Source organism: Mercenaria mercenaria, chromosome 6 (genome assembly GCF_021730395.1).
Source record: "Mercenaria mercenaria strain notata chromosome 6, MADL_Memer_1, whole genome shotgun sequence".
Lineage (NCBI taxonomy): Eukaryota > Metazoa > Mollusca > Bivalvia > Venerida > Veneridae > Mercenaria > Mercenaria mercenaria.
The window spans coordinates 84,480,909-84,625,087 of NC_069366.1; the positions used below are offsets into that span (position 1 = coordinate 84,480,909).

The 144,179-nt window shown below is 35.3% G+C and overlaps 3 protein-coding genes and 1 long non-coding RNA gene across 4 annotated transcripts; 3 read left to right on the top strand and 1 right to left on the bottom strand.

Annotated features, from left to right (window-relative positions):
* Window positions 1–7,433: 7,433 nt before the first annotated feature.
* Window positions 7,434–65,530, bottom strand: LOC123549890 (5-oxoprolinase-like). Its single transcript, XM_053546508.1, has 34 exons — window positions 65,463–65,530; window positions 51,790–51,991; window positions 50,548–50,739; window positions 50,242–50,367; window positions 46,383–46,489; window positions 45,771–45,886; window positions 43,650–43,729; window positions 43,094–43,146; window positions 42,517–42,629; window positions 42,062–42,150; window positions 40,280–40,397; window positions 39,674–39,816; window positions 38,752–38,880; window positions 38,114–38,226; window positions 37,238–37,326; window positions 36,146–36,227; window positions 32,502–32,639; window positions 31,852–31,990; window positions 31,337–31,449; window positions 28,401–28,464; window positions 27,611–27,711; window positions 26,772–26,808; window positions 26,284–26,394; window positions 25,927–26,028; window positions 24,607–24,781; window positions 24,118–24,302; window positions 23,163–23,309; window positions 19,756–19,890; window positions 19,363–19,512; window positions 18,459–18,533; window positions 17,606–17,688; window positions 15,754–15,914; window positions 14,290–14,387; window positions 7,434–8,968 (listed from the first exon to the last, which is right to left on the bottom strand). The coding sequence occupies exons 2-34, from the start codon at window positions 51,952–51,954 to the stop codon at window positions 8,798–8,800; spliced, it is 3,900 nt and encodes a 1,299-aa protein (XP_053402483.1). The 5' UTR covers window positions 51,955–51,991; window positions 65,463–65,530; the 3' UTR covers window positions 7,434–8,797.
* Window positions 65,531–76,907: 11,377 nt separating this feature from the next.
* Window positions 76,908–85,234, top strand: LOC123549972 (uncharacterized). Its single transcript, XR_008371474.1, has 3 exons — window positions 76,908–77,091; window positions 79,530–79,679; window positions 81,242–85,234. It is a non-coding gene; the product is annotated as an uncharacterized LOC123549972 (long non-coding RNA).
* Window positions 85,235–97,776: 12,542 nt separating this feature from the next.
* On the top strand, window positions 97,777–101,394 carry LOC123549971 (uncharacterized). The gene is made up of 4 exons (XM_045338413.2): window positions 97,777–97,893; window positions 98,192–98,264; window positions 100,107–100,277; window positions 101,050–101,394. The coding sequence occupies exons 1-4, from the start codon at window positions 97,885–97,887 to the stop codon at window positions 101,205–101,207; spliced, it is 411 nt and encodes a 136-aa protein (XP_045194348.2). The 5' UTR covers window positions 97,777–97,884; the 3' UTR covers window positions 101,208–101,394.
* Window positions 101,395–132,675: 31,281 nt separating this feature from the next.
* Window positions 132,676–141,407, top strand: LOC128557892 (uncharacterized). The gene is made up of 5 exons (XM_053546509.1): window positions 132,676–133,739; window positions 133,961–134,131; window positions 135,263–135,397; window positions 135,681–135,823; window positions 136,007–141,407. Exons 1-5 carry the CDS (start codon window positions 133,055–133,057, stop codon window positions 136,859–136,861), a joined length of 1,989 nt encoding a protein of 662 aa, XP_053402484.1. The 5' UTR covers window positions 132,676–133,054; the 3' UTR covers window positions 136,862–141,407.
* Window positions 141,408–144,179: the final 2,772 nt, after the last annotated feature.

Genomic DNA, 144,179 nt, shown 5'->3' on the forward strand with positions numbered 1-144,179 from the left:
CATATTTAATGAAATATTTACATTTTATGTAAAACAACAGATGCTGATACTACAAATAATTTCCTTTTGAAAGTTTCATCTTATGATTCTTACAGGATGTCTTTATAAATAACTAACGAGGTAATATGAAAATAATGAGAACATTTTTTCGTTTTTCTCTCATATGAAATACATAAGAAAATGAACGTAATGGTTTTTTAACAAGCAAAAACTTTTTAAGCGATTTTAAATATATGATCGAGCAATATTTCAATGACTGTCTTTACTCTTTGGCTGAAATGTTAATGATACATGATACTTGCAACCACTCTTATAATGTATATTCTGATCTCGCTTATAAAACTCTAAATTAGTTAAGCTGTATAATGTGTGTGTTTGTTTGTTTGTTTGTTTGTTTTGGGTTTAAAGCCATTTTCAACAGTATTTCAGTTGTGTAACGGCGGGCAGTTAACCTAACCAGTATTCCTGTATTCTGTACCTGTACAAACTTTTTCTCCGAATGTAACTGCCAACTTCCAAAAATGTATGAACTAGAGGTGGGGGACGACTGATCTGAGACACAATGTCTTTTATCAAATCGCCATAGAGAACATATGCCTCGCCCGGGGATCGAACTCACAACCCGGCGATCCGTTGATCTTCGCTCTGTAACGTTTAATATATATATGATATATGATTTATATGTATGATATACATACAATTGACAGAGGTACATAAGTGACAGACGTTTTATGTTTTCTAAACAATTTCTTTAAAAAATGCCAGCAACCAAACTGAAATTTAACCAGTGCACCGCCTCCATCTGTAAGTGCTTGACATAAGGCAGCATTTAAGAGAGATTTATGATTCTGGAACATTAATGGTGAAAAATGTATATTCTCAAGATAAATGATTTAAACAAGAGAAAACCAAGAGACACCAATTTTTAAGATAAACAGGCCTCAACCACTTTGAAATGATTTAGTATCATAATTATGGCGTGTTTTTCATCTTCTATTACGGAAGAAGACCCGAGGCTTCGCACTGGCTACTAAATAAAGCACAAAAGTGCACCGGGGTAGAACCACCGACCTTCATTAAAAATGCCACGTATCAGGTGATTTTTTTCAAATTAGCATTGGTAAATGACATGTGATACGAGGTAAGCGTCTTAAATCACTTCACCAAGAACATGAAAAAGTCGGTGTCTTTATTTTCAATTTCTTTCATTCTCGTGTATATACTGCCTATTGATAATGCGCATTAAATTTTGAATATCAATTTCTATATTGCAAAACAATGCTAAGTTGTTATTGTATGAGTAGCAGTAAATAAGAAAGTGAACATACTCTAAGTCGATGAGAACAGTTCTAAATGCTTGATTAGCAGACATTACCTATATAACTATCTGATCTACATGCAATATGTTTGGCAGGTATTTACGAGACTCGTATGCAACAATCTGGAAACAATAACAATTTATTACATTGATATATCAGACGAATCTCCAGCACCAGCAAGTTAAATGGCATACAGGCAACAAATTACTGCATAAACCAATTGCATACTGTAAGAGATCAAATAGTTAAATGAAGTGTTATCAAATGCTAAAAAAAGATAAATTAGTAAAACAGAAGCACCGCCATCTGGTTGCAGCAGAATATGAAACTAATAGGAACAAAAATGTTTGATGTAAGTCTGTGATATCAACCTATAAACATTTTCATACCACTAACAATTTCATTTGGTCGTTCATGTTACTGTTTTTCATTCTTTACTGATAGCGATGTGTGCTAAATATTGTCAAATACATTTTGCATTTTTGGTCTAGATTAAAGGAAATTACATGTAGCTTAAACCATTGAGATTTGCTCTGCATAGAATTGAAGTAAATGATAAACCAGAATTCTTTTTTTCATATTCTGTTCAAGTAATATGAAAAGTGTTTGCAGTTTATACTTCAACTCGAGTGTCAGAAATACATATCTGTCCTTTTTCGACATTCAGACTCAGGAGATCTATTAAATTAACAAGAAAATAATTGTATTCATATTTAATTAATTGGACACATCTGTAAAAAAAAATAGAAATATGACATACATTAAACCAATAATCAGACGTCAAATATAAATGATAAAATATCAGCTGTTTATTAAGGATTCATAAATGATCATTCACGATGCTTATTCTTTTGTAGCAATACAAAAAAAGGTTAGGGTAGATTTCCAAGAAGTAGGCCCGTAACAAAAAGAAACTGTTGTGGAAAGAAACGGCAGATGGGTTGCTTAAAGAATCCACCAAAAAGTATATTTTAATTAAATGTTAAATACAAACATTGGTAAGATTAGATAAAGGAATGAGGGTGATGAAGGGCGGAAAAAGCACGGATGCTCCAAACACGCATTTTCACTACATCGCCAACCACAGCAGCACAAACACGGATGTGCACGAGACAAACTACCACAAACACAAAGCTAACAAACAGACAAACATGAAAAAAACACAGTGGCCGGTGGCCACACATATGATTGGTACCTAAATTCAGTCATAGTAATAAGAGAGGGGACGTGGAGAGTGGGGGAAAGGGGGGAGGTGGGGAGGGGAGATAAGGAAAGAAATATTACCAACAAACAATATAGTATACGTAATATAAAATACGACACTGAGCAAAAAAACAAGCTGAAAATAGGGTCACTACCTGGAACGGTCAGAACCTTATATAAAACCTGGAGGTTTGAACGTGTTTAGGGCATTCCAACCTTACACTTATCCCATTTCAACCAGTTAAACGATACAGTGGAAAAATAACCCCCGCAGATTATATAAAGTAAAACATACAAAACAATCAATCTAAGGTACACCAATGTACTCATCAACCCATCGGAAGTCAGAACACCAAAAGGCCAACTTTTAGGAGCACGACTAAGCAAGCTTCAAGACAAAGTTCAATAAAATAAACCCCCGCTGATAAAGGTTCTAACAAACTATGAGATTATATAAAGTAAAACATACATAACAATCAATCTAAGGTACACCAATGCACTCATCAACCTACTGGAACTCGGCGCACCAAAAGCCCATCGTTTAAGAGCATGACTAAGCACACTGCAAGAAAAAGTTCAACTTCCTCCGCCCGTTTTTGTAGGATTTAGGAGACTCTCAAACTTTATTAGTTATCGCACCATAAAATAGGAACAGTAGAAAGGTCAGTCACCAAACGTGCACTGTCCTTTACGATTGTATCCTCTTTTGATAAATTAAATTAAACATTTTACAAATATTTGATTAAAATAAGCATTATGTTTAATTTCCATAGGTTATAAACCCCTTTTTTAATGTGACATCACATTAAATAATATACACAACTACAGATACCTTGTTTCTAAGAACTCTCTCTAACTTTCATGGAAAAATGGACATTTTATGAATGTCATTGGCTTTGTCATTTGTCGGCATTACCATAATAACGAAATTTGGAGAAATGGACGCCTCATGAGTTATCAGGCGAAATAATGACGATCGCCTATTCTTTATTTTCAATGATATACCTCTTTCTCCACCTGTAACTATCTTTTAAAAGTCATAAAAAAAAATTGAGTTGTTTTTTTCGGAAGTACAGCTTACACTTTGCTTTAAAATATGTACCAGAAACATGCCTGACACTTTGAATAATACCTACATTTGTTGCAGGACATTACATTATTCTAGAATAAGTGATATATGACAATTGCATCTCTTGAATTTCCATTGCTTGACGGATTGGAACCTCCATATCATACAATAGTTTATGTGATAAATGGCTTTGCTTCTATTAAATGTCATGAAATATTACAAAACACACAAAAAGTACACTGTCTGATTGGTTAATTGATTTACCTGTCTAGGTATGTTAAGAAAAGTAAAAAGTTAACTTTATCATGCTGACCTCTGACAGATTTTAATATGTAAGCATTTGATTGCCAGTCCCGAAATTTTTACAATTTCTATACATTCCAGTAAAGACTTGTTCAAACATTGCCGTAAAGATGTCTACGTCGAACCAATCTTGTCGGCACTCAAGGATTAAAACAACGTGTGGAAAGTCCAAATAAGCGATTGATACTGTAAAGATCAATAATCGATCGTTATTATATAAGTTGAGTATGTGTATGAATTTTTATTCTATATCTATTTTATTTATCCAATCGTGACAGTTTATTTGCAACACGTGACCGTACAATATATTACCATATTGGACGCACGTGCGTACAAAAAACCTGTGTTTCCGTATTTGGACGGTTCAACAGTCCCATGTTAAACAAACGATGGTGTGCTTAAAACAGTGTTTTGGAAACAATGCTCACACTCTATATCCCCACCATATTCCAGTGTGATAGAACAGTATACATAAAATTAAGCCCACGACTGTTGAATGTCTTATTCACGAAAGGGAAACTAAAGGCACGTTATGTGAAAAACAAAAATGATTGGGTAAATATCTATATGAAAAACCTCTGGTCCTTTGGTTTTATGGAGTTCATTTAATATTATCACAATAGAATTCCGCTTAAGCTGGTGCTAAAGGGCGTGAGGGTATTTCACTTTTCTAAACCTCTCATGAACAAACTTAATCAAACCGAGTCTTCTATTATTTTGATTAGCTGAGTTCTATACTTTCAAGGGATCTTCTAGAAGCTTTTAACAAACCATTAGAGCATGTTCTCCATGCCATTGCATAAAGCAGAACAACAGCAGAATATTATAAAGGATCCGACGAATCAGGAAAGCAAAAATATATCAAAGCAGCTCAGTATTAGTGGGCTTTAAAAACTATCATGGCGTCGTCCACCTCTTTCGTTAGACACGATCAAATAGGAAGGTTTAGCATCCAGCTGATAAAGGACTGAACATTAAATATACAATATCGAAATAAGCGGGTCAAAACCGCATAATTATGATAAAACGTTTCATCATTTTACCAAACACATGTGGGAACATTTCCATTGAATTTGATAATTTTTTTTTTGTTGGATTTAACGTCGCACCGACACATGATAGGTCATATGGCGACTTTCCAGCTTTAATGGTGGAGGAAGACCCCAGGTGCCCCTCCGTGCATTATTTCATCACGAGCGGGCACCTGGGTAGAACCACCGACCTTCCGTAAGCCAGCTGGATGGCTTCCTCACATGAAGAATTGAACGCCCCGAGTGAGGCTCGAACCCACATCGATGAGGGGCAAGTGATTTGAAGCCAGCGACTTTAACCACTCGGCCACGGAGGCCCCTAATGTGGTAAATAACTAATGTTTTGATGCATTTAGTAACAGGTGTTTTAAATTGCCATTAAACGTAAAAAACTCACTGAATTACGATACTAACATTTAGTAGAATATTCTCGCAGTTGATAATAGTGGTATTTCGCAAAAGGACATATTGATAACGTTCACTGAATTCTTGAAAGTCGCTCTTGCAAAGATATGACGATCATATAAAGGTAAAGGAAAGCGTATTTATTAAACGTCGCATATAACCGACAGACAACATGACCTACAGCTATTGTGAGACAAACCGCGCATCTACTAACAGGTACTTACCTGGTCTGATATATTTCAATATTGTATGGGGAACATCCCCCACCCCATCTAAATTGAATAAAAGCTTGAGTAAATCAGTGTACTTAAATCAATTTTAAATATGGAGATATATGTATGTCAATCCCAAGCGATGCAGTATTGTAGTCCACATTTAATAACTGCACCTCCCTGGCATAAAAATGTTAACTATTCGAGCAACAACTGATTGTCCGTATTTGAAAACATCATCAAGAATGCGTGAATTATTGTTGATATAGTAACTACACCTGACTGTGTATAACGTTTTCTAAATCATACGAAAAATATCTGCGACAGGCTAGGCAGAAATAGTTCTCACCGATTATTTATTACATCTCGAAAAAAAAACATTCCCTAACCGACATCAATGTTGTTCAATAAGGAGAGGGTTTGACAAACTACTTCGCAGGTTCATCGGGTTTCTATGGGAAAATAACGCTTTAGTATAGATTTTCATTAAATTTATGATACATATATACCGCGAACATGTCCTTTTTCACATTCTTAAACAATTTTTGTTAAATACGGATACAGATTTCCTCTCTGCAATTCCCCGAGTTCTGCCAAAACGATATAAATTGTGTTGCCAAATAATGATTACAAGTCAAGCGGGCAACTCAAGTCTAGACAGTAGTGCTGACTGTTTAACACTTAATACATGGGATATCATGGGATATAATCAATTCTCATTATCATTTATTCTACCCGTATACAAGTCATTACTGGATGAATTATGTTACACTGCACATCCAGTTCAACTAATATGCAAAACGGTCTTAACAAGAGAGCCCTGATGACCCTGTTAGTGTATCGATCATGAGACCTAGCTTTTACTCCAGATAACCTAGTATCTAATTTGGCTTAGATCTCATAGAGACAAACATTTAGACATTGTTCTATGTAAATCAGGTAGGTCAGTATCTAAGTTTTTCAATGATCTGACCTAGTGACAATAGTTTCTGTACTCAGGTACCCCACTTTTGAGCTTGACCTATATTCCATACAGACAAACATTCTGACAAAGATTTATGATGATCAAGTTGATAAATTTCTGAAGAGTTAACAAAGATTTTTCGAAGATCTCACCGAATGACCTAGTTTCTTCGAATGTAACCCTGTTAAAAATTTACCCTACATTTAAAACAGACAAACATTCCGACGAAGTCTCATTAATATCAGGTAGAAAATGTGGCCTTTTGAGTATTAATGTTTTTCTATGATTTGACCTAGTGACCTAGTTAACGATCTCAGGTAACCCAGTTTTGAGCTTGTCAACTTTGTTTTATAAAAACAACATTCTGACGTAATTTTATAAAAAATAGAAAAAAAAATATGGCCTCTAGAGTGTTAATAAGCTTTTTCTATGATTTGATGTAGTGACCAAAAACTTGATCTCAGATAAGCCAGACTGAGTCTAAAAATAATTAAATTTGTTCTATATTTTGTGCAGAAAAACATTCTGACTTTATGATAATCAAGTAGAAAATGTGGCCTCTGGAGTTTTAACAAGGTTTTTTCCTATGATTTTACCTAAAGACTGAATTAAAGATCTCGGGTAACCCAGTTTCAGACCTGGCCTAGACTTCATACAGACATTCTAAAAACGTTTTATGAAGATGAGGTAGAAAATGTGGCCTCTATAGTATTAACAAGGTATTCCTATTCAAAAGTGACCTAATTTGTTTACCCCCAAATGACCCAGGAATGAACTCGTCCGAGATTTTATTGAGGGTAACATTCCCACGACGCAGGAAGCCGGACACAAGTGATCACAATAGCTCACCTTGAGCACTTTGTGCTCAGGTGGCGTAAAAATCAACCATCAACACTATATTAGCCATGAGGGACAAGAAGGCACGTTTAATAACTGAAATGAAACTTTTCACATAAATAATCTGTTTATTGAATTATTTCAATAGTAGTAGCATCAGCCATATAACATAACCTTGGATATAAGAAGAATGTAAAATGGTGATATATTCAATATATGTAAAACCATAAACCAGACTTAAACAGCTGTTTAACAATAAGAATTAAAATACAGATCTTCATTAGAAATAAATAATAAATGAAACCATACATAAACCATTTATATTACAAATGATTATATTAATCAAACTGAAACATGCGTAAAACACCATTTTTCATAAAATGAAGTAACAACACCAGATCCCTAAAATATGTATATGCTTATTACATAAATATATATTAAGAAGTATATTTCAATCAAATAATTTATCAAACAGAGGTAGGATATATGCCAGATACAACAATTATTACTACAAGCAAGGTAAACAAACTGCAAACAGTGTATGAATCTTAGTATTTTAATAATGACATATTGCAGATCACTTTGAGAATAATATCAGAAAAAATATATAAAAATCTAGTTTTGTGAGAAGCAACGATGTTGTGTGGAGAGACAATGTTTAGCCCATACCTACTGCTTCATCGCATGTCATTTTCAGTCTGCTCATTCCGTTGTTTATATGATGAAAACGAGTTAAGTATCAGCTTATTATTTAAAAATAACCAAAAGAGCACACTCATCCATCGCTTCAGAGTCTGGGAATTCAAATCACGCATTCAATAATTTTACACAAAAATACTCATTTTGCAAGAATCCTTACGATTAATCATCAGAAATAACCAGATGAATGCCTACAAAATTCATCTATTAATTTAATTCTGTGGGAATCCAGGCAAAAAGTACGAAACTTGCCTCTGCCACTTAAAGGCCCATATAATAATTTCTGTCATTACTCTCAGCAGAGCAAAGATATTAAATGCACATTTTTTAAAACTGGGTATTGGTGTAACTAAATCACTTCTGTAATAAATTTATCAAAATAATTATTAATTCAGAAATGATAGTGTGCAAAAACAAGATATGATCTAGTCAGCTAGGACTATTACAAAGACATTTTTACAAATACAATGTGCCAGCAGCATTTCAACATAATGATATGTCATTGATCTATAACTAGTTAACAATTGTAAAATCAGATATTTTCGCAAGGCTAAAACTTTGCTATATCTGAAATCAACTTTGGATTTGTGGTAAAATATTCACAACAATAATTATGAACAACTTGTTAAACACATAGAAAAATTACAGCAATTTTGCAAGAATTCATTTTCAGGAAGACTAACGCAACAATTCCTCCCTTTACAGTATAAAGTTTCTCAATTATTTTTCATCACTAAAAATTGATATCTTTTATTTCAAACAGATTCTTGCGACCTTTTGTAGTCATACAAGCTGCCTGTCCCCACCTTGGTCAATGTAGACGTTTGTTTTCCTACTTTTCTCCTCTTTCTGTCTGGTTCTTCATCTGTCTGCCCATCTACCGTCCCATATCCACCCCCGCCAGGTGTTTGCAGTAAAAACACATCCTGAAAATACACCATTAAAATAAAGTTATGTATAGACAAATTGTTTTCTTTTTTTTTTTTTAAACTTTTCAAATTAGGTAGTGACACTTGACATTTTCTCCGTAATTACGTATTCTTGCCTACTCAACATTTTCTCCGTAATTACGTATTCTTGCCTACTCAACATTTTCTCCGTAATTACGTATTCTTGCCTACTCAACATTTTCTCTGTAATTACGTATTCTTGCCTACTCAGCATTTTCTCTGTAATTACGTATTCTTGCCTACTCAACAAATGAACATTTTCTCCGTAATTACGTATTCTTGCCTACTCAACATTTTCTCCATAATTACGTATTCTTGCCTACTCAACATTTTCACTGTAATTACGTATTCTTGCCTACTCAACATTTTCTCCATAGCTTCATTACACACAGGCAATGCTGTTAAACTCTGCATACTAAAAAGCATATAAACGGTAATAAAGAATTCGTAATTTTTATTTCCCTAATAATGGCACGGCTTTAACATTGATAATAACTCCATCAACATCATAACCACTAACACTGCCTACTTATTTCAGTAAGTACTTGATGAAGAAAGGTATGCCTAACACTTTATAAGTACTTCTAGACCATCGCACTTAACCTCTGTCCAAGGAGGTAAGAATGGTGTACTAAGAGGTGTAATGATTACATGCCATCCTAGGTAACTTCATTTATTATTCACCAACATAAAAATTATCTCACAACAATAACATCAATATGTTTGCAATGATACTGAAGTTATCACTGTTTGTTCTCAGACTAAAAACATTACTTTGAAAGTCATATTAATGACATCCAATTTCGACCCCTAGAAAAAAATGTTTGAGACTTTGTTAATATGATTCATTGCCTGCAGCTTTTTGTTTATATTACTTGTTTGAAGTAGTCCTAGAAAACATTTATTCAGGTTTGTTTTACCTGTGTTACCTATACAGATGTTGATGTATTGTTTGTCTATCAAAACAGCTCTTTCATAGCAGAGGGATTAAAGACGAAAAGATTTTTTGCCTCTCTCAAGCAAATGTAACTCACATTTTGTATAGATTTTTTTTTTTTTGCACATTGAGATATGGTCCACTTATAGAGTATATATCATTATTTACTTTTTAGTTTTGTCATGAAGGACTTACAAAACACTGGTTTTAGATTCCTGTATGTGTAGTTTTTACATCATGAATGAAAAGAAACAAAACAAACAGCTACAGCAGGTTTGATTGTTTCACAGAGGTATTCCTTTGAAACTAAATATACCATGTAGACATCTTTGTTAATCAATCTTTTTATATGTTTATAAAAACATGCTGACATCTTCAGATAACTGCCAATCAGGAAAACAAAATATTTTCCTATGAAGCCATGAGAAAACCAACCTTTGCGACCAGTATGGATCCAGACCAGCCTGCGCATCCACGCAGTCTGGTCAGGATCCATACTGTTCGCTTTCAAAGCCTATTGCAATTAGAGAAATCGTTAGCAAACAGCATGGATCCTGACCAGACTGCGTGGATGCTGTTCGCAAAGCCACTAAGTTGGTTTTCTCATGGCGTGGCTCAAATGATAAAAAGCACATACTGCAATGTGTATATACTTAAATACTTGCCTGGAAAAAATGAAGAGGTGTGTTGCTTGAACACACTTCACATCATGTGTAAAAAACAAGACAAAATTGTACATAAATAAACAGGGAATAACATAACAGCATAAATATATACTTTACTGTGTTGTTTGAATGCTGAATATGAAAGAAAATGACACTAGATAAAGATCTGTTAGAATTTTGGCCTTTATGGCCAGTGCAGACTAAAATATGAACAACTCTATAGAAAGATCCTTTCAAAAGATTTAATGCAACCAAGCAAAACAATAGCTTGACGCTATGTCTGACTGAGTATGCTCGTGGGAAGAAATGAAATGCACAACATCTGTCATACTGACCCACACCAGCAGAACTATATTATACAATCTCAAAAGACCCGGAGCACTAACTATTTAAGACTGCCTGATGGCACTTTTGTCGTAAAGGCTAACAAGGTTTATAAGAACGTGGGACATAGCAAAATACAGCCAAAACAACTAAATCTACCATTGAATTTGAGAAATACCCAAGATGCCGCTTTGATACTGGTAAGGCAAAATGTCGTGATCATGACCTATACCCTCCAAGTATGCCCTTGACCTTCGACTTGTGGACCAGGTTTGTGCCTTGATATGTCAACAGTTTAAGCTTGTTTTATGAAAATCATTTCAGTGGTACATAAGATCTGAAGATGACATGAAGTTTACCTAATTGACATTTGACCTCCAAGTAAGACCTTGGCATTTAATGTAGTGACCTGGGCTTACTGCTAAAATTGCTCTTCAAAAAGTAAAAGACTGATGCTTGTTTTATGAAAATACTTCCTGCCCTTTAAAAAATATGGAGCAGATACAAAGTTCAAGTATTTGACCTATGACCTTTAGTGTCCTTGACCTTGGACATATGGACCTGTGCCATGCACAATTCTCATTGTATATCATGTTGAGCACTTATTTGTAGTTATTTGAAAATAATTATTCAGTGTGAAATAATGCTATTTGACCTTTGACCTCCCAGAGAGACCATGAACATGAACATTGATTGTGCACTATTGTCTTGAGGTAAACAATTGTTGGCAGTTTCATAAAAATCTTTCTAGCAGTTTAGAAGATATGGAGTGGATACAAAGCCAAGCTTTCTGACAATTATCCTCCAAGTGTGACATTGAACTTGGATGTAGTACCTGATTTTTGCCATCATATCATGACTGTGAACATGTACATGTAGTTATCTGAAAATCTATTGATCTGTTTTGAAGATATACCTCTGGAAAGGATTACAGACAGACTAACAGATGGACAGACATACCCGACTCAAACACATGTATAGCCCAAACATTATTTTTTTTTACATACTTTGTATCTGGGGGCATAACAATAACTGACTTCACAGACATTCATTTGTATTCTTCATAGTTTATCCATAACTGCATTGTAACCATCCAAAATTGATTTTCAGCACAAGTACATCAGCATGGTTTACAATAAACTGCAAGTGTTTAACGCTTGAAATAGCAATTAACTGGTTTAGAGCTAGTACTGTTATTCTGTGCAGGTCTGCATCTATAACTACAGTATTTTTAGAGATGCATGTTGTTATAGTTCATTAGCCTAGGTTTCTGTTCTGAAAGTAAATGATACATATAATGCACATAAAAACATATTTGATTATATTTCTACTGCTGCACATCAGTTTTTGCTTTCTTTTACCTTTAGCCTGCTGCTGGCAAGTGGTTCTGCCTTTGCGACCAGTGCAGACCAAGATCAGCCTGCACATACATGCACTGTTCGCTATTCAGTCAGTAAATTTTCAGTGAATACCCCTTTGAATAATAAGTGGTACTACCCAAACTGAATGATGGACCAAATCCATTTTAGAAATTTAGCAGGGTGAAGGTTAAACTGTTTCAACTGTCTTTCTCTCTCCAGTAAGAGATTACTTACAATCATGCACATTTAAATTTCTCAAATAACCACTATTATAAGGAAAATACAATTTGACTAAAAACTGTTCCATTAGTTTTTTTGTTGTTGTGGGTGTAGTGCCATTTTTCAATAGTATTTCAGTTATGTAATGGTGGGCAGCTAACCTAACCAGTGTTCCTGAATTAACTACCAGTACAATTCTGTTTTCTGCAAGTCACTTCCAGTCAAAGGTAGAGGACAAATAATTTCAGACACAATTCAATGTCTTCTATAAAATGGTCATGGAGAACATACCGCGCCAGGGGAACAAACTCGTGACCCAGCTGCCGGTAGATCTGTGCTTCCCTAATGAACTGAGTTGGTGGGCTCTGTTCCAGTAGCAAGAACAGAGAACTTACTCCAAGCTAAAGCTAACTGAATTGTAATGCTAAACAATCAATAAGCAAAAGGTTTATGAGCAACATTACCTACATCTGATTTACATGCAATATGTTTGGCAGGACTTTATGAGAATCACATGAAACAATATTGCAACATAACAATTAATTTTATTGATATATCAGAGGAACTTCTTATAAGTTAAGTAGCACACAGGTAACATATTACAATGCAAACAAATTTTATTTACGCAGAAAAAGATCAAAAGATTGAATGGAATGTAATAAAATGAATTTTGTAATTATGCAAGATGAAGAGTGCATCATTTGTAAAGTTGAGCTGCGCCATGAAAAACCCAACATAGTGCATTTGCGACCAGCCTGGATCCAGACCAGCCTGCACATCTGCACAGTCTGGTCAGGATCCATGCTGTTCGCTAACAGTTTCTCTAATTGCAATAGGCTTTAAAAGCGAACAACATGGATCCTGATCAGACTCGCAAACGCACTATGTTGGTTTTCTCATGGCGCGGCTTAATTTTACTACATAATCTGGATTTGGTGGAAACATTTTGCACAGCTAGTGGCATCTGGCTTTAAACATCATGCAGTTATTTCCAGAAACTTAAAAACTGTTGAAAAGGGCAACCAAATATTGTCCTATAGTATACAACTGTCTTGCTTTTTTTCATCCTTATTGTTTGGTTTGCACCATTTTTTTTATCAGTATTCCTAACATAATCAGTATTCCTGAAATACTTTCAAGTGTTAAGCCGTAATACTAAAAAATCACTTGTCACACAGATGGCAGAAATAAGACCTTCAGTCAGTCATTATGGAAAGCATTATGCCTAGTCCAAGATTTGAACTTACCACCACCTGCATAACACATACTAAGCAAACCAACATACAACTATTCCTGTATTCCTGTTATGTTCAAACTGTCAACTTTTTTAGAGCAATATCAGCTTTCAGTATCTGTTTTCAATGTATAAGCGACAACTTCCTTAGAAAAGAGGCAAAATACAAACAGCTAAGGTAATAATATTTCGAACTTCCATGAAGAGGATGTGTTCCCTGTTCATGTTAGCCTGGCTCCCTGGCTGCATGGTTATTTTCTTCATAAATACTGCAAATATTTTATAAGTAAATTTTAAGCCTCTAAAATAGCACATTTTTATCTGATGGCTAAACCATACACACCCTATGTTTGGAGCCAGGTGGAATAAAAAAATGTCATAATAGAAACAACCAGCATGATCCACTGTTAATGAAGAAAACTTATATTTGAGAAATGTGACAGAACAAACATAGGGATGGGAGCCAGTCTATGTTCATGCGGATATTTATGATCCTGAGTAACTTGTATAAATCCAGCTCTGCAACTGAAAAGGGTAAACTAGAAAATAATTCTTACCCCTGCACTGCAGTCTACAGATGTTTTCCCACATACATTCACAATTCTTCCATCTTTGTAGATCATCAGGTTTAATCCCTTTTGTCCATCATGACCACCTGCAGGAATAAAACATTAAACAAGGAGCTGCGTTCAATAAATGCTTGATGCCCCCGGTGGCATCCTTGTCAAAACAAAGCAACCTAAGTCCAAAACATGGTCAAGTTCAAGGTCAAGGTCAAACTGAGGTCAGGTGATGTCTGAAGATGAGGAATGGTCACAGGTTACATCTGCATTAGTAGGGGTATTGATGCTAGATGAAACGGTCCCATTTGGTTAACCTCGTACGGACGGACGGACAGGACAATCACTATATGCCTCCCGCATCAGTAGATGTCGGGGGCATAAAAAAGGCTTTTCATGGGAAACCAGTAACTAAGTCTTTCTATGATTGACCTAGTTACGTAGCTTTTTACAAAGATAATCCAGTTTCAAAAATGAACTAGATTTCAGTCAAACATTCTGACCACGATTAATGATGATCAATAGAAAACGAAGCCTCTAAGAGTGTAAACAAGGTTTTTCTATGATTTCACCTAGTGGCCTAGTTTAAGACCCCCAAATAAACCCTAATACAAACATTCTGACAAAGTTTTATGAATGTGACATCTAGAGTGTTAACAAGGTTTTTCTCTGATTTGACCAAGTGACCTAGTGGGGTAACCCAGTTTCGAAACTGAGCCATATTTTAATGGAGACAAGTATTCTGACAATTTTTTATGAAGATCAAATGGAAAATGTGGCCTCTTGGGTGTTAACAGGGTTTTTCTATGGTTTGACCTAGTGACCTAGTTTAAGATTTCAGATAACCCAGTTTCAAACTTGACCTAGATTTCATAGAGACAAACTGTCTGAGAAAGTTGTAGAAATGTGGCCTCTAGTGTATTAACAAGGTTTTCCTATTAATTGGACAGTGACCTAATTTTTGACCCAAGATGACTAAGTAATGAACTTGTCCAAGATTTTATTGAGGGTAACATTCTCACCATGTTTCATAAAGATTGGGCCAAATATGTGACCACTAGTGCATCAACAGTCAAATAATTGACCACTGATGAGGACGATGGACAAAGGGTGATCATTATAGCACACCTTGCGAACTTTGTGCTCAGGTAAGCTATAAAGACTGAATGTATTCTATGATATCAAAGGACCAGAAAATATAATAACACTAAATTCAAGTACAGGGGGTCACTTTTTACAGCCACACCATGGCACTTGAAGACTGCTGTTGAGATAGTTGAGCAAAACTTCATTTGAGGCTATTTAAATCTGAAGCATACTGGTCTATTTTCAAGTCCAATTCTAAGTAAAATGGGGCTTGCTGGCACTTCTTTACCCAGTCTTTTTCAGTATTTGTTTGATGATTTTACAGAAAAGATACTGAAACACAAAATTTTACCATCTCTCTAATTTTATACATACCATGAAGTCCATATGGGCTGAAGACTCGCCGTTCAGTAAGGACAGACAGAGTGAGAGATTTCCTCCACAAGTACTCTCTAATCACTCCATCACCTCCACAGTACTGCCCCCTCCCTCCGGTATTTGGATTCAGATGGAATCTCTTCAGCACTACTGGATACCTGGAAATTGAAACAAGAGGGCCAAGATGGCCCTAGGTTGCTCACCTGAGTAACACACCATAACAGTGTAAACACGTTTGACCTAGTGATTTCATGGACACAAATATTCTGACCATTTTCAATTAAGATTGGACCAAAAATATGGCCTCTTGAGTGTAAACAAGCATTTTCTTTGATTATACCAGTGGCCTAGCTTTTGACCCCACATGACCAAGATTAGAACTCATCCAAGATTTCATGAATACAAACATTCTGACAAAGTTTTGGGAAGATAGGAGCAAAAAAGTCGCCTCTAATGTGCAAACAAGCTTTTCCTTTGATTTGACCTAGTGACCTAGTTTTTGACTCTGCGTGACTCAGATTCGAAACAATCCAAGACTTCATGATAACATTCTGACCAAGTTTTATGAAGATAAAATCAAAGATGTGGCCCCTAGTGTAAACAAGCTTTTTCACTGAGCTAAGCTGGTGGGCTACTTACTGAGATACAAGTTTACATACAAAAACTTAACCAAATCTGGATATGGACCCTGATGTCAATGAACTGGCAAGTGCAATAGTTCAACTTCATATTCATTGAAAAGTCAAGCTAAAATCTTATAGGGGTTGGATGGAGATGTCATCCTTAATGACCTTGACTTTTGGGATCCTGGGGCAAGTACAAAAGTCATCTTTATTCTTCAAATACTTAAGCTTAAACACATGATAGTAAATGCCTATTTATGCCACATCAATTATAAAGTCATAATGGAAATCGGAAATTGAAAATCATAATGAAAGTGTTAAGCAATTACATCTAATGTTCCTATAGACTAAACAACTTATCATCTAAGCTTTACAAATAATGTATTTTAACATTAAAAGTTTATTCAAAGTAACAGTCTATCATTTATCCTGCACACCCCATAGGACTAACTGCCTGCATATTATTAAGTAAATAATTTCAATCAAGCCTCCATCAAACCCAATTTTTCAGGAATAATGTGCATCTATTTTTACCAACTACTTTGCATGTGATATCTCATCACCGCCAAAAATAAATTTGGACCCAATAATGACTTCATCAATACCTGACTGGATGCATGCTAAATTCAAGCTGTGATATGTGTTGTTATAATTGAACACTTTATTTTACCTGCAGGAATCAAAACTGAACCTGACAAGCAGATGGCTCTAACACTGTGAGGTAATAGCTATGAAATAAACATTTAGTTCTTTTTCCACTCATTGTTGATTCTCATTTTATTTAAGAGAGGTTTTCTTCAAAATCTCTCTATGCATTTGATCATAAATTTGATTAATATTACACATAATTCTAGAAAATCAAAACATTAGTGAAATATCAACAGCAGGTCTAAATGTATTTTGTGGTAATTTTATCATATTTATTCTGAAAAGCTATTGAAACTGAAGATTTGCTTCTATTTGATGTGGAAAATGGATTCTTTTACTATAACAAGGACATTTATTGCTAAAAACATGAAAGGATATACAATTCATATTTGGTTCAGTAACTGAAATTCTCAATTGTTTCATTGGAATCCTTAGAATAATTCAGAAGAATACAGATGAGACATGAAGCATCTTGGACAGTTCGAAAAACTGAACACCTGATTAATGAGCAGAGAGATGCCTCCCTTCCAAGGCATGAAAAAAAGTGTCATGGACTTAATGAATCTAAAAGCAATTACCTTCTTTCCAAGATTTCAGGATCAGTTATTCGTGTGTTTGTCATATGAGTGTGAACACCACTTCTCCCATTCCAGGTCGGTCCCTGTAAACATCAGTACCATTATTTATTAAACAAATACTGGGAAAGAATCTCACTTTTCAACAAGATGAAATAATCTCCAGCTAATTACAGCAGAACTTAATTCTCCCGAACTCGATGGGACAGGCAAAATTAGTTAGAGTTATCGTAGTTCGAGCCATCGAAAATTATACATTATAAAGGGATTTTGCTAGGACCTGACAACAAGTTATAGCGAAAAGAGGCATTCGAATTATCCAAGTTCAAGTGAAATAAATAAAATACCATCTTCTAATGAAGACTGTTGAGAAATTGTGTTGTTCTGACCCAACAGCTATTTTTGTGGGGATATAAATTCATGGATTTAGATTTTTCAAGAACAAATTAGTTTGAATTTTAGTTAATCATCATGCATTTAGTTTGTGGTCTGACACAGTCAATCAGGAAATCTTTTAAAATTCATCCCCCACTATTGATTTCACAATAAACATGTTTTTTGTTTTATGTTCAATTGAATAATCTGTTCAGAAACCGTCTGTTAAATTCCACATATCTCACACAAGGACATTTGTATTATAAGTGACCAATCAACATCTGCAATCTAATATATGTTAGACAGCTACAATATCAATGTACTTCAATGGGAACTGAGTGACACGGACTGCAGATGGAAATATCTAAGAAAATGCATTAAGTAGGAAAACTGATAACACTCAAACTTCAGAGTTTGCAATGGACACAAAATATTGCACTAATTGAAAATAACTTCTAAAATAAAAGTCAACATGACGTACAGCCCCTGCTCCTCCAGCTACAGTCTCATAGTGACCAAACTCACTGTCTCCAAATGTAATGTTATTCATACAACCCTGTAAATATAGTAGATTCTCTGTTACATATTGTCATCTATCACACAAATACCATGTTTGCTATCCATACTACCTTCAAATTATAAATGAAAGACAACCGTTGTTACGGTGGTCTCATTCATTTGAGTCTATATATCACTTCATTCAAATGTGTATACTCATAAGCTATGTTAAGAAGGAAGTGTGTAAGAATTCAACTGCTTTATCTTTTTTGATCAATTCAGATTCAGTCACACCAGTTTAGGTCATAAGGCAGCTTTTCCAGCTTTTGATGGTGAAGGATGACCAAAGGTGCCCCTCTGGGCATTGCTTCATGCAAAGGCAGGTACCTTGGTAAAACCAATGACCTTCTAAAGGCCACCAACCTTCCATTATCTATAAAACACAAAATGCTAGAAATAGTCTGTCATGGGTCATAGGTGCTGGTAGGAATATCTGGTTCTCCGGTTATTGATGTTGTGTTAACTTGGCAGAGCCTCAATTCTGCCTAAATAGTTAACATTGAGCAGAATATTTCACTAAGTTTAATTCTAATATTCTGTAAATTTGACTAAACATACAGGCAGACATGTTAAGGTAAAGGTATGTTCACTTACAGTTTGAAAATGTTTTAGTTTAGTTTATACTAATTTGTTTTAGCTCGATTGTGATGAACGCTTCAAGCTTATTGGAACCATGCTCGAGTCTGCTTCCTGGAAAAACCAGTACATGGTCATAACCCCAGTGGGGCTCGAACCCACGACCCCTGGATTGAGCGGCCGACACCTTATCAACTAGACCTGACTCCCCGCTAAAATGTTTTAAAGGGTCTTTCTACAATTATAACTACCTGTGATGCAGCACACACTCCAAAAGCTTTGAGTATAACATCTACAATTCTCTGTGAGGTAAGCACATTGCCTCCTACCACTGCAGCATTCTCGCTAGGATCTAGAATACTTCCCCCAGGTATTATCACAGATACCGGCTTCAAACAGCCCTGAAACAAGCAAACCTTTCAGGATACCGATCTAATGTGTTAATTAACTTAAAAATTACATAGCATAGAAAATACACTTCTGAGTTTCATGTTTAGTTGCTTAAAACTGGGTAATCATTATAATTTAAGTATTAAAGGAAACAATCTGTTTTCATGTTCAAAGAAGGCTAGTTATCAGAAATTATACTGAGGGTAGTCCCAAAAGCAGGACATCACAATCTTCTAAGTTATTTTATATCATACCTGATTAAGTGGGACATCATGGCCGACCATACATCTCAGACAGTAAATCAGTGCTGACAGAGTTACTGCCCTTGGAGCATTCAAATTTCCATATACCTCATAGGATGAACCTGAGAAGTCACACACTGCTGTTCCCTACATTATACAAAATAGTAACATATTAATTTTCATTGGTACTGTAGCTTTTCTATAACTTAAACATTAAAGAATATTTTCATCTAGATCTGGTAAGCAATGTTAGAGAAACTTCTGTAAATTAACCTTTTGTTCAAAGAATACTGATTAATGAAACAATATTTCACAATAAAATAGTAAGTTAACTGTAGTGAAAACCTATTTGATCATCAGGAGATTTAACATTCAATCCAATTCGTTAAAATCATTTGAAAGAGTATAGACTCAGATTGATTAAGGTATAGACTCAGATTGATTTGAGTTAATTAGTAACAAAATCTACAGTAACAAAATCTACAGCAGCCTTCATACACCCTAGCAATGTCATATTTGTCTCTTTAGCAATGATTTTCTCTTTACCAGTGTATAAACTTTCATCACTGGTGCTAAATTCAAAACCTACTGAACTTCTGAATATGCTGGAAGAAAATTTCATTAATAAACAAGAGGACCATGATGGTCCTGAATCGCTCACCTCTTCCCACATGACCCAGTTTTGAGTATGACATCGTTTTTTCTATTATTTGACATAGTGACCTAGTTTTTGAGCTCATGTGACCCAGTTTTGAACCTGACCTAGATATTATCAAGATAAAAATTCTGACCAATTTTCAAGAAGATCCATTGAAAAATATGGTCTCTAGAGAGGTCACAAGGTTTTTCTATTATTTGACCTATTGACCTAGTTTTCGAAGGTACGTGACCCTGTTTTGAATTTTACCTAGATATCATCAAGGTGAACATTCTCACTAATTTTCATGAAGATCTCATGAAAAATATGGCCTCTAGAGAGGTCACCAGGTTTTTCTATTTTTATACCTACTGGCCTAGTTTTTGACCGCATGTGACCTAGTTTCAAAACTGACCTAGATATCATCAAGGTGAACACTCAGATCAATTTTCATGAAAATCCATTGAAAAATATGGCCTCTAGAGAGGTCAAAAGATTTTAATAATTTTAGACCTACTGACCTAGTTTTTGACCGCAACTGACCCAGTTTCAAACTTGACCTAGATATCATCAAGATAAACATTCAGACCAGCTTTCATACAGATCCCATGAAAAGTATGGCCTCTAGAGAGGTCACGTTTTTTCTATTATTTGACCTACTGACCTAGTTTTTTAAGACACGTGACCCAGTTTCAAACTTGACCTAGATATCATCAAGGTGAACATTCTGACCAATTTTTATGGAGATCCATTCACAAGTATGCCCTCTAGAGAGGTCACAAGGTTTTTCTATTTTTAGACCTACTGACCTAGTTTTTGACCGCACATGACCCTGTTTCGAACTTGACCTAGATATCATCAAGATGAACATTCAGAACAACTTTCATACAGATCCCATGAAAAATATGGCCTTTAGAGAGGTCACAAGGTTTTTCTATTATTTGACCTACTGACCTAGTTTTTGATGGCACGTGACCCACTTTCGAAATTGATCTAGATATCATCAAGATGAACATTCAGACCAACTTTCATACAGATCCCATGAAAAATATGGCCTCTAGAGAGGTCACAAGGTTTTTCTATTACTTGACCTACTGACCTAGTTTTTGATGGCACGTGACCCACTTTTGAACTTGATCTAGATATCATCAACGTGAACATTCTGACCAATTTTCATGAAGATCTCATGAAATATATGGCCTCTAGAGAGGTCACAAGGTTTTTCTATTTTTAGACCTACTGACCTAGTTTTTGACCGCACATGACCCAGTTTCGAACTTGACCTAGATATCATCAAGATGAACATTCAGACCAACTTTCATACAGATCCCATGAAAAATGTGGCCTTTAGAGAGGTCACAAGGTTTTTCTATTATTTGACCTACTGACCTAGTTTTTGACGGCACGTGACCCAGTTTCGAACTTGACCTAGATATCATCAAGATGAACATTCTGACCAATTTTCATGAAGATCTTGTGAAATATATGGCCTCTAGAGAGGTCACAAGGTTTTTCTATTTTTAGACCTACTGACCTAGTTTTTGATGGCACGTAACCCAGTTTCGAACTTGACCTAGATATCATCAAGGTAAACATTCTGACCAATTTTCATGAAGATCTTGTGAAATATATGGCCTCTAGAGAGGTCACAAGGTTTTTCTATTTTTAGACCTACTGACCTAGTTTTTTATGGCACGTGACCCAGTTTCGAACTTGACCTAGATATCATCAAGATGAACATTCTGACCAACATTCATAAAGATCCCATGAAAAATGTGACCTCTAGAGTGGTCACAAGCAAAAGTTTACGGACGGACGCACGCAGGCACGGACGACGGACACCGCGCAATCACAAAAGCTCACCTTGTCACTTTGTGACAGGTGAGCTAAAAACATAGGTAACTAACATTAGCACCATCAATGTTGACTTGAAGCTTTAGTTTAGCACCATTGTTCAGATAATTCAACACAATACCTCAACATTATGCACTTGAAACAAGAGCTGTCTCCATAGGATGACACATGCCCCCGATGGCACTTTGAATGAATAGTTATGGCCAATGTTAGAGTTTAGGACCTTTGACCTACGGACCTGGGTCTTGCGCGCAACACGTCGTCTTACTGTGGTACACATCCATGGCCAATATTTTTAAAATCCAAGCATGAATGACAAAGATATGGACCGGACACGCCAATCAATGCACTATGTTGAAATATGACCTTTAACGTCTAAGTGTGACCTTGACCTTTGAGCTACGGACCTGGGTCTTGCGCACGACACGTCGTCTTACTGTGGTACACATTTATGCCAAGTTATTTGAAAATCCATCCATGGATGACAAAGATATGGACCGGACACGAATGCACTATCATGAAAAATGACCTTTAACGTCTAAGTGTGACCTTGACCTTTGAGCTACGGACCTGGGTCTTGCACGCGACACGTCGTCTTACTGTGGTACACATTCATGCCAAGTTATTTGAAAATCCATCCATCGATGACAAAGATATGGACCGGACACGCCCAACTATCATGAAAAATGACCTTTAACGTCTAAGTGTGACCTTGACCTTTGAGCTACAGACCTGGGTCTTTCGCGCGACACGTCGTCTTACTGTGGTACACATTCATGCCAAGTTATTTGAAAATCCATCCATCGATGACAAAGATATGGACCGGACACGAAAATTGCGGACAGACCGACAGACCGACAGACTGACAGACGGTTCAAAAACTATATGCCTCCCTTCGGGGGCATAAAAAAGTAGAAATAAAACTAACCTTAGCACCATCAATGATGACACTGAGGTTGATTTCAGCACCATTATCCAGGTAATCTACAGCATGTAGTGTTGTAGTGCCTGTACGTAATTCAGTCTTCCTCGCTATCTCTCTTAACATGTCCTTCACTGCCACTTCAGCATTATTCTATAGAACAATGAAATAATAGAAACAGATTCATAACTGGCTGACAAGATATCACATATCACCTTGATCAATTTAGCAAACACATAGATGCTTTCTGAGTAAGAAGTTAATAAAGCATCTTCTTTCAAAAAATTGATCTCATTTTGTTATCATGATAGTTACAGAGATTTTCTTATGAAAATTCAAGATTTGTCCAAATTAATATACAAGATCTGTGCTCAAGTCATTACCCAATAATTGCTTTAGCTGAAAGATATAAAAGGTAGTAAGTGGCATGACCATATCAAAAGCATAAACAAAATGTGTTACATATATGCACAACAAGTAACCTGATAAAATATCTAGGCCATACTCATAAATAGGACTTTTAATAAGCCTGATGCCTTTCTGGTTAGCTGCCACCTGGATCTTGTGGTCACTAGAAGGTTATCACAGAGATTTAAGTATAAGTTACCAGTACATGCATGCGCCATGTAAACCTGTATATCTAGGCCATATGCATCAATGAGACCTAGTCAGCCTGATGTTTTCCTGACTAGTTGCTTCCTGAGTCCTGAGCTGACCGAGAATTCAGTGTTGTTATATTTTCTGGTCCTTTGGGATCATGATGTTCATTCAACATATATGTAATAGAGTTCCGCTTAAGCCGGTGCTAGGGGGCGTGAGAGGTGTTGCACAATTCCATTACCTCTCATGAACAGACTCAATCAAACAGAGTCTACTATTATTCTTCTTGGTTGCATTCTGTGCTTCCAAAGGGTCTTTTTACAGATTTTATTAATACAGTAGGGATTAAAGTATGTGTTACCTGTATATGTGCCATGTAAGCCTGCACAACATCTAGACTATACTCATCAATAAGACCTTTAATAAGCCTGATGCCTTTCTGATTGGCTGCTACTTGAGCCTTGAGGTCACTGAGGTTATCATGGAGATTACGTGTTCCACTACTGCCTGGATACTGAGAGGGGGCATTCAGTTCTTCTGTCACAGCTGTAGTAAAATAACAGAAATGTGAAATAAATGTTAAAATAATTAACTACAGTGTTTAATAGCATTATTATGTGTTTGTTTGTTTGTGTTTTTTGCCTACAGGTTGTTTTATCGAAACCCTATTATCTGTATTGCCAAAGCTAAAAATGCCCCTATACAAAAAGACAACAGAAATTTGATGTCAGTGGTGGACAACCAAATATGAATGACGTAAAAGGAGACCCAAAATTTTAATGTCATCAACAAACTAGGTGCGCACTGAAGCAAATCATTCTTTTTTACATTACAAGAAATATGAACTAACCTTGCTCTTGAAATTCTCCACTTTTGACCAGTTTGAAAGACTTAAACACAGCACCCTCCTCATGTAGGTACTTGGAATGTGGTGGCATAGACCCCGGAGTTATTCCCCCTATATCTGCATGATGGCCCCTGCTGGCCACAAAAAATACCGGCTGTGGTTCACCTGGGTAAAATACCTGAAACAAATGTTACTTTGACATCATCCTTTTCTTAGATGATACAAGGTGATCTTGTGACCAGCTTTTTCAAGCAACATTGTACAAAAAGGTGATATCCAGCAGGGTAAAATATCTTTAATGAAATTTACATGCCTAAACAATCTTTTGCTTGTTTCAAAGCTATACCAACAGGTAAGAGTGTAGAGCAGGCGTGTGTGTGTGGGGGGGGGTGCAAGAAAATAATCATCATAAAGAGGCAAAAATCTATTCCACATTTTCTGTCTTCTCAACATAATGTATTATTACACGGCTCCATATATAAATTGCCAGTCCATAGTTGGCACTATTGACTAGTCAGTTGAATACTTAATTTTGCCAGGGTTGAGTACTGAGCATCTTTAGACTTACTTTCCATCAGTAGGAATAACATATGACTATAAATCCAGAGTATGTAAGATTAATGTTTCAACCATGTTTATTCTTTATGATAAATTGAGCAAATTTATATTGTGCATACAGTCAATTTCCAGCTCCATTAATATATGAGAAAGAGTTCTTAGTTACCTATTAACAACAACTTAATATTGGCACAGAATCCAAGAACATTATTCTAATTATTATAACTAATTACTGTTATATCTTAAACTATTTCTAAACAAGAAACGCGACAATGCCACGAAACCAGGTTTTCAACACTTTTCATAAGAATAAAAAAGTATACTGAATCACAGTGCACCACTTTAAAGCACAACCCTAACCCTAACCCTATTTTTAGTAACAATGACCCTGACCTTGATCCCAGAAACCCCAGAATCAATCCCAAGCTACTACTTTATATATGTTTTCTATACACCAAGTTTCATCATGATAGCTCATTCCTAAGTTAAGTTATTGACCGGAAACCCTTTTTCTATTTTAAGTAACAGTGACCTTGACCTTGACACCAGAAACCCCAAAATCAATCCCAGCCTTTGTCTTGATATAAGCTACATACATACCAAGTTTTACTCAAATATCTTTACCGAAACAAAAGTTATTGACCGGAAACACTGCCGCCCATCCGCCCGCCCGACCAACGACATACCCCAATCTAATAACTCAGGTTTTCGTTGAAAACCTGGTTAACAAACGGACTGACTGAAATTAATATAACTGATACAAACCGGTGTTATGACTGTTAGGTCTGGCAGATGACTGCCTCCTGCCTGAGGATGGTTGGACAGAATCACATCACCTGGTTTTATATCATCTCCTAATGTTTTCATCTGTGAAAGAAATGGCAAAAGTTAGGAGTGACACAGTATGACTTCTTAAGGCAGGTGGCTGCTTGAGACAAGTTGAAATTAGAACAAAATGTCAGTTTGGGAAGACAGCCGACTTCTTCTGTGTGTTCATTGACCTGATATTGCACAGTTCCTGTGTGACAACTGAGCTGATATGGTACAAGTTTCTATGTGATTAATGAATTTTCTGTGTGATAATTAACCTGATATTGTATAAGTTTCCGTGTGATAACTGACCTGATATTGTACAGTTTCCTGCATGGCTCCCAAGTGGACGGGTATATGGGGAGCATTAGCAACCAGCCCTCCATCTGGACCAAACATAGCACATGAGAAATCTAACCTCTCCTGCAAAGTGTTAATAATCAATATCAATTTAGTGTATAGCATGAAGTGTTATATGTTCTTGGCCTTTGACAAATTTACTGTATATTACTGTTATACCTTCCCACAGGCCTTCTCTTGTAACAATACAAACAACAAATATTTATAATCTTCAATTTTCTAATGTAATAATCAAATGAATTAAGTAGAATATACTTAATCAGCCAATATTCTTACTCAATTTACGAATAATAGTACTGTTAACTTATCTAAAGTGCACCAGCTTGTTTTTATCCTATCAAATGACACAAATACAGTGCAGTTCAAAGTTCAGAATATACTATATACAAAAATGGAAAAAAGTATAAATAGAATAGATGCGTGGCAAAATAAAAACTTGCCTTTATATTTGTAGAAATTGAAGTTCTTTGTAACACCCTGAAAAATACACATTACTGTTTGTAAATCCCCAGCCACAAATGGTGGTGGTGGGACTGGGGGGTGGGGGTTATAGGAATGGTCTCCAGCTGTCCATCCGTAACATTCCATGTCTGCTCTGTATCACCTAAACCCCTTGAAGGATTTTCATGAAACTATGGAAAAATGATCACCACATCAAGACAATGTGCAAACCCATGTCGGCTCAAGGTGAAGGTCACAACTCAAGGTCAAAGGTTTGAGCCTTCCATTTTGTGTCCAATCTATATCTCCTAAACCCTTTGTTAATATTCTTGCAGGAGGATGTTTATATGTGAGTTAAGTTTGAGGGAGGGTGGCAGGGAAAGTCACAGGATCTTTTTTAATTATTAAGATATCTTTAATGCTAAATTTGAACTTTTCCCCATGTATATTTCTTCCACTGATTAATTGTTATTTTTTTAACAAATTTTGTAAAATCTTCACCTGGAAACATTGCTTTTATTCTTTTACACTAATCAAGATATTTTAAAAGTCTTATATCAATCTATCAACAAATGAAGACAAAACTTTCCGAGTCAACAATGGTCAAAAGTTACTAAGAAAATACCATATCAAAATCTTTTCTGATGATCCATCAAATTAAAAATTTTCCTACAACCGCCATGCTCAGAGTTCTTTGGAATGATGTGTAATACAGTATTCTTTTATATTTAAAGAGAAATCAAGGAAAAACGTTGTTGCAGAAAAGTTGCCTCAAACAATGCTTTATGTATCTATCCTTACTATCACTCTTGGTGTATTACAATCATGAAATACTCACCTGCCCATCTGTTCAGCTATACTCATGAACCTATGTGAGAATATAGACAACTGGATCATATCTAAATCTTTACCAACTTTCTCTACCATACCACACCCTATCTGAAAATGAAAAACTATTTTGTTTAAATGTGAAATGATAAGTTAAAAACAGCATCCTAAATTGAAACTAAAAGCAGTTAGATCTAAAAAGTACTTCTCGGGGAATTCAAATTACATCAAAAGGAAACAAAATTGCCAACCACAATGTTCTTACTTCTGCACAGCTTTAAAGTTAAAACAATATGAAGTAACAGAATCTAACCATTTTATAGTATTAACTGAAGATTTTTTTCGATTCATTTGTTGGGTTTTAGTCATAGCAGACCAATAATAGGTCACATGCTACTTCGCAGCTTTTCACAGTGGCTGAAGACCCAAGCTTTCTTAGGCTAAGGTGGACATTTGGGTAGAACCATCAACCTTCAACAAAGTAGGTAGATGACTTTTGAATATGGAATAGTTCTACACGTCTGGTATGGTTTCCAACCCACAGTAGCAAAGGGGCAAGTGATTCGATGCCAGCATCTTTAACCACACGGCAAAGGCGGGTCCTGTGTGAAAATTAATGCAAGTCTGTTGACGGATTTTACACAGCTTTTCATAAGAATTTCAGTAATGGTCAGTTAACTTACCAGCAAAATACTTATTACTTGAAAACACTTGATACTTCTTAGCATGAAACAAAGGTGGAGGATGAATTACTTCAATTAAAATGTCTTATAATACATGAATTAGCATTTTCTACTTACTGTGATCTTGATGTCACCAGACTTGGTTATTACAGCTTGACAGGTTGGTTCCACCAGTATTGTGCTGTAAATAAAAGAAGAAGTAAGAGCTACTTGTAATCCACATACCATTCCCTGCAAATGATGACCTTTTGGAGGACATGAAATTTTCCATCTCAACCTTTTTACTTACTGTCAGTCTAGAGGTCACTGTGACCTTGACCTTTGATATACACTCTCAAACAAAATTATACCAGGTCATCTATCATAAAGCTTCCCAGTCTAGCATGTTTTTTCAAGAATGGCAACCGTTGTAATCACGGGGCACCAATGAGTTTTGAGGTTTCTGGGGAATAGCTCACGATAGAGCCCCTGTGGGTCATGGCCATCATATTTCTGTTGTTTGGGACAGGTATGATTGGTTACTCCAACTCAAATAACTTATAATGTTCAAGGATAAAGCACTCATGTTGTTTTCCATTTTATTCTCAGAGTTACAACAATTTTTCTTACAAAGTCCGAAGACCATAGCACCAAGACTTATCCCTAATCAATGTAAAAAATCTTCAGCATGTGATAAATATCAAGTATAATACTGCGAATTAGTATAGGATCTGCACTATTTTCTTCAACTGAGAAAAGACATTTTTATGATAGCTAAAAAGTATACATTAATAATCCATTCAAAAAAACAAAACTTAGGAGCAAGCGTGTGGAGTACAAGACCTTCTATCATAAAAGAGGGCCGTTATGACCCTACATTGCTCAAAGAAGTTTCACAGCTAAGACTGGTACAACAAAAAAAAACATTTCAGAGTCTACCAAATTACTTAAAATCTGGCCTGCAGATTCATAATGCAAAAGATTTTCAAGTTTTCCATACAGCCATATAGAGAAAACTAGATATGTCCCTGGCAGTCATGCATGTTTTGTTGTTGCTGTTTTATGACAAATCAACATACATTTGAACTAACTGAGTAGAAGGCCAACAAAGAAATATTCCAATGAAATAAATTACAAGTTGCACCAGTGACTTATACAGAGATTGTCTCTGAAAAAAAGATTTTTCTATTTAGTTCTGGCAGCCACGTTTTTGTTGTTGTTTTTTTTTTTAATGGAAGAACATGAGCATACTTGGTTGATATCAACCAAGAAACATTATTGTGAAATTATTTCCTGATAAAATGAAAAATAAGTCTAGAAAATGTTGTTGCGACACTTTAGTTTCCCTTTTGTGCAGAGGTTTTTTGAGGAATCAGAATGTCTTTGTGATTGGAACAAAAACACATATTTTTTCTGACAAGAATTAAGACGTTTAAAGTTTCCACTATGTGCAGTAAGAAAAAGTAACCACACCCACTGGCAGCAATGTTTGTTTTGTCACTAATACAGCATTTCTGTAATATCATACTAAAACCTGACAAGCGCTATTCATGTTGTCTGAAGATTTTTCTATTCTAACCTATGGCCACCATGGGTTTTTGGATAATCTGAAAAACATTCCTGAAGAGCTACCAAAAGAATAATTGTGCAAAATTATCTTAAAATCTGTCAAGCAGTTTCTAACAAGAAACGTTTTTCACTCTTTATATAGTGGGGAAAGTGGCAACACCCTCTAATGACCCTTTTCAACAAATTAGATTAATTTCAATAATCCTGGCAAAGGGTCTCCAAGGATCATTGTCTAACATTATTTCAAAACTGGGCCCCCAATTTCTGACAAGATTTTTCAAGATTGCTCTATATAAGGAGAAGTGACCATACCCTCTGGGAGCCATGTTTTTGACAAACTAAATAAGTTTGTACAATCTTGGTAGATGACCATTTGTGAAATTATTTCAAGATCAGGCAAGAAGTTTACATTTTGTTTCAACTTATTTCTAGTTTTAGCTTTGGTACTCCTTTATAAGACAAAAGAGAATTGTCTAAACACATTTGGAAGATAAAAATTAAACAAGAGCTGTCTCCATAGGATGACACATGCCCTCGATGGTACTTTGAATGAATAGTTATGGCCGATGTTAGAGTTTAGGACCTTTGACCAACGGACCTGGGTCTTGCACGCGACGCGTCGTCTTACTGTGGTACACATTCATGCCCAATAATTTTAAAATCCATGCATGAATGACAAAGATATGGACCGGACACGCCTATCAATGCACTATCATGAAATATGACCTTTAACGTCTAAGTGTGACCTTGACCTTTGAGCTTCGGACCTGGGTCTTGTGCGCAACACGTCGTCTTACTGTGGTACACATTCATGCCAAGTTATTTGAAAATCCATCCATGGATGACAAAGATATGGACCGGACACGAATGCACTATCATGAAAAATGACTTTTAACGTCTAAGTGTGACCTTGACTTTTGAGCTACGGACCTGGGTCTTGCGCGCGACACGTCGTCTTACTGTGGTACACATTCATGCCAAGTTATTTGAAAATCCATCCATCGATGACAAAGATATGGACCGGACACGAATGCAATATCATGAAAAATGACCTTTAACGTCTAAGTGTGACCTTGACCTTTGAGCTACGGACCTGGGTCTTGCGCGCAACACGTCGTCTTATGGTGGTACAAATTTATGCCAAGTTATTTGAAAATCCATCCATCGATGACAAAGATATGGACTGGACACGAAAATTGCGGACAGACTGACAGACGGTTCAAAAACTATATGCCTCCCTTCGGGGGCATAAAAAACAACCAGGCCGAGTTTCATCAACTTCCACCAAATGGTGTCAGAGAAGATATCGTTTGAGTATAGTGTGAATGGAAATTGACAGATCAACGGTAGGGTGCTGACAGATCAGTATAGCTCACCTTATGCAATCTTTTCAAGTGAGTTAAAATAAAGCATTTGCAATAATTCGTGCACCTGTGAAGCGCAAGTGCTCATACATATAAATATTTGAAAACAATGTCTTTAGAAATTCTGAAAGCATCCCATACCTGTTTCCATTCATGACGATTGCAGGTCCATCAATGACATGTCCAGCTCCAAGGTGTTCCAGTATATATACATTTGTGTCTTGCCAACCACTGTCAAAGTAACAGCTACTCACCTGAAAAGAAAACAGAACTGCTCAGAACAGCAGTGTGAGAGGGTACATGTACCATAATTCAAATACTGTAAAGTAAACACTTTAGGTAATACAAAGTGAACAAATGACCAGTCTGACCTCCTTCATATGGGAAAGTTGTGGGAAACTGAATGTGTAACTACATGTCTAAACAATGTGAATAGATATTATTATTTTCTGGTGCAAAACTGTGCCAAAATGACTATTTTACAAGGAAAAGTATTTATTGACTTCAAATTTTTAAGGTAACATACAAATGTAAATTGTACTTAGAGTATTTCTTACCATTTACTTCATGGGTTGACATTTACATTGCAATCTTATGAATGAATCTCACATGAAGGACATAAATTTTATAGTATTATGCAGTTTCACAATACTGACCAGTTCTACAGGAGGAGGTCCAGTTGCTTCTGGAATGTTATGTTCACCCTGTGTTAAAGCTTTCCCCACACCTCGGATACGTATGTCATCTACAATGATCGGTCTGTCTGGCAGGGTAAACCCAAACTCTGTGCGATACCTGTCATATAAATAGCCTGTGTACTACAGTGAAATCGGTACAAATTTCATAATTTTGGCAAATGCGGCTATTTCACGGGGATACAAAAGTGAGGATTTTGACAACTGAACATAAAATGAATGGGAATTTTACTGCCTCATTGGGATTAAATTTTGTGAATTGATTCAACCAGCCAACCAATGAAAATTAGCCACAAACAAAAATTTATGTTTTCACTGCTCCTATTACATAAATAACACTCACTGATAAAAATGCTTAAATAGTGATGAAGTTCAAAGTGTAACTAAGTATGATACAAGTTACATAACCAAAGTTACCTGTTACTCTACTGCATGAACACATGAATAAAAACTGAATTCAAATTGTCAGTGACAAAACATGCTATGCCTGTATGATCAAACTTACTTCAATGACATAACTGGGCTGCCAATTTCAACATCAAAGCTTGAAACTTCCACTTACTTTTAAACATGTGGAAAAAATAAGCTTGAACTTTACTAAAAATGTTTACCTTTCTTGGAAAGCTGCTCTAAAGTCACCATAGCGACTGGTTCCCTGTTTTGCTGGATGGTTCTCAGTAGAGCACATGAGAGCACAGTCTGTACGATCATACCGCATATGTAAATAGGCTTCTGTTTCAATCTGATTTCTGTAGAAAGTAATACAAATGCATTTACAAGAATTAAACAAGAGGACCATGATGGTCCTGAATCGCTCACCTCTTCCCACATGACCCAGTTTTGAGTATGACGTCGTTTTTTCTATTATTTGACATAGTGACCTAGTTTTTAACTTGACCTAGGTATTATCAAGATAAAAATTCTGACCAATTTTCATGAAGATCCATTGAAAAATATGGTCTCTGGAGAGGTAACAAGGTTTTTCTATTATTTGACCTATTGACCTAGTTTTGGAAGGTACGTGACCCTGTTTTGAACTTTACCTAGATATCATCAAGGTGAACATTCTCACTAATTTTCATGAAGATCTCATGAAAAATATGGCCTCTAGAGAGGTCACAAGGTTTTTCTATCTTTATATCTACTGGCCTAGTTTTTGACCGCACATGACCCGGTTTCGAAACTGACCTAGATATTATCAAGGTGAATATTCACATCAATTTTCATGAAGATCCATTGAAAAATATGGCCTCTAGAGAGGTCAAAAGATTTTAATAATTTTAGACCTACTGACCTAGTTTTTTACCGCAGTTGACCCAGTTTCAAATTTGACCTAGATATCATCAAGATGAACATTCAGACCAATTTTCATACAGATCCCATGAAAAGTATGGCCTCTAGAGAGGTCACATGGTTTTGTTTATTATTTGACCTACTGACCTAGTTTTTTAAGGCACGTGACCCAGTTTCAAACTTGACCTAGATATCATCAAGGTGAACATTCTGACCAATTTTCATGAAGATCCATTCACATGTATGGCCTCTAGAGAGGTCACAAGGTTTTTCTATTTTTAGACCTACTGACCTAGTTTTTGATGGCACATGACCCTGTTTCGAACATGACCTAGATATCATCAAGATGAACATTCAGACCAACTTTCATACAGATCCCATGAAATATGGCCTTCAGAGAGGTCACAAGGTTTTTCTATTATTTGACCTACTGACCTAGTTTTTGAAGGCACGTGACCCAGTTTCCAACTTGACCTAGATATCATCAAGATGAACACTCAGACCAACTTTCATACAGATCCCATGAAAAATATGGCCTCTAAAGAGGTCACAAGGTTTTTCTATTATTTGACCTACTGACCTAGTTTTTGAAGGCACATGACCCACTTTCGAACTCGACCTAGATATCATCAAGATGAACATTCTGACCAATTTTCATGAAGATCTTGTGAAATATATGGCCTCTAGAGAGGTCACAAGGTTTTTCTATTTTTAGACCTACTGACCTAGTTTTTGATCGCACATGACCCGGTTTCGAAACTGACCTAGATATTATCAAGGTGAATATTCACATCAATTTTCATGAAGATCCATTGAAAAATATGGCCTCTAGAGAGGTCAAAAGATTTTAATAATTTTAGACCTACTGACCTAGTTTTTTACCGCAGTTGACCCAGTTTCAAATTTGACCTAGATATCATCAAGATGAACATTCAGACCAATTTTCATACAGATCCCATGAAAAGTATGGCCTCTAGAGAGGTCACATGGTTTTGTTTATTATTTGACCTACTGACCTAGTTTTTTAAGGCACGTGACCCAGTTTCAAACTTGACCTAGATATTATCAAGGTGAATATTCTGACCAATTTTCATGAAGATCTTGTGAAATATATGGCCTCTAGAGAGGTCACAAGGTTTTTCTATTTTTAGACCTACTGACCTAGTTTTTGATCGCACATGACCCAGTTTTGAACATGACCTAGATATCATCACCATGAACACTCAGACCAACTTTCATACAGATCCCATGAAAAATATGGCCTTTAGAGAGGTCACAAGGTTTTTCTATTATTTGACCTACTAACCTAGTTTTTGATGGCACGTGACCCAGTTTCGAACTTGACCTAGATATTATCAAGGTGAATATTCTGACCAATTTTCATGAAGATCTTGTGAAATATATGGCCTCTAGAGAGGTCACAAGGTTTTTCTATTTTTAGACCTACTGACCTAGTTTTTGACCGCACGTGACCCAGTTTCGAACTTGACCTAGATATCATCAAGATGAACATTCAGACCAACTTTCATACAGATCCCATGAAAAATATGGCCTTTAGAGAGGTCACAAGGTTTTTCTATTATTTGACCTACTGACCTAGTTTTTGATGGCATGTGACCCAGTTTCGAACTTGAGCTAGATATCATCAAGGTGAACATTCTGACCAATTTTCATGAAGATCTTGTGAAATATATGGCCTCTAGAGAGGTCACAAGGTTTTTCTATTTTCAGACCTACTGACCTAGTTTTTGAAGGCACGTGACCCAGTTTCGAACTTGACCTAGATATCATCAAGATGAACATTCTGACCAACTTTCATAAAGATCCCACGAAAAATGTGACCTCTAGAGTGGTCACAAGGTTTTTCTATTTTTAGACCTACTGACCTAGTTTTTGAAGGCACATGACCCAGTTTCGAACTTGACCTAGATATCATCAAGATGAACATTCTGACCAACTTTCATAAAGATCCCATGAAAAATATGACCTCTAGAGTGGTCACAAGCAAAAGTTTACGGACGGACGCACGCACAGACGGACGACGGACACCGCGCGATCACAAAAGCTCACCTTGTCACTTTGTGACAGGTGAGCTAAAAAGCAAAGACTAAGTACTAGTACTTTTTAACACTGTCTCCTATATCCTACTAACATTAATGCGTTACACAAACTATATTGCTTCTTTCTCTGTGAATAGTTCAAGACAAAAAGATTACAATCAATAAATGAGTCGTGCCATGAGAAAACCAACATAGTGGCTTTGCGACCAGTATGGATCCAGACCAGCCTGCACATCCGCGCAGTCTGGTCAGGATCCATGCTGTTCGCTTTCAATGCCTATAGCAATTAGAGAAACCATTAGCGAACAGCATGGATCCTGACCAGACTGCCCGGATGCGCAGGCTGGTCTGGATCCATGCTGGTCGCAAAGCCATTATGTTGGTCTTCTCATGGCGCAGCTCAAATGACTATTTTGGCATTAATGTCAATCGTTTTTTAAATCTATTTAAGGAACTTAATGTAACAATGACCATCTATTTGTTAGCAGTTTTACATACGGAATGCCTTTTCTTTAAACTGCTAATTTATTTAATTTGTACAAGACTTTCTCATAAATTACTTATATCTTTTGAATAATCCAGATATCCGTCATCCATTATTTCATATTTTCCAATGAGACACTGGTAGGAACATTTTGAATTTTGCAGAATCATAAATTTTATGAGCCTGGTATAGAATTCCTTCACAGCATATGATATATCACATATCTGGTCACCATCAGGCCACATAAAAAATAATTTACTTGGAAGTTCTTTAAAATGATGTATTATATGATGATATTGTCTTAAATGAAAAATCTTGCTATGGAACTGGTGAATCAAACAAGGTATGCCTCAAAACTGATAAAGTTAAACTAATGCAAACATTTATTCAGGTTTGGAAAAGTCCTAAGAATACTTACTCTTTAAAACCTTGATTCAACAATTCTTGTTTGCACTGAGCAGACAGCTGACAGATCCTTTCATCTAAATAACTCACAGAATCTATAGATAAAATATGTTTGCACTTGTTACCATTAACTGATTGCAATTGTGGCTGTGTTTACAGAGGAACATTAAATTTTCATCATTGTAAACAATTTCAGTTTCATTATCGTTATGTCCGCTATCTGTTTTACAATCGAGACTTCTTTTTCATGCCAAAAGCATACTTTTCTGTCTTAAAGACACATCACAGAATAACTGCATTCTGTTGTATTTCCATGATGGTAATTATACATGATTTGCATAAAAAAAATTGAGAAATACAAGTATATAGTTACAAATAGACAGTGAAATATATTAAGGCAAGACAATGTGCTTAATGTCTAAACATTTTATGGAAAGAATGTAGCAGTATGCAGAGAAATTGATGTATTAAGTCGGGTTTACATCACACTTTGTTTCCTGTGTAGGTTTACTTGAATGATTTGATGGTTAGCAGCTTCATTTGCATTATCAAGAATTCACAGAAAATGAGTGTTAATGTGTTTTAGGACATGATACAGATTAATATTTATAAATATGAGCCACGCCATGAGAAAACCAACATAGTGCATTTGTGCAGTCTGGTCAGGATCCATGCTGTTCGCTAACAGTTTCTCTAATTGCAATAGGCTTTGAAAGCGAAAAGCATGGATCCTGACAAGACTGCGACTGCGCAGATGTGCAGGCTGGTCTGGATCCATGCTGCTCGCAAACGCACTATGTTGGTTTTCTCGTGGCGCAGCTCATATGTTGAATGCACAAGTGGCATTATTTGCTAATACAGTTGAAACTCGGTATCTCGAACTCAATGATCTCAAAACTCTGGTTATCTCCAGTCCTGTCACATAAACACATGCTCAAAATACCATTTTAAGTCAAATATCAGTTATCTCGAAATAAAACGATCAATCACTCAGAATTTGAGAAAGCGAGTTTCAACTGTATAAGCAAAAGAAAATCATCGCAAACACTTCTAAATCTAAAGACTGAAGTAAAAATAATGTCCTCTCAAAATGCAAAGTATTTACCCTTTGAGTATTTTGCAGCACTAGGTTCCTGAGATTCATGTACAACATCAGCCAGAGCCATACCATAGGCTGACAGGATACCAGCATACCTGTAAAACATACCTTTATAAAATATGTAAACTACACATCCTGTGCTGAAAGAATACCTGCACACCATAAAATACACATGATGGCAGACTAGCTGTAGGTTCGAAATCCACGTGGAAGTCATGAATTTTTACTGCAGTAAAATCGACTAGTTACTTCAAGCTTTCTTCACAATCAAATATACCTGATAAAATCTTTAAAATACATACTGTACAAAGGCAAAATACCTGCACACCTTTAAATTACATAATATATATGTTGAAAGAATATAATGTTCTTACAGCAACTGTAACAAGATACGTTTCTACTCAAATGCTTGTTTTGGACATAAAGACTTTGTAACTTATGCAAAATAAAGACCACAATTCTATACAATAAGGGCCAACAATCCTCATGAGACTAGGGCAAACAAAGAAATGTTAAATATATATAAATACTCAGGAAAGACATTATCTAATCTAGAAGTGTATTTTTTGTTGGGTTTAACATTGCACCAACACAATTATAGATCATAAGGCAACATTCCAGGTTTTAGTTGTCTAAAAGACCCCAGGTACCCTTCTGAGCAATATTTCAGGCACAAGCAGGCACCTGTGTAGAACCACCCACCTTTCATCAGCCAGCTGGATGGCTTTCTCACATGAAAGAATTCTACCCCCGAAGCGAGATTTTGAACCCACAGTGGTTACTACTGGGCAAGTGATTCAAAGTCAGCGACCTTAACTACTCAGCCACAGAAGCCCTGGCTATACAATAAAATATTTTATTCAAGCTTCTGTAGACACTCACCTATGTACATAAACCTGTGTCATCCCCAAACTTCTTGCTATAGCACAGGCATGCTGTCCTCCAGCACCTCCAAAACATGCCAATATATGGCGAGATGTATCATGACCTTTGGCCTGCAGTTCATAAAAATAGATGTACAGTGAACACTGGTGAGAAGACAAAATTAACGCATTGCAAGAAATCAAACTTTCTGGCTCTTACTCCAGAGGGCACTGCAGCTGCTGTATTAGTGAATATTTTTACATGGCAAAATTTTTACAAAATATCAAAAGTTGAGATTCTGAGTGTAGAAATGTTTGTGAAAGTTTTTATAAATGTAAGCATTTAAAAAGAACTGAATAATAATCAACAAATCTGATCGGCAGTGATAATCTTTTTCCTCAGGTAATTGCTATTTTTGTTGTCATGAACTACCACTTACTCTGCATAATGTATGTGAAAGAAACCAAATCAGCAGTACTTCAAGGTAGAGTTTTGAGTAAACTTAATGACTTTTAATTGTGCATCATTTTATCATTTGCACTTCTATATTCCAAATACAGCTATTTATACAGTACGAGGTCATTTTTTATGGCATGAAGTTTGTAGCATGCAGCATGATATATCGAAAAAGCTGTTCACTGACTATCATTTATTACCTGTGTAAGAGCTCTGATTGGACGACACATTGTCTCATTAGCAACCTTGATAAATCCCATAGCAACCTCCTCAACTGTCATTGATTGTTTACTAGAACTTTCTCCCTGGCTCTGCATAAACTCATTCACCTACAAGCAAGATTTTAACTTTGTTTCTGGCAATCACGTAAAAATTAACATGGATAAAAAAAAAAAAGAGCCTGACAACTAAATAAAGACAAAAAAACACTAATGACGATCAGAATTTTCTCATGATATTTTCTGTTATTGAAAAGCCATTTTCTGTTACGTGTCCACTTCCTTAAACTGAGATTAAAACCATTTTAGAACACAACATCTAGAATACCATGAATAGCAGAAAATTTTCATCATATTTAAACTGTTTTCATTATGTCAATCTTCATGAAATTTTCTGTCTGGAATGTAAGCAGTAATGAATAAATGAATCTACTAATTAGTGCCAATTTCCAAACAAAAGTTTCACACTGATGTCAAGAAATAAATTGTACAAGAGTACAACTTTTAAAACATCATTTCAAAAATGCAGTTACTTCAAATTATACAAGTTCATTTCAATCTGAAATTTCTAAAATCTTCACAGTCCAGTTTTGTTATCTACAATTCGGATCATTCGAATTACCCGTATTGTCAAATGTTGTTTGCTTCCTATTTCTAAATAAATATATATTTTGTTCGTCATGTCTATCTATAGCGATCTAAATGAGTAATGTTGATTCTAAAGTTTGACCCAACACTCACAGTCTAATGGATACCCACAAACAATTGATCTCTTTGAAAATTTCCTTCGGCCAGTTAAGTTTATCAAAACAAATTTCAACTGTAGATACATTACTATTTTAAGTAAATGATTTTAACCATAAAATTTGAAGAATACTCTGCAATTTAGATTCAAATATCATACCTCTTTAGCAAGTTTATCAAATGCTTTTCTGGTAGCTGCATCATCAAGAGGCTGATCCTGGGTTTTACCAAATATTTTAGGAAAGTACTGTGGTAAAAGTCTATTTAGACAAAGGTTGGCGTCAGTCACCGTCAAAGGTCCCCCTAAATGTATGATAAAATAAAACCTAAATTTTTAGTCACTGCTTACATCAAGGACAAAAATTCAGAAAATTGAATGACTTCCATGTGTCTTAACACCAAATGAGCTGCGCCATGAGAAAACAAAGTGCATTTGCGACCAGCACGGATCCAGACTAGCCTCCGCATCCGCGCAGTCTGGTCAGGATCCATGCTGTTCGCTAATGGTATCTCTAGTTGCAATAGGCTGGATCCATGCTGGTCGCAAGTGCACTACGTTTGTTTTCTCATGGCACGGCTCAAATTTATAAGTAAATTTAAAGAGTCTTCTGTTTTACTTTTTAAGTTAGTTATTATATCCTTTTTTCAGACTTTAAACTGAGATTTACAAATGCTTCACAGTGAAACAAAAGATATTATCAAGAAAACTGTCATTTTTAGTTATATGAAAAAAACAACTTACAAAATGTTATTTGTATACACCTACCTTTCATATAACAGACAGGTCCTGGGTTGGCCCCTGCAGATTCTGGACCCACAACAAACATCCCTGAGCGGAAAAACAACATGGAACCTCCTCCTGCTGCCACTGTGTTGATATCCAACTGAAAATTTTATATGCATACAACCATATACCTTATAAAGCAATCAACTTATCTTGTTTAAGCATCATGGTATTGTTTATCAAGTAATAGTGGTCAGTTAACTTTACAAGTCTCCCAAATTTATTAATATATCCAGCTTACACTCTGCAAGACAACACAGACCAAACAACATGTACAACAAGAGCTGTCTCAGTAGGATGACACATGCCCCCGATGGCACTTTGAATGAATAGTTATGGCCGATGTTAGAGTTTAGGACCTTTGACCTACGGAGCTGGGTCTTGCGCGCGACACATTGTCTTACTGTGTCACACATTCATGCATAGTTATTTTAAAATCCATGCATGAATGACAAAGATATGGACCGGACATGCCCATCAATGCACTATCATGAAAAATGATCTTTAACGTCTAAGTGTGACCTTGACTTTGAGCTATGGACCTGGGTCTTGCGTGTGACACGTCGTCTTACTGTGGTACACATTCATGCCAAGTTATTTGAAAATCCATCCATTGATGACAAAGATATGGACCGGACACGCCCATCAATGCACTATCCTTTAACGTCTAAGTGTGACCTTGACCTTTGAGCTACGGACCTGGGTCTTGCGCACTGCACGTCGTCTTACTGTGGTACACATTCATGCCAAGTTATTTGAAAATCCATCCATCGATGACAAAGATATGGACTGGACACGCCCATCAATGCACTATCCTTTAATGTCTAAGTGTGACCTTGACCTTTGAGCTACAGACCTGGGTCTTGCGCACTGCACGTCGTCTTACTGTGGTTCACATTCATGCCAAGTTATTTGAAAATCCATCCATCGATGACAAAGATATGGACCGGACACGAAAATTGCGGACAGACCGACAGACTGACAGACCGACAGACCGACAGACAGAGACGGTTCAAAAACTATATGCCTCCCTTCGGGGGGCATAAAAAGAAAATGTCTGCAATTTTGTAAAGTTTGCAATTCTTCAAATCACAGTGTTCTCATAAAAAAGCTGTGCAATCAATGAAATCATTAGTACAAGTACATTAAAGCACTATGGTCTTTTGCCAAATGGAACTTCTGCCAACTTTAAATCACATGCCCATTACCACAATGCGGGCCATCAATCTGGTAAGTAGAGGTTTGTTGGTTGTCCCCAAGTGCCCACTAATATGTGAAATAATGCCTGCAGTCTCTTTTGGGGTTTTCATCAACCTTTAAAAAGCTAAAAACAATCTTCAAAAGATTCTACTTTTGGTACACCGAGCAAAATATATGCTACAAATATGCTATCTGAACCAAAATATATGCTAAAATATGCTATCTGAACCAGATATGGTGGACAAGATTGAGGTCACACCCAGTTGTAATAGCTGGCTCTGTTAAAGATGAAATTTTAAAAAGAAAATGTTTACAAACATTTGGCAAATTAAATACACCAACTTATACACAGTGCTGTTAAATCATTTAATTTTATGTGCATATAAAATTTCGCGCCGAAACTACTACTTCATTGGGGTAAAATTTGTGAAATTCAATGTTTAAAGATACATTATATTTTTAGGATTTTTCTGTGCTCACTAAGATTCAAGCTAGTGGACTGACACAGCCATGAAATTCAATAGATTAGTCCCCAATGAAAATCATTGAATTTACAGTATATACCTGTGGAGCCTGTATAGTGACACCTGCAGTGGTTGTCTCAAACACATGCTCATATTGTCCAGCATACCTGCTCACATCAGTTGATGTACCTAAAACATCAAATATACCATCTACACAGAAAAAAGACAAAACTCAAAAGACTGTATTATAGCTGGAGCAAGTAATCATGATGACATACCATAAAGTATTTTAAAAAATTAATTCTCATGTCACATTTTAACCTGCATTAGTGGTTGCCTCAATACGGCAGCCACCTATCTTAAGCAATCACCACTGTTTATGATAAAAACATCAATCAGTTATGAAACTTCATATTGCAATAAGCAATTAGTTGATTTAAAAGGCCACTTTCAGACCATCACTTGGATGGCTGTTTAAATGAGTTTTTTTTCTGTATAATTGTCATTATGATATAATATCCATTTCATTTTTTATAACTAGATTTTACAACTCACCACCCATATCAAATCCAATGACTGGCATGTCGGTCTCTTTGTGATACGTTGTTAGAGCATAGCCAACCACACCTCCTGCAGGGCCTGATAGTATTGCTCGAGATCCTAAAAACCTAAAAAAAAAATTGCGACATTTAGTGCAACAACATTATTAATCATTGGATGTGCCACTGACCCACAATAAATATATCGGCTTATTCAGAATTTTGAAGGTTGAGGCATGTTTACTTGCGTTTTTCCCTCCTGAAGAAATCTGAGGCCATCGAGCAACACTTTTTTTGTGTAAACAGTTCAGTCAAGACCAAAGTCAGGTTTATAAAAATGACCACCATTCACTCATTTTGTCATCCTGAAGTATTATGAAGACAATATCCTATATATTTATGTGTATATCATTCAGTCAAGACCAGTACCAATCATTCAACATAACATTTTCCAGCTAGGATCAAACAATCTATTCAACAGAACTTAATTCTTCCTACCATAATCATATTAACAATTTAACAGAACTTAACTCATACTGCAAGGATCATAACTTACAATATAACAGACCTCCTACTGTAAGGGTCATACTTACGATTCAACTGGAGTCAATCCTCCATCAGACTGCATAAACAAAACTCTCATGTTCTGTAAATAAAAACACAAATATTTTAATAACTCTTGCATTTTATATTAATTTATGTGTAATCAGAAATATAGTCATATAAAATATTTAGGCATTGTTTAGTACAAGTTCACTTCTCCGGTCAACTCAATAGGTAGAGCACAATATCATAAACTGAAAGATCTAAGTCTGCAGACATAAAATGTAAGTACTGCACTGCCACTGACTCTTGCATTTAAGGTTAATCTATATGGGATCTTAAATATCAAACAGTTAGGCACTGAAGTACAAGCAGACCCAGATGGTTAGCTCAGTAGGCAGAACACAAGATTTCGAGCTGAGAGGTTGCAAGATCAATCCTCAAGCATATGTCCTCAGTGATGAGTTAACAAAAAACAGTGTCTGGAGTCATTCCTTCTCCAAATTAACATCTATTTTCTTTGCAGCCATAACTTCTTGACAATTTCAAGTACACTGAACAGAACCATAATAAATATATGATATATGTGTTGAATGAAGTACATACCTCAATACCACCTTTAAATCCTGAAGCAAAGCCTTTGATGTATTTCTTTATATGTGGAGTAAGATACGCATCAGCACATGCTGAAATGTTTTTACATACATGTACTCATATATTAATATAATTAATTAATATTATGTAATAACTAGAGCTATCACTAAAGGTGATGAATGTACCCCGCCCCCACCCCCCGCATGCACTGACACAGTACACTGCAATTTGACGCACACAAGATTGCATAATTATGTGGACTGTATGTATATAGATTGTATGTATATAGTATAGTAACAAAAAACAAAGTCCCATAACTCTGCAGAATATTTATCTAAAAGAATGTAACATGCACCATGCACAACTAGGGTTGGTACTGACCACTAATGTGAAGTTTCATTAAATTGTGTGCAAAGGTTCGAAAGATTAGGCGCACAAAAGATTGCATATGCAGACTGTATGTATACAGCATGTTAACAAAAAACAAAAGTCCCATAACTGTGCAGAATGTTTTTCTGAAAGAACCTACCATGCAATATGCACAACTAGGGTTACTACTGATCACTTGTTTTAAGTTTCATTAAACTGTGTGCATGTGTTCAGGAGATTAGGCACGCACAAGATTGCATATGCAGTCTCTATGTATATAGAGACGTAACAAAAATCAAAGTCCCGTAACTCTGCAATATTTGTTTCTGAAAGAACCTAACATGCACCATACACAACTACTGTTGTTACTGATCACTTGTGTGAAGTATCATTAAATTGTGTCAAAGGGATGAGAGATGGTGCACACTAGATTGTGTCTATGGACGGACGGACAGACGGACGGACGTGCCACCAAAATATGAAGGAGGGGCCATTTCTTTTATTTTCTTTTGTTGTACAGGGGGCCCTGGCCCTATAATCTATTGTTAATTATTGTTATTGTTGGATTGACGCTATTGTTCTCTTTTGTTCCCTTTACAGTTAGATGGCCCTCTCTTTCTTTTAAGTTGCTCGGACGGACGGACAGACGGGACGGATAGATAACCTGAAACCAGTATACCCCCGTTACAGCTTCTGAGGTACAATAGTTAATACAATGCATAGGAATAAAGTACTATCTTGAGGATTGAAATTACCTCTTTCTTGAAAGAGACAACTTATTTAAAATCAAGAAGGAGCTGTGAAACAGGTACCTTAAAAAAGATCAAAGAAAAAATATTTTGAAATATTTTATACTTATAACAAAATTTTAAGAACTAGATGTTGCTGCCCAAAGAATAACAATGCTGAGCCACTTATTTGTTGACACACCATCTCAATGATTCAAGCATTTCAGTCAATTATAAAAGAGAAGCTCCATACAAGTCAAGTTACAGCACTGACAAGATCTGACTTGATCTTTGACTCCTTAGTTGACGCAAATATTAATGCCAAATAAAAATAAGACTGCTCCATGCACATCGAAGTTACTGCCCTTACAAACTCTAAAATCACTTTGTTAAAAAGTTTGACATTGACCTTCCAGACTGGGTTTGTGCCTGACACTGTCTCATTAATGCAAACATTTATGCCAAACAGAAATAAATTTGCTCTATGCATATTAAAGTTACAGCCCATACAAGACCTAAAATGACCTTTGACCCATGTGACCTAGATGTTTGAGACTGAGGCCTTGTATTTGCATGTGATACTTGGTCTCATTAAGGCAAACATTTATGCCAATGAAACAAGATTACTCCAAGCCTGGCAAATTACAGCACAGAAAAAATCTTAAACAACCTGTTTGGGGCTTCGGATTTACAAATGACATTCCATGTCATTAAGGCAAACATTGTAGTCATGTCAAAATAAGTTTACTCCAAGCCATTCAAAATTAAAGCCCACACAAGAACTAAAATGACCTTACAGGGGCCTCAGATTTACACATGATGCTCCATCTCATTCAGGCAAACAAAAGAGTATCTAGACAAAACGAACAAATGGACTCAGTACATGCTAAATCTGTAAGATTTGTCTGATAGTTACATCACGACTTAACTTACATTTCCTTGTAGCAACACTTCTTTTTTTGGTACCATGGAGCTCAATGAACAATGCTAACATGCAAAATGTCATGTAAAAAAAAAATAAAAATAAAAAATTTACCTGTATAGCCCCTTGGCACAATCCTGACCATCGGCATGACAACAGACGACAATGATACCTGTGTGAACCCCATTTCCCTTGCTATAGCGCCTACCTTCCTCTCATGGGCATCATATCATAAAATACAAAAACACCTTTCATAATGATACTTCAACGTCATTTTCTGTATTGAACTCCTATAACTTCTTAATGTTACCCAAAAACGACACCTACCGGTAGGCAAATACAACAGCCCTCTTTATTCTTTGGATCGTCAAGCGAAAAATATGTTTTAAGCTTTCCCAATAATCATTCTGCTTTATATATTTATCAATTCTATAAAATCTTTTTTATTTGTCATCTATATATGTTTCTGCTTAATAAAATGACTATCACATCAGCAGATATTGTAAACCCTAGATTAAATAATGTGCTTTCTGTTTATCGCCTGGGTGACAGTATATTTTTTGGGCTCATGATATCAGCCAAAATTCTAAAATTCATGTGATATTCATATAATGAATGGTAGTATAAGTGTCAACTAAAATTTGTACAATAAATTTAATAAAATTTCTTACTTCACGTAAATATAATGCGACAAGAGACACAGATTACTTCTATCATTGTACTTACATGTAAGAGTGCATAAGAACTACAGCCAGACTTGTGATTCCTTTATTGAGCAATTTCTGTAGATCCTCCCTCAGTTTTGTTTCATTAATAACTGTCCAAACTTCTAGCTAAAAATAAATAGAAGTAATATCAATAAGATAATTTGAAAACAGGTCATGAATCAATGGCTTTAAATCCCTCCCCTGAGTACCATTGAAAACCATGCAGATCAGGTGAAAACAAAGTCTCTAGTGTTAGCCATGTTTCTCTATGATTTGACCTAATTACCTAGTTTTTTAAAATTTTTACCCATGATTATCTATGTTCTCCCTTGCCCCTGATTTCATAGAAAATTATTCTGACCATATTTTATGTAGATCAAGTAAAAGTGTGGCCTCTTAAGTGTTAACAATGTAATTCTGTACAAACTGACCTAGTGACCTAGTTTCTTACCGTATAACTGGTTATTTCTGGGGTGCAAATTTTGGCGTTTTGGGCATGAAAATGGGTATACTAATTTCCACGATTTTAATTTCTACGGATTTCTGTAGAGAGGTTAATTTAATTTCTGCATTTATCCATGGAGAGTTGCTTTAATGTTTGGGACATGGCTCTGTATAGTGAGGTACAAGTTACAAGGTTTAAAATATATTTCATGCATAAAATACAGTTAAAAACACACATGTTAAAATACCATGTATTACATGTTTTACAATAATGTACATGCACTCAGTTCAACAGTTACTGCACAATACCCTAAAATTTAAAATCTTCATTTAAAATACAAATGTATTTAACCACCACTAACTAATTTATTTTGACACTGTTTATACTCTATTCAAACGTGTATGCAACTCTCTGAGCAATGCCTGCCTTTTCAAAGCCCTTAAAAATCAATTTCGGATCTGCTTTAATGTCTTTGTGAACCTCTTGTACCCACTGTGCCCCAAGTGGTTTAAGAACTGAGGTTCTCATGTCAACAGGTTTGATATTGTCCATTTCACTGTCAGATTCTGTTAACAGTTAATCTAAAGTTTGTTTGTTTGTTTTGGGTTAACGCCGTTTTTCAACAGTATTTCAGTCATGTAACGGCGGGCAGTTAACCTAACCAGTGGCCCTGGATTCTGTACCAGTACTAACCTGTTCTCCACAAGTAACTGCCAACTTCCCCACATGAATCAGAGGTGGAGGACTAATGATTTCAGACACAATGTCGTTTATCAAATAGTCACGGAGAACATATGCCCCGCCCGAGGATCGAACTCACGACCCCGCGATCCGTAGACCAACGCTCTACCTACTAAGCTAAGCGGGCGGGCTTAATCTAAAGTAAACAGGTAAAAAGAGACGACAATCGGGGCAATCCGATATACGAAACTACGAAATATTTGCGAATTTAATTTTTGCGGCTGGAAGAGACCCGCAAAATATCGCAGAAATTACCTACCCGCAGAAATAAACAGTTATACTGTATTCTAGATGACTCAATCTTGAACCTCGCTCACGTTTTATAACAAGAGCACCGCCTTGCGGGTGCTGACGCTCATCTGATTTTTTTTGTATAATAGAAATATTGTCCTACCCATGATTTTCTAAGTCTAAAAAGGGCCATCATTCTTGCAAAAAGCAGGGTAGAGTTATGTTTCTTGATGTACAGTGTCAACTTATGATGGTGAAAAACTGTTGCAAGTTTTAAAGCAATAGCTTTGATAGTTTATGAGAAAAGTTGACTTAAACATAATACTCAACCAAGAAAATGATTTTCTAAGTCCAAAAGGGGCAATAATTATTGCAAAAAGCAGGATGGAGTTATGTTGCTTGCTGTACAGGGTCAGCTTATGATGGTGAACAAGTGTTGCAAGTTTCAAAGCAATAGCTTTGATAGTTTAAGAGAAAAGGTTGACCTAAACATAAAACTTAACCAAGAAATCTGATATTTTCTAAGTCCAAAAGGGGCCATAAATCTTGCAAAAAGCAGGATGGAGTTATGTTTCTTGCTGTACAGGGTCAGCTTATGATGGTGAACAAGAGTTGCAAGTTTTAAAGCAATAGCTTTGATAGTTTAGGATAAAAGCTGACTTAAACATAAAACTTAACCAAGAAAACTGATTTTCTAAGTCCAAAAGGGGCAATAATTATTGCAAAAAGCAAGATGGAGTTATGCTTCTTGATGTACAGGGTCTGCTTATGATGGTGAACAAGTATTCTAAGTTTCAAAGCAATAAATTTGATAGTTTAGGAGAAAAGTTGACCTAAACATAAAACTTAACCAAGAAATCTGATATTTTCTAAGTACAAAAGGGGCCATAAATCTTGCAAAAAGCAAGATGGAGTTATGTTTCTTGCTAAACAGGGTCAGCTTATGATGGTGAACAAGTATTCCAAGTTTCAAAGCAATAGCTTTGATAGTTTAGGAGAAAAGCTGACCTAAACATAAAACTTAACCAGGCAACGCCAGTGTTCCAGGATTCTGTACCAGTACAAACCTGTTCTCCCTGAGCAACTTTCCCACATGCATCAGAGCTCGAGGACAAGTGATTTCAAACACAATGTCTTTTATAAAATCATCACGGAGAACATACGCCGTGCACAGGGATTGAACTCACAATACCGCAATCTGTAGATCTGCACTTTCTCTACTGAGCTAAGTGGGTGGTTCACAACAGCTCACCTTGGGCCTGTGGCTCTGGTGAGCAAATAAAATGTAGGATCATTCAAAAGTTCCATTCAAGGGAAAAGTTTCAAATTTCACTGAATTTGCAGCTAGATGAATGACAGAATAGGATTGGCAAATCCATGAATCCCACTAGAAATTCATTTTTAATTTGCTGATCCTATTCTGTCATTCATTTTGCATGAACTCCGAAAAAAATAGTTTCATTTCTTATATTTACATTATATTTCCTTTCCATTTTGTAAACAAGATGATATTATAAACTGCACATATTTTGTGGCATTTAACATAAAAATCAGCTTCCCAGCCATTCTGTTCACCAGATGGAACAACTGTGATGTCATCCAAGGAACGTTCTCCCTGACTATACGCGGACGTCATCAAAACAGCGCCCGGTTATCACTAAGCAGCGATGACGTAACTTTTGCGCCTTACCTCTTGCTGTTCATATGAAACGAATGTCATAATTTTCAATGGAAAAGAATAAAGCAAATGTAAATATTCTTTAATATTAATGGGCACAGTGTATTGCCATGATGGTCAGTTGCATTTAAACAATTTTTCTGCATACTTTCTGATATCAAACAAGACTGCCCTTCAGAGGTATATGCAGTATTATCTGCACTGTATTATAACAAACAATTGTAGTTCTTTTCCTTCACTTGCTCACCAGCATTTCATATATGACTAGTCCCACTATGTGACTCCCTTATAAATATCATGGTAAGAAGTACAAGTATGTAACTAACCTAACAAATGTCTGAGGTAGGACTAAATATATGGCTATAAACACATTGTACTGCATTGTATTGTCAGTATTTACTAACTAGAAATAGAACAAAATGAAAGCAGCCCATATGAATGTAAGTTCTTCATCCACAAAGTATAATTTTGTATCATTTGCTTTGCTGAAATCGTATTGTATACAAACATTAAATGAGCCGTGCCATGGGAAAACCAACATAGTGGGTTTGCGACCAGCATGGATCCAGACCAGCCTGCGCATCCGCGCAGTCTGGTCAGGCTCCATGCTGTTCGCTTTTAAAGCCTATTGGAATTGGAGAAACTGTTAGCGAACAGCATGGATCCTGACCAGACTGCGCGGATGCGCAGGCTGGTCTGGATCCATGCTGGTCGCATACCCACTATGTTGGTTTTCCCATGGCACGGCTCAAATTTTATTCATATGTGTAAAATAAGTATTACCTTTTCTTTGGTTTGCCCTTCAACAACAGGACTGGGTTTACGAATTTCACATTTATCATTTTGAAGTACTAGCCTTTCCTCTATCTCAATCACGTCCTCATACAACTGATCTGGGCTCAAGATCTCCTACAATTCATAAATGTACTGAATTCATGTATTGCATTTCTTTTTAAAAAAGGTCTCCTACAATTCATGAATTAAATGTTTCTATTGCTGAAATCCTCTAAAAATAACAATAATATATATCAGACCTAAGGCCATCCATTTAGACATAAAAGCTATGTAAGTGTGGAAAAAATACTATACCAAGTCAAAAATGCTTGGTCTAGCTTGATTCCCAATATGCAGCAGGTCCTTGAACCCTTTGGTAATAGCCAGTGCCATTCTGGTTCCCTTCCTCTCTAACAAGGCATTGGTTGCTACAGTGGTTCCCATCCGAATCCACTCTATCTTGGACACATCTATTGGCTCGTCTGCTGCAACAGTACTTCCTGTTTCCTGCATAAACAGTCAATTTATTAGACATTATTTGGACTACAACAGTGCCACTCTGCAAAGCTATGCCAGCAAACAGATGAAACTCAGTATCTTAAATTCCAAGGGATCAACGGTTAAAATATTTACTTTAAGATAACTGAAATTTGACTTAAAATGATATTTTGTGCATATACTTTTTGGATGGGACTTGAAAATGTTTCTGAGATAACCAGAATTTTGAGATAAGCAAGTTCAAAATTTCGAGTTTCAATTGTATTTTAAATTTTTTAGGTTTCTGTTTTCCATGCTGTGATATGTTACAAAGCAACATATACTATGCATAATTCTGTCTCAAGACATGACAACTATGTGCATATTTTCACATCATTTGTTCATTTTATGATGATTTGAGTCTAACATGTACACAAAACTAATATGGAAAAGGCAAGGCCTCGAAGCCAGCTCTAGGAAATTAGTTTTACATTTTTCAAACTTTTAAAAGAATGCACCCATTTTAGTTTTTTGAAGTGATGAAAAATTCTATTTAATCCTCTGACCAGTCAAATGATAGCCCGTTCTTCACAGCAAAGAAACTAAATTTTCACTTCCTGTCACTAGGTGGCCCCTGGGCTTCCTCTACAGAAAGCTTTAAAATCAATACTGTTTGAAATGGTATGTTACTGTAAAGCTCACTTCTCATGACTTTGACCTACTAACTCAAAAAGCCATAGGGATCATCTAGTGACTCATGTAATCATCTTATAAATTTACCAAGATTTCTCAATTTATTAATCAGAAATGGTTTTCAACCACAAGGTCACTGTAACCTTGACCTTTGACCTCTTGAAAGGCATTCACACTATAATGTTTGACCACTGTCGGCCAAAGCATTCTTTAGTTATTCACTGGTACTAGTTTTCAGTCTAAGGTCAGTGTGACCTTGACCAACTAACATGAGCAAAACAATACAACACTCTTCTCTAAAGGAAGGAGGGGAATAGTAATTTTAACAATCCTCTAATCCCAGGGACGTTCCACTTAGAAGGGTTCCAATGTAACAATAGATCTTACTTGTTCTAGTATCCTTCTGATACCCTCCCTGGGGGCATCTCTATAATTTTGTGGGTCCTCTGACAATAGCTTCATCACAGTGACTTTGCCTGAGGGGCATTGAGCCCATATGTCAGTGAACGTCCCACCACGATCTATCGCAAACCGCAATTTACCTTCAGACATTTTTCAAAGATCAATCAAGTTTTTGGTCTAAACCAGTCTGAAAAATGAAAATTACACACTTATAGTGGCACATCTGCAGCATAAATTATAACTCTGTTAGCTGCAACTTGAAAACATACAATGTATAAACATTTTGTGGCTAAGCTACTAATACTGTGATTTTGAGAGGCAATAAAAACACATCAACACATCAAATTTCCCATTAATCTATTTAAATATCTAAATTTTAATCAAGTGGTAAGATGATCTTCATGTGAGTCAGTGTGACCTATTTATTGCTACACTGATGGCTTGTGGAAGCATTGACCCCAAACGCTTAAAGGGGTAAATGGAGAGGGAGGGGTAGTCGGAATGGGAGGGTAGATGGAGCGGGAGAGTAGCTGAATGGGAAGGGGGGCAGATGAAAGTGGATGGGTAGATGCACAGGGAGGGGCAGATGCAGAGGTAGATGGAGGGGGAGGGGCAGACGGTCCAGGAAATGAATATTCCTCCAAAGCTATAAAACTGCCATATAATCAAAGCTGTTGTTCAGATTTAAAGGCATAAATGCATGAAATTGCTTTTTTATACAAACTGAGAAAATGCAACAGGCCACCAAACACACTAGAACCCCTTTTTCAGTGTCAGTAACTTAAATTTTCTTAAAGAACATTCTCAGCGCTGAATAAAAATCAATAGAAAAGTGGGGTCACGTTTTAATGCAAGAAAATTATTTTAAGTCAAAAACGTTGGCTCAAAAATGAGACAGGCTGACTTAACATCAATCCATGAGAAAAATCCTAACAAGTAAAATGTATATAAATTCCAATTTATGTCATCATTCCACCAATTAAACAACTGAGAACTCTTTATATATCTGCTATCATACAACTTCCTTTTTCTGTGCTGTTTTTTATTCAGAATATTATGTTTGCGTACCTGAACAGTTAAACCTTGACAAAGCTATCAATTCTTTCAATACTTAACTACTCCTGCATGATAATTTAAACCACAGCATGTTTATATCATTGTTTGATTGTTATCGTTCTCATGCATTGAACTCAAAATGGTTGCCAATGACAGAAGTTAAGTGCATACTGTAATGTTATACAAAAATATTTTCTGTATCGAAACGTTTTAATGAAGAAAAATCGTGATTATCAAACATGTTATCGTTGGAGTTATCGTGCGGGATTTATACTGGTTTTACATTACTGATTACCAATACACAATAAACTGTGAAACCATATACTTTTGTGGATATTTCTGTTGACTTAATCCATGACACCAAATTATTTATTTATCTATTTATTTATTTGAGTTTTATGGCGCACCAACACAGTATAGGTTATATGGCGCCAAACAGGACTACAAATTTTGGTTCCACATCTCATTTACCTCAAAATAAAAACATGAGGTATGGAATCAAAATTTGCATACCTGCTGGAATCACAGAGTTACAGCAAAACCAAGTGTTAAGACCCTGTTAGTCGCTTCTTACGATCATGCAAGGGTAAGACAGTGGTTCCAATTTTTTTCATACACAGATCGTCCAAGAACCACATGGGGCTCCATGACACCAAAAAAAATAAAATTTTGTTTCATGTAACCTTCAAAAGCGTGTAATAGGAAAACTGATATCACTCTGGGCAAAACTTATTCAGAACTTTCAGCATAACTTGCATAACTGTCAACACAACTTGGGTAACTGTCAAAAAAACTTGGGTAACTGTAAAGACTCAAGACAACTTTGGTAACTATCAAGACAACTTGAGTAACTGTCAAGACAACTTATGTAAGTATCAATATAACTTAGCCTTAGGTAACTGTCAAGACAACAGTGAACTTGTGCTACTGTCAAGACAACTTGAGTAACTGTCAACTATCAAGACAACTTAGGTAATTATCAAGATAACTTAGGTAACTGTCAAGATATCTTAGGTAACTGTCAAGAAAACTTACGTAAGTGTCAAGACAAATTGTGTCACTGTCAAGACAACTTTTGTAACTTTCAAGACAAACACGTGAGTACTTGTTCTACTGTCAAGACAACTTGTGTTTCTGCCAATACAAAGTGTTTATTGTCACGACGAAGCTTGAATGTATAACTATCAAGAAAAACTTGTGCACATGCATACCTGTCAAGACTGGTGTAACTGTCAAGAAAACTTGCGAAACTGTCATTAGACAACTAGGGAAGATTCAAGAATTTTATTTGTTGCTTCAGCTTCACAGAATTTGTACCTCATAGCTGATTAAATTTTTTGTTAATAATGTTTTTTCCTGCAAGTTTTTCATTAAAAGAGCCATACTGTTTGCAAAAGACAGCAAGAATGAATTCTGAAAATAAATTCATGACAAACTATGCTCACTCTACAGATTCTAAGCCAGATAGGAAATGATAATGATGAAATTGTATGTAATTAAACTTATGCCTAATAGAAATGTTAATTATACTTGTACATGAAATACACAATTTAAAATTGTGAGACAAGTTATATGTTTTGTTTAATACATGTAGTATGAGGGTCCTGCAAGAAGTTCCGTCATTAATGGGCTTCTGTAGTTTTATCCAAGGTATTTTTTAAAACATTTCATTGCACTTGAATGGCTTACGATATATACAAATTGCTTTTCAGATGGCCAATATGCATATACACTGACCGCAATTTACTTGCCACATTGTAAAATGGACGAAAAGACTGATATTCGTAGCTATACCATATGCCGCATTATAGGCATGATATAGATTCAAAGCAGATATTTGATGGACCTCAGGCCATTTCAATGCACACAGTTTATAAGGGGGTTAAAGCTTTTAAGGCTGGTAAATTATTTGTCAAAGATGATACCCATTCTGGTAGGGCTAAAACCTCTGTTATCAAGGCTAACTTCGCTGCTGTAAAAGCTGTGGTCGAACAGGATGCGCAGTTGTCGGTGAAAGATATAGCCAGTTGTACTGGCATATCAGAAGGCAATGTACACAGGTGCGCCCCCCCCCCCCCCCCCCCCCGCACTTCCTGCCACTGTAACATGGTTTTATGACTCAGGTTAAATAATTTTTAAGATGTTTGCAACACAAACTTTTAAGAACCTTATGTGTATTTTTCACTTAGTTAGCCATAACTCTGACCTAGCTGAGTAAAACCCTTTAAAGAACACTTCACAGGCTATAAAACAATCCTCTAATGTTTTATGATTCTAGGTCAAGTACATTTTGTATTTACATGTTTCAATAACGTTTTTTTTTTTAGTAAGTCTGGACAAGAAGTCTGGTCTTGTGTAATAAAAAAACTTAAAAAACAAAATAAGTCAGGGGCCATAACTCCTACAATCTCAGGTGCACAACTGCATATGCTGACCAACATTCTTGTAAACTTTGGTTACTCTAGGTCAAATACTTTTGGAGCTACGCGCGACACAACCTTAAAATGACAATTTTTTTACTAAGTCAGGGGCCATAACTCCCACATGACTGAAAGAATCCGGACGCGAAACCCAAGGTGCACAACTACACATGCTGACCAACATTCCTGTAAAGTTTTGTGACTCTACATCAAATACTTTTGGAGCTAGGCATGACACAACACTAAAATGACCAATTTTTACAAAGTCAGGTGCCATAACTCCAGCAAGACTGAATGAATCCAGACGCGAATCCCAGGTGCACAACTACACATGCTGACCAACATTCCTGTAAAGCTTTGTGACTCTACGTCAAATACTTTTGGAGCTAGGCGTGACACATTCTCGGAAGGACAGAGGACGGATGGATGGACAAGAGCAAATCTATATGCCCCCACCACTCATGGGGGGGGGGGGGGCACAAAAAGCATTTGGGCTAGGTGGGTACCTCATTTGCTCACTGAGAAGCAAAAGAAACAAGGCCTTAAATGCCTGGGAACTTTTGAAACACATTTTTTAGACAGTGTGATAGTTGGGTTATTTCTAACTTGTTAACAGATGAGGAAACCTGGGTGGCCATGTTTGAGCCACAGAGGAGGGCTGCTATTAAGCAATGGAAGCAAAAAGATTAACAAGAGGGTCATGATGACCCTGGATCGCTCACCTGAGTAATATGAGCTACATGTTTCAAATGTCAAATGGATGATAAAATATTAAGAAAGTCAGTAGGTCACATTCATGGTCAATGAAATTCAGTTTTACGACTTGTGTGCAAAACTGAGTATGTCATCAAAATTTCAAGGCTATATCTTAAAAAACAAGAAAGTAGGTCAGTAGGTCAAGGTCACATCAAGTGACATCATATTACTTGGGGTCATCAGGTAATTATAATTAAACAGTCTTGGAAACAGGATCAGATGATTTTTTAAGTATTTTTCCTATATAACTCAGATAATAACTAAGTGACCCCAGGGCATGGCCTCTTTTAACCCCAGGGGCATAATTTGAAAAATTTTGGTAGAGGACTACTAGACAATGCATCATACCAAATATCAAAAGCCTAGGTCATATGGTTTCAGACAAGAAGATTTTTAAAGCTTTTTCCTATATAAGTCTATGTAAAACTTGGAACCCCCGGGGCGGGGCCATATTTGACCCTAGGGGAATATATTTTGAACAATCTTGGTAGACGACCACTAGATGATGCTTTAACATACCAAATATCAAAGCCCTAGGCCATGTAGTTTTGTACAAGAAGATTTTCAAAGTTTTCCCCATATAAGTCTATATAAACCATGTGACCCCCGGGGCAGGGCCATATTTGAACCTAGGGGGATAATTTGAATAATCTTGGTAGAGGACCACTAGATGATGCTACATACCAAATATCAAAGCCCTAGGCCACGTGGTTTTGTACAAGAAGATTTTCAAAGTTTTCCCTATACAAGTCTATATAAACCATGTGACCCCCGGGGCGGGCCCAACTTTGACCCTAGGGGGATAATTTGAACAATTTTGGACCAATTATAGTGGTAAATATTGGTCATTAGAATACTTTTATTGCATAACTAATTTTTTTAGATAAAGTTACCATGTTCAAGCACCTCATCAATACAATGGGGTTATTGATTATGACAGCTAATTAGTGACTAGATAGAAAGGCCTGCAAAAATTATACTCTATTGTCTATTGTTAGACATAGTGTCAATTAGAAATGTGACACTTGCTATCAAAACACAATTAAACCACTTCCATGAAAGGGTCCAGTTGTTCACAGCAAGTTTTCATTGAATTATATACCAGAAAAAATAATTTAAGATTTATCACTTGTAATTCAAACACTTAACTGCTACAGTTTACGAAATACTTTCTACAAAATTAATGAAGTTCAGTTAAATTAGCAGTTTAAATTTAATGACCATTATCAACCAGTACTGACAAACTTACCACTTCTGACTAACTTGGGAGTATTAATTTGGTTGCTTTAACTAAATATAATGCATGCAAACACCCTCACCAAGCCACAAATGCTCTTAACAGTCATTATTTAAATTGTTCATTAAGTCTGCAAAATATCTTAACAGTCAGTATTGACTAATTGACCAGTATTGACCAATCGACCAGTATTGACCGGTATTGACCACTTCAAGGAGTATTGACCGGGGCGGTTTTAACCGGTTAAAACCGGGGGCGATTTTAACCGCCCAACATTGATTTTGGTAAAGGACCACTAGATGATGCTACACACCAGATATCAAAGCCCTAGGCCCTGTAGTTTTTGACAAGAAGATTTTTAAAGTTTTTCCTTTTGGTTGCCAGGGCAACCAGAGTTCTGCATGGAATTGAATTCTTTGAACAATTTTGAAAGGGGGCCACCCAAGGATCACTCCTGTGAAGTTTGGTGTAATTTTGCCTAGTGGCTTTCAAGTAGATTTTTTTAGAAATTGTTGACGCACCACTGACGACGCACATCAAGCAGTCACAATACCTCACCTTGTCACTTTGTGACAGGTGAGCTAAAAGAACAACCCTCCCCGTATTGCCAAGAGAACAACAAGTTTGAAAAAGATATTGTATGCAATTTTCTTCAATTCTAGCTGGCCAGTCATTCAAGTGCCTTGTCCATCTGGTCATCCAGTCACTGGACGATTCCACAAGAACTCTGTACTGAAGAGAGTGAAGAAGTTTTACAATATTAAAAGATATGTCCAAGCAAAGAATGGTCAGGGGTCCATCTTATACATGACAACGACTCCTCTCACACGTGCAAGGATGTAAAGTCTTTTTTGACTTCTGAAAAGGTGGAAGTTGTAAACCATCCAATGGCATCTTATTCACCTCACTTGAGTCCCTGTGACTTTCTTTCATTTCCAAGGCTTAAGAAAATGCTTTCTCAAAAGGAATATAAGTCCAGAAGTTCTCTTGGCAGCACCATTTATCAGTGCTCAAACAGATACCAAAAGAAGACTATTTACCTGCTTTTTACAATTGGGTAAAAATGTTACAAAAATGTGTTTTGGTAAAGGGGAAATACTTTGGTTTGTAATAAAAATAATTTTGATAAAACATAGCACTTAAGAAATCTGAACCCAATGACAGACCTTTTGCAGGACCCTCATATATGGTATGAAATGAAATGAACAATATCTTCTCAATGGAAGAAACCAGGTGATTTTGTTTCACTTTTACACAAACATGTCTTTGTTTTTGTCTTTTATTTTCACTTCTAGCAGAAAAGAAAAAATATAATACCTGCAGTCTGTTTTTAGACAGTTCCCTTAAAAGGACTGTCATAACTTTATTATATAAAACACTATTATTTTTAATATGTCAATTTTATTTATACTGAAATTTTATCAGCATGGGGGCAACACATGTTTTATTATGTTAATAACATCTGCAGAATCATAGCAGGGGTCTGAGTCTATTAGGATAAAACATGTAAAAATGTCTGTCTGTCTGTCAGTCCACCTGTCCGTTTGTCTCAAAAAGTATTTGACCAAGAGTCACCAAACCTCACAAGATTGCTATTCAGCATGTGAAGTTGTGCATCTGGGGTTTGATTAAGATCTCATAAAGCCAGACCACAATTATGGCCCTTGACATAGTGTATAATACGCATAAAATGAGCCAATCAGTTTGTGCTGCATGTATCTGAGATTCTAAAAAGGTATTTGACCTAGGATTATGAGACATTCATCGTGTAAAGCTGTGCACCTGGAGTTTTGTTAGAGATTTCATTCAGGCAGACTAGAGTTATGGCCTTCGACTTAGTCAAAGATATGCATTAAGGGCATAAAAGTTTGTGTCCCATGTATCTCAAAATGTACTTGACCTAGTCATAAAGCATTTTAGGACTGTTATATAGCATGTGAAGTTGTGCGTGAAATTTCACGCTGCTAGACCACAAATATGGTCCCTATTACTTAAGTGAAAAATACACAATAAAGTGCTTAAAAGTTTGTGTTGCATAATTATATCTTAAAAAAATATGACTAATAATCACAGCTTATTTGCGAAGAAAAACTTTGAAGATTGTTCTTTTGGTTAACTGTTTGATTTTGCCTGGTAAATGTAGATCAATTAATTTGACAGTATGAGAGATTTTCCAGAAGTTTTAGTCATGAATGAAAGCAATATGAAGAAAAAATGTCACATGATGAAATAATTACAATGCACTGTGATTGAACTATTTAAATTGCAGTAAAATGTAAAATACATATATATATCTTACTTTTAAAATTCAACCTTTGCGACGACGTTTCGCCCCAGGAAACTGGGCCGAAACGTCGCAAAGGCCTGGGCCGAAAAGTTATCGCAAAGAGTGATATTAAAAGCTATGAAAAACAATTCCTATGGATATTAGTAATATTTTATTAAATATATTTAACAAGAGCACCGCCTTGCGGGTGCTGACGCTCATCTGATTTTTTTTGTATAATAGAAATATTGTCCTACCCATGATTTTCTAAGTCTAAAAAGGGCCATCATTCTTGCAAAAAGCAGGATAGAGTTATGTTTCTTGATGTACAGTGTCAACTTATGATGGTGAAAAACTGTTGCAAGTTTTAAAGCAATAGCCTTGATAGTTTATGAGAAAAGTTGACTTAAACATAATACTCAACCAAGAAAATGATTTTCTAAGTCCAAAAGGGGCAATAATTATTGCAAAAAGCAGGATGGAGTTATGTTGCTTGCTGTACAGGGTCAGCTTATGATGGTGAACAAGTGTTGCAAGTTTCAAAGCAATAGCTTTGATAGTTTAAGAGAAAAGGTTGACCTAAACATAAAACTTAACCAAGAAATCTGATATTTTCTAAGTCCAAAAGGGGCCATAAATCTTGCAAAAAGCAGGATGGAGTTATGTTTCTTGCTGTACAGGGTCAGCTTATGATGGTGAACAAGAGTTGCAAGTTTTAAAGCAATAGCTTTGATAGTTTAGGAGAAAAGCTGACTTAAACATAAAACTTAACCAAGAAAACTGATTTTCTAAGTCCAAAAGGGGCAATAATTCTTGCAAAAAGCAAGATGGAGTTATGCTTCTTGATGTACAGGGTCTGCTTATGATGGTGAACAAGTATTCTAAGTTTCAAAGCAATAGCTTTGATAGTTTAGGAGAAAAGTTGACCTAAACATAAAACTTAACCAAGAAATCTGATATTTTCTAAGTACAAAAGGGGCCATAAATCTTGCAAAAAGAAAGATGGAGTTCTGTTTCTTGCTATACAGGGTCAGCTTATGATGGTGAACAGGTATTCCAAGTTTCAAAGCAATAGCTTTGATAGTTTAGGAGAAAAGCTGACCTAAACATAAAACTTAACCAGGCAACGCCGACAACCGCTCAAGTGATGACAATAACTCAACATTTTTTTTCAAAAAATCAGATGAGCTAAAAATCGAAATGCACCATGTACCAATGTATGCAAAAGTTGAAACATTGGTAATCTGAATCTGTCAGTGTTTAGTTTCTTGAATAAATCTGTGTTCATAATTCCTAATAATTTACTTGTTTTTGCCAATATTTCTGCTAGTTTCTGGTTAGGTGATGCTTGGCTTAATGTTTGAGGCATGTTCAAAGCATTTTTCTTTGCAGATTAGTAGTAAATTGTTAGTGGGGATGTTCACAGCAAGTTGAACATTGGAAGTTCACAGCTCTATTTGCAAATTTGTGCAGCAAAACTTATTAACATGGGAAAAGTATACACAAAGTGAATATCCTGCAATCAGCGCATCTTTTATCAAAACAATATGCAGAACAAGAGCACATGATACTAAAGGCATGATCACAACTAAGTAAACAAGGGTGCCATGATGGCCCTATATCGCTCACCTGAGTTAAGTTGCTTGCTTGAACAAATTTCTTCCACAAGCGGGCACCTGGGTAGAACCACAGACCTTCAGTAAGCCAGCTGGATGGCTTACTCACATGAAGAATTCAATGCCCCAAGTGAGGCTCAAACCCACATCGATGAGGGACAAGTGATTTAAAGTCAGCGACCTTAACCGCTCAGCCATGGAGGCCCCCATTAAGTTCTAAAGATACACATACAAAGAAACTATTGGAATTATCTGGCTATGAATCCGCCTTTAAATGTATCGAAGGTGTAAGATAAGGGAGATACACTATTGTAAGTATTTTCACACCACACTCCATACAGGAAACAGTAACTAGATAATGCCAAACAATTCTAGAAATCTAAAATGTTTAACTACTTCACAATGATCACAGTATAATGTACCTAAAAAGAAATGCTCTTTCCTTTGTCAGTCTGTTTTATAACGAAGTGTCACAGGTTGAGAAAAATGTACAGCAAGACCTGGACTCGACCCCAGGGCCTTGGAGTACCATTTCAATGCTCTACTGACTGAGCTACCTGGCCGCCTACACATTTTCTCTCCGTTTAAATTGCATTTTTTTTTTTTAACCTAACATTATTGTAGTTTCAAACAGGGAGATTATAAACCTTATAAACATGCATCCTATTGTTATGTTTGATTTACACCCGGATGTACAATGACTTTGATGATGTTTTAGCAATATAAAATGCCATTTGACTGTGTATTTAAATATTATGAAATAAATATTTGCTTTACATGTTTGCGTTTTGTATTTGTTTTTTTTTCATTTCCAGATTTATAAGCCCATCCGATTAGCTCAAGGTAGAGCAGACGATCTACGGATCAAGTGGTCACAGGATCGTTGTGTCCTATATCATTCATTCTCTGCCGCTAATTCATGTGGAGAAGTTGGCAATTACTTGCAGAGAACATGGTTTATATTTAATAAAACGTGAAACTTGAATGAAATCTTGCTGTGGATTCTCTCTTTAAATAATATAATTTTAATATTGAATATTATTCAACAACCAACATTTATATTTCAAACTAAAACCAAGTAAAAGCACACTGGCCAGGAATATGATTTGCATCTTTGATCTGCATTGAGATTAATACCATCACCCCCTACCCCAATCTAAAATTCTGGATTAACTGGAAATGCCAGACAATGAAGTTTTGACTGGTATGCCCAAATTGTGAATTATTAAAGCTGCAAGTGGTTGTTCAACGTCTTACTACTACTATAAATCCCATCTAAAACCTGACTTTTCAAGCCTCTGCAGGCCTCGACCTTAACTTTTTTCAGCAGGTCCACCAACTGCTGAAATCTAGTAGACCTGCTCAGACTTTAGTGGACCTCCAAACGTCATAAGAAACAGGGCTTATTTCTAAAATAATTAAAAATGGAAGACGAGCAATCTGTTATCCCGAAAAATAATTATTTTGTAATGTGTCCCAAAATATGGACACAATAATCATCATCCACCCGACGTCGACCCGTGTTGAAAGTGAAAAAAAAAATTAACAATTATCGGTAATTATTCTGATGATAAACTAAGTAATTACCCTTGTTTTCATCATCAATTAACACCCCCTCAAAGAGCTAAAAGAAGTGTGTCGGTTATTATGGCATCTGAAGTGGAGATCAAAGCGGTATAGTTGCCCGAGATTGTCATGGCATTACGTCATGTTTTCGCGCCATGTGACACATCACTGTCTAATCGTACTTTCTCGATTCCTTAAATTGTTGAGAAGAAATCAATAAAAAAGTTTTTTCTTTATCTTTTTTTTAAAGCGAATGTGCAATATCCCGAATAAACTGACATGTAAATGTGTCAAACCATGAACGATGATAGTGGATAGCCTACCTCTGTGACCTATTTGCCCTCAAGGAATTTTACATTATTGTTTGAAAAAAATATCTAACAAAGTGTTGTGTCAAAAAATACATGTACAATGAATAATTTAAAACTTATTAAAATCCGCAACAACATCATACTGCTTTATTTTAAAACCACATTTCTATTTACGTTCACGAGGTCACGTAACCTATTCTGCCGTGCTAACAGAAATCTGTTTGCCAAAAATCGTTTTACTCCATGTATTTAAATTGCTGCCGCTTTTTCATTTTTTAAGATTTTTTAATTGTGTTTTTTGTACATTGGTCAAAAGTCTGAATTTTATTACCATAGTATGTACCGTTTATTTACTTTAAGAAAGAAGTAAATAATCAAGATCGCGCTGTTAGAAATTTTACAAAACATTATATGAAAATTTGATCGTTTTTAAAGAATTTTGCCTACATTCCTGTGGATATCTTATTAAAATTGTTATAGAACTCAAACTGTATTAGTTCTCAAGCGGTGTTGAAAATTTGAAGCGATTATATTAAAAAATGACTGCACTATGCGCGTTTTTTGTGTCAAAAGTAACCGCGATGTAAATTAGATATTACGATAGGGCGCACGTGCTTGTGGAATGGAAAATTACCAGCACGACGTTTTGATATTTTTACGATTCGCGGGTAAATTCCAGTCAATCCAGGTAATTTTGCCTGATGTAATTTCTCAATTTGGTAAAGTTACCAAGAAAAAACCACTCGCCCGATCGGTGGAGTAGTCCATTCGTGCAAAGAGCTATAAAAATAATAATATACTTATTTGCAAAAATATGCGGCCCGATTTTACTACTAAAAAAGTTTAGGGTCGGTGGTAAAAAAATAGGGTAGGTCGGGTCACCGGAAACAAACAACTTTTATTTTTTACGCCTAAAGGGAAATATATATTCAAACTCAGGTTTTCATCAACTGAAGTAATAGATCAGTAAGTCATATATTAAAACAAATCAAATACGTGTAGCAGAAAAAATGGAATTAGCTGAGGTCACTTCCGCACACAAAACAAAAAACCTGAAAATCTGTTGTGTAATCCCACAGGAGCCTGAAATTCTATCCAAAAATCACGAAAAGTCTGTATATGAAAAAAGACCCCCTTTCTATATAATAAAAAACTACAGGAATGAAACGCATTCACTCCCCACCCACCACGAGAAAACAAGAACATTTCAAGGTAAGCAGTGCGAGTGTTCTCGGGTGGCGTAATTATCTAAAGGCAACTAAAATATATGCGTGACTGTTCTTACTGGTCGTTTCACCGTATTAACTAACACGAAATCAACATTTCAACAACATTTAATTCATCGTCCAAACCATTGCGTGACGTCACACCTTCATGTATATTTCTGCACCGGAGTTAATAATGCTTTTGTGTAAATGCCAGTATCTGGTCCGATCCGTACACAATTTAGAACAGAACAGAACAGCATCGTGTAAACAGTGTCATTTGTCATTTACAACACAATTAATATTTGATATCAGAAAACTCATTCCGTATCACCAAGCGTAGCTGAGCAGCCATGATATTCTTTTTTTCTGTTATGCGCTGCTTCCGTCAATGGTTGAGTTACTTCCCCTCTTTTGTCAATGCTAGAGTTAGTTCCCATAATGGGTTTTTTCCAACATGATATGCCTAATTCTTTTATTATTTAATGGTTAAAGAAATTCAAAGATGTAATATTTATTGAAAGAAATATTAATAATAAAACATGACATATACAGATATTTTTTACCTGGTTCTTGAAATTATTTTGTATTCTCTCCGGCGCAGAAATATAGATGAAGGTGTGACGTCACACAATGGTTTGGACGATGAACGAAATGTTGTTGAAATCGTTGATTTAGTTTTAGTTAATACGGTGAAGCGACCAGTAAGCACAGTCACGCATATATTTTAGTTGTCTTTAGATAATTACGCCACCCGAGAACACTCGCACTGCTTTCTTTGAAATTTTCTTGTTTTCTCGTGGTGGGTGGGGAGTGAATGTGTTTCATTCCTGTAGTTTTTTATTATATAGAAGGGGGGTCTTTTTTCACATACAGACTTTTCATGATTTTTGGATAGAATTTCAGGCTCCTGTGGTAATCCAGGTGTCAAATTCTAGGACATGACTAAATTAGCACCCTATAACAATTTTATCAGAAAATAATATGTTCAAAAATAGAATTGATTTGTCATTTTATGATTAAAACAAACGTAAGAGTCTAAAACATAATCTTCATCCTATAATCAAAAATAAGGAAAGAATATCAACAGAATTAATCCACTGTGTCACTCCGTCCTTCTAAATAAATTCACATTGTTCATTAAAAGATACATTTGTATTTCTTACGGATATCAATTCTTTTCAAATTATATCAGTCTGATAATATTTCATATGATCTTACTTACATTTATGATTTACCTCTTTACTTTTTCGCTGAAAATATGCACAGACCACATACGGGTGTAAATGGCGTATTTTAAAAAGGGGGAATAACTTTGTTGTTACGACTCACACAATTTGCGAACCACTTTAATCTCCCGGATCTAGATTGAGATTAGTCACCTTAGTCTTGGAAATCTTTTTTAATGCAAATTCAAAGAAGGATGATATCTATAACATAATCATAAAATAAATTAAGCCAATGTTCAACGCGCACATTTTAATAATTGCGTAAGTCTATAAACTAAAACCGCTCCAAACGTAGGCACCCTGACCATGATTTAGTCAAAACAAAAACTAGATAGATAAGATACTTCTATTTCCTCCATTTGATACATTATATGACGGGCAGAACACACATTACATATTATACACACACAACATGTACTAATAAATGAATTCACAATATATGTAGATCTATAGTAAAATAATATCTACAAAGAATTAGCCTACCCAGCGACAGTGAAAACAACTGTTTCATACATTTATATGAAATTGTTTCAATCATTCCTACATCTGTAGTGATACTGACAGATATGTGAGAAAACAGGGAAATTGACCGATTTGAGTCCCTTAGAATTATTGGGGGAAAAGGCATACATCCCAAAGTAGCATTTATAAGCGTGTGTACAGCAACCTTAACGAGATAGTAAGGCTCCTACAATTTATAATATATAACCTGAGATTCAGCATTTTTTCTTAATTTACAAAACGTTTAAAAGCAAATGAGTTGGACCCGAATTTAAAGTTCTTTAATCTTACAACATTAGCGATCGGCTGTCCCTTACAATTGTATTTTTCTCGGAATCGAATGATATCTATTATACTTTTGTACGGAACGCTGCCCCTTGTCACTTAGTAAACCTAAACCATAAGAACAGAACAAGACTTGCATCAACTTTCTATTTTATTTGTTGTTGTTGTTGTTGTTTGCAGACGATATGGTACTATTTACTGCTGACCAGAACAGCCTTCATGCAAAGATACATAGGTTTTGTGTTTACTTCATTAAGTGAGGACTTAAATAATGTATTTTTAGAAAAAGAAGACAGAATATGTGTTGGTGTTGGGCAACTACGAAGGTTTCCTCTCTCGATTCTTTGCAAAGAGAGTATTAAAATACCGATTTTGAAGCTTGTGAATGATCCTGATACAAAAATATCGGGACCAAATCTGAAAATATCTGATAATTTGATATCATCTGCTAAGAGAAACGTCCAACTGGATATATATATATATAATTATTAGATAAATATTTCTTCCTCCAGTTATGCAGATATGAAAAACAAATGTTGTGGTCAGTTTCTTGTTTTATTTCATGTTTTGTATGATAGGAGTTTTTTATCCATTATGATGTAGCTACATATTTGGTTCATTTACGGTCATTGTTCTAAATTCTATATATTAGTACATTTATTTATATTGTTATCACGGACACGGATACTAATAAACTTTGATAATGTGGCAGTTGACCCCAATACAATCTTGACACTGTTTATTTTCCAATACAGGTAAATCCAATACTTGCTTTATAATGGATCTATGACGGATTATCTTTGAACACCCCTGGACTTATTCGATTCAACTGCCACATTATCAAAGCTTATTAGTAATCGTATTATCCAAAGACAGGTTTTCAATATGCTATTTGATTATTGTGCGCATATTGCCTCAAGCAAAGATTTGCATATAAAAATAGAGTATATTGAAATATATGCACCTTGATAGCGCATTAAAAAGCGTCTTGAAAACGTTTTGACGATGTCGCTAAAAATTTAAAGTCTAATAAATCAGTTTTACAGGAGCTGAAAAAAATTAATATCGTCAAATTTTCCAAACGGTACCGTGAGTTCTACTCACTGAGTAGTGTTCACGGTACTGTGAGTTCTACACACTGAGTAGTGTTCACGGTACCGTGAGAACTGCTCACTGAGTAGCGTTAACCCATGGGCGCCGTGAGTACTGCTCACTGAGTAGTTTTCACGACGGCACCGTGAAGTGAAAGACATAAATAAAAATAATGCATTATGAACAAATTAATTCTTAGTGGCATAAACAGTATGTAGTACAGTGAACAGAGATTAAAATAAGATAAAATCAAAAACAAGTGGTGAAAGAATAAATGTTATTTGTAATCCGTGCACCAAAACCCTAAATAACTCATGTGTGACGAAAGTACGGGAAAGCGTTGGATTACATTTAAGGAGAAAATATTGTTATTAAGTCACATATGTAATAACAGATATAGACTAAAGAAAAAATAATAACATATGATATAAAAATGCGAACATTGCAAAGCTATTACACTTTTTGATAAGACATGAAGGGAGATAAAAATGAATATTAAGAAAGAGAAAAGGAAAACAAATAAAGAAGAAAAATAAATGTTCTGACAAAATTTTCATATGAATTATACATAACTAACTAGACAAGAAGAGAGTAAAAACGAAAGCAGCGCCACTAAGTAAAGTAAGTAAAGAAACATCAAGAGAAGATGTGTAGAGAAGAATGAATATATATGTTTTTTATAAATGTATGTAAGAATGGTTTTTCGTGAAAGGTACAATATCTGAGAACTCATGAGTGCGAAGAATGAATATTATACACCTATGAATGATATTGTAGATGGAGGTGGTCAGAGAAATGGAATACACAAATCAGGAAATATGGAAACGAACGATTTTAATTAAACTTAACTTAAATTTCGCAAAAATAGCGATAATGGTCTAACAACAGGTAATGAGAAAGCAGAACACTCACTCCCCGGACTCCCGTATTTGAAAGCTGCGGTCACCACCCTAACTCCAACCCTATGATATTGTTAATTAATCCGGTACCTTGTCGAAAATCTTCAGTTTCATTATTTAAAATTCTTTAATGAATTCAACTACTGCCCTTATAAACGACTTGACCCCCCCCCCCCCTACCGTTCCCCACTCCCTTCCAACGCCTCTTCCTGTTGCGACCGACCAAAACAAACAATTGGTTGGCCGAAGGTAAGAAATCGTCTTTAATTTTTTTATCGCTTTTTAACATGGCGCAAAAACAGACGTGCATGGTAATTTTTGCGACGTTATAGCCAAAATGCTTCACTAGTTACCAAGATAATAGTTACACATTCATGCCGGTGATAACTTCTACTTTAATATGATATCAAAATTATATGCAGGTTGTAAAAAAATTACAAAGTACTATTCCACCTTAATTAAAAGGGCGTAAATGAAATAAAAATACATACCGAAGTGTCTCTATCGATCAGTCCCCATGTACATAATGTCATTTAATATCGAGCCCCTCGTGCTATGCATGTACTAATCCATTGTGACGGGGGTGGGGGGTCTGTGACTACCTAATAAGTACTCCGTGTTGGTTTTACAGACATTATACTCTCATAAAATACAGATTGATTAGAAACCTAAAGTAGACACAGCGTCCCTAGCATGGCATGCACGAAATTACCCTCTGTACATTCCCTAAGAAAGTCAGGAGAAGAAATGTTTCCTGACGACTTCAAAAAGTCGATGTGGTTCGACAGGCTGGAACTATTGGTTTACTCCCGTCCGTCTGCCCGTGTCTGTCTGTACATCCGCCAAATCTTCTAATTTCATATTTTAACAACTTATTCATTGTAGTTTGCGATGATATATAATAAAATGGATCTAAACTGTGGCGAATTTATACTAAAGCCATGTTTTTTTCACGTAAAATTTCGTGTAATCTCCTTTTAAGAGCGTAATCGCCAATGACAGCCGATTTTTCATAACAGTGGACTGCGCAGTCTGGTCAGGACCCATATGTTGTTCGCTTTCAAAACATATTACCATTAGAGAAACCGTTAACGAACAGCATGGATCCTGAACAGATTGCGCGGAAGCGCAGGCTGGTCTGGATCCATGCTGGCCGCAAATGCACTATGTTGGTTTTCTCATGGCGTGGCTCAAATATGTGGGTGACTTTTACTATAGATTATTTAAACCTACGGTATATAATTGGACGATAGCTTTGGCAGTTTTGTCAGTGTGCATAAAAGTTGTTGTTAACCTTTGGGATGGGACAGACTTTAGAACCATATGGAAAATGTATTACTGGTGTATAGCCTCTACAATAACGCGCATTCTGCATTTGATGTGTAATAAAATGCACGCCTATAAACCGTATTTCTATCTTACTAGAAATGTTTGCTCTGATTGCCAAAGTCCGTAAACTGAACTTGCCGTTCTCTTTACAATTGCATTTGTTTGATGCAACAGTAAGCCAATATTACTATATGCATCGGAAGTATGGGGTTTTGAAAATATTAAGATAACTGAACAGTTTCAACTTAAGTATTGTAAATTTTTGTTTAGACTTAAATCTTCTACACCAAATGTTATGTTATATGGTGAACTGGGTATTAAACCCATAACTTTGCTTATTAAAGCAAGATTATTATGTTACTGGAGTAAGATATTGAATGCAAAGAATGACAAGATTTGTGGAATCCTGAATAGAACAATGTTAACTTTACATAATGCATGAATTTTTAGCTCTCCATGGATTGTATATGTTAGAAATTGTTTGAACGAACTAGGATTGTCTGAATATTTCATAAATCAAAAAGTTGACAATGTATTTTATTTCAAGGCTCTAGTAAAAACAAGGTTATATGATCAGTTCTTGCAGTCCTGGAATAGCACTGTTAATGACTCTTCAAAATGCTTGGTGTACCATATTTTTAAGCAGAAACATTGCTTTGAAGAGTATCTTGATATATTACCTACAAATTTAGCCTTATCGCTTTGTAAGTTTCGTACTACAAATCATAGATTACCTATTGAAAAAGGCAGGTTCTTAGGTATTGAAAGAGAACAGCGACTGTGTGGTTTTTGTTCGAATAACTGTCTCGGTGACGAATATCATTACGTTATGGAATGTCAGTTATTTGTAAATGTCAGAACTAAATATTTGGAACAGCATTATTTGAATAATCCAAATACCTACAAATTCGAGAAGCTTATGAATAGCAATGACAAACCTTCACTTATTAAACTTGCTCTGTTTTGTAAATCCATCATGTCGTGTTTTAGCTAGCTAGATGTTACACTTTGTTAAACCTTATTTCATATAACTCATTCTCCGTGTAAAACATATTTTGGCATATCCTCATAATTTTAGACTTGTTAACGCTTATTATGACTAAATCCCTGTCAGTTGCTTGTACAATTATATATAGTCTTTTTCTCTAGTCATTCAGAGTATTGTAAGTAGTATCCATATGTATATTCTACTTACTGTCAAATGTTACCTTTCTAGTCATTAAAGTAAATATAAGTATTTGCAACCATTGTAAAACTTACTTATTCCAATTATGAACTTTATAACAACCAACTATATGCATTCCACACTGATGTTTTATTTGTTATGTTATACTGTTATAGTCTCATGCATGTATTATGCCATGACTAAATGAATAAACTTGAAACTTGAGAAGCTAGAGGTACCGCTTAACGGGCGCTGCATTTTACCCCCGCTTCCGCCATCCTGGACCAATTCATAATGGTAAACATTTTTTTTAAATAAAAAGTACCAGTGGAGACAACGATTGCTATAGTAGGATGCGTGAACAAGTAACGCAAGATACGGTATGTACACGAATTAATCAACCCTTTATTTTTATTTTGTGGTCTTGACCTTGGAGCGGCCAGTCTTATCAAACGTCTTATCGTATCGTCAAATTTTGTCTGAACACTTTTATTGATACAAGTAACAAAACACGTTACCAATTTAATGTGTTCAAGATTTTATGTGTAGGACGGACATTAACCATGTATTGCGTGTGTGAAGTCCATGAGAGGTAAGCGTAATAGTATTCAAGTAATTGCAGAACCAAATTTATGAGGACACACATACAAACAGACCGGACAGACAGACTGTATGGTGACTCTCCCCCTTCAAACTTAGTTTTCGGGTTATAATTCTGAAGAAATATTACAAGAGCAAGGGAAACGCCGATATTTAATCAATAAGTCAGTTGTTGCTAACAGGCATACAGTCTTTTACGAAAGTAGCAAACATTTGTGCAGTAGTGCATACAGTCAGGACATCACATCAAATCCTCTTTCATTGACGGTTATAAACAAACTGGAGGTTTGAGCAATGATTTTATCTAATTTTACCAAACTATCATTGTTTCTTTATCGAGATTTTTGCCAACTTTTTCTGATGTAACAGCAGGAAGCAGTGAACCTAACCAGTGTACCTGATTCTGTACCAATTATAACATGTTCTCCTCAAGCAGCTGCTCAACTTCTGTACATAAAGCAGAGGTGGAGGACAAATGATAACAGACACAACGTCTTCTTTCAAATCACTACCGGAAACATAGACCTACTCAAGGGATCAAATTACTATCGAGAACATAGGCCTCCTTAAGGGATCACCTGCCTGCTTAGCACAGTAGGAAAAGTGAAGACTTTATACAGTTCGCGGGGTCTTGAGTTCCATCCCCGGATAAGGTGTATGTTCACCGTGATGATTTGAAAACAGACATTCTGTATGAATTCATGCGCCCTCCACCTCTTGATTCATGTGAAGAAGTTGGCAGTTACTTGCTGAGATCAGTAGGAACTGATGTAGAATCCAGCAACACTGGTTAGGTTAACTATTTACCATTACATAACTGAAAAGCTGTTAACTGTTGAAAAACAGTGCTAAACCATAAAACTAGCTGGCAACTTTATTCGTTTGTGAATGCTGCTTACAGAAGAAGTAAAAAATAGTGTGGAATAAAATCAAATATGAATATAAAATTTCACTTTAGTAAATAGGCTGTTCCTACTTTAACCTTTACCCTTCTAAAATGAATTGGTCATTCAATTTGGGAAGTACTTCTTATTCTTTATTGTTTGCTCAAAATTTACCGACTGAATAGCGAACAGTGCAGACCAAGATCTGCACTCACCGGGGTCGCAAAGGCGAAACCACTTGCCAACAGCAGCCAGCAAGCCTTAAAAGGTTAAAGTAAATCATTTGTCAGCTAAAGTGTAAATACCTACATCAAGCTTATTCCAAAGCTGTTTGAAAATTACCATTACCAGAATTCCCTATTTGTATATTTCCCTGTAATTTTATTTGAGGAATACAGTTCTACTTACACCAGTGAGGAAGCAATCCAGCTGGCTTACGGAAGGTCGGTGGTTCTACCCAGGTCCCGGATCTTGATGAAATATTTTACGAAGGGACACCTCGGGCTCCACCATTAAAGCTGCAAAATCGCCATATCACCTATACTTGTGCGGTGCGACATTAAACCTTATATTTGTGTCGGTGCGACATTAAACACACACCTTCTCAATATGGTTAACATTTGTGTCAAATTATTTTTAAATCCCTCGATAAATGGCAGAGTTATTAACCAATACACTACTGATTTCTAAATGTGGCCTTGACCTTGGAGCTAGGGGTCTGTGTCTTGCGCATGACACGTCATCTCAATTTTGAGAACATTTATGCCAAGTAGTTTTAAAATCCATTCATCAATGGCAGAGTTACGACCGGAAAGAAACAGACAATGTTAACCTTTAACCTCTAAGTGTAAATTTGACTTTAGAGCTAGGGATCTGAGTCTTGCGTTTGACACGGCATCTTATTAGGGTGAACTTTTATGCAAAGTTATTTCAAAATCCATTAATGGATAGCATAGTTACATCCCAGATAAGAATTTACACGGACTCACAGACACACGGACGGACAGATTTCAATATGCCCACCTTCGGGGAAATAAAAAAAATATACATTGTTTGCTATCAGAAAGTAGCGATTGGAACTCTAGAGATCTTAATTGCGACCTTTTAAGTTTGCTAAATCATAACAAGGTTGTAAGCTTAGAAGAAATATCAATCTTCTTAACTTTAATTTTTTATCCTCCTTAATAAGAAAAGCTAACGGGTTCTCCGATTTTTTTCAATTTTAAAGATAAATGTCCTGTTGTGAAAATACCAACTGTACCAAACATATTTATTACTGGTAAGATCTTAATGGACAAGGTTTTGTGTTGAATGGGATCCCTTATGAGTACAAAGATGGGTACAAACAACTAAAGTTTGGTTGAAACTATGGTATAGTGACGACTCACGGTACACACGAACATCCTATAATCTCTGATTCTCATAAACTCAGATTTACACTTACATCCAAAAATCCTGCATAGGTAGCCAAAGTCAAATGTCTAGAATCATCAGTAATTCTTAACTTTTCTGTTAAATAAATCAACTAAGGTGCTGGGAAACAAGCTATGTTTTTTTTTCACGAAATGAATATTACCAAGATTAGAACGCTAGCCAGGGTACTGTTTGACCTAAGTGGCTCTTCCTTTGAAAATCATGTTCGTCCACCGTATCAATGTCACTAAAATAAACAACTGCTTTGTTTGAACGTGGAAGATAAATGAAACAGGAAATCGTTTAGGTAGTAAAGAAACTATCTCTTTTATGATCAGCTATTAGTTCCCTCTTGTCTGTGAATGTCCTTTGATTTACATAAAGTAAATACAGGAAAGTATCAGATCAAGTTAGACAAATATCAGATGGCACTGCAACATGCCTTCGAAAACTAGTAGCACACATCTACATGTGCAAAGCTTTTTAACTCGTAATATTTTTATGATGTTTTGTTTTTTATACTAGTATATCTCTCTAATGTGTATTGCTATTTGAAAAGCAAGGATATATGTATCCGACAGGAAACAAACAACACTCCAGGAGTGCTAAATTCTTTCCAACCCTGTAACGTAATAACACGTATTAGCGTCTGATGGTCCGTTCACGCTTCCGTAGAATCAACATTTATTTCACAAAATTCATTTCTTGAATTTTTAACTGAAATGTCTAGGTCTACAGCTAGCAAATACGGAAATATCTTGTATCTGAGGCATATACTGGCGCTTTCAGACAACATCAAAAAGGACCTTTTCAGCGATTTGACGAAGTTCCAAAAACTCTGCGTACCCTTGCTTTGTTACGGACCCCTTTGGGATATGTGTTTATTCCGAGTTCAAATACGTGTTCGTAGATGGAATGCTGACATGCCATGCTTAAAACCTAGGTATTTTCAAATTGTTAGAAAATGCTGAAAATTGACTCCCTATTAGCAAAATCAATCAATCAATCAATCAACAGAATAAATGAATAAATAAAATTTAAAAAAATAAAGTCCACGCTCATATATTTTGATATTTTGACGGGGTGACCTCTGTGCGTGACCCTTGGCAATCGACCAATGCAAAAGCAACGTTTAGCATGTCTTTCTTCCGGAAATGGCTGTCATTTTAAGCAAGACAAATACCTATGCTATATGCACGAACGTCGTAAAAGGTCGGAATACTTAGGGCGATGAGAATACCCGAGGCGTGTCGCAACCCAAGTCGAAGTCATTCAGATCTATAGCTATAGATCGAACTGTACACTGATATGAATACTTAGTGACAGAACTATTATTTGGATATATAAAATGCTGCTGTCGGTTTCCACGTTAGAGATCATCAAAAAAAAAAAAAGGCTGATAAACTCAGACCTCACAACATCTAACTCGACGACAAAATGCTCCAGCCCCTTGTTGCTTTTTTAGATTTTTGAGGAATGGATGTTTCCGGAAGCAGTTGGTTTAAAGGACCTTGTACACCTAGATGCGGCATCCCAATACGGAAGACAAGATAAGTGCAATCAAACAATGATTTCAAATCATTTGACTGTCAATGATATGAACATTTTCACCTTTTATGCGTAAACAAAATATTTGTTTCCGGTAACATGCTCGAAAAAAAAAAAGAGTAGGTAGGTCAGTTTTTATACCTTTTTTTTATTATTAAGTGGGACCTTTCGGAAATTATGTTTGTGTCTAAAACATGAATACAAATAAGGCGGTTATGCTTTTAAAGCATCAGTAAGTTGATTTCTAACATTCTCCAAGGCCATAAAAATATTAAGGGTCAGGCCAAAAATTCAGGGTAGGTCGGAATCCAGAAACAAACACATTTGTAGGCCTTATATACTTTCAAAAAGGAAGCAAATTTACTTTTATCACTTGAAACATTGATTATTCGTTTGCTGACAAATATTACTTTTTTGTTTTATTTGTTTTATGATAATAGCCTAGAGCTACGTATAACTTGCTTAGGTAACGTGGTTATTGATAGTAATGATAACGACCTAAAGGGCAATACGATTTTGATTTATGTTTCAAAATTATTAATAAAACAACTAGTATTACCTCTCGTGAACAGATTCAGTCAAACCGAGTCTGCTATAATTCTACTTGGTTGCATTCTATGTTAATGGTTTCCATTGGAGTATGAATTACAATGTAGTGTAACATTTCTGTAGTCAGTGTGATTTAATGAATTGTACGTGCAAGGTCACAATACTCGATTGACTGCAATACTCGATTGACTGCGCTTGTTTTAATATATTAAGCGGTGCTTTTTTACCGCACGTTGAGGTGCGGTATAGCACTTTCAGTGTTCTAAGAACCACCATTAATGAATACAGACTGATAGCTTCAAAAATATGTTTCACTGATGTAAATGTAAGATGACAAAACGGTAGATATAAGTTATGAAACGCGGTTATATGTAATTTTTATTCGAGCATGAGATTTGTTTTTGTTTAAGGTATACGTGAGGAGTGTTCGGACGCATGATCATTTTTTCCCCATACAATTCTTTTTGTCTTTCTTTTGTACATGAAACAAATGTAGAAACATTTTTTTTCCAGAGAAACCAAATGTTACAGTGACATTCTTTTTAAAGAACAGTATTGTACATGATGCTTGTTAAATGAACCGCACCATGAGAAAACCAACATAGTGCATTTGCGACCAACATGGATCCAGACCTACCTCCGCATCCGCGCAGTCTGGTCAGATCCATGCTGTTCGCCAACGGTTTCTCGAATTACAATAGGCTTTGAAAGCGAACAGCACGAATCCTGACCAGACTGCGCGGACGCGCAGGCTGGTCTGGATCCATGCTGTTTGCATATGCACTATGTTGGTTTTCTCATGGCGCGGCTCCAATTATGATGTTGTAGGATGAAATATACTCGAATATACTGAAAAATGTACTGGTAAGAATGATAACATAAACCTTTACCCTTTCAAAATTTCTAAAATGGACCGGTCAATTATTCAATTTGGGCAATACCATTTTATTATTCTGAGGGGTGTTTACTGAAAATATACAGACTAAAAAGTGAACAGTGCAGACAATGATCAGACTGCACTGGTCGCAAAAAGACAGAATCACTTGCCGCCAGCAAGTTAAAGGTTAAGAACCTAACCGACTAATCTTTTTGGCCTTATGATCAATTATATAATATTTACACTTGAATGAAAACTGTTTAGCGCAACAAAAATGATTAATTCTCACAATGGTGAACAAATCTGACATTTATTGGTGGTCTGCTTTCTTTTCTATTGTTTTTATTGTTCATTCTATAGCATTTTTTACACCCAAATGGATATCGACCGACACGTGTGATTCATGTGGACTGTTTTATCACTGTTGTCACTGCGGTGGCCGGTGCGGACTGTATAACACAAATGAAACTGGAACAGAGATAGGTGCGTTGTACCTTTGTTAATATCTAATTTTGATCACAACATTATATGCAATGGAACTATTTAATTAATGTTGTCTAGAGTTGGATTACGTATGTAAAGCCAGAATTTGCTCTTTTTTATAACAATGACTTTAATTGCACAGAGTTTTATGTGAATTAATGTATCTCTACATTGTTTGGTCATATCTTTCACAAATAACATTCTAGGGCCTCCATGGCCAAGCGGTTAAGGTCGCTGACTTCAAATCACTTGCCTCTCATCGATGTGGGTTCGAGCCTCACTAGAGGCGCTGAATCCTGCATATGAGGAAGCCTTTGAACTGGCTTATGGAAGGTCGGTGATTCTACCAAGGTGCTTGCCAGTGATGAAATAATGCATAGAGGGGTAACGGTGGTCTTCCTGCACCATCATAGCTGAAAAGTCTCCATATAAACTATACAACAGTTTCTGCATCGGTGCGATTTAAAAACAAATCACATTCTTCACAAATGTCTTTCACGGTAATAATTTGTTGTTTTTTTCCACTTTTCACACAATAGTATTTTTTTTTATCTCACACAATAAATTTTTATCTCATTTTCTCTGGTGATATAAAAATCACATTTCAAATATCCATTGAATTGCGGCTATTACAGTACTTGTATCCGAAGCGCACATAGAGTCTAATGTGCAAAGTGTATGCATTTAACCCTTGACTGTACCATATCAACTGAGTGTACCAAGGTATAAAAGGCTTGTAGAGCAGTGTTCAAACAGATTCTTTAAATGGAAAAGTTTCCCGCATTTTCTTATTATCTTTTTAAACATTTTGAAAAGATACGATTCGATATATTATTCAGTATTCGGTAGGTAAAGAATAGACAAAAGTTGAAGATAACACTTGCTTCTTAGCTTTTTCCACTTCTGTGCGTTCGAACAACTGATGTAAAAAGTAATTACTATTGGTTTATTTCTATTTTTTTTTTTTTTTTTTTTTTTTTGAGACCCGGGAGTTTTGTTGTGGTCGTTTAAGAGCGGATAGATTGCTGGATTTTTGTAAACTGCAACTCGAGTAATCAGGCTCCGGTTGAATACCTTTTTTTCTCCCGAAGTCGTTTCAAGATCATATTTCTTTTTTACATTTGCAATATATGTACACTAAATTTTATATTAAAACAAACAAATAAATGCATAGTTCGTGTTTGTGTAACTATAACAAATTAGAAAAAGTTTCAAAGGCAGTGACATTCCTGCTGTAGAATAAGACGATGGAAAGGAAAACATTTCAACAAGATTCTTATTTGTCCGTTTTTTTTTATAAAGAACATATATTGTTTCATACTGTGAACAAACTGATCCGGCAGTTCATTTTGAATGAAACGAAAGAAATCTCTGTGAACTTAATCAATAATCTTAGTTTTAAAGATTGCCTATCACTATACACTTTTGATATTTATTCAATGCGTTTCGATATCTTGGTGTTAAGAACATCCTAACTTGATATTCCTTCTTTAAATAAATCGAAATTTCTATAAAAAGTTGAACTATATGAAGATTTCTACGGTCGGACGTAATACATTCAAACGACTGAAAAAATCTGTAAATGAGCCGCGCCATGAGAAAACCAACATAGTGGGTTTGCGACCAGCATGGATCCGGACCAGCCTGCGCATCCATGCTGTTCGCTTTCAAAGCCTATTGCAATTAGAGAAACTGTTAGCGAACAGCATGGATCCTGACCAGACTGCGAGGATGCGCAGGCTGGTATGGATCCATGCTGGTCGCAAACCCACTATGTTAGTTTTCTTATGGCACGGCTTAATCTATCATTTCGCAGGAAATACTATTACGTTGACAACCTAAAAAATGACGATTCACTATTGTAATTGCACAAAGCCTTTAAATAATTAGGTGAGTATCCATGTTCCCTGTGCATCTTCGTACATGGGAGATTTTATATTTATATATTCTTTTGGAATAGCATTTATAATTGCGCTGCTTCATTCATTGCATTATATTACAACATAATAATGTGTAGTTCGTGAATTCAGATGAAAACATCACATTTTGTATGGCTGCCATACATACAAACATGTGAAATTCTATCTGGTTCCATGGTATCTTTGATTATCATGAAAACCGCCATTATTTTCGCGAAAAAAAATTCTTGAAGCCTGGTGTCAGTTCAGATCACTATTTAGTATTATTTCCTATCGATGTATTTAACTAGTCTGTGATATTTTTCAGTTTTCATGAATTCCTCCATTTAACTTGAATACTTCCTACTAGATCTTATATTTGTGAAAAGTATAACTGCCAAGTTGCGGCATTTTAATGCCATCATAATATTGAAAGCAAATTGATTGTACTATCATTTTTTTCGACTTTTATATCCCACTTTTGTCCGTTAACATACTCATCGCCTTTGAAGTTGTCACTTTTTCTATTTTCTTTTTCAGTCCACCCTCCTGTATTTAACTACCTACTACCTATGGAAGCATTCGCCTTCGGTGTATATGTTCTCAATCTATGTTTTATGATCATTGCTTGGAAAAAGGAAAGTGTTCGAACACATGTATCCGTCGGAATTCTTGTGTACATCATTGTAGGTAAGTCGATTGAAGAAAAGGTAAACTGCGAAAATGAAAGAAAATGTCATTGTGTAAATACAAAATGAGCTGCGCCATGAGAAAACCAACATAGTGGCTTTGCGACCAGCATGGATCCTGACATGCCTGCGCATCCGCGCAGTCTGGTCAGGATCCATGTTGTTCGCTAACAGTTTCTCTAGTTCCAATAGACTTTGAAAGCGAACAGCATGGATCCTGACCTGACTGCGCAGATGCGCAGGCTGGTCTGGATCTATGCTGGTCGCAAAGCCACTATGTTGGTTTTCTCATGGCGCGGCTCAAATATGAAAAACATAATTTGCGAGTTTAAATATATGACAGGATAACAAGGTTTATGGTAATGGATCCGTAATGACACTGGGCAATTTCTTTAGATGACGTAATTTCTTTTTGCAAGATTCGGCAGTCTTCGGTCATCAGTGTAGTTGATCATGAATGCGCACATCACTTTCCGTACAACAAACGGAGAATGGCGGAGAATATATAATTTGCCAATTACCATTACGTGTCATTTACCTTCATACAGTCCATATATTTGAGCCGTGCCATGAGAAAACCAACATAGAGCGTTTGCGACCAGCATGGATCCAGATCTGGTCTGGATCCATGCTGTTTTCTATCGGTTTCTCAAATTGCAAGAAGCTTTGAAAGCGAACAGCGTGGATCCTGACGGGACTACGCGGAAGCGCAAGCTGGTCAGGATCCATGCTGGTCGCAAACGCACTATGTTGGTTTTCTCATGGTGCGGCTCGTATTATTGCATAAATGCTTATCATGAAAGAACATTCATCATGCGCATGTATATTTCACTGTAAAGTTTCATGCATGATACGGCATTTTTATTGTCTATAGCAGATGCTCGACTTGACGATACATACCTTAAATGCTCGTAAAAGTTCAAAATAGCATTCTTACATGACCCTCATTGCTCGGCTAAACAACTTCAGTATTAATCATTTGATTTGACAGTCAATATATGTTATATAGGGTATTCGGAGTCATTATGAATTATTTTCCTTCACGAAGAATAAGTTTCCGATTTCTGAATAGTCGTCAAACCTGGAATTCCATTGAAAGGGTGATGTCATTGGTGGCGTCATAATCGTCCCCATGGCGTCGCACAACACCATTAATTTTTCTTACTTATTCAATTATCTTTAAATAAAGATCAAAATGATATCTGTGGTACAAAAAAAAAACTTGATCATATCCTGACACATATTAATAGTCACCCTGTATGCATATGCGCAGTTCCTAATACATGCATATATAGAAAAACACTTTAATTGTGAGACTTTTCTCCTGTTACTTGCATCAGTCAATACCATTTCTTGTTTATGAGAAAATTTACCAGAACAATCGCATCCATAACTAATAGACATTCGAATGGTAGCGCATACCTGTATTGACTATTATTTGTTTGTAAATATTTTTGCTTGCTGTAAATATACCAATTGGCAAGAAGAACATTTCTATAAAAAATACGTATCATCTTGTTTCAGTGTAACAATAGTAGCCCGTTTTCTATATTATACTTTCAGCTGTTCTCGCCTTGCTCGGCTTATTTTTATTGATTGGCGTCACTGACCCTTCTCATTTCGGATACTCTTATTGGATGGCGCTCGTTTCCAGATTTCCGGTGCTGTTACTACTGAAAGAAATTTGTCGTCAAAGAACGGCAGGTGAAAGAGCTGTCAGTGCGGAAAACGTTCTACTCGTCAATCAACCCTAGATGACATTGTTAGAAACTTAAATGTAATGCATCATGAGAAAACCAACATAGTGCGTTTTCTACCAGCATGGATCCAGACCAGCCGCAAAGCCACTATGTTGATTTTCTCATGGCGTGGCTCAAATGTAATGCTTCACATTCGAATGCGAACATTTTAGTTACGTTGTTTATACAATGTAACTGATTATAGTGTTGCTTTTTTAATTCCAATGAATGATATGTAATGAAAAAAAAAAAAACAGACTGAAAATGGACTGGATGCTAATTAACAAACATAAGGAGAGATCGTGTTTGTATACAAATCTGGTGTTTTTCTATTTTTATAACTGATATGACAGTGATCGGATGGGCAATCGTCGAACATTCATGTTTTTTTTTTGTTTTTTGTTTTGTTTTTGTAAACAGTGATGTTTTCTAACGGCCTAAACTTTCTTAAAATACAAATTTTATCAATAATTTTTGGATCAATGGAAAGGTTATAAAACAAGTAATTTAATGATTTTAATAATTATTTCGAATTCTAACACGACCAGCGAATAACCTTCAGACATGTAGAGCAAAGTCTATCTCTGAATATTCTGCAATAAACCACAGGCAATCGGCGTGTGACTTGGACCCATTATACATGATAGACCCCCCACCCCGTTCTCTACAACCCAGATCCCCAACATAATAACATAAAAACACATTTCCAAAAAAAAAAAGAAAAATGCTATATATAAAAAAAATAAAGGTATGGTACTTTACAGCCAAACATTAAGGATAAAATGGAATGGCCTCAGTAACGATCTCACTGCGTACACAATTTTCGGACGATTTTTGAAAATCTGGTCTTAACCAACGCATAAAGCATAAATCTTAACGGTAAACATGCACTTTGGTCTCAAGGCTGCATCATTTTGATGCAGCGAGACGCTATTCTTTGACAAAATCATCTCGTAGACGATGTGACCTAACCCGTATATTTCTCGGGCCAATAGACAAGTCAATGGCAGCCACCTATTCCCTTCGTTATTTCCAAGCACAATCGTGGCCATCCTTTAGAAACATAAATAATTAGTCGCTTACCTATAATACTTCGTCCAGTTTCCGTCAATAACGATGCATCCACCGTTGGGAAATTTCTCTCAAAACATCAGCTGCCATGTTTATACGGCGACCCGGAACTGGTTTTTACTACGTAGCCTTTTTGCGATTGGTCGATTCTGGAGGTGTGTTCTCCACGTGAGCTGGTATTAACATGGCAGCTGATGTTTTGAGAGAAATACAGCGTTGGGAAATTGACTGGATGCATCGTTATTGATAAATAGTTATTTACGATTCCTTAATGTAAACTCCGTCTTGGTTTATAATCTTGGTTATTTTAAAAGAAGAAACTTTCGAGCATAAACTTTAACTTAATGATAAACTTGTCTTCTATATGCAATGAAAGAAAACGCTTCCATCTCGACCAAGGTCAGCTTGCAAATTTGGCGCCCGTACACAACATACGTAGTAAACATAAAGCCTGGTTCAATTTGACTGACCAGAGCGCCGCTTAACTTCGGAAATGAATATCCTTTTCTAAATCCGGGGATAACAGATGCTTTTCGTGTTATAACATCTGCAGAATCCCGAGGGATTGGTTGATGCCCGAGCCCGGTAGGGCCGGGGTACCAACGTTTCCCGAGGGATTCTGAAGATGTAACAACACAAAATGAACAAGCGTTAATGCTGTTCTAGCAGAAAACGCGTAAAAATATTAAACGAATAAATAATCCATCAACGTCATTAAATTTTCATGAAACGCGCGGTGACGTCTGCGTTTTTTTTCACGTTGACGTCATTTTGTTTTAATTATCCTTTTTGGGACCGTAATGCGTTTATGCTTTTGCCACAGAACGCGCATATAAAAAGTGTTTTAACAGCACGTGAGCACGAGAACCATATTTCTCCCCCGAAAAGTGAGAAGATCAGTTTTATGCTAAAATGTGAATTTATAGACAGTTCTCCTAAAATCAAGTTATTTCAAGCTAGATTTTCGATCAACGGAAAATTGTACACTTTCAGTCTTCCGTTAATTTGATCACAAATTTAATGTAGGTTATAGTGCACTAAATGATTTTGAATCACAAAGTTAATGTAGGGTATAGTGCACTGAATAATTTTGATCACAAAGGGAATGTAGGGTATAGTGCACTAAATGATTTATTATCATAAAGTTAATGTAGGGTATTGTGCACAAAATAATTTTGATCACAAAGTTAATGTATGGCATAGTGCACTAAAATGATTCTGATTAGAAAGGTATTGCAGGGTAATGTGCACTAAATGATCTTTCATCACAAAATTACTGTAGGGTATAGTGCACTAAATAATTTTGATCACAAAGTTTATGTAGGTTTTAATGCACTAAATGATTCTGATTGGAAAGTTATTGCAGGGTAATGTACACTAAATGATCTATCATCACAAAATTACTGTAGGGTATAATGCACCAAATAATTTTGATCACAAAGTAAATATAGGGTATAGTGCACTAAATGATTCTTCGTCTGTATTCAAATAATATAATATCAGTGAATTTACTCAAATGAAGACGAAAGTCAAGACTGCGTCAGTCTTTCTGGCAAGAACGGATTCTGATATTGGTCGAGCTGGCTGAGCCAATCAGAAGACGTATAGTTTCGGAACGATGTGATTAACCAATGAAATTAAAGAAATCTTAAAGCGACTGGCCTCCAGATCGTTCGACAACAAACAATTTTTTAGATATCTTGAAATAAATACTGTATTTCTTATAAGGCTTTAAAAATGAAACTATATGTTACGGAAACACGAGAATTTGCTGTTTTACTCCTTTTTACGATGAAAATCGTAAAGCGTTTATCACGCTTTTACTCAAAGTAAACTGTCTCAATTATAAATATCTATATTTTGAAGTCATAATTCACTACTTCAGCTATTGCACTATTGGTTACGACGACGGAAAAATGTCTTTATTCGCTGCCGCGGCGTTCCAGGATTCGATTCCCGACGCGGCCACCTTTTTTCTTGATTTGGAATTTTTAGAATATTTTAGAAACAAAAATTCCTATACTTATGTTCATAATAAGACCAAATTCAATTTGAAAGAAAGATTTTATTAGCCAAATATGGAGTTCAGTGCCATTAAACTTGCACTGAAAGTCCAATATTGGCTGAAATGAAGTAAAATAATATTACCGACTTTATCTTTGTTTACTAGAATAGTAGTCTAATATTAACACAAATATTAGCGTTGTTTCGTAATTTTGCATACTAACTTGTTTATTGTATAGTCATCCATTCAGTGCCAGGATAAACACCATCATGTCACTCAATGGAGCAATAATAGTATGAATTAGATCATATATATATATATATCTATCATTGGTTATATACCACTTTTGTCATAAAGAACGTGAGGGTAATTTGAGCAATTCTTTCTCTTTACTGTATCCATAATTGATTTTTGAGCTATTATTACTTTTCAATTAATCATCTTGATATTATTTGTTAAACTGATATATCGAGCATAAATATGTTTTAAGCAAAGTTATTAACTCCCTTTTAAATGGTATAATATATCTGTTTCAAGTTTTGTGTGCATACATACACAGGGTATTCTTGAGTGTATAATATATTTTTCTTGAAGTTTGCCGCAACGTCTGTTTACGACGTTTCCCGTAATTTTTGTTATGACGTGACGTCATTGTACATTATTTCAAAATGTAAACTGCCTGAAGATATATGTATTGAAAGCGCTTGCAGTGAAGAATTAAAATAATTGTAAAACACAGAAGTCTGCTGCTGTTTATTCCTTACAAATTGAACTTTATATATATATATGAAATTTTAGAGAATTCGTAGAAATGTATGTTGGTAATATGTATTAAAAGACCATTGTAAACAAACCTTAGAAATCGTCTCTGATTATGTGTGTGTTGTTTATTTTTAATTCCCTTTCAAAACTGAGGAATATGTTTCATATATAAGTAATCTATATAAAGGTGAACATTCCTGATCCCAAATTTCTCGTCACCATTCGTCTGTCCGTCATTCTTCCACCCATTGGCTGTCGGCAATTACTTGAGACAAAATATTTCCACTAATCTCCATTAAGCTTGAAAATACTATCTAAAGGAACTTACTTATAATTCTTTGGTTGATTAGTCAAGATAGTCATGGTTCTTAAAATTATTGCTAATACATAAGAGGCCATATCTCTAGTAAACTCCATGAAATTGACACAGAATGTACATATGACTACTTTATGAGTGATTAGATTACAAGCGAGCTAAAGACATTTTGATCGGTTACAATTTCCATATATGAGCCGCGCCATGAGAAAACCAACATAGTGGCTTTGCGACCAGCATGGATCCAGACCAGCCTGCACAGTCTGGTCAGGATCCATGCTGTTCGCTTTCAAAGCCTATTGCAATTAGAGAATCTGTTAGCGAACAGCATGGATCCTGACCAGACTGCGCGGATGCGCAGGCTGGTCTGGATCCATGCTGGTCGCAAAGCCACTATGTTGGTTTTCTCATGGCGCGACTCATATTACGTTGTTCACATAAAATTAATGATAAAGGGAGGTCACGTGTCTTTGGAAATCTTTATAAGCCTAATAAAACATGTACATAGCGTCCAGTTCTCCAGCAAGAACTTGTATAATTGCTGGCAAAATGGCAAAAGTGTTATTACGCATTGGTTATTCATAAAATGCCACATTAATGAAGTAAGTCCGTGAATTTTACACACATTTTGTATGTTGTTTCGCAATTAATGACGTTACGTCCCAAAAACCTGTTTTACTTTCACATTTTCATAGCAAGTTCTTTCCAAAACCGTAACGTACTTAAACGTGTTAGCCTCTGGTCGCACTTTCACGCTTCCGTACAATTAATATTTATCACACGAAATTAATTTTGAAAATATTTCTGAAATGCCTAAGTCAGCATCTCTCAAATATGAAAATATTTGACATTGGTGACATAAACTGACAATTTTAGACATCGTCAAAAATACCCTTTGAACGATCTGACGAAGTTCCAAAAAATCTATAGACATTGTTTACCCGATACGAAACCCTGTGGGGATTGTGTTTTTTTTTTTTCCGAGTGCAAATAATAATCTTAATACAAACATAAATAAAAATAAAATTATATTTTTCTCTTGCGATAAGCCATATAAAGATTAGTTTTGTGACACAAAGAAACAATTAAGCCAGCACCAAGTAGGCCTATATTCTTCTTAATCTTCATATGTATTAATTTTTGCAATGTCAAATTTTAATTCCTGTCTTAATTGAGAACATCATCCTGGCCTTACCAAAGCGATAGATCGCTTATTGTAATTCACAAGCTTAAAACACATGAAGTAAAGCGAAAAACACTATACAGATCGCCGTTTCAACCGCACAATATATCAGATGGTTTACTGAATAAAGTTTGTCTTGCGTTTCTCTGCATGGTAAATTGATTCACCGTCAGTTCCTTTTTCTAAAATGGGGTATATAGATCTTGTGCAATAAAGTTCTACAAATCAAATGAGTGAAATTCTGGTAAGTAAACCGAAAAACCCTGTGTTAAACTGCATTGCATATACATAAAGAGCAGCATATCTTAGTGGTATATTACCGGTATAATCAAGACATAGTATCGTAAGATGCAAGATTTAGTAAGTTCATTACCAATAATATTGACTAACTGTATGAGCGCACATGGAATGTTCTGTTCTATAGTAAATATCAATATATGCAAGGTAAGTAGAATATCAATATATGCAAGGTAAGTAGAAAAAATCTGTTAACTGGGCTCCTGAATCGTGTTATGACAATAATCCCCTACGACTTCTACAAAGAAACCAGTTTTATGATCAGGGTGTCATTGTAAACCTAAAGTGACGACCTTTCCACCAGTATATTACACTTGGCTTTGAATACAGATAAACTATAGTAAAACGGCAACAAAATGTGATAAAAAACGAATCAAATGTCAGTTGGACAGATGTGCAGGAATCTTTTGTCATATTGAAAGATGCTTAAATATCTAACAAAGTAGTTGCAAAATACATGTCTACGATAAACATTGTGACTGAACATAAACTCCACCATTTCCATTTATAACATGTTTTACATTCACATTTTCATAGCGTATCCTTTCTATAACCGTAACGTACTTAAACGTAATAGCCTCTGGACGCCTTTTTGACGCTTCCGTACAATCAATAATTATCACACGAAATTAATTTTGAAAATATTTCTGAAGTGCCTGCATCTCTCAAATATGAAAATATCTGACATTTGAGGAATAAACTGACATTTTTAGACAACGTCAAGAAATACCCAATGAACGATTCGACGAAGTTCCAAAAATCTCCATACATTGTATATCCGTTACGTACCCTTGTGGGGACAGTGTTTTCTCCGAGTGCAAATAGTAATCTTAATACAAGCATATATTTTCTTTGAAATATCGAAACAAATACTAAAATTACTAAGGATTGTGATACCATTACCAGTTCTCTCTTGCGATGAGCCGTATAAGGATGAGTTTTGTGACGCAAAGAAATAATTCAGCCAAATCTTTACTAGGTCATGTGTATTAACTTTTGCAATGTTAAATTTTAATTCCTGTCTTAATTGAGAACATCATCCCATCCTTACCAAAGCGGTACATCTCTTACTGTAATTCACAAGCTTAAAACACATGAAGTAGAGCGACAAACACTATGGAGATCGCCGTTTCAACCGCAAAAATATTATATAGTTCACTGAATAAAATTTGTCTTGCGTTTCTCTGCATGGTAAATTGATTCACCGTCAGTTCCTTTTTCTAAAATGGGGTATATAGATCTTGTGCAATAAAGTTCTACAAATCAAATGAGTGAAATTCTGGTAAGTAAACCGAAAAACCCTGTGTTTAAATGCTACGCTTATACATAAAGAGCAGCATATCTTAGTGGTATATTACCGGTATAATCAAGTCATAGTATCGTAAGATGCAATATTTAGTAATTTGTTTATTACCAATAACGTTGACTTACAGTAGGAGCGCACATGGAATGTTCTGTTCTATAGTAAATATCAATGTATGCAATTTAAGTCGAAAAAAAAGATGTTAACTGGGCTCCTTAATCGTGTCATGACAACAAGCCCCTACGACTTCTACAAAGAAACCAGTTTTATCATCAGGGTGTCATTGTAAACCTAAAGTGACGACCTTTCCACCAGTATATTACATTTGGCATTTGAATACAGATAAACTATAGTAAAACGGCAACAAAATGTGATAAAAAACGAATCAAATGTCAGTTGGACAGATGTGCAGGAATCTTTTGTCATATTGAAAGAAGCTTGAATATCTAAACGAGTAACTTGCAAAATACATGTCTACGATAAACATTGTGACTGAACATAAGCTACACCATTTCCATTTACAACATGTTTTACATTCACATTTTCATAGCGTATCCTTTCCATAACCGTAACGTACTTAAGCGTAATAACCTATGATCGCCTTTTTGACGCTTCTGTACAATCAATATTTATCATACGAAATTAATTTTGAAAATATTTCTGAAATGCCTAAGTCTACATTTCTCAAATATGAAAATATCTGACAATAATTATGAAAATATCTGACATTCGATGAATAAACTAAAATTTTTAGACAACGTCAAAAATACCCTATAAACGATTCGACGAAGTTCCAAAAATCTCCATACATTGTATATCCGTTACGTACCCTTGTGGGGACTGTGTTGTTGTTTTTACCGAGTGCAAATAATAATCTTAATACAAGCTTTGAAATATCGAAACAAATGCTAAAATTACTAAGGCTTGTGATACCATTACCAGTTCTCTCTTGCGATGAGCCGTATATGGATGAGATTTGTGACGCAAAGAAACAATTCAGCCAGCACCAAATCTATATAATGTCTGGCCATTATTTATCGCTTCAGCAACATTGAGATTCATTATTTTTGAAATCGCCCTTTCCTCCAATGTTTGTGCTGACTCAGAGATTAGTTTTACCAGTTCCACACACGCACACACACACGCACGCACGCACGCACGCACGCACACACACACACACACACACACACACAACCCCCTAACACACACACACACACACACACACACACACACACGCACGCACACTTTCTTATCTATTTAACTAGTTTTAAGACTCAAGACACCTGATTTGCGAGGTCTTTCTTGTTGTAGTTAGGATTACACACTTCTCGCGTACATTACGATGAGGGATCTTTTTATTTTTTTTATTTTTTGGTACTTCTGTACATTTCTTTTCAGGATGGATGAATTCATATACCCCATAGAATCACTAATTTTCAACATCTGTCACGGTGCAGAATTTCTTGTTGGGAATCTACTGTCATAGTGGAAGAGCGAGACAAATTTTGCATGATTTGATTATCAAAAGAATCTCTCAATAACACAAGAAACAAAAAACACAAAATTACGCATGGCATTTATCGCATCTACAGAGAATTTTTTTTTCGGGATGATGAACCTGACACCACATGACAGCAAGATATTTTGAGAATGCAGTTTTCCCAGCATCCAGCATCAGCACGTAAAATTCACAACCTTTTTCAGACTCGAATACGTCCGACAATGATTCGACGAGTTTTAATCTCTTTCCCACATGGTCATCTCTTTTGTAATTTCAATGGAATTCATTTCAGGCAAAATGTAGAAATCTACAAGGGGAAAGCCGTGTTCATTGAACAACGGTGATAGTGGTATTGTACTGTATCTTGTTTTGTAGAAGGCAGCTAGATCGTCTTTTAGCTCTGAAATATAGGGGGTGAGGGGGTGGGGGGGGGGGGCGGGAAACAGTAGTTTCCAGAGGAGTGACAATAATCATTTTCCTTGCCTGTTCAATGACCACTTAATACCCTAGTCACACATACGGCGTGGATAGCTACGGATAGAAACGTAGTAGTCCTTATCGATCCGTACCTGAGCCGAACCTTAAAGTAGTAATTCGTATTAATCCGTACCAATCCGGACGGCTCAGGTACGGATCGCTACGGATTACTACGTTTCGATCTGTGGCTAGACGTAGCTATCCGCGCCGTATGTGTGACTGGGGTATTAGCGGTCGATAGTCGTCTACTACTGACCAGTAAACCATTAAGTAAAAATGTTCTGTAGATAGTTGTATACTACTGACCGGTACACAGTCCATTAAGACTTTAGTGTACAAGGACTGTTAAAAAATAACGTAGACATTGTCACTAGTTCTTATATACTTCAACCATTAGCCTGTTGCCGGTAAGTGATTATGCCTTTGCGACCAGTGCAGACCAAGATCAGCTTGAATGTCCGTGCAGGCTGATTATGGTCTGCACTGTTCGCTTTTCAGTGAGTAAATTTTCAGTGAACATCCGTTTGACTAGGCAGTGGTAGTTGCAAAATTGAATGATGGACCAGTCCATTTTAACAATTTTGAAGAGTAAAGGTTATGAAACAAAGCAAGATATTCATAATCATAATTTGCAATCTTTCTAATAAGTTCACTGCAAATCTGACGTTACCTCAAGAATTCGAAAAAAAATATACAATTTCCTGGCCATTTGAAATTAAATTGACTTAATTTAAGTTAACTGATGCAGTAAACACTTTTCGTAGGATGGCCTGTTTCTGTGACCTTCTGAAAATCTGCTTCCATTTCCAAATGAAATATTTTAGGCAACTAATTATAGTAGAGTTGTTAACAGTACCATTTCGGCTTTCGATACCCTCAAAGAAAATGTTGTGCTGACAATGACGGTTTGGTGGCATTGTTATTTCCATGATAACACCAATCTTAAGACATTTTTCTTAGTACTTTTTAAGCTCTGAAATTCTGATCTAGCTCTTTGTTTATAAGGAACATATTTTATCAAATGAGATAAACATCATCTTGTTGAATAATACAATACAGTTTGTTTGAATATTACCTACAAATGTGCATACAATGCCCAGTCTTCGAACCCCACACCCTTATAATCCATAGAATGTTTATGCCGCATAACCAGTATAACCGCTTTGCTCTGTACTTTATCATGAACAAGGCCTAACATTGTTTTTACTTGGTTTGTTGTACAGTTTGTGAAAGTTGACATTGACAAAAGGCCAATTACTGGCAACCTTGGTTGCATTGTTCTCGGTGCTTCCGAGGGATCTACTTTCCAGATTATATTGACTAGTTTAGAAATAAGGTAGGGGACACTGAAACAGGTACAACAGAAAATCTGTAAGGCAGATCGTGTTGGATATGATAAGCAGTACCAAATATTTTTGCTGAAAGATTTTCCACTCTATTTTACATCATCTGAATTGGGGAAAAGCTACACTATAGTACATGTAATCCATAAACGAGACTAGCTCTTCTCCAAGAATTTATCTAATTCTCCCAGTGGTATAGTTAGGGTCACTAAAACTGGTACCTCGAAGATTGATGTTTGAGACATTCCAATGGAACTACATCACTGCACTGTGTTCTTAGATCCATTTAATGAGAAATTCGGACACAAGCAAGGAACCTTCAACGATTTCAGCGTTAGCCGATTAAAAAATCTGCCGGATCCAAAAACAATCCACCGGACCAAAAATGAACTTGTAATTGTAACGCAGATCAAAAAAAAGCCTCAGTAAATTACCAGTTTAACAGCCTGTTTTGGAAGCTAGGCACAAATTTTTTATCATTTATATTAGGATAGAACCTCTTCATTTCGTACTCATTTTTGTTGTCTGTACGTCCAACAGACGTGTTTTTCTTTCATTAATTTTTGGATTCTGATTTAGCGCTTACCATTCTGCAGCGGTATTTTCAATGACACCATTTTTTTCAATGTGTTGCGGTTTGGCCTCTATCATTTTTAAAAATTTCAATGAAATACAATTAATACTTTTCAAGTAATGCTCTGGACAAGTCTTATTTTATATAATAAAGGGAGATAATTCAAAAACTAGGTAAGGTAGAATTATGGTTCTTTGGCACTGCATATATATATAAGGATAAATACGAACTTAGAATGGATAAACACCTAACCAAACGAAAACATAGCTGTTCGTCTGTGCTTTATGTATGGATTATAGATGCTCGAAGTTCTTTGACCCACCCACCCCTGCAGGGATGTGGGATTCCTATATCCAACTTGTCCAACTCGTGATTTTTTGCCGGCAGACAAGTGCATTTTTCATTCTGTGTGTCCGCGGACAAGCAGAATTTTTCAGGTATAAAATGAGAAAACGAAAAATATCATTTAGATTGTGTGTTGCTTCAAGTGTATGGGTGTGATAAAGATAATTTAATGTATGAAATCCGTGATGTACTAGTACTTGCTGAGAGTCTCTCGATTGCTGCACTTTTAAGCATCACTTTCCATGATCTGATTGGTTCTTTGGCAAGGTCTTGCGTACACTGTAACTCGGTGACTATGAAAAAAAATCAGAAACGTAAACAACTTAAAAAAGTATTTCGACAAGTTTGTTAGTAGAATTCAAACTGCTGAGACAATAAGTCACTGTCAAAGGAAATATGGGAGCTAGTAGTCAGCCAAATGAAAATCAAAAGCACACAGAGATCGCAAGTATGACTAAAACAAGTCGGAACGTTTAAAGAGTCTTTCTCTGAATTCATCTGGCTTTGCATCATTTCGTGGACAGTGTTTCGGGCATGGCATCAAAAGATCCCGAACCCTGCTTGCGCGATTTCAGACTTTTATAAACTTTAAAAGGCAAAATTTTAACATCTTATTTTTTACCACAGTTACTGTGATATGATTTTCTTTTCATTGTCCTAAATAAATATATAACTGTCAAGTCTATTTGCAGTTTCATGAAGGTTTAATATTACAAATCCGAGCGAGTGAAATTTGGCTATGGACAAGTGGATTTTTAGGTGTCCGTGGACAAGTGAAAAATGTGTGGATTTCCACACCCCTGCCCTGTCAGTCCATGATCACCTCCTCCCTCCCCCCACCCCCACCCCACCACACACACACACTCTTTTCTTTCCTACATACCGTCTGAAAACTATCCTATTTAATAATTAATCATAAATCTAATCCCATTTAAACAATATCAAAATATTCCATTAGCACCTCTATAAAATCTCTTACACTATAAGATACACAAGATTTGAAACAAACACAATTCTTCTAAAACAGTGTGTGTGAGAGAGAGAGAGACGGGTGTTATAGAACTTCGAATATCAGTCGTATTAAATAATTTCTTATATAATTATATAATAATTTTGACTTTTATATTGAATTATTTTCGAGGGTTTATCCAGATTTTTGCAAACATTGCTATTTGCATAATATTGAAATTATGAAAAAATATTTGACTGTAGTGGGCATACATATAACATCTTGTAAAATTAATGACAAAGTTTGAAGACAATACCGCTTATAAAGTAAAGTAATGTTTACAATAATCAGACCATGTACATGTCAACTCATTCATTTCTATAGAATACTAGTCAGTTAGGTGTTTATCCTTCCCGCGATTTCGTGTAAGTTAGGTTTTTATCCATTCCTCATGTAAACTGAGTTCGGGTTTTATCAACTCGGAGTTAGGTTTTTATCCCTTTTCTCGCTGTCAGTACATTTGAATATGTATTGTGTCAACATGTAGTGGGTTAACAACATAGTGTAAACGGGACTATAAAGCAGTATATCTTTGCTTTCAAACAACATAATAGTAGAGGCATCAAAAGCATATAAGTATTTTTTAAGATTTTTTGTAAAATTTTTCATTGAAAAGTTTGCCTTGTTCGTCGGTATTCCACCTGAAAACACAAGGGTTGATATATTTAACATGATACATTTTGAAATAAATATACACTTGCTCAATGGAGACAGATATAACACCGAAACGTTCCTTTATACATCGAAATTACACAGAAAACAAAGTTGTATCGGCTTTACATACGCCATGTTGACACTGAGTTAGGATCGCTGAACAGAGTTAAGATTATCCGGGTACATAGTGTGTTAAAATGCAATTTAAATCTGAATCAGTAGCACTTTCCCCCAACTCACATAATCAACCACTGATAAATATAAGTATATAAAGAAGTTTTCATTAAATACAATACCTGTTAACTGTTGATAACAAGTATTTAGTATTCTAATATCACTAGATCACTTTCCTGTACGTTACAGAATCTAGTCAATTTTCAATAATATTTGTGTAACCAGTATATAGCCAAAAATAAATGAATCTTTCCTTCAGTGCAATGTAAGACACTATAAACCTTTAGCAAGTACCTCTTTGCCAGGTGAATATTAACCAGAAACTGTCTTTTTCTGTTTTAGTACCGTGTGCAGACTCCAGTAGCCGTATAAGTTGCTACACACCAAGTTTGGCGCTTATTTAATAACAGTGACCGTGATCTTGATCCCATATAATATGACACTGAAAACTGGTCAGAATAGGTCATCCCAAAATAACTTTACTGGCCGGAAGCTATTTTAGCAACAGTGACTTAGGCCCTGGAGACCCACAATCTTAATCTTTTTCTCCTGGAAAGCTTCTAATCAAGTTTCATTGCATTATCTCGTTCATTATTTGTTACTGAATGGAAAGCATTTTTGCTAATTTTGGCAAGAAACCATCAATCTTGATCTTGTTCCTAATTGCCCTACATAAATTTCAAGCTAGGTCTACATATATCTTTGCTATACAAAATGCATGGTGACAAACACAAGTTAACTGCTGGGACCTGAACCGAGCAGCCTTAAATAAAATCTCAAACTTGCTACACACCATGTTTGATGACAATATGCAAATTGAACTAAAATTATGGACCTGAAAACCCATTTGATGATGTTAAGTCCAATATCCGTGATTGGCAGAAATACTCGCCCGCTTAGGTCTATAGGGAGAGGGTAGATCTACGGATCGCGGGGTTGTGAGTTCGAAAACTAGTTAGTTTAAATGCCTACTGATACATAACTGAAATATTGTTGTTAAACGACATTAAACCCAAAACAAACAAACAAAATATTTTGCAGAAAACTGTTTTCTTCTCTACTTTAGAAATGGTGATCCCAGCTGCCTCAATACAATCCCAAGCTAGGACTAAACATAAATTTGCTTCACACCAAATTTGGTGACAAAATATCAATTTGAACTACAGTCCAGACTATCCTTGCTTGTCAGCCCAACTTACCACCTTACTTGTACCCCAAATTTGGTAACCAGGTTTTTCAGAATTGCACCAAGTGATCATGATTTATTGAAATCTCTTGAATCTTACAAGTTATTTCTGAGACACAAAATGTTATATGATGAATCTGGATGAAAAAGGTGCTGTTGTCTGAGACCCAATCTTTGAGGAACAGACCTGACTCTCAATGTACCTTCTCCTTACGCTTAACCTTTGTTTAAAGCTTTGTTTAAATTTTCTTTGGAATCGACTGAATTGTCTAAATATTGTTGCCGAGACACAAAGTAAGAATACTAGTGCCATTGTCTATGATCTTGACATTTGATGTACTTACCTGACTAGTGTACAAAACATAAAATCATACTGAACAGTTCATTTGAATCACACAGACTAACTGTATAATAACACTTTGATTACAAATGTAAATGAGCACATGAAAATTATTGAAATCTGATGATACATTATACTAAAATTGACTTGGAGCAAAGATGCAAGCATAGTGTAAGGTGCATGCTGGGGGAATGCTTAACAATGTAGAAAAAACACTGCAAGGGGAGGATGCAATTATATCAAAATAAATTTGCGTATCTATAAACTTGGAACGAATTATGACATTTTTTACGTTTCATATACTAATTTTGTGAGCTTAAAGCAATTAATATAACACATATAGATTCTCTAATTGGTATTATTTTGTAGTACTGAATATAAGATAGTCTATTTAACATTGTAAATCATAATTTCTAATATGCTTGAATAGTTCTTCAAAAAAGTTGGAAATACATATACATGTCAGTAAAATAAGTGTTGTTTTGTTAACCTTTTATTGCCACGTAATAAGGATGATAAGGCTTTGAAGGACACAAAAAATGCCATTAATAATCATAATATAAGTACGACGTATTTACAAACTTACACTATAAATAAGATAAGAATGATTATATTTCGAAATACCTGCACTTAAACAGGAAAGGTTTGCAAGTTTGTCTTCGCGAATGTCACAAACAATTTATTTGTATGTTGAAATTTTAGAGTGCAGGTTATCAGTCGAAAGCTAGGTTTTTGATATTGGTTTTTATCTTCACAAATCATTTGTTTAAGCAAATGTTCAAAGCCCTAATATAACGCACAAAAAAGCAAATTGAAAATAGGGACACTTCGTGGGTCGGTCAATAACCTTGAAAACTGAGGTCAGTCAGTCAGTGCTTAAGTTTAATTACTGTCCATCTGCTCTTACAGACACAATGATGCATAAAATGCCACATAGTTGTGAATTTTGTTCAAGCTTATTGGACCGGACCGGACACGCGTGCCTTAATAAAACAGTAGTACAGAAGGTTATTATTTTCTTTTAGCCGTATCATCGGACTTCCGGAGTCTCCAGCAGAGCAGTGCGCAGGCCAGGAACCCATGTCTTCCAGTGGAAAAGCCGCCGCTTCCACACCTGTTGTTGTCGTCTTTGGGTCCTCTTCGTCATGGCTCGTAATTTTCTGTTTCTAGCAGACTTCACCCTTCCATTTAAGAGAAGCACGTTGAGCGTTCAGTCCTTTTTGAGGCTTGGGCCGCGACGTTTGTTGGTCTTCTTCAACAATCCTCAGCAGGTGTGAGCAGTCACCACAGCAATACTTCGACGATTTAAACCAAACGTCCCTTTCGAGGTCCACTCAGTTTTTGAATTTGGAAAATGGACTAAATTTTAAGTCAAAAGGAGAGAAATATTAATAGAATTATAGCTCAAATTCCAAACCAGGGTCGTACTAAATCGAATTGTCTTAAAGCTAAATCGGTATTTTCGACCGTTACGGTACGTCATAGCAGGGGGTCACCACTAGACCATGCAGATGTGTGCCATGGATAGAAGTAATTTTCCTTTAGTGAATAATAATAACAGTTAGTATCATTAATAATAACATTAATAATTATTATAGATAATGATGGAAAATATACCACAGGTCTATTGAAAACTCGATCATTTTATTTTATTGACAAACAATAAATTTTCATCATTACCCCTGTGTCGGACATGCTCAGATTAAATGTTAATAACAATTAATGGCCGTATTGCGAAATCCAAACTTCCTTATTCTGTTGTTATTGTTTGTGGGGGAATTCTCTTGCGGTTCATGGAACAAAGGGGAGGAGTTAAGATAAAAAGATAAGCATATATCTACAAATACTATAAATACAAGTGAAAAATATCAGATAACCAACACAACTAAGTTACTGACAGAATAAATATCGAAAAAGAAAGATAGCCATGGATAGGGTAAGTTTAGATTTATTTTGTATAAATTTCAATCCCTTTCAAATGTTTTTACGTACTATATTGATCTATAAAATGTAATTATTTCCAAAGTGAAATTAGTATCATAACGAAATGTTTCGGACATGTTAAAATTATGAATTATTAAGTTGTGAGACTGTTCACTATTAATGAAATTCTATTTTGTGGTTGGTTGACACACTGATAGTTTTTCTGTTTATTAAAACAAAATTAGTTAAATAACTTTGGCTAAAAGGAAATGGAATTTGGAAAAATATGATGATTTGTTTTCACATTTTAGATACAGTGCCTGTCACAGTTTCTAGGATTGTTATGTATTGCCTACATGCTGACAACAGTCGATGCAGGAGAATGTAAGTGAGATTTAAAAATATGACGCTATAGTCAGCTTCGAAAATATACTATACCAATTTGAATTTGTATTTTTAAAACGTCCCAATCATTTTTCAAAACCTACCAGGCAGGAAAAGCACAAACAAAAACGAAGTGTTAATATTTACGTATTTATTAAAATGAGTAGAAATGGTCAATGTTTTATACGTCATGATTGAATTATTGAAATCCAGACAGTCAGACAGCCAAAATCTTACCAGCACGAGGATGTTAAACATAGATCCCATTTTGTATACCCTTATGTACAGTTACTACGTATTCCCAATGAAAACGTAAAATGAGCCGCGCCATGAGAAAACCAACATAGTGGCTTTGCGACCATGCGCAGGCTGGTCTGGATCCATGCTGGCCGCAAAGTCTCTATGTTGATTTTCTCATGGCGCGGCTCAAATATACATGTCGTCATTTTAGTTTGAAATACTACACACTGATACATTTACAAGTTGATACGGTATGGATATCTAATAGGTCACTAAAAAGTGGAAGATTTTTGTAACAATGGAGGTTACCAAATTCAATATTTAGATGCAATTTCAGCTCTACATACACAGAAAGTTTATACATTTAGCCAAGTAAAACATATTAAAATGACAATTTTCTAAATTTAAATAAATAACTGATGATAAAATATTTTAGTTAAAGATAAGCGTGCGTGTAATAAAGCTTTAATACGTTCTGTTTCCCAGGTTATGATGTCTCTAAATTAAACCTTGCCGTCGATCATTTCTACGACTGAGCTCAGAATCATCCAATCTGATGCTTGACGTGTTTTTGAGACTAAACTCCAAGCTCATGGTCTTTTTTAAATCTTGAGCATTGTAAAACCAAGCCTTGGAGACCAGTCTCAGAATACTGCTCTGCCATTTGTCAATTTTCAAATTTGACTTCGAAATCAAAAGTTTGGAATTTGTGTTAGATATGCCCTCATTATTTAACATTTTCTAATTGCTGTTTCCAGTTTAGTAATTTGGCACATTTAAAATTCAAGGATTTAACATTTTTAACCGTTATATTCAGAATATGCTTATCTGTAAAATATTTTAAAATTAGAGGGAAACGAACTTTTGTTGGTAGAACATGTATTCCGTTGTATGTTATTATACATGTACTTACTACTTAATTTCGAAATGAGGAATTCTACACGGCTATTTATTCTAATACGACCCGATTTGTTTTTCTATTTTACAAAGAAGACTGAAAATTGTGTGTTAAAATGCAACACCCCACTGTTTGTACGTCACAATCATTATGTGAGCCGCGTCATGAGAAAACCAACATAGTGGCTTTGCGACCAGCATGCACATCCGCGCAGTCTGGTCAGGATCCATGCTGTTCGCTAACAGTTTCTCTAATTGAAATAGGCTTTGAAAGCGAACAGCATGGATCCTGACCAGACTGCGCGGATGCGCAGGCTGGTCTTGATCCATGCTGGTCGCAAAGCCACTATGTTGGTTTTCCCATGGCTCGGCTCATGTCATAGCGCCAAACGTCAACAGCGGCGTGCTTGAAAAAAACCGTAAAAACAGCAAATATTTAGCAGATGTCATCAAAGATACTTGATTTCGTGTTAGAATTAAAATAATATATCTCAAACAGTGATCTTATCTTGAATAAAATCACTGTTTGTCGATCGGATGCGTATTGTCATATAACACGTGCTGCGCCCTTGTGATATAATTCCTTCGCATCTGAGCTCCAATCAATGATTTTATTCAACGACAAAAAACTGTTTAAATTTTTGTTATTTCTTAAGCACAATGCGCATAACGTTTTGACCATTAAACATATATTTATTACTCTAGCAAACTGTCGAACCGGAGATGCTTGTAACAGCTGTCCGGACGGTCACTTCCATATGCTGAACGTCAACAATAAGAACATTAGGGTCTGTTGTGACGGCTGCAAGAAGTATATCCAGTCCGGACACAGAATTAGCGATGGCTTGCCTTACTGCAGCTGCTATGACCCGAAAGGTTTGTATATTAACTACATTTATATGGGGCGTTCCGTGACAAAAGCTGCATTAATGAGATGAAAATAAATAAGATAACTATATACTCGAAAAACACATTCTTTGACCCTTACAATCTAAAAATTAGGAGTAGTTTTCTTCACTATTTCAAGATTTACAATGCTTTTTAATAGTAAGTTTTCTTCTACAATGCTTTTAACAGAATTAAAGTTTTCTTCACTATTTCAAGATTTACAATGCTTTTTAATAGTAAGTCGCCGACCTTTATCAGAAACGAGCTTGACATGCATATTTATTGTTATTTATGTAACAAAATCACTAATTTTACATCATATATTTTAGTAACTAGTAACTGTTTGAAAACATTTAACTGAAAAATAACTTAACAGTGTACTTCTGGATTCATCAATGAAAATTTTAGCAATAGACCACTGTCTTCTTATGGTGCTCTGGTGCTTTTGAATTTCAGTGGTCGCGGAATGAAACATTGTACAATGATTTTCCAGTATTTTGATATATCTATTACGCTTTACTTGCATCATATCAGTAATACATTTAATGTTTTAAAATGAAATTATTTCATAATTCTTCATACAGGAAATGTTATTATATTTTTCTACATTATTTCAAGGCAAATGCAATATCAGATGATAGGTACACATTTTAAGTACTATACTCCGATGAAAATTGTTTGTCGAATGTAAAGAGTATATTTGTTTAGGTTTCTGTGTATTATCTCTATACATGTTTAAAACTTTTTCTTTACATTTCAGACATTGCAGGGGATTGTTGGAAGGGTGACCAATGTTCGAGTTGTGATAGCGGCAGTGTTGGTCATATCAACTCCATCCCCGTTTGCTGTGCTAACTGTGAAGACTCTGGCCTCGCCATCGGAGGCAGATTCTGCAGCTGTCTCCATAATGGAAAATAAAAAAGATGTTGTAGACAGCTTCGGAAGACAGATGTTCTAACGGATATTGTTTCTCAAATTCTTAGTATTATTTTTTTTTGAAGAAATGAAACTTTTGGTTCAAAAATGTATTTAGCATGATTTCTTATATTTCATTGTTTTTCAAAATTAATCCGAGAAAATTTGCTTTTTGGAATATTCTGTTATACAGGTCTTGTTTTATGAAATAAATGTTTCAATTGCAATAAATAAATGATTATTTGTATAAAAGTCTGGTTGTTTCTTTTATTATTTCTATTCTAGCCATAACGAAGCGTAAACCTTTTCATTAAATTGAAAATTCAAAATATCAAACATAAAAAAACGAGGATTAATATCTATCGGGGAAAGACACGTTAATCAAAATACAGCCTCCCCAAACCTTAATCCAGCAAGTGGACGTGTACACGACCAACACAGACACACATACAAAGCAAACATACTAGCACCAAACGAACAAACAATGGAACACAGTGAGGTACCGCTGGTTTATGGTGCACCTAACCTCACTCTTACCCCCAACATGTTCCAAAGTCACAGGACATGATAAATAAAAGTTATCGCCGCCAGCTGAAACGCTAACATACGCAATGGCAACAAAAGGCATATTATGTCAAACACAAAAAATGTTCTTGTATATTTATATAAAAATCAAGGCAAACACTTAAAGGCCCGTAAGTTCGTGTCGAGACGTTTCCTATGCATATGAAATGATACTCTTTCATATAGACGTAGTTGGTACATGTCCAGATGTTTGTTACACATATGAAATAATACTCGTTCGTATATATGTAGTAAGTTCATGTCCAGATGTTTGTTACACATATGAAACAAGAGATCACAGAGTGATCTTGGCGCCCACCATTGAGCCATTTTTGAATGTTCCAAATTTCAAGACTAGCTCTAGTCAAAATCAGGGTCAAATTTCATTTCGGTACAGAACACTGTGCATGTGGTCCATGCATGAGTTTCAAATTTGAAAGCTGTAGCTTGAGAAATTTGAGAAATGTTAAAGTAGGTCACTAGATCAATTTCAAGGTCAAAGTTCATTTTGGTACACAAAACTATGCATGTGCTTCAAATTTGGAGGCTGTAGCTTGAGAAATGTGAAAGTAGGTACTAGTAAAAATCAATGTCAAATTTCAATTCAGAACACAAAAATATGCACGTGGTCAAATTTTGAAGCCTGTAGCTTCAGAAATGTGAAAGTAGGTCACTAGGTCAATCTCAAGATCAAAGTTCATTTCGGAACACAAAACTACGCTTGTGGTCCAAATTTGAAGCCTGTACCTTCAAAAATGTGGAAGTAGGTCACTAGATCAATGGCAAGGTCAAAGTTTGTTTCGGGACACAAATCTATGCATGCAGTCCAAATTTGAAGGCTGTAGCTACAGAAATGTGGAAGTCGGTCTCTAGTCAAGAACAAGGTCAACTCATATAAGGTTCATCTTGCTTCTCAAAACTATACATGTGGTCCATATTTGAATGTTGCAGGTTATCGACAAAAAGAAGTTTTTCCCTATATAAGTCTATATGAACCATGTGACCCCCGGGGCGGGGCCATATTTGACCCTAGGGGAATAATTTTAACAAACTTGGTAGAGAACCACTTGATGACGCTACATTACAAATATCAAAGCCCTAGGCTTTGTGGTTTGAACAAGAAGATTTTCAAAGTTTTTCCCTATATAAGTCTATGTAAACAATGTGACCCCCAGGGCGGGGCCATATTTGACCCTAGGGGGATAATTTCAATAATCTTAGTGGAGGACCACTAGGTGATGTCACATACAAAATATCAAAGTCCTAGGCCCTGTGGTTTTGGACAAGAGGTTTTTCAAAGTTTTTCCCTATATAAGTCTATATAAACAATGTGACCCCTGGGGCGGGGCCATATTTGACCCTAGGGGGATAATTTGAACAAACTCGGTAGAAAACCACTAGATGATGCTACATTACAAATATCAAAGCCCTAGGCTTTGTAGTTTGGACAAGAAGATTTTCAAAGTTTTTCCCTATATAAGTCTATGTAAACCGTGTGACCCTCAGGGTGGTGCCATATTTGACCCCAGGGAAATAATTTGAACAATCTAGGTAGAGGACCACTAGATGATGCTTCATACCAAATATCAAAGCCCTAGGCCCTGTGGTTTTGAACAAGAAGATTTTCAAAGTTTTTCCCTATATAAACCTGTGTAAATTATAAAAATAAATAAAGGGCCATAACTCACTCAAAAATTGTTGAACCAGTCTGATTTTCAGGGGGACACAACTAGGGTACAAATACATTATTCTGACAAAGTTTGGTCAAAATCCCCCCAGTAGTTTCTGAGGAGATGCGATAACGAGAAATTGTTAACGGACGGAAGGACGGACGGAAGGACTGACGGTAGGACGACGGACCACGGACGCAGAGTGATTTGAATAGCCCACCATCTGATGATGGTGGGCTAATAATACTCTTTCATATACATGTAGTAAGTTCATGTCCAGATGTTTGTTCTAACATTGTTTTTGCCGTTAACTGTTAAATGAGTGTAACGTAGATCAGACAGTATTAGAGAGTTTGAGATTTCAACCTTCGCCTTCCCCTTCAACGTCTCTCATATATATTTGGGGTAAAACGTCACCAATATGCGTGTATTTTATTTATATCAGACGTTGCTACTAAAGTTTTCCATGTAATTTCAAGTAAGCCTAAGACTTCGTTTTATTACTATGTGAAATAAAAAGCTAATACCATGTTCACACTAGCAGATCGGTTTTATTTTTATCAGGCACTAATTGGCTATAATTGGTATTTGACATTCAAAACCCATCAAAATATAATCTAGTTTGCATCCACACTAGGCAAAGAAATGTGGTTTAAATATATACGTGCAATGTTGGAAGTTAACAAATATCTTGCAATAAGCAAAAAAGGTTACAAAGAATTGAGGCTGACAGAAACAAGAAGGGGTCATCAATGTTTAAACTTCTGTGTTCATCTAAGAATTTCTGTTCATTCCATCTAATTTCCATTCTGAGCGTCAGCATGACTCCTTATTGCAATTTAGTGTTTTTGTTTCATCAACCGTCCAATTACTTTTGCCAGCCACAGCATCAATTGTTTGATACAAAAGAGAAACACATGGTATTCTTCCGCCAAAGGGTTTGTCAAATCTGTGGATTTGGGATTGTAAAACCAGATATAACTCAATTTTGCGTTCACATTTGTAAAATAATGTAGTATTACTTTTTGGATCGTCTCACAATCGCTCAAAAGTTAACAATACAGAAAGTTCCTTACTGCAAACCGAACAAAATAGTGCGGAAAGTAGTTCCATGCCATAGATTAGGCCAACCATCAAAATACAATTATTCTGTTACGACTGTATTTTCAGCTGTCGAACGTCAAAAACAAGAAATTCTTAACATATTTTCCAAGTTTTATTATATATATTTCTGTTGTGTATTTCTGACAGCATTGACAAATTAATGCGCGAAAACTAGGTCACCGACAAACCTACGATGCCAGCTTTGTTTACAGCACAAACTGATCCTTGAGACGTTGTTTAAATATTACAGTTAACCTAGAAGAGTCTTTTCTGTAGCGATTTTGTCCGATAAGATTTTATTGAACTGAAAAAAAAAAAAAAAACAGTCCAAGATAGCAAGGAAAACAGCTGTAGTTCGATTCGTCTTTAAAAAGTTACCTCCCTTCGTTTCATTTACATCCTTTGCAAACATGTCAGAAATACATTTTTTCACGAACAAAAAGAGGTTAATATCTCATTCCAACTTTTCAAATCATCAGGCAAATCATAACTTTATTGTACAACAGACATGCTGATTTAATCTGTAAATGCTCTAGACTCTGCTGTAGTTTGCTAATATCTGTTTATGCAGGTGTCCAGACGTTTCCCCCCCAAGACAGTTCCTCCCAAGACGTTTCCTCCCAAGACGTTTCCCCCCCATTTTGGAGGGGAATTGTCTCAGCTTTTAGGACATTTCACCCCCAGATTCATTTAAGGTATTAAAAGATAACATATAACATACAGGCTAATAGATATGTAATAAAATTTTAAAAAAATGTATGAAAATAAAATATAATGCAGCAATTGTTTTTACAAAACATAAAGGGAAATATTAATAAAGATCAATGTATAATAACTGCCATTGATCTTTAAATGTTAAAAAAACAAATTAAAAAAGACTTAGTTTGTTAAAATTATCCAAGTTTTAATATTAATAATAATTAGTATAAATTGGGAAAAAATACCAATTACTCATTATTTAGCCCATGATGGCTGTGAGTTACGTAGATATATATATATATATATATATATATATATATATATATATATATATATATATATATATATATATATATATATATATATATATATATATATAATATATATGTTTGCACTCATTAAAAAGTTTTGTTTTTGAAGTTTGCTAAAATGAAATATGGATTATGTAAATTGGTTTCTTTGATGTATACCTCCTGAAAATGGTAGGATTTTTGGGTACTCTAGTCTTAGTGAAATATTTTTTACTCCATATTCCATTAAAATCATTAAATTTTAGAGTTGCATCACTTACACTTTAAATAGATGTTATGATCTGCTTTTCAATGGGGAAAAAATAAAGAAGAAATTCATCACTTAACATTCCCAGTTAAATTCTATGATCCAGTTGAGGTGTAATTGCATCACTGAGAAAGTTAACCATGGCATCGATGTACGTCGCCAAGTTAGAGTCTGTAAGACTGTTTTGTGGTGAATGCATCATTTTATTTCGTCCATCAATAATCTAAAATTAAAACATATAACCAATTAAAAGTTTACTAAAAGTCGCTAGTGTTTTCCTCATTAATCAAAAAGATTTAAGCATCTGCAGGGGGAGAGGGGACTAAGAAACCAGTTTTATTTATACAAATTATTTTACTGCGTAAAAGATAAGCTACAAGTAATTGTGGATTCGTGAAAATATTCGGGTCTCGTGCATTAATTTTCTTGAATCCTCAGTTTATCGTGGTATCTCTGACTTTAACATTGATGTCATTGTTCTCAAAAACAATAAATATAATTTTTAACTAATGATGGGTTTAAAGTGAAAAACAATTTTTATTAACATTTAGTATCAGAAAAGGTGCATAGTGCGTTTGAGGTTTACCTAAAAATCTATAACAAGAGGTTCATGATGACCCTATATCGCTCACCTGTTAAACTTTGCCTTGAAATCATCAAGATAAACATTCTGACCAAGTTTCATGAAGACAGAGTCATAAATGTGGCCTCTACAGTGTTAACAAGCTGTTCCTTTGATTTGAGAGGTGACCTAGTTTTTGATCCCACATGACCCAGTTTAAGATTTGGCAAAGGAATCATCAAGATACACATTCGTACCAAGTTTCATGAAGATATGGTCAAAGATATGGCATCTAGAGTGTTAACACCTTTGATTTAAGCGGGTGACCTAGTTTTTGACCCCACATGATCCAGTTCCGAACCTGGCCTAGCAAACATCAAGATGAACTTTCCGACCAAGTTCATGAAGATAAGGTCATAAATGTGGCCTCAAGAGTGTTAACAAGCTTTTCCTTTCATTTAACTGGGTGACCTTGTTTTTGACCCTATATAACCCAGTTTTGAACGTTTCATAGGAATCATCAAGATAAATACTCTGACCAAGTTTCATGCAGTTAGGGTCATAAATTTGGCCTCTAGATTGTTAACAAACACTTCCATTTATTTGAGAGAATGACCTAGTTTTTGACCCCACCTAACCCAGTTTCGAACTTGGTCTAGTAATCATCAAGGTAAACATTCTGACCAAGTTTCATGAAGATAGAGTCATAAATGTGACCTCTAGGGTGTTAACAAGCTTTTCCTTTGATTTGACCTGGTGACCTAGTTTTTGATCTCACATGATCCAGTTTCGAACTTAGTCTAGTAACATCAAGGTAAACATTCTGACCAAGTTTCATGAAGATAGAGTCATAAATGTGGCCTCTAGGGTGTTAACAAGCTTTTCCTTTGATTTGACCTGGTGACCTAGTTTTTGATCCCACATGACCCAGTTTAAGATTTGGCAAAGGAATCATCAAGATACACATTCGTACCAAGTTTCATGAAGATATGGTCAAAGATATGGCATCTAGAGTGTTAACACCTTTGATTTAAGCGGGTGACCTAGTTTTTGACCCCACATGACCCAGTTCCGAACCTGGCCTAGCAAACATCAAGATGAAATTTCCGACCAAGTTCATGAAGATAGGGTCATAAATGTGGCCTCAAGAGTGTTAACAAGCTTTTCCTTTCATTTAACTGGGTGACCTTGTTTTTGACCCTATATAACCCAGTTTTGTACGTTTCATAGGAATCATCAAGATAAATACTCTGACCAAGTTTCATGCAGTTAGGGTCATAAATATGGCCTCTAGATTGTTAACAAACACTTCCATTTATTTGAGAGAATGACCTAGTTTTTGACCCCACATAACCCAGTTTCGAACTTGGTCTAGTAATCATCAAGGTAAACATTCTGACCAAGTTTCATGAAGATAGAGTCATAAATGTGGCCTCTAGGGTGTTAACAAGCTTTTCCTTTGATTTGACCTGGTGACCTAGTTTTTGATCTCACATGACCCAGTTTCAAACTTAGTCTAGTAATCATCAAGGTAAACATTCTGACCAAGTTTCATGAAGACAGAGTCATAAATGTGGCCTCTAGAGTGTTAACAAGCTTTTCCTTTGATTTGACCTGGTGACCTAGTTTTTGATCCCACATGACCCAGTTTAAGATTTGGCAAAGGAATCATCAAGATACACATTCGTACCAAGTTTCATGAAGATATGGTCAAAGATATGGCATCTAGAGTGTTAACACCTTTGATTTAAGCGGGTGGCCTAGTTTTTGACCCCACATGACCCAGTTCCGAACCTGGCCTAGCAAACATCAAGATGATCTTTCCGACCAAGTTCATGAAGATAGGGTCATAAATGTGGCCTCAAGAGTGTTAACAAGCTTTTCCTTTCATTTAACTGGGTGACCTTGTTTTTGACCCTATATAACCCAGTTTTGAACGTTTCATAGGAATCATCAAGATAAATACTCTGACCAAGTTTCATGCAGTTAGGGTCATAAATTTGGCCTCTAGATTGTTAACAAACACTTCCATTTATTTGAGAGAATGGCCTAGTTTTTGACCCCACATAACCCAGTTTCGAACTTGGTCTAGTAATCATCAAGGTAAACATTCTGACCAAGTTTCATGAAGATAGAGTCATAAATGTGGCCTCTAGGATGTTAACAAGCTTTTCCTTTGATTTGACCTGGTGACCTAGTTTTTGATCTCACATGACCCAGCTTTGATCTTGGGCTAGAGATGATCAAGATACATTCTTTGCAAGTTTGTATAAAACCAAAGCATAAATGAAACATTTATATGGCTACAAGGGCCAATATAGAAAATTTCCCCTTTCCATTGGCAGTAACTCTAGAACCAATGAAGGAATCTAGTCTGTTTTCGAAAAGAACAGAGACATTACTGTGACTTAAATTGTTTGTAAGTGTGGTTAAAATCCAATTTAAATCTGACTTCTAACATGTACACGAGGTAAAATTAACAAATTTTGGTTCTTTCAGGGGTCAATCAGGGGCCGTAACTCCGGAACAGATTCATCATGGAATCCAACATTTATTGTCGTTGAAGATATTTTGCAAGTTTGTATTAAATCAAACCATAAATGATGTCTCTATATTGCTGTAAAAGCCAAAATAGCCAAATTTGGCCCTTTAAGGGGCCATAACTCTGTAACCCATGAAGAGATCTGGCCAGTTTTCGAAGGGAACCGAGATATTATGCCAATACTACTTGTGTGCAAGTTAAATTAAAGCTGGTTGCAAAATGTGCTCTCTATCGTGTTCACCATCCAAAAATAGCAGATTTTGGCCCTTTAAGGGGTCATTACTCTGGAACCCATGAAGGGATCTGGCCAGTTTTCGAAAGGAACTGAGATATTATGCCAATACAAGTTGTGTGCAAGTTTGATTAAAGTTGATTGCAAAGTGTGACAGGTGAGCTAAATATCACAAAATAATCGAAAACATCAGCTTTAAATGGTATCGTGTTCTTTACACAATCTGTAAAAAGGATTACCTGAAGAAATAAAAAAGTGCTTAGCAAATACCCGACTGATTTTGATTTAAGATTCTTGAATAGTTATGAAAGTGGCTGCTCTCGCAACGGTAATATAATACTGCGAACTTCAATATGTATTTTCTCACTGTCTAGGTGCGCAGTCTCGTTTATTTAAGAAATAATAAGTTCCCAAACTTGGTTTATCGTAGAATAACCAGAGTTTTGAGTTCTTTATGCGTAAGAATATATCACGAAGGCCGTAGGCCTGAGTGATACATTGTGTCGCATAAGAACGAAAATCTCGGGTTATTCTACGATAAATCACACTTGGGAACTTATTATTTCGATTCTAACACGATATGCTAGCATCAACAGTGTTAGAAAAAATGGTAACTACTTTTTACGACCGTGTTACGCAGAATAACCCGAGATAGATTTCGCTCTACATGTATGTAGGTTATTCGCTGGTCGTGTTAGAACCTTTAGTATACAAAAGTACAGTATTCATTTCGCCAACGGTTAACAGATAAACACTCTTGGGTTAGCCATATTACCTTAGCATTAATGCTAATAATAAAAGTTTGAAACGTAACAAGGTTGGACCATTTCCTCTACTCAAGCTCTTAATCCATCTATATTACAATATGATAGAAAAAAAAAGCAATCACTTACTTGTTCTATGTGAGCATGACCAATATGACTAAACAGTTCACAGTTAATAATCATCTTGAAAACAAAAGACACATCAGTATCTTCTGGTTTTTCAACAGCTTCACAGAACTTGTCAGCTGGCATAAAAAAGTTTGCTAACCCCCATGCACCTCCGACATGCCTGCCTATACAGTTTTGGAATCCTATGTCTTTCGCGTCTTTGCCTTTTTTGTAGTAAAGTCTAATTATTTCTTTGAATAAGAACTGGCAAGGACATTGGTAGTTTGTGTCATATTTCCAAATGTTATTTTTTTTTATCCCAAAGAACGTTCTCAGCGATCCATTCAAAATTGGATCCGTTTTTATAATGATCTCTTTCTGGAACTCGGTCCAAAAACTTATCAAAAATATGGAATGAATAGGTTCTGACGACTTCACAGATATGAATAAGCGCTAATGTTCCTTTGATCCAGTTCTTGTAGTCAGGTTTGTTTATTCTCTCTTCTGGATTCATCTTTTCTTTTGGAATCCTACAAAGTTATGCAGTGTATGTACATAAAAGTTATCTTTTCACGTCAAGGACTTTAAACAAGAGGACCATGATGGTCCTGAATCGCTCACCTGTCCCAACATGACCCAGTTTTGAACTGAGTATGACGTCATTTTTTTTCTATTATTTGACATAGTGACCTAGTTTTTGAGCTCATGTGACCCAGTTTTGAACCTGACCTAGATATCATCAAGATGAACATTCAGACCAACTTTCATACAGATCCCATGAAAAATATGGCCTCTATGAGAGGTCACAAGGCTTTTTCATTATTTGACCTACTGACCTAGTTATTGATGGCACGTGACCCAGTTTCAAACTTGACCTAGATATCATCAAGATGAACATTCTGACCAATTTTCATGAAGATCCATTCAAAAGTATGACCTCTAGAGAGGTCACAAGCTTTTTCTATTTTTAGACCTAATGACCTAGTTTTTGATCGCAGCTGACCCAGTTTCGAAATTATTCTAGATATCATCAAGATGAACATTCAGACCAACTTTCATACAGATCCCATGAAAAATATGGCCTCTAGAGAGGTCACAAGGTTTTTCTATTATTTGACCTACTGACCTAGTTTTTGATGGCACATGACCCAGTTTCAAACTTGAACTAGATATCATCAACGTGAACATTCTGACCAATTTTCATGAAGACCTTGTGAAAAATATGGCCTCTAGAGAGGTCACAAGGTTTTTCTATTTTTAGACCTACTGACCTAGTTTTTAACCACAGTTGACCCAGTTTCGAACTTGGCCTAGATATCATCAAGATGAACATTCAGACCAACCTTCATATAGTTCCCATGAAAAATATGGCTTCTAGAGAGGTCACAAGGTTTTTTTATTATTTGACCTACTGACCTAGTTATTGATGGCACGTAACCCAGTTTCAAACTTGACCTAGATATCATCAAGATAAACATTCTGACCAATTTTCATGAAGATCCATTCAAAAGTATGACCTCTAGAGAGGTCACAAGGTTTTTCTATTTTTAGACCTAATGACCTAGTTTTTGACCCCAGCTGACCCAGTTTCGAACTTGACCTAGATATCATCAAGATGAACATTCAGACCAACTTTCATACAGATCCCATGAAAAATATGGCCTCTAGAGAGGTCACAAGGTTTTTCTATTATTTGACCTACTGACCTAGTTTTTGAAGGCACGTGACCCAGTTTCGAACTTGACCTAGATATCATCAAGATGAACATTCTGACCAATATTCATGAAGATCTTTTGAAAAATATGGCCTCTAGAGAGGTCACAAGGTTTTTCTATTTTTAGACCTACTGACCTAGTTTTTGACCGCATGTGACCCAGTTTCGAACTTGACCTAGATATCATCAAGATGAACATTCAGACCAACCTTCATATAGTTCCCATGAAAAATATGGCTTCTAGAGAGGTCACAAGGTTTTTTTATTATTTGACCTACTGACCTAGTTATTGATGGCACGTGACCCAGTTTCAAACTTGACCTAGATATTATCAAGATGAACATTCTGACCAACTTTCATGAAGATCTTTTGAAAAATATGGCCTCTAGAGAGGTCACAAGGTTTTTCTATTTTTAGACCTAATGACCTAGTTTTTGACCGCAGCTGACCCAGTTTCAAACTTGACCTAGATATCATCAAGATGAACATTCAGACCAACTTTCATACAGATCCCATGAAAAATATGGCCTCTAGAGAGGTCACAAGGTTTTTCTATTATTTGACCTACTGACCTAGTTTTTGAAGGCACGTGACCCAGTTTCGAACTTGACCTAGATATCATCAAGGTGAACATTCTGACCAATTTTCATGAAGATTTTTGAAAAATATGGCCTCTAGAGAGGTCACAAGGTTTTTCTATTTTTAGACCTACTGACCTAGTTTTTGACCGCACGTGACCCAGTTTCGAACTTGACCTAGATATCATCAAGATGAACATTCTGACCAACTTTCATGAAGATCTTTTGAAAAATATGGCCTCTAGAGAGGTCACAAGGTTTTTCTATTTTTAGACCTACTGACCTAGTTTTTGACCGCACGTGACCCAGTTTCGAACTTGACCTAGATATTATCAAGATGAACATTCTGACCAACTTTCATAAAGATCCCATGAAAAATGTGACCTCTAGAGAGGTCACAAGCAAAAGTTTACGCACGGACGCACGGACGGACGACGGACGACGGACGCTGCGCGATCACAAAAGCTCACACTGTCACTTTGTGACATGTGAGCTAAAAAAAGTATACTTTATGCCCTCAACATTGTGCCTAGAAACGAAATGTACACCTCAGCATTTGTACTAGACTCAATGGACAATATATATGATCCTATATAAATTATTTGATCTTTGTTTTCTGCGTATAACCCTGACCTTGAACCCCCTTGGCTGAATAAGGCATGTTATATTATACACACTTTGTGATATGCAATATCATAATGTTTAATTAGTTTAATTTAAGAGATGTCGCGTGGGCAAGAAATGACCTTTGATATTTCTATATGAAACTGGTATTGAATCATGTGAAATGTGAATGAAAGTGTTCTCAACAAAACTGGAACAGACAAAAAAAAAGAATGTGTATTTGACTTTTGACCTCAGTATTACCATGAGCTCACATAGATATGACAGAAAGATGAGTTCTGGAGTTTGTAGTATAATGTGATATAAGAGAGAAAAATATATATAATAACTTTGTAGTCAACATGTGTTTACAAGGCTAAAATTTGTTGTTTTTATGTCAAAACATTGAAAATCCAAGAAAGTGGTAAAATCATATGTAGCACATTTTAAATTCAAACTAGACGAAACTAGACGAATTTTAATTTCAACGTTCTACCCTGACATTGATTCACATGGCAGGTAACCGTCTGCATAGTTTTGGGAAACATTTATGCTGCGGTTACAAGGATATTGAGATGACACAAAATATGCTTATATATAAATATATGTCAACGTTCGCCATTATCTCTGAACCGAATGACTCTTCGTTCTGTACGACTGTATGGCAGTTTTGTCAGATATTTAAAAACCTTTTATGGGATTAAAGTTTTAAAGCGAAACTGAAATACTTTCCATTTTATAATTGATTTCTCCATACAATTATGACCTTGAGCAGACAAACGTCGAATTCGTATTCTGCATATTGACTCATTATGACAAACAAATCTAAACAACATTGACTTAACCTTTAAAGCTAATCGCCCAGTTTGGGTGGAATTTTTCAATATGTTCATTTTCACCTAGTTTAGAATAGAATGTATATATGACACTGAAAAAAGGTGGGTGAAAACTAAAATATGATATTTGTAAAAATGAAAAGGAAAATGTAAATGTTCTGCGTTGCAATGGTTAACTACCTTTTGCACAATATGTTTGGTTATTTATAAGAATATCTTGCAAACATCTAGTCAATAAGTTCGACTACTAGTCACTTTCAAAGAACTTCCTTTTTAATAGAGCTTTGGGGGAAATTATCATTCGCCTACAATTCGTGGGTAAGTCCATTTAAGGGGATAAAATGATACTTATATATGATATTTATATGTTGATTTCATTTATTGGTCCAAGATGATAAAACATCAGTTGCAATAGGACGATTTGCTGCAACCTACCTGTACCTGGAATAAACAGGTCCCAACGTTGAATGAGCGCTTGATTCGCTTACATATTTTTTTCAAGCAAGACAGTTATGAAGGGCATGCATTTATCCTATGAATACTTATACATAACAAATTAGTTACTTACATCTTAATTAAGCACTATGTAAATAAATTGAAAATGTAGTTAACTAGGTCAATGACCATACTGGGTGTTATTGGAGTATAAAGTAACCGATTCAAAAACCATTTTTGGCCCGATTGGTTAAGTTCTCTGATTTCAAATCACTTGCCCCTCACCGATGTAGGTTCGAATCTCACTTGAGGCGTAGAATTCATCATGTGTGGAAATCATCCATCTGACTTGCGGAAGGTCGGTGGTTCTACTCAGGTACCAGCCTATGATCAAATAATGCCCGAAGGGACACCTGGGGTTTTCTTCCATCATAAAAATCTGGAACGTCGCCATATTGTGTCGGTGTGACGTTAAACCTAACAAAAAAAATATTCATGAACTGTGGTCTCTGATGTGTTATCAATGTTAAATATAGTGATCATTTCTAATTCAAACGCCGTAGCTCTGGCGTTCTGGTATATTTCTTGCCCTTTATCAAAATTGTCTGTAATTTTGCGGCTAAATATAATCTTTGTAAGTTTCATGAAGGTTTCTTAAAATTTGTAAACCAATAAATTAAAAATGGACGAGCGACGACGGAGGAAGGGACAAAGATTGACCTTGAGTATACATGAGCATATCTGAGATGAAGAGGAAGAAAGTTTCGTAATAATCAAGCTTTGGGATGGTTTCAGTAGAAATAAGAATTCTACCTACTCTAATCAAAGGAATTATCGACAAAGCAAAAGACAATCATTGCTGCTGTTTGTAAGTTCGTAAAATAAAACGAATAAGTATTATTTTATCGGACTGATCCCTTTCTGTAGTATCAATGAAGTGATCTGGCATTGAATTTCAATACACAACTCAACCTCAAACAAATAAACAAATAAACAAACACACTTACTTGTATTACGGTGTTGCTTAAACCTTTATACCAATGACTTAATGAAAAACTTTAATATATTAGCCAAACTGTGCATATTCTACTTAACAAAATCATGTTAGTTTTAAGTTTCTTCAATATCAATCTTGCTTTCAAAGTTTTGTATGTTTTAATTGTCGACTTGTTTACATGCTTGTAATTAGATACTAATGCATTACTAGGGTTAAGGTTACAAATAATAAAGATTAAGAATAACATATTTGAGAAGTTTTATTAGCAATGGAAAAATCGATTGTTTCCTAGTGTTCAGATAAAAATGCTGCACCATTTAGGTATTGATTCAAAGCAAACACCAGCAGACGACTTGAACTGATTAATACATGAACAATGAAAATTGCGGTCAAATACTCGTCTGCAATCCTACATGTAGAATGGGACTGTACGTAGAAGTTTGTTATCAAAGGACATTGAATTTTTTAAAGTTATGGGGCAAATAGCTTTGACACACTGGGTTTAACGCACCCATATAGTAATTTTGTATGAGCATGTGCATGTAAATTACGGGTTGAAAAAAGCACATGCTTTGATTGGAATGTAGACTTAGTGGCCTACTTTTGACCCATTTTCAAACTCGTTCGATATTTTGTTTAGACAGACATTCTGACAAAGTCGGACGACGACGACGGACACAGAGCAATCACACTAGCTCACCTGGACCACTTTGTCTAAGATGCACAACTTCTAGTTTTGAAGAACATTTCAGTAAGTGCAATGGCGATAGGTCAATTACTTCTGGCAATATGTGTAATACAAATTTTCTCTGACGGACAGAAGGACGGACACAGCCAAACCTTTACCACCACCGAAAAGAGGTTGCATAATAAGGCAGACCTTATCACCATTATGAGAGTGTTTCTCCTACCGCACATAGTATAATTAAATTATGTTGAGATGGTCCACTTGAAATATCGATTGTCCTAGATGTCCATAGTCCACTTCGTGTCTACTAGTTATTGGAATAGAACGTGTAATTATTCTTTTATGGACAGTATTAATGTAACCACATAATGAAATAGAAACCAATCGGTCCTTAATTCTACATCTGTCATCTTTTTATCAAATATGTCAGACTCAAATATCAGATATGTGTCAAGGAAGTTTGCTGACGTTCCATTGCACAATACGCAACCCAACTTTATTCAAATAAACGAACACACTTACCCGTATTATGGTGTTTCTTAATGAATTAAATACAAAACTTACATATTCTGGCCAAACTGTGCATATTTTATTTTTAACAAAAACCTTGAAAGTTTAAATTTCTTCGTTGTCGTAAAGAGTAAAAGAGAAAGGAATTAAACGGGATCATTCTGTTAAATATTGTTTTAAGATATTTGCACTGATATAATTGTCAATTTGTTTATACCTCTTATGAAATACTAGTGTTTTACTAGGTATAAGGTTACAGATAATAAGGATTAAGAATACCATCTCTAAAAAGTTTTTAATAACCGCAGAATCTTAGGGTTCAGATAATAATGTTAACACTTTTGTTTCGGTAGCAAAAACCAAGGAAACGACATGAACAACATTCTCATTGAGAATACCGAACATTGCGAACGTAAAAATAAGCCAAATACCCTTCTGCAATCCTGGAATGGAATAGACTGTACGTAGGTAACTTGTTGTGAAATTGGAGGATGCATTTATAAGTTATACTGTACAGTGTAGTGCAAGTAGCTTTGACAGCACAAGTAAAATAAATTTGTATAAGTACATGCATGTAAATTAAGAGATGGAAAAACACATGCTTTGACTGGTAGATTTTCGACCGGAAAAGAATTGGCTACTTTGCAATAAATAAAAAAATGCATAAAAATACTTAACAAATTTCTCGCCTTATACGCGAAACTTATATCTGCACATTGCTAGGTGTACGAGAAACTAAAATTGTTTTAACTATGAATGCATTCCTTATACCAACCTGATCAATAAACCAAATAAAAACTGCCAATCAATAATTCACGAAAAATTTACATGCATATATATTACACATATACAGTCGAACCTTGGCAATCGTGTCCATTATTTATAATTTGAAGTTTATATGCTATGTACATTAATTTCGTTACAAGAATGTTTAATGAAAACTATTCTTTATTGAAACGAAAAGTGAAATTAGTTTGCATTACCAGGACATTTAGTTGATTAGTTCGAACTTTTTATGTTTTTAACAATAGTAGTACGTTGTTTATTCTTTGAATAATCATTCTAAGACAGTGGTTCTGTATGTTTCACTGACTTAAACTAACTTGCATAACATTAAATCGACTAACCCACGCATTGTGATTTGTGATTTTTTATAATAAATATCCCCGAAAGGCAAAATGCCGCCGCGGTTTTATATATCTACATGAAACTTAGTGGTTGATAAGTTTCTTGTTTTCGAAGTTTTTCTCCTGTACCTTTATAACCCTTTGCAACGCTTTATAAATGTAAACATTGATAAATATAGAACGAGAAGCGACAGTGTTTTAGACACGTGGGCAATGAACCAAAACTGCACATGGTAAAATGTGGCGTAATGAGGCGTAATGCTGTATAATGTATTGGGGAATTGGGCATAATGTATTATATATCTTAGATATTGATATTTATATTGGAAGGAAAAAGATTATATTGCACTGAATGATACATTTATAGCCTAAAAATCAGGCCAGAGATATATTCAAAACTATTTCTGACTGCCCTCTTTATATTCTATATTATTATTATCATGAAAATAATAATCTGCACTTCAATTTCTGACACCTCCCATTACGTAAAAAAATATTTTTAACAAATTTTGCAGTCTGCTAAATAAATGATCTTTAATATGGTTATTGCAGTTAATTGTAAAAAAAGATTCATAGGATTTAATGAGATATTAAATCAGATAACTGTTGAATCTACCATAAAAAAACACATGATGAATATTCTTATCATTTTACATCATTACGCATCTACTTTCAAGATATCTTGATTACTATGAAAAGTTGTCGCACATTTTTAGATTCTATCTGAAAAAATGCTAAGTATTTTTAACGAGAGAAAACACTGCATTATTTAAGATATCTTAAAATGAAAAAAAAAAATAATCATAAAACCATCCCTGGATATGCTTATGATTATGAACAGCTCATACTTGAATCTTGTGAACAATACCCAACACACCTTGATACGGAAAGGGCTGAATCAAACATTAACTCTGCCAACCCAAGGAACTAAAAAATAATGAGGATTAATATGCAAGTTAATTAATTATTTCGTATTCCATAAAATCGTTTCTCATTATTCCATTTCAAATAATATGTTCATTCATCAGATTCATTTTAAAAGTGTTTGTATCTTAACAAAGTCTGTATTCACAATCAGTATTACGCCTATATATTTCATCATCAATACGCCGGATTTCGCTATGAGTGCTATCTATATAATGCGGTTTACCATAGATAAAATAATATTTCTCATCGATTTATGAGATTAAATATTTTATGCAATACACTTTGTCACTCTGCAAGTATTTTAGCTCTGGTATAAATTTCATACATACATTATGCCTCTACTAGCCTTACTGATCGGCATTACGATTAGATAGCGGTACAGGGCATCATTGCTTTGAATGCTTTCTAGATAATGTGTTTAACCATATAAATAATAATAATAAACATAACTCATGAGAGAAAATGTTCTATAGGCAACAAAACATGTCATTGTGCAAGTATTTTAGCTCTAGTATTAAATTTATTTATACATTACGCCACATTTTGCTACATTACGCATCATTTTGCTGCATTACTCTCACTCTCACTGACACGTAATGTTTGCAAGGTGCTCACTGAACTGAATCCCGTCCTTTTATAAACTGGGAAACCCTTATCAGAAATCGTAGACGAATGCTTTTATTTTAGATTTATTAAAAAGCAACGATTTTCAACAGAATTCGATAAACAATACATTGTTATAACATCAAATATGCGACATAAAGTGAATATAGGAAAAGTTGTACTCATCCCATATCCCATATGAAGTCGCAAGTGAACATGTTTAGTATAATAAGGTAAGTATCACTGCATAGTTGCATTTATAGTATTCTCGTAAACATTCAGTTTTATTGTACCCTTCAATTATGATTGCACCCTAATCCTTTTCATCCATATCAACGGTTATTCTCACCTCCAATTATTGACAGTCAGTAAATTACTGTTATTACACTGTCATTTTTTTTGCCATTTATATAGGCGATTAATCCACAGTTAACAGAAATAGACACAGTATTTTACTACAAATAATATATCGTGTTGGCTGCCGACTGCAAATTGCATACATATGTCGTTCGATAGATGCATATTGTTTTTGTTTTTATCCCCTGTTTGTCTTACGGATCGATATTGAAAATGCTGTTGCTTCATAAATAAGTAAATTGTAAATCAATTGAAAAAATGTGGATTTGTGCACTCATGTTATACAGTTACGGTACTAGAATATGAATTATTAATATCCAGGTATGTGTAAGCACGGAACCATTTTATAGCGATCTATATAAGCTGAAGCTAGAATCTTTCGCGTTTTTGTTAGAACAGAGTTTTTCGCGGCTATTTAATTTCACGGAAATATACTACCCGCGAAAGGTGCTAAATTAAAAAGCGCGAAAACAATTCTAGGTTTACCGTATTTTTCCGTGTTTTTGCCACTGCTAGAAAATCTCGTAAAACATTTTCATTTTCCAATTTTTCATTTTTTGTACCAATTTCTATTCATCTGTATTAATTTGTAATTTGTTTTCATGCTTAATACTTATCGTAACTATCATGAATAATACTTCATTTGGAAGAGAACAGATACAAAGCTTGAGGACGACGGTTCATGTAGGTTCAAACAGGCCGTCATGATCCAATGTCATAAGGCAATATGTCATTATATTCGCCAAAGTATGATTTTTTCTCGGCAGTCCTATTGGTTTCGTGGATGAAGGACTATCTTAGCTAACGTAGGACGAACGACATGAAGCTTGTAAAAGCTTGAACAGATCAATATCGAACAGGGTGTCTTTATAAACAGAAATTCAAGTTAACTTTCCAAACTGTACCTCCATGTATGAACTGCTCTGAGATCTAAGGAAACCAATGATACTCCCGTCTTCGGTGACGTGACCTGACCACCGGTGCTAATTCAGACATTTCAACATAACCTCTAACGGTAGTAATAACCTACACCTATACGACCATGTCTGATATGGGTATATGTAATGGTGATCAAACTTTCAGACATGCTCAAAATAATTTTACGCTCAAACACTACCAAGGGACCTATGTCATATGACATGGTCTCATTCACTGATCAACACCTAGTTATAGGGACTCGTATCAAGACACTGTAAAAATAGCAAAATACTTGAAGTTTGAAAACCTCCATGTAACCTTTTATAACCTGCCCTACAGGTTAACATTTTCCCTCGTTTTATTTTGTATTATTCGCATACCTGATAAAAGGGTAACATTGCGACTGCAAAGAGCGGAGGCACAATTGCGAAGTGCAACAGTACGATGGCAAAGCACGAATATACGCTTGTGAAAATACCATGTAGAAGCATGCATAACGTTAGGATAGCAATGCACAACAGCAATATGATGAAGCACGAAGTGCAAAGGACGTTGGACCATAACCATCGTAAATTCTTGTTATTGTTTTTGTACATTCGCGCTTCGTCATTGTACCAGTGTGCCGTGGAAGTTGTCATCTAGGTGGATGTAATTTGTAATAACCTATTTGAAATTTGTAATATAGCAATTTTTATTGTGGCGGATAATGCCTTCTATAAATGGGAGCCGAGGCTGGCAGTGTCTTAACTGAATGTATACAATGTAACAGTCGCCCAAAAATCAGTTGGAAATTTGTTTTATCATATGGAAAGAAACAGAAATAATTTTAATGCGAAATGAGAAAAAAGATTTCAAATAAAAATCAACAAGTCAAATCTGTTTGCATACAACACCCAAGAGAGAGAGACAGAAAGCGGTCATTATTTGCAGGTTGTCTTTATTCACAGGTCAAAATACAATGCAAAATGTTAAAATACATAATGGTGGTTTCTGTTCAGAGGTGGTCTTTAGCACGAGTTTGACTGTAGTTTCATTGTATCTAAGACATGTAAATTGTTACAGAGCTGCTCTGCATGAAAAGGCGGACACCGTCATGCGTTGACAGTATTCTAAAATAGAGCCATTGAAATAGAGCCACCGTCACAGTATTTTTGATATAAGTACATGTATTAAAAAGTTATTTAGAGTTTTGCAATGGAAACGAAATAAAGGTATAAAAAATAAAAAATAATTCTTAAATCGTTACTGGTTGTCATTTCTAGAAAATTCGCCCAATGCTCTACATAAATTCTGTACTACCGATAAGTATTTGCTGTAGCTGTCCAAGTTTAATAAGTAAAACAGGTCAGCTAGAGTTATTGTTCTTTGGCACTGTACTCTCTCTCACTGACCACTATCTTTTTCGCATAAGAACCAAGCACTTTGGTTATTCGACGATAAAGCACTCTTGGGAACTTGTTATTTCGATTCTAACAAGACATACTGGTATCAACAATGTCAGAAAAAATGGCTACTACCTTTTTCGACATGAACTACACTTGTTGCTACGCACCTGGATCATTATATACATAGACGATTACGGCACTGCTTTGTACGCGCGTGTACATGGGTTATCTGATTGATTTGCTCCTATGTTTATATATAGGTTATTTGCTTGTCGTGTTAGAACGGACGGTATTTATTTACAAAATCTATCAAAAAAATAATGACTGTTGTAGTTTCAATTCCAATGCAAACGAAACAGAGATAAGAATAAAAAGATGTCTGGACCTGTTTTAATAGGACAATAGTTCTTTGAAGTCTGTATTTAGCTCATGATCAACAATTAATTTAAGTTCGCCGTCTTATCGTGAAAATTATCCCCCTTGAAAACGCCTGACTGGGCGATATCGATTTTTATCTGGTTGAAATTTTTCAATAGAAACAAAGAAGGAACATTTTTTTTTAACAAATATTGTTTTCATTAGAATGAACGCAAAATATTTATTATCCTATTGAAGTGTTTGTCATTCTTTTCTTTTTACCAAGATAAAAATTATTTATTTAAAATGAAGAATTAATGCGTCCATTGGCGATTAAAAAACACCACTGTCAGTCTCCTTTTACGGCATACAGTTACTGAACAAGAGGGTCATGATGGCCCAGTATCGCTCAACTGAGTACATTGCTCAAAATGATATGATCAAGTTTTGAAATAGAGCACTTAGGCATACACTATAAATATCATCAGGATAAACATTTTCTTGTAACAGTCCCTTTTGACCTAGTCAGGGCCAATTTCCATTCCAAGTTTGAGGGTCCTAGGCTCAAATACTGCATTTTTGTACTAACATGACTATTCCTTACCCTGGAATACTTAAATAACATTTAAAACCAATCTCATTAGATGCTGCTGAGATATATTCTTTTACATAAAATGAAGGGAGGTTATTTGTCATAAATTCAGTCAAACGTTATCTACCCTGATTGTCCTAGTCCATCTGATGGCGCAAATGACATTTCAAATCAGTATCTTCATTGGTTACTGAGATACACCAATTTTAATTTGAAACAAAGGAAATTTCAAATTTCTAGTTTAGAGTTCTATAAATATTAACCAAGATAAATACATTTTTATTTAAATCAGGGGAGTTAATCATGCATTGGTATATGCATGTAGAAGATACAGAGTACAAGCCTATACAACAATATATTAGTAAAGTATTCATATCGATAAATGTTCAATCAAGAGTTATCTAATATGACTATTTCTTACCATGGAAGACATAAATAACGTTTCAAACCAATCTCATTAGAAGCTGCTAAGGTGTTTTCATTTAGATAAAAAATAAAGGGAGGTAATTTGTCATAAATTCAGTCAATATGTATCTTCACTGATTGTCCAGTCCATCTGTTGACATAAATGAAATTTCAGATCAGTATCTTCATTAGTTACGGAGATATACCCATTTTAATTTGAAATAAAGGGAGGTAATTTGACATAAATCAGTCCATAGTTATTTACCCTGATTGTCTCAGTCCAACTAATAACAATAATGAAATTTCAAATAAGTCCTTTAAGTACTTACTGATATAAATCCATTTTGATTACAATCAGGGGAGGTAATCAGATATAAAATAACTCTGGAACCTACGATTGGATCTGACAGATTCGTCATGGAATCCAAGATTTATTGTTGTTGAAGATATTTTGGAAGTTTGTATCAAATCAAACCATAAATGAAGTCTCTATATGGCTGCAAAAGCCAAAATAGCAAATTTTGGACCTTTAAGGGGCCATAACTCTGGAACCCATTATGGGATCTGGCCAGTTTAAAAACGGAACCAAGATCGTATGGTGATACAAGTTGTATGCAAGTTTGGTTAAAATCAATTCACAAATGAAGCTGCTATTGTGCAAAAAAGGTCAAAATAGATAATTTTGGCCCTTTCAGGGGCCATAACTCTGGAACCCATTATAGGATCTGGCCAGTTAAAAAAAGAAGTCAAGATCTTATGGTGATACAAGTTGTGTGCAAGTTTGGTTAAAATAAAATCATAAATGAAGCTGCTATAGTGCAGACAAGGTCAAAATAGCTAATTCTTGCCCTTTCAGGGGTCATAACTCTGGAACCCATAATGAAATCTGGCCAGTTCAAGAAAGGAACCAAGATCTTATAGTGATACAAGTTGTGTGCATGTTTGGTAAAAATCAAATTATAAATATAGCTGCTATTGTGCAGACAATGTCAAAATAGCTAATTTTGGCCCTTTCAGGGGCCATAACTCTGGAACCCATAATGGGATCTGGCCAGTTCAAGACAAGAACCGAGATCTTATGGTGATACAAGTTGTGTGCGAGTTTGGTTAAAATAAAATTATAAATGAAACCACTATCGTGCAGACAAGAAATTGTTGACACACAGACGACGGACGAAGGGTGATCACTAAAGCTCACCTTGTCACTATGTGACAGGTGAGCTAATAAAATAAGTGAAAACCTGTGATGCATATCTTATTCTTTCCTCTGTAGTCACTTTATTCATCTTTTGAGAATATTTATTATCCTATTGAAGTATTCTACAGACAATAATTTTTTATATATGTTTTTCTTTTGAAATTATTTTAATGTCTTCTTGCTTCCCTTGATATTTAAAAGTTGATGATTTTTGTAAAAATTCCTCATCTGCTCGTGTTCGTGGTATTTCCTTTTGTCATAATGGATTTGAATGATAAGGAATTAGTTTTAAAAATAACACATAACAACTGAAGCTGATTTCATTTGTGGTCATTTTCATCGATATTATATTATTAAATATTGGTTGCAGACTATATTTTTTTCAAACAAGTTTCAAGGAATATACGATTCTATTTGAATATTTAGTTATAAAAGTAAACAGGATCAGGTAACATTATCAAGCAAGATTCATTTATTTCTTTATAACCACGAACGTTTACCATTCTTTCTTCTTTCTTTACTTTTTTCCTTTCTTTTTTTCTGTTTTTAAAATATCTTTATGTTAAATACGAATTAGTTGCAACAGAAATCGTACCATAGATTTCCAATACAAACTGGACACCTCTTTATTGTTTTGTGAAGTACACCCCTACTAGTTATTGACTATATAATCCAGATTTCTGCAATTTCATTAATTGCCATGAAGGAAAGGCAATTAAATAGCTCTCTATAGATACAATTGTTGATTTTTGCCGTGCATGAATTTATAATTATTGTATTGGTGCTGAAATAATTCATAATAATAGAATGAAAAGAAGCTCATTAGAATTCAATAACTTTAGTATCACGGTGATACATCGTACAGCGGATATAGCTAGTTATTGAGCTGTAAATAATGGCGTGTTTTGAAAATCTGCATTACCACTGGTAAGATTTTAACATTATTTCAACACCTTCAAGATAAAAATTATGTTAACGGCGAATTTTATCAAAAGTGGAATGATTTCTATGCCCGAAAATACAGCCATATAGCTGGTAACGTGCGAAAGGGAGTTTATAAATAGACTGATGTTCCGTTTGCTCACTGTCGAACCCTTATTTTTGTGCATATTTTAGTAAAGTAGATAGGTAATAGCCGATTCATCGAAATTCTGAATCGGCAATTCTTTTTTATTCTCTATTTAATATTCATACGAAAAATCCTGGATATCTGACTATAACAGTCTTTTTGTATTACCCATATGAATTTTGACACGAGTGTACGGGGTATAGACATTTGCAGTACGGGGTATAGTCCGTTTCAGAAATATCCTGTACGGTGTATAGACAAAGAAAATTGAGAAGTACTGAGGGTTTCATTCAATATGATTAGTTAAAATTATCTTTTCAGAATGTCAACAATGATGTACAAATGTGGAGCCAAAACAGGAAGCTTAAAAAAGATAATGGAACATTATTTTATGAAACCTCATTTCATTTCTTAAATATTATTGATATGTTTATTCTTCTTTTTTCATTAATAGTCATGTATGTATCTCTGCATAAAATTGTGAAATATTATACAATAATTTGTCAAAAGATGCATGCTGCAAACATTTAGGGGTCTTTCTGATAAAACTACCTACACTTTTTTTTACTTACATTCATATCTTTTCTGCTGCATTCATTATAAAATATAGATCATATGAAAATAAAAATGTTTTAGATTTCAAATCAATTTTGTTTTTGAATAATGCATTTACAATTGTCCTTGATTTGCACTGTGTAGACATGTTAACATTTAAATATGTGCACTTGTTGTCGATTCATATATAGCAGAATTATGGCTCTTCAGATTGTGCATTATACTTCACACGAATGTTAATCAGCTTTTGAAGATACCCACTTGAAGCTTTTGCAAAAGTTATGACCCTTGAGTTAGTATTTTTTGATTTTTTCTAAAATATGGTTGATATTCCTAACAACTTTCTTTTGAAGACAATATTCCAATTCATCAATTTCTACATAGAATAAGCAGCTGTTACATTGCATTTGCTGGAAAGAACCCAGTTTATTCTAATTAAATCTTGCACAGTGACTAAGGCATACTAGTATATTACAGACTATCACTCTCATCTAACCCATACACTTTAGAAATTGCAAAACAGATTCATTCCCTGAAAATATTTAAACACATAACTTCTGGGTAATGAATAAGGCTCTTACTTTTTACCATAGACCTCCCACAATGACATAGGCAATAAGAATAGTTACTAAATTATAATTAAAATGTTATATTATCATGTAACAAAGTATTCTAAAACTCTTGTGACAAGCATGACAACTTATCAAATACCTGTGCTTTCAAGTAAACTTGTCACTGGGTAAAACACATTCTTTAACTTGTATTCACTCTATATCATTTCAAAGGAAATTAATACATTTGAAAACACTCTTCTATACCACTTTTGAGTATACAACTGAATATTTTTCATCAGAAAAGACAAAGGATTATTAAATAATAAAAGTTAATTTAATAAATTTTAAAAATGGAAAACTTAAAAACAAAATCACATATTAGTAACAAATCACAGCAGTGTAACATTTTGATTGTACTTATGATTAGAAGTGCATCTCTTTAAGAATTTGTCTTCAATGAGATTTATTTTTCAAGAAGATAACTTAAATAACTCTTGCCCAAATCTAACCTTATTATAAGTTAAACCATAACCAATGAAAAAAAGTTAATATAATATATTTTTGTGAAATCAGTAACAATGCATCTTGTTTAACATTTAATTTCTGAGAAGGATCCCATGTATCAAATTTGTAAGAACGTTTAAGCCTAAAGTAAACATAAAAGAAACAACTGAAAATGTAGGTATGTAGTATATGATACCATTTTTGCAACTTCCAGTAAGACACCTAATAGACAAACTAACATTCCCATCTGTTTTCAGATGTGTACTTCTAATCTATACTCCGTACAGATTAACACTATCACCCTTACAGTATACAGGCGAGAGGAACCCTGTACAGTCCATGCATGTGATTGATGATGAATTTCTTTGCAAGCTGAACACGGAAAGCTCCAGTATTTGGCACGGATTGCTTTAAGATTACAATGAACAAATTGTACCATTCACATTTTTGATAACTGATGCAGTTACGTTTCTAAAGGAAAGAAACTTTGCAGGTGTGCTCAAATCAGCGGTGAGCATCCGAACCTTACTCAGTTAATTTCGTCTTTTTGGCCATGGCAATATGCATTAAATGTTACACATGCATTGTCTATAAACCCTAGCTATTTTCAGAAGTTTGAATTAAACGGCCTTTATGAAAAAAGGCATAAAATATGGATTCAAAATTTTATTACCTCGATCTTCTTGTTTATTTTGACTCACTGGACCAGCTATATCCGCTGTAAGATCTATCACCCTGAGTATGTCTACTGTACTGAAATATCACGCTTAAGTGAATTAGTACTCGTTTCTGTTTTTATACGCCCGTTTGAAAAACGGGACGTATTATGGGAACGCCCTTGGCGGGCGGCGTCCACAGACATTGTCCGGAGCATATCTTCTACATGCATGGAGGGATTTTGATGAAACTTAGCACAGTTGTTCACCATCATGAGACAGAGTGTCATGCGCAAGAAACAGGTCCCTAGGTCTAAGGTCAAGGTCACAGAGGTCAAAGGTCAAATTCAGGAATGACTTTGTCCGGAGCATATCTTCTTCATGCATGGAGGGATTTTGATGAATGTTGGCACAATTGTTCATCATCATGAGACGAAGTGTCATGCGCCAGAATCAGGTCCCTAGATCTAAGGTCAAGGTCACACTTAAAGGTCAAAGGATACAAGAATGAAAACTTTGTCCGGAGCATTTCTTCTTCATGCATAGAGGGATTTTTATATAACTTGGCACAAATATTCACCACAACAAGACGGAGTGTCAGGCGCAAGAACCAGGTCTAAGGTCAAGGTCTCACTTACAGGCCAAAGGCAAGATACAAGAATGACTTTGTCCGGAGCATATCTTCTTCATGCATGGAGGGATTTTGATATAACTTGGCACAAATGTTCACCACCACGAGATGGAGTGTCATGCTCAAGAACCAGGTCCCTAGGTCTAAGGTCAAGGTAACACTTAGAGGTCAAAGGATACAAGAATGAAAACTTTGTCCGGAGCATTTTTTCTTCATGCATAGAGGGATCTGATATAACTTGGCACAAATGTTCACCACCACAAGATGGAGTGTCATGCGCAAGAACCAGGTCCCTAGGTCTAAGGTCAAGGTCACACTTACAGGCCAAAGGTCAGATACAAGAATGACTTTGTCCAAAGCATTTCTTCTTCATGCATGGAGGGATTTTGATGTAACTTGTCACAATTATACAACATCATGAGACGAAGTGTCATGCGCAGTTCCCTTCTTTAGAATTACTTCCCTTTGTTTTACTATAAATAGCTTATATTGTAACTTTTTCATTACTAGTCGTAGGGAAAAATCGAGACCACTTTTCTGTAGTACAACATGCATGTTATATCCAATTTTGAGGTGTATTTTGACCAATCTTTACCTGGTAAGGATTTTTGTGTGGACTTACAATTTTTTTTTGGATACTTTTTTTTTTTTTAGAGGATAACTTCTCTTAGTTGTTACTATAAATAACTTATATTGTAACTTTTTTATAATTGTAGGGAAACACCAAGACCACTTTTCTGTGGTACAACATAGATGTTACTTTCCAATTTTAGGTGTATTTTAAGGTATCTCTACCTGGTAAGGAGTTTTGTTGTGGACTTAGAAAAACAAAAGAATTACAATGATTACTAAACAACCACAAAATTAAAATTCCATATGCAAATACAGGTGCTAGAGTAAAAACATTTGCTGTGACGGGCGTATATTGTGACATTCTGGCACTCTTGTTTAACATTTGTTTTTAATTTATCATCAAAATTATTTAATCATTATGTCTTTTTTGTTTGTTAATTATATTTCACGAGTTGACATCAGCTTTTTTTATACGTTTAATATCACTTTTATCATGGGATGCTTATAGTCTGTTGCTTCTCGGTAAGATTTTCCAGTAATTTATTTTTTCGTAAACGGTACAGAAAGTCTTAAAGTATACTTGTGGATATGGTGTATACTATATAAACTGGCATTTTCTTCAGCAGTCTTTAAGGTCCTATAGCGACCTCATACTCAAATTTGTTATATTTTCCGGTCATTTTTGATTACTATGAAATCATTATTATTCGTGGGGGATTAATTTTCGTGGATTTCGTGGTTCAGCTGAAACACGAAATTAAGTCCCAACGAAAACATTATGCCAACGATAATGTAAATTGTATTCAATGTCGCTAAAAAGACACCATAGCCGTCCGATCTGGTCCGTAGTTGTGTGCATGCGGCAGTACTGACCTGCAGCTTTCGTGTAGTTTATGGAGGCTCGATCTACGATAAACATAGGTATGCGTCAGAACAAACCGGCTATTTCACTCAGACATTTACCCGTGGATTGTTTACGACATGCTCGTTAAAGTAAAAGTAGATACTGAAAATAGAAGTTTGACGTAGCGTCACGTGCCAACCGCACTATGCTGCGGCTGTTATTTGATATTTTTCGGCCCCGCTCTGCTTTTTATATTTACTGACATGCAGTAAACTACTACATTTGTACTACTTTCGGACTGTTAAAAATTATATATTAATTGCTAGATTTGCGTCCGATGCGTTATTACCCAATTTACATTACACGTTTCTCGGCAGAAAATAACACATGCACAAGTTCAACAGGTCGTAATTTTAGATGCAGACGCGCATTTAACAAAGGCATGTACGGAACTTATTTTTTTAAGATTCTAACCATTTTGGTAGAGAACCACAAGGCAATGCTACATCAAAGGCCTAGGTCTTGTGGTTGTAGACAAGAAGATTTTTAAAGGTTTCTCCTATATATGTCTATGTAAAACCTGGGACCCCCGGGTTGGGGCCTTTTTTCTCTCCTGGGGCACAATTTGAACATTCTTCACAGAGAACTATTCGATGATGTCACAAGCCAAATATCAAGGCTCTACGCCTTGAGGTTTTGGACAAGAAGATTGTTAAAGTTTTCCTTTCGGTTGCCATGGCAACCAGAGTTCTACATGGAATTCAATTCTTTGAAAAATTTTGAAGTGGGGGCCACCGATGGATCATTCCTATGAAGTTTGGTGTAATTCTTCCCAGTGGTTTTCAAGAAGAAGATTTTTTAAGAAAATGTTGACGGACACACGACACACGACGCACGTCGCATGATGGACGATGGGCATTGAGCGGTCACAAAAGCTCATCAAATTATTACCCTGGGGTTAAAAGAGGCCCTGCCCCGGGGGTCTCAAGTTTTACATAGACTTATATAGGAAAAAAACTTTTAAATTCTTCTTGTCTGAAAGTGCAAGGCGTAGGCTTTTGATATTTAGTATGTTACCTTGCCTAGTGCTCCTCTACTAAAATTGTTCAAATTATGCTCCTGGGTTGAAAAGAGGCCCTGCTCTGGGGGTCCGAAGTTTAACATAGACTTATTTAGGGAAAAAAATCTTCTTGTCTGAAAGTTAAAGGCCTAGGCCTTTGATATTTGGTATGTAGCATTGCCTAGTGGACCTCCAACAGGATTGTTCAAATTATGCCCCTGGGTTGAAAAGAGGCCCCGCCCTGGGGGTCATTTGTTATATGATTTATTTAGGAAAAATTACTTCGAAAATTATCAGATCGTATTTCCTAGACTTTTTAAGTATAATTACCTGATGACCCCAAGTGATTAGGGGTCACCTTACTGTGACCTTAACCTACTGACCTACTTTCTTTTCTTTTAAGATACAGCCTTGAAATTTGGATGACATCTATTGTTTTGCACACCGATCTTTAAACTGACTTTCAGTGACCATGAATATGACTTCTTAATATTTTAGCATCAGTTTGCCATTTGAAACATGTGGCTCATATTACTCAGGTGAGCGATTCAGGGTCATCATGACCCTCTTGTATTTTATCAATCGTGTGCAAAAACACATTTTTAGCAACATAAAACCGGTAGATCTATAATAGTTTTTTTTTTTAATTTGCAATACAAAAACTAGTTCTTGTTTGAAACCCGATTAAATGATGAACTTTATATTTGTTTCGATTATGAATGCTAATTGTGCAACACTATTTCCCAAGTGCTACGGTTTTGACACTTTTTAATTGGCGCCGACCTTTCTTATTGAATATTTCACAGTTTCATTAAGGTTTGCAAATTAGGGGCCGTATGATTATAGATAACGCGGTCGTTATTTGGCACATGATAACTCGCTAACCTCCCGCGGCGTAGATTGCAAATTCGGTAACCATGGTAGCGCTGTTTGACAAGTGTATGTTCCACATGTTAGAACAAAATGATACACCTATATCTATTCGTGTGGAAATTATCATTTTGTTTTCAAAAATTGAAAATCGACGAATTTACGTCCCCACGAAACAGCCGTTTTATCCAAAACCACGAAATTTCGTGCCGAAGAAATTAAATGATTTCACAGTATTGAGTACATTCACTTGAACTGTAACAGAATTCCGCTTCTTTATTTTAATAAAACTCTGCTTCGTCCGGTGCTACGTGGTGTTATGGGTGTTGCAAATTTCCCAATATTACATCAGTTAAACCTAGTCTGTTGTTATTTTGCTTGGTTGCATTCTATACTTCCAAAGGATCTCCTTATAGATTTTTATCTTATTCTATTTTGATAAGCGATCAAGCTAACGCAATATCAATCCTCTCCTCTCTTCTATGCAAAATGAAAAAATTATTATCTCTTTTCGATCGCCACCGTTTTCAAAGACAAATCTATTCTGTGCTAATCGTAATTTTATGCACATTTCATATGCACAGGAAACTCGCATTTGTTCTAAAAAAATGTTTAAAACCGACATGGATTCGAACCATGGCTATGTATATTTTGTTATCCAAGTCCATAATTCGGTTGCATAGTTAAGTCCGACGTAAACAGGTAGGACTTTAGGTTTCCGAAGTCAGTCCGTCAAAACAGATGTTACAGTAGTCTTTTATGTGATCGAGATGTGTGTGCCATGTACACTTGCTAGGTAGAAGACCAGCTCGGTGTTTGTGCTCAAGTTCTCCTGGTAATTGTTGCTCGAACATTTGTGGAGGTATCATTACTTTCGAGACAGTTTCCCCTTCTGCTATTCTATGTCTCTTTCTTATTGCATTATTATACGTTGTTTTAACTTTAATGAAATTGCTCGTTAGTTTAGTTCATCATTTTCTTACAATAAACTGCGAATTGCGTTCGACTACCATCCACGTGTATAATATAACGCTCACCAATAATGTTGTCCGCTTTCGGAGAAGAATTTTTTTTATATCTCATAAAATTGTAACTTGTTGTTGTAATTGTACAAATTTATACTATGTTGAAATAAATATATTTTCACTGAGCTAAATTGAACTTACATAAAAACGCTTAGACCTATGGCACCGCGGCCAAGTTTTAAAAACTGTCTGCCTATAACCCATAGATGTCTCAAGGGATCGATAAGCAATTGTCACAGTAGATTTTGACTAAAGGCGGACTTTTGTATTAACCTCTTGTATGTTTATATCTACATCCTACATCATTAATAGGATGATAAGCTGTGAGCCTTTGAGTCTCACAACAGCCGACATAGACATATCACAGTCAATTAAGCGTAATCAGTTATATAAATTGTGGGTAATACAATGTTCCTTGCATGTTTTAGTTTTCTGCTTGTCGGCTTGTTTACTTATCTAGACTATTCGAATAGATAATGATGTACCAAGCTTGTGCAGTTCATATCAGATTAATGTTTGTAGATCCTAATGTGACCCATACGAGACACAAAAAAGAGGACATGTGGGAAAAGATTGTTTACACCTGCATGATACCAAACAAAACGTTTTATCCACGATACCACAATACGAAAAGGCGGCTCAAAGATCTCCAGCAAAGATTTGCCGACTTTGATGCTACCCTTAGATGTAGCTCGGGCACAGCTTTGCAAGAAAGTTTTGGAGGAGATGTGCGCTTCATTATCCTAAGTAGAAAGCCTACGAAAAGTATTGAAACGGTCAGCAATTCTATATCAAAGGCACTGTTTCCAAATGAAGATGCAAAACAAAACTTTATTATGGGAATCAGTTTGCAAAATGTACTGAGAGAAATAAAAACTGAAGCGATAGTATTCGTGCCTAGTCGAATGTCAGAGTTTTTACACAGCAACATCAGCAAGAACAGAGACGTTCAATTCATTATTGTGACAAATGATTTAAAGGAGCGCAAACAACATATTTATTTATTCGAAGGTTACTCAAATGTTAAAGTTTCTCTGGTTGAAGATGTAAAGGAAACAGCAAGTGTAGCGCTGGAAGAAATTATTTTCAAACCAGTGAAGCATACGACCGAAACCTTAGTAAACCTTCTCAAATTCAACGGAAGACAAAACATCCATGAAGGTATGTACGCAACAATAATGGAAGCATGAACGCTAAAATACATCTATATTGATATTTGTTACGTATTTCAGTTAAATGGAGATTTTTAAAGGCCGTTGGTTTTATTTACTTTTTAGCTTTATGTTGCAGCTGTTTAGTTTATATTCTGTGGAAGGAGTTAAACGTACCACATGCGAAATATTTAAAGTTTTCTGCTAAAAGAGGGAACCTGTTTCTTTCAGATCAAAAAAAGAAACGTAGTGAACCAAAGTCGTGCATAGGCACGAACACGTGCAGGATGCGTTTAGCAAGGAAACGTTTATCAGGAAAACTGGAAAAAGAAAAAAGGAAAAGGAAGACAGCCAGGAAGATGACGAAAAGCACACATCTTAAGACAAGTGTAACAGCGCATGGTATTTGTTATGATTTCTCTTTGCGTAATCGGCATTCGTGTGTTAGTACATGTTAAAAAGCGAATTCATCTTGGAATTAAAAAGCTAATACATTTGAGATTATGTATATGTTGAACCAGATTCTATTAGTTCACTGAAGTACCTGTATGAACGACATTCATATAAACTTACTTGTATTATTTTGTATTCAGCAGGAAAAAAATTGCTATGATATCAGCTCGGACACTTTTGCAATTTTTTGAAAGCATGACAGGGGATGTTTGTTTGGTGGGTTTAACAACATTTCAGGTATTAAATGGCGGTGACTTTACCTGAACAGTGCTTTAACTGACTTTTTCTCCACACCAAATAGATATTGATAATTTCTCCATTTGGCTCTGATATAAAGACCGAATGAAGTCAGACACGATGTCTTAAGATGCCAAATCGTCAAGGATAACAAAGTTGCTCCCGGGGATCGAACACGAAACCGATTGATTTTCATAATCACGTGCTTTATCAACTGATTAGCTTCAACTGAGATAATCAGATGCATTCAGTTTTTAAGACTTATATTAAATGTAGAAGCCCTACTTTTCGCCGTCTATGAGTTGCACCACCATTTTAACTAGCAAGATATCTTTACGGAATAATACAACTGTATATAATTCTGTGTATTTCACTAATAATTCGACTTTACCATTCATTAATAATTTAGCTTTTCTTTACAAGAAATTCCTTTAAATGAAGTAATATCTACACATGAGAATAAATTATTGAGTATTAGAATCATTGTACAAGGATGTAAGTAGTTAGTTTTGTTCCCTTCATGTTTTAAGTAAACTGTTTTTACATTAAGCAAACAAACGGGAACATAATTCACGTTCTTTATATATAATAAAATTTGTGAAAAAGATATTATCGACAATACGATTGTAACACAGATAATCATTCTGTCAATTAAATATATCTCAAAATTGCATTATATAATATTTGTTTTGTTTTTGGTGTTTAGCTAAACAATGTAGAATCTATTAATAGATGTCTGTGTAAAGGTATGAAAGAACTTACAAGAAAAATCAGACATTCAATATCAGTTAAATATCTAGAATGATATATTAACAGTGTTGATATCATTGTATATAAAATCAGGGAAAACGAAGAACAGGGGTGCAAGAAACAGAAGAAAAGAACTGTTAGTAAGCCTGGATTGTGTTAAGAGATCCAAACAAGTAGAACCAAAGGAGTACATAACAAGAAGTAAACTAAAAGCTTCTAATACCAAAGGTGAACAATCAATAAACATTTGATTTTCCCAATGATACATTATGAAGCTTCTATACTTGTCTTAAACACGGATAACAAAATTAAATCAATTATGATAAAATAAATATTAACATAGTACAAATGTCAGAAGTATGTACTGATAAGAGAAAGCGTACTAACTGATGATTGATATCATTTACAGTAGTTACTCTGTTACGATCTTTGATGAAAGTGGTACATTCTGGTTATTACTTTTAGATGTAACTTAAGAGCTGTAAATGCATTTATTTTGCTTTTCCTCTAGTGTTTGAAGAAAAGATACAAAAGCATAGAGATTCGCTCGAACGTCTCCTTGGTGAAATATTAGGAATGTATGACAGAAGTAAAGTACCAGAAAACGAAAGACCAGTGACCAATGAAAGTCTTGAGCAAAATGTAAGTGATGAGGTATGTATCAAATCAATTAAACTAATTTAGAATTAATTTAAAGATACCATATATATAGTAATAATTATTCTTATACACAAAGCGCCAAACATCCCTGCATAAATCGGTAATAATATTGTAACATAGAAAACCGTTCTCTCAAACTGCATTATGAAAATTCTTAGAACGTCGCTTATTCTTCAGGTTGCAGATAAACTGTACGCAATCGATGCGTCTGTGAAAAGTTGCGGATATCGATTTGAAACGCTTCAAGTCTTTGTCGATGATACCTGCAATGACGAAATAAAAAACAAAGTAAGAGACGTCTTAAGAAAGAATAAAATAATGAATTATGACATAGTGCCCTCAATTGGGTCTTTTAAACCATTATATAAAGTAGGCGCCAAGGTCCAACCAAACCAAGACCGAAAGAGTTATGGAACTGTTGGTGGTTTCGCAAAGAAAAACCAGAAAGGCCTGGTTGCCTTAGTGTCTAGACATGTTGCTATTCATTCCTCTGACAGTAGTGTCCTTCTTCGAAATGAGCATATGAAGATTCGGGCAAAAATTATACCTGAAACATTACCACCACAAGATTCACATGATAATATACTTGACATCTCGGCAGTTGAGATACAGCCCACTGATAAAGAAAAATGTGATACAAGATTTAAAACTGAAGATGGGGATTTAACGTCTGGAAAAGAAAGTAGCTATGAAACCAGACAACTTCGCAGTAGACACGTACATCTCTGGGGTGGTACAACATCACCAGGTTTGGGAATTGTAACCATGCCGAATATTCGTGACAGAGATAGAGATAATACTTTTATCATTGTAGAAGACAGACAAAATGCAGATGAATCATTTTGTAAAGAAGGTGACAGTGGTTCCATGGTATGTGCGGATGATATTGACGGTGAAGGTGTTGAAGTGATCTCAATGCTTATCGGTGAAGATAATGATCATCGAGGCAAATATGCTACATTTAGAATAGACAAAGGTTTAGATCAATTAAAAAGGCAAACCAAGGATGACTTTCAGTTATGTAAGGACTGAAATGGGATACTGACATGAGTCTTGAGTATATGCATGGAGTCTAATTGGGTTTTCACTTATTACTCCGTCTTGAATTAAACAGTCCATATGACATTGAAGTTCACCAGACGGGTACCAGTACTAAATATCCTCCCTGAATATTTTCAGCCGACACAAAAGCTTTTGATTTAGCCCTGATTTTTATATCAAAATATAGTGAAGAAATAAATCCGACTCGCTGTCTATTTTCCAGTCAGTTCGCAACCGAAATATGGAAAATACTTCTATTCAAAATATTCTTCTCAGGTTTCATGCACTAGCGTTCAAAAGGTCTACCTAGTCATGTTGGGTTTTATGGAAACAATCGTGCTGAATCCCTTTTATTACCACAATCTAATTTGAAATTACCATGTACTGATTTAAGGCAAAATATCAACAAATATATTTTATCTAAATGTCAATCGTCATGGAAGAATACTTCGTTCAATAAACTTCATGATATTAAACCTACTTTAGTTGAATGGCACCAAGGGAACAGATCTGTTCGCAGGTAGGAAGTGTTCTTTCTCGTTGTCGAATAGGTCTTGCCCGTTTGACTCATTATTATCTACCGAACAAAGAAGAACAACCTGTGTGGACTTTGCTCCACGGCGTAGTTTATACTATGACGTTCAATCTTTGAAAGTTGTTTGAAAAAGTTTCAGTCGGTAATATTGTGTCCTTTTCAAAGCAGATAGGCATCAATCACAAAATCTGAACTTCATATATTTTTATTCACATGATTTGCAATATTATTGTTTGCCACTGATTTATTAACCCTTTATATGTATATGCATTTTTACATAAATGTTTTAAGACGTGCTTTACAAACTACTTTTAACCCTTATATGTTTGTACGTTATTTTTACATAATTGTTTTTAGAGACGCTTACAATTTACATTCTCAAAACATGGCATTTTTGTGTCGATTAGCCGTAAAATCTAACTTGCTCATTCACTCACCCACTCACTTATCATGAGCATTTCTTTGCCAAGCCTATTATAATTGATCTTTTTTCATTTGGAACCCCGTCTAAGGTTCGTTTTTTTTCCATTGCATTACATATCTGAACGGACATGTAATAAACATTTTTGAACATATAGAAATATAACAACGTCGGCCTTTCATAGTGGTTAGTATAAAAATACAATGATGGGTTAGTAATAACATAAAAACACACAAAAAAAAAGATTGAATACGTGAGTAGACTACCGTGGTGTGGTGTGTATTATGTATTAAAGTAAGAATAGGAAACATTTACAATCGTTACTAAAAATCTCAAGACTGTCGTACGGAACGCTGTACTTTTTTTAAGTTTTAATCTGTTTATCAGTTTTTGTTTGAAATTAGTAGTATCTTGTTTGATGCAATATTTCTTAGAAGAAAGTTAAATAAAAGTTTTGGAATTGTTGTTTTTACAGTAAGTGAAGACATTTTTGAATGTATCTGTCAGACCTGATTTTCCGGAAAGAATGATTTCCATTTAATATGATATTTTGTTTTACGGCGAATGCCGTTACAAGAACGAATTCGTGACCTTGACCGACCCATGCCACGTGACTTCAGTTTGCAAATCAAACTACTTGATAACGCATTATATATAATTTATCAAAATGAAAGATTTATGCAACACTCTGCCTGATTGGATGTGAGTGTCAATTTGTTTTACTCTGCTGATTGTGCTACGCTGAGTGAAATGTAGACAAAGCGGTTATCCTAACCGACGCTGTTCACAGTTTTAAAGCTAACTTTCGCTCAGTATATTTAGCAAGAATATTAATATATCTCAAAATGATAAGTAAGTTTAATAAGTGTGATCAAAACCTGTTCAAATACCAACATATATCAAATTAAAGAAAGAGCTGAATACGTTCTGCATATCACATGAATAAGGGTGTGATAAGAGTCTTCTATGTAGAGAAGTGCTTTTTAAAAGATTTTCCTTTTTACAATTGTCGTCTTTATATGAAAAGGTTTCTTGCTTTTGTGACTTATTCAGATTGCATATTAAAATGAGTACTTGTTTGCTTTGATATATTTGTTATAAATTATTTAACTGATTTATTATATATGAATATTTTTCTTTAGTGTGGTATGCAAATATTGAACTCAGTTGAAATCTGTTTTATTATGTATATGCTACATAATGACTGAATCTCATTACATTGAAATGAAGGTACGCTGCATACAGTTTATCTACGTGATATGACTACGGTCAAACTTTGCTTATGAAACAGAAATATTGAAATAATTACAGTTGTATGTGTCCCTTGACCTTCACTTTTTTATAGGTGTGACGTCATTGTCCTAAGATTCATAAATAGCGAATATGCATTTGTTAAAGCGGGATCAGTTGTCCTATTTTAAGGGCCTCTTAAGCTAAAAATAAAAAGTCCTTTAATTGATTTTTTCTCATGTATTCTCATCAAACTTGATTTGTAGCATCTTTATTAGGCCCGCAGCCAACTTTGTTCAGTTGGGACATTTGACCCCATTTAGGGGCTGCTAGAGCTAAAACTAGAAATGCCTTTAGACAGCGTCTCATGAACAGCTTGATGGATCTTTGTCATACTTGGTCTGGAGCATCATTATAAGGTCCTCTTCCAAATTTATTTATATAGGAACTTGGGCCCTATTAGGGAACATTATAGCTAAAAGTAGATATGCCTTTCTTCGCATTAACCACTAAAATGTAATGGATTTTTATCAAACTTGGTGTGTAACAATATCGTAAGGTTTCCTGCTATTTTGTTACAAATGGGGATATGGACAAATTTAGCTAAAAATATAAACACTTTTAATGACCTCTTCTCATGAACCGCTTGATGAATCTTCATCAAACTACAGCAGCTGTAATTATTCGTCTAAGGACAAACGAAACAAAATTGCAACCCTACGAAACCTTTGTGAAAAATCAAAAGAGAACCATTTAAATTGTTAAAGTGCGGTGTTTAGTTTTGCATTTGAAAAATGTTAGATGAAAGATGAATGTTAGATGAAAATTTCATCAACTTCTTTCCTTATTAGAATTCGCCGACCATCTTTTTTAAAGATATATCTTGTTACATCTGGTAGTTTTTGTTTTTTCTAAATTTTTGAAAATGTTTTGTTTTCAAGCAATAGGATTAAGGCGTTTCTCATAATTCATTGTTTATTTTATCTGGTGATACGCTTATAGATTTTGTTGTTTTCCTTCCAATTTTAAATTGATGCAATAAATCTAATATAGTTTAGAAATTCGGAGTAAGGTATATAATATTCCGTTGTCAATATATCAAGTGTCTTGAATTGTTTAGTTTCATGAAATAAGGTTATTTTTTTAAGAATGTATTATCCAATTTTAATTTTTTAATATATTTTTTTTATTTAGATTACATTTGAATAAAACCTCTTATAGATTTCCCAATTTTTTGTTTGCTATTTCTTTCCACATTCCATTTTATTTTTTATCCTTTTTATCAAGCAAGCTTTAATAGAATTTAGGTATATTGGAATGTCTACCATGTTTATGTCTCACAGTCATATTCTTATATTAATATATCTCTTTAAAGATTATTTCTCTTTGAATTCCAAATAAATTCATAACTCTGTGATTATTTTATCTGATGGGTTTGAAAATATTGAAGTCGGGTATTTGGGAAGGATTAAAAATTTTAGTATTGAAACATTTCATCTCGTTGTTAAGCGTTTAAATTTCCAAAATAAAAATATAGGGAGATAAAGGACATCTTTGAAAAACTCCTCGATTTATGTTCAATATATCTAATAAAAATTGTACAAAACATAGCTTTATGCAACTTGAAACTTTTATTTTTTTATTAAACGCCTATTTTTACGTAAAACATATTCAATGGCGTTTTACAAACACATATAAAATCTACGTCTAAAAATTAAGACATTTTAAAGATGTATGAAATAAATGAGCATAAATATCGTTGTGAATAACTATTTAGTAAGTATCAAACAAAAGATCAGGCATCAGATAAGATAAATAAAATATTAGAATATTAAGATACAGTAAGCTGTTTTGTTAGTAAGTAAGTAAAAGTGAGTTATTGTGACATGTCCATATGTTATTTCAAACAATTGTACTTTTGTATTTGTGTTAAAATTGTTCATATTCGAATGTATTTACACAGTAAATATCATCCAGTTCATGTTGCCAAGATATCTTCAAAATCACAGTCACAGGCTCTAAAGGGGGCAAAGTAATTTCTAAAATAATGAGTTTTCAACTTCTTTTTGAAAACATCTAATGTGTCTGAGTTCCTTATTTCGATGGCTTCATTTTTAATGGCTTAAAACCCATAAAAGTGTAATTCTAAAAAAAATGTAATGAGTTTGTCAAGCGGAATATATCTCTAAACCAATATCATTTTACTGATTTAAGATAACACTTTACTTTAAAAATAAAGGGATTGCTTTTGAAACTTTTATGTACGTGTGTGGAAAAACACCTAGTTTTATGCCATATTATGATAATTTTCTGAGTCAAGAAAACCCTCGTATGGCTTTCTGAAACCGTTACATTAAGACCTGAAAGTTGTTTTTATTTAAATTTCAAATACGGTTAATGACGTTTAAATTTTTGCTTAGTGATAAGTATTATAATTTCAAAAATTATGTGTTTTATTTTTATTGTTCATTAAATTTGATAAAACTCCTTCATTTTAATTATATGCTAAAATTGACTGATCAGCTTTTAGTCAAGTTGCGGAATTGATTAAAGCTTCAACAACTGATCATTTAAACATACAATGTATATTGTAACAACCTTCAGTTGTTATTTATATATTTTTACAATACGACCAACATTCTACTACTATAAACTTATAAGGCCTAAAGAATGGTGATTCACGTGTTGGACGTTGATAGACAGAACATTTTGATAGACATTTGAAAGAACTGAGAGACTTGGAAAATTTTCTTGAAATCAAGTTCCATTGGAAAAACAGTTTAGTCCATAGTCACGTTATCATTATATTACAATTCAGTCACTCTTTAGTTTAATGTTAGACTGATATATGCATGATTTCTTCAGAATTCTTGAAAAATATTTTGAGATTTAACGCGGAATATTTCACTTCCGGGTGTCTATTACGCTGAATTTTCCAACAAATTTACAGAATTCTACAGTTAATCTGAAGTAAGCATTATTTCAAGCTTTTTAAGTAAGGTTTGTACCATCATTTTATCGATTTAACTTTTACTGTTATGTATATTATAGGCTGTTTTCAGGTCGATTCTGGTCAAAACTTGAGAGAGCACCATATTTTGAAATGTCTTTTGCTCACTTCATTCCCTTCTACCTGATAAAATAAGCAGTTTTACTAACCTTAACATGCATGGATAAATTCCTTATAATCCATAGTATCCATTTGTTTCATGATTTATATGTTCAAGTATTTCATCACAAAAGATATTTTAAGTAGGAAATGTCTTTCAAGGTGGCGACATTCTGATAGATCTGAGAGATGCTACTTGTAACGGATCTTTTCATTGGTCGACATTTTTAGATCGTATTATTTCATCAGTGTTAGACTTTTCTTGCCAGACGTTTTCTCTATAAATCAGTGATTCACTGGAAAAATCTTAAACTTCAGCAATAAAACTGGAACTACCCTTTGAAAACGCGACTAGTAAATCTTGGTCGTACAATATGGTATGCCTGATAACTTTATACTACTTAAAGGAAATGTAGTATTACTTAATACCGTTACGAAAAGAATCAACAGTTATTTTAATAGTAACGAATATCTGATTACTAAGAACTGTTTAACGTCAGAAATATTAATTGTTGATGTATTGTTATTGACTATTGAAATCAGTTAGAAAGTTTATTAATAATATCTTGCAATCTATTTCTCATTACAGTCATGAACTTAAAACCGGTTGATTTTAATTTATTCCGCCGGCCATTACTGATTTACCACCTAAGGGTGTTACAAGTGGTGTTATTCCAGTGAGATTACCTTATAGGAACCCACACGGCTAATAAAGAATTATCGCGTACTACTTACAAAATAATGGCATAATATTCTGAAGATATGTAAACAAAAGTGTCAAAGTACTAGAAGAATAATGTAAACAATAATAAAAACAAACAGTATCACAGTATGAACTTATCACAGGGCTTATAAATAACAATAGAATAAATACATAAACAGGGACATAGATAAATAAATGAACAAACAAAAGCTCGTCGAACACGAAATGCCCCCCTTGATGCATTCAGTAATTGCACAAGGAACAGAAATTATATGCTCACTGGAAACAAAAGTTCTACCATTCTGGTTTAATCTGACCTTGACCTTTAACCTATTAACCTAACAAGAGATTACAGAGTGATCTTGGTGCCATCCACTGAGCCATGTTTGAATGTTCCAAATTTCAAGACTAACTCAAGGTCAAAATCAAGGTCAAATTTTATTTCGATACAAAACAATGTTTATGTGGTCCAAATTAGAAAGCTGTGGCTTGAGAAATGTGAAAGCAGGTCACTAGATCAATTTCAAGGTCAAAGTTCATTTCGGTAGACAGAACTATGCATGTGCTTCAAATTTGGAGGCTGTAGCTTGAGAAATGTGAAAGTAGGTAATAGGTAAAAATCAATGTCAAATTTCAATTCAGAACACAAAAATATGCATGCGGTCCAAATTTGAAGCCTGTAGCTTCAGAAATGTGAAAGTAGGTCACTAGGTCAATCTCAAGATCAAAGTTCATTTCGGTACACATCTCTATGCATGTGGTTCAAATTTGAGGGCTGTAGCTTGAGAAATGTGAAAGTAGGTCACTAGGTCAAAATCAGGGTCAAATTTTATTTCGGAACACCAAACTATGCAAGTGGCCCAGATTTGAAGCCTGTACCTTAAGAAATGTGAAAGTAGGTCACTAGGTCAATCTCAAGATAAAAGTTCATTTCAGTACACAGAATTATGCTTGTGGTTCAAATTTGAAGGCTGTAGCTTGAGAAATGTGAAAGTAGGTCACTAGGTCAAAATAAAGGTCATATTTTATTTTGGAACAAAAAACTATGCATGTGGTCCAAATTTGAAGCTTGTACCTTCAAAAATGTGAAAGTAGGTCACTAGGCCAATAACAAGGTCAAAGTTTTTTTCGGTACACAAACCTATGCATGTGGTCCAAAGGCTGTAGCTACAGAAATGTGAAAGTAGGTCACTAGGTCAAGATCAAGGTCAACTGATGTCAAGGATCATCTTGCCTTTCAAAACTATACATGTGGTCCAAATTTGAATGATGTAAGTTATGGACATGAAGATTCTAAATTTTTCCCTGTAT

What these genes read in the sequence shown, in the direction of transcription:
- LOC123549890 (XM_053546508.1), bottom strand. Translation starts at nt 51,954, where the DNA reads ATGTCTGAAGGTAAATTGCGGTTTGCGATAGATCGTGGTGGGACGTTC. An exon ending in TTGATAAACTTGCTAAAGAG is followed by an intron (nt 38,881 to 39,673) that starts GTATGATATTTG and finishes TCTTGCTTGTAG; the next exon opens with GTGAATGAGTTTATGCAGAG. An exon ending in TGGAGAATTTCAAGAGCAAG is followed by an intron (nt 24,303 to 24,606) that starts GTTAGTTCATAT and finishes ATTTTACTACAG; the next exon opens with CTGTGACAGAAGAACTGAAT.
- LOC123549971 (XM_045338413.2), top strand. An exon ending in AACAGTCGATGCAGGAGAAT is followed by an intron (nt 98,265 to 100,106) that starts GTAAGTGAGATT and finishes TTATTACTCTAG; the next exon opens with CAAACTGTCGAACCGGAGAT. An exon ending in CAGCTGCTATGACCCGAAAG is followed by an intron (nt 100,278 to 101,049) that starts GTTTGTATATTA and finishes TTTACATTTCAG; the next exon opens with ACATTGCAGGGGATTGTTGG.
- LOC128557892 (XM_053546509.1), top strand. Translation starts at nt 133,055, where the DNA reads ATGATGTACCAAGCTTGTGCAGTTCATATCAGATTAATGTTTGTAGAT. An exon ending in AAGACAAAACATCCATGAAG is followed by an intron (nt 133,740 to 133,960) that starts GTATGTACGCAA and finishes TGTTTCTTTCAG; the next exon opens with ATCAAAAAAAGAAACGTAGT. An exon ending in AAAAGCTTCTAATACCAAAG is followed by an intron (nt 135,398 to 135,680) that starts GTGAACAATCAA and finishes CTTTTCCTCTAG; the next exon opens with TGTTTGAAGAAAAGATACAA.